Genomic DNA, 138,429 nt, shown 5'->3' on the forward strand with positions numbered 1-138,429 from the left:
CAAGCTATTTTTTTTTCATGAATAAGCAGTCAAGCTTTATCAGATGATATATAGGTTAAAAAGCTCACAAATTACTTTTCATTTATTGTCAACTGAACCAAATGTGTTGCGGTAACATAATTTACATGTCATTATGGGACGGACATGAATTATCATTTGAACAATACATTACTATACATTACTAGAAAATTACTGAAATCAATACTAGATCTAAAACTATTTTTTTTTTAAATATTTCTCTGGTTATACATTTTTAAAGTTTTCATAATATGTTAATTTTAATGATTAACTTTCCGATTAATTTCAAGTTTTTTTCATCTGTGATTATTAAACATATTAGGAACATTTACAATCAATTCATTGGTATATATATAATCTTTTAAAGTCAGTTTAGAGTCAGTGGGCAACAATTTGGACAAATATATAATTTCCCCTTTGGGACCCCACACCTGTCAACGGCAATCGGAACACCTTGTCAAAGGTTCAAGGTTCCGGTAGGGGGAGTAACTCTATATTTTGCTGAGAAATTTACCCGCATGATTGCGACAGTTTTTAGTTGCACGCTTAGTTTATGACATCGTCTGCTTCCTGAACCTCAGAATGGTTACACTTAAAGCAAGGAAGCGTCTTTCATATGTAACCCTCGGACTGTTCTTTTTGATGGGAGGTATTGAATATGGTAGGTAACGTTAGACTTGATATAATCCGCAATAATCGTGAACATTGATGTTTGCCTCGAGCACCGGCACAGGGGTTCGTACATATACAGTAGGATCATATACTGATATGTGTGTTCATATATCAAATCGATCATTTCTAACAAACCCCTGGACCACGAGAACAGGGATATGGCGTTCGCAAAGAACTGAAGACTTACTGTCCACAAGGACTTAATTGTTTATAAAAAAGTTGTTATGATCTGAACTCCTTCAAAAACAAGCTAGACGATCACTGGAAAAACCAAGAACTTTTCTTTAACTACAAAGCATCAATTAAATCATAAAAACAATGTACACTAGACCGGACAGAAATACTGTATCAAGCTGTATTATGTATTATTTTGAGTCTGGTATAGAGGACTTAAAACGTCCTGAACCAGAAATAAACTTAAACATCATGTAACATGTAACTTAACTTAACTTTTATTTCTGTGTAGCCATATAGTCTTATATATACTACTGTAGTCCATTAAACTTAAGTTTCATATGCAATCCAAACATTGTTGGAGTGTAGGTACCTAAGTGACCAGTGCCAAACTCTAATTACATTATCAGTCTTAGGAAAGCACAATGAAAAATATCCTGCCAACATAATATTTTGGTTAAAATATACAAGGACATTGCTGTAACAGTTTATTAAACAACAAGGTTCTGTTGTAGCAGGAGAACATTTGACAATTATGTCTACAATTTTTGTGATGAAAAGTACACAAAGGTGTCAAATACTTTTCCGCTGTAACAGTAGCTATAAAACAGCCAACATCAAATAGGTGTTGAGCACGCTCATTAGTCAAAGACCAATTATGTCATATAGAGATATATAAATGTCATAATTAGTTTTTGGCAAATGAGCGTGCTAAACACTAGGCCAAAGTGAAATTCTCACCAGCCAAAAGTGGTGCATGTATATAGTATATGCATGTCTACTGTCCATGCACTTTTACACTAGTTCTCGAAATACCTATAAAAGTTACAAATGTATATAAAAGAACGAACACTGGTCATTAAAAGTAACAGTAACTGTACAATAACAATTGTGTTCTTGTATGGATCACAGGTACTGATCGCCTCATATCTGTCAATACACTCAATATTTGATCAGTGTCTTGACAAATGAGACGGGTATCTTTGATTCAATAGTTATATCCTTGATATGTGATGAAGTTAGGGAAAAAAGGAATTTCATCATCCATGAACTGTTGTTTCATTATTAGATGTTGTTGACATTTAACACACAAAGAAAATAACTGTTTATGGATGTTGAGAATCCTTTATTTTCAAACACTATTTTAGAACTAATGTTGAAGTGGAAAGAACTTCTTTTCATAATTTTTCACCATTGAAGACAATATAGTCAGATGTGCCAAGAAGGGTCCTGATATTAGACTGATAATCGTATGTTTTTTGACAGCGGTGGTCCTACCTACTCTATGGCTATACATCCAGGACAGGTTTAATTCCCCGGAGTACATGCTGGGAATCCTACTGTCAGCATACAGTCTAGCAGCCATGATATCCAGCCCACTCCTTGGAAGGTGAGATGAACAAAATATAGACAGAAAATTGTTGTTTGCTTAAAAAGGAATCTAATGAATTTGCTTTTGCTAGTTTAATGGTTTTAAAGAATCTTCACAGGACATAAGTATTTAAATAACATGTTTTACCTGAATAATAACTGGATTCAGCATCTGTACAAATATGTCCTCTTGTAATTAAGAGGTCTCTGATTCCTTCATTACTGGTTTACAGTCATGTATATACATGTATGCTGTCTTCATGTGAAGAGAGTGTATGTGATCATGATCAAAACCCCTGGATTATCGATTGCGAGGATGATTCATTTCATAATTCATTCCTCCCACTTCATTCATTCTGTACCACCTCATCTTCCCTAACCAAGGTTACTCGAGCTCTAGGCTAAGCTCCTTTTTAAATGGACCCATTGGAGGGTAGCCTAGAGTAACTCTTTGTTAGCAAAGACGGTACCACCTTTGTACATCCTAAACATAGTGTGTATATGTTGCTAACCTGCTGACCTTAATTTACACTAGGTGGGCTGACAGATCACGGAAACCTAAAGTGATTCTAATACTTTGTGCAGTTGTACAGATTGGAGGAAACATCATGTACTTCATGGGACTAAGCCAGTGGTTCCTTCTGGCTAGCCGACTGGTTGTTGGTAATTAAAAAAATTACACATTTAAAACAATTTCTTGTCCATGATGTACATATAACTGGACAAGCAAAGCCTTCTTTGATTAATTGATTGACATGTCCATTGGCCTTGCTATATAGCATCATCTACAACTAATAACCTGCTGTACAGAAGTTTTCCCCATCAATTGTTTCCTGAGTGTCAGGATGCATACCATATCTGTTTGATTGATGGTCTCCCATCTTTATTTGAGTGTTTTTATCATGAGAAATGCAATATCCTCCTTATGCACTGCTAGCTTACTAGAGTTTGTCTGAACAACCAGAAGTTTGGCCAGGTTTTTGTGTTGGTGTGTGACACTAGATGTGAGCCAATTGAGTAGTAGTAAACTTTATATACATTTTATTTTCCCTAGTATACTGACATTAAACACATGCATGAAATATATTCATGTAACTTAACATTTGGTTTGCTGTTGTGTTAGGCCATTATGATACAAAATGTATTGTTTTCTTTATACAATGTAGATGCAAGAGTTACTCAACTGCACTATACAATACAATGTAGGTATTGTCTGTTTGTCAAGAAATCAAGGGTACAGGTATTCATTGATAACTCTAGATAAATTTGCATTTGTGAATTATGGTTATATATATTTCTTTAAGAAGATAGGTATTTTGTCATCTCTAGAATCGAAGTGGCTGCTTGGTATGAAATTAAGTCCCTTTTAGAGTCAAGTTTAAAAAAAAAACAATGACAACATTTAACTGATGTTTTCTCTGTCTCACTACGTATCTTCAATATGATATATTGTTATCATGATAAGCATAATCCATTGATAGTTAAAAAAAAAGAAAAGAAAAGTAGGTATCAGTGGATTGTCCATTCCAGATCTTATGTTTTCAGGGTTTGGAGGAGGAGGTGAGTCTGTGATCCTCGGGGAAATTGCACGAGTTACTACAGAACAGGAAAGGACTGGAATCATTTCCCTCATGATCTCTATCAGACAATGTGGCCTACTGTTAGGTATGTACATTTACAGTGTTCAGCTTTTTTTCAGTAAAATGGACCTATATATTAAATCTTCATGTTAGCACAAGAGAAAAGTAGCATATATAAATCACATGCAGACAGGTACAGTGGAACTTCGTTAACTCGAAGTCGACGGGACCACGAAAAAACTTGAGTTATCCGAGTGTTCGAATTAAGCGAGTTATCATTTTTGGTGAAAAGTTTGGTCAATATTTGTCAACATTATATAATCATTATAAATTCGCTCTGTCGCTCATCAGTTTAGTGTGAAGACTGGTCAATACATGTAAATATATATGTAATGTTTCGTTATGTCACTTGTAATTTGGTGTAGTTTTGCCGATATACAGTCACGATAAAGTTTCTTTCACTTAGTCACTTCAATAACGATCTGATGTGCAAGTCATGTTTGCAAAAGGTAAATGATAAAACGGAATTCGACAAAATAACAAGTTATTAATATCAAAACAAATAACCGTTTAAGTTTAACACAGATTGCATGCAAAATGTAACAGAACCATTACCTTTTATTGGACATATATAAAATACTGTTTGATCGGCCTACTTACTTTTTATTGATAACCACGCCATTTCCATGTGTATTAGCACCGGAAGTTGGGCTGCGCATGTGCGTATAAAACGTTACTGTAACTGAGTTGGTGTTTTATCCGATTTAATAGACAGCACTGACCGTTACAGTTGTACTCTGAGTTCGAGTTTTCCGAGTTTTCTTTACTAAGATAAAGGGAGAATTCGGCCGGGACCGACGAGGTACTTCGAGTTAAGCGGGGTATTCAAGTTTTCCGAGTTCGAGTTAATGAAGTTCCACTATATATACATTGTCAAGTACATCCTTTTTTTTAAAGGTGGTTTAAGTCCTTAAGGCTGTATGTCACACTCAGGTAGCATAAGCCTTACAAAACCTGCATGAAATATAAAATCATAGGTTGGGTGGTATGATGGCACAATGGTAACACATGACACTTGCCTTTCACCTATCTGGCCGGGGTTTGATACCCTAATCGGAAGTGTAAAGATATGGGGTCACCTGCCCAACCATGTAGATTTTCAGCAGGTTCTCCAGTTTCCTCCCACAGTAAGACTCCTCGCACTGTCACACTTCCATTCATGCCAACAAGAGTGATCAGTATATGTTGATATAATTTGTTTTGCAATTGTTGTAGAAAAAGTAAGATTTACATTAGAATTACACAAGTTGAAATACAATGACTAGATCCATAGTATGTTCAGAATATTGCTCTCAAATATCAAAAGATTCTTAAATCATTATATATAGTACTTTACTGACAATTTCATCAATTCAAACATAGATTTAATGTACATGTTTTTTTCTGGAAACTAGCAATAAATATCTTATTTGCAGGGCCAGGATTGAACTTATTCCTACGTTTGGCAGATTTTCATATTGGACCATTTCTGGTTGATAAATTCAGTGTACCTGGGGTAAGTCACATTGTCCATCGCAAAGGGAGGTAACTTGTACTGAATGTACATCAGATTCAGTGAAACAAATAAATTGAAACAGCATGATCAGAAATTTATTTGTTTATATATATCACTAGAATTTTGAAAGATGACAAAAGATTAATATACAATACATTTATCTATCCTGATTCAAATATGCTATTTCTTATATGAATTATTACCGGGTAGTCATTAGAGTGTTTCTTGGACCAACACTGTAAGTATATCATTATCAATTAAACTAAAATGTTAAATTAGTGAAATGGGTTTCAACAAGGTAAACTACATTTCATGTTGGTAACAGAGGATTCCATGGAGATAATTCGGACAAACAGATTGCCAAGCTCACGTTTAATATAGATCGGGATTCCGCAAGAAACCTGCAATAAACAAACTCACTCTTACACACTGAACAATGAAACAGACTATAACAATGTTGTATGCACACAAATATAACTTAATTCCCAAACACATATACACTCATATATGCTGTACATGTGCTTACCAGACTATCCGGACGTCTAAGCAATGTGACATGTTACCCTCACCAGCCAAACACTTACTGGCTGTGCGATAGTACAGTGATCAACAGGCCGGATGTTGGACTGATATATTGGCGGGAATATGAAGTACGAGTTCCAGTCAGTGTGGTTCATGTCATGCTGCAGATCTCCTTAGTCCAGGTCGATGTCAAGGTACATACAACACAGAACACACTGTCAAGGTACATACAACACAGAACACACTGTCAAGGTACATACAACACAGAACACACTGTCAAGATATAAACAACACAGAACACACTGTCAAGATACATACAACACAGAACACACTCTCAAGATATATACAACACAGAACACACTGTCAAGATACATACAACACAGAACACACTGTCAAGATACATACAACACAGAACACACTGTCAAGATACAAACAACACAGAACACACTGTCAAGATACAAACAACACAGAACACACTGTCAAGATACATACAACACACAACACACTGTCAAGGTACATACAACACAGAACACACTGTCAAGGTACATACAACACAGAACACACTGTCAAGATATAAACAACACAGAACACACTGTCAAGGTCACTTACTCTACACTGACTTACATACACAGGCATGTATACAACACTGGGTTACATGTTAGTAGAGAAATAAAGTTTGATCATATAAAAAAGTACATGTATACAAAAACATATATATGTCTTATCAACAGTAATGCATTTTCAATACAAATAACCATGGCAATTATACTTTATGTAAAAATTCAGGTAACTTGAGATATGTTTATTGGAACTGTTTACCTACATGTATATGTGTGTATAGATATAGCTACTGTTACTAATGCAACACCAGCTAATTTATATAATTTAATAGATAATACTAATAATAATTTGAAGTTTCGGTTTAGTGCTATGTTTCACAGTAACATCGCCATCTCAGTTTAAATCAGTTCACAAATTACTATCTGTGATTATTAGGCCTTCAGCAACTAGCAAGTCTTTCTTAACTCCCTGAGGAGCTTACAGTTGGAGCTGCCATTTTGGCACTAATTAACATATTGCTACAGTGTATGGACACTTCTTGCTCTGCACGCCCCATCACATACTCATTTACAGCTGAGTCAGCTTGAACAAATTATATGAAAACAAAAGGTAAATTATTTGTTCTTGCAGGTTTTCATGGCAGGACTTTGGGGCCTACAGTCTTTATTTTTACTCATTCTATACACGGATCTACACAGAATCCAGGCTGAATCTGTTGCCAAGGAGAAAAGTAAAACAAAAACTGATACCATTCAGAACTACAGTTCTATTGAGAACTTAGATTCTACAGAGAGGGATTTACTTCACACTGTAAATGAGAGTGACAAAAAATACATGGAAATCCATGGCAAGTCATCATCTCAGGAAGGAGCTGCTCTATCAAGGACAGATAACTCCAGATTGACTCCAGTTCTTGGAGAAACTACCTCAACTACAGATATTTCTAAAGGCCATGCTGTTCAGAAATTGTCATGGAATTTTATATATACAGGTGAGATTCTGTCTTGTTTTGTGGACCAGTCTAATAAATTGTGAAAAAGAATTTTTTCAGTTCAGAGATCAGAAGTTCAGAATTTGTAGTATCTACATAATGTATACATTATTAGCTCACCGGTACTTGTATGTATAAACTAAGATTCTCTGTCAAGTTCTTGATGGGAATTTCTTTTCAATGATTCTTCCTAAATACTAAATATTGATATTCCTATATAGCTACCTGCCTGTATATTAAGTTCCCTATGGGGGGAAACAGGAACTACAAACAGTATACAATAGATGTCCCTCTCCATCCATCTTTTAAACATGTATGTAATGCCATTATTCCTTGAGGGATTATAATCAATTTTCAGGGTTTTTCGGTCAAGGTCAAGGGCACTGTTACAGTTTTCAGCAGGGGCTGGTAGGGGACATGTATTGCTTTAGAAAAAAAACCAGTCTGCTTGTTTAAAATGAGATTCACGAAGCATATCACATACAATTAAGTGTATGTCAGTATTTGACAGGCACACAAAAGACCTAAATGGGGACAGATTTTGTCAGGGTTAAATAGCTTTTATAAATTTAACAATGTGACCAGGATATGATTGCATGTGTGACAAAAATGTTGAATGTTAATTTCACCACTTTTCACTCTTAGGTTAATTTACCTCTAAAAACTACCATATGAAAATGAAACAGTTAACCTTATCATAAGCAATATCAAAAGCTGTTTATTATAGATCTAATATATAGGGAAAGTAAGAACAAAGAAATTAACAAAACTAGTGTACACTGTGATACTTTATATATGCTGTAAATAACTGTTTATGGTTGCTACATTACTATAATCGTTTGTCCAATGAATGGCTATAGTGTATGATAAATTTTATACATGTATGATAAAGTTATATATGAATGCCTATAGTGTATGATAAATGTGTTGTTTGTCCTAGAATACATCAGAGAAGAAGTGGTAGTCTTGATGGCGGTGCAATTCAACAGTTTTTTCAACCAAGTTGGCTTTGAAGTAAGTGCATGTCTGTACTGCTTATAATGTATGAATAATGTATAATGTATGTGGATGGAGATTTCTATTTATTGAAAACATTGACAATTGATTGAGTTTAGGCTTATATTTATTAGTTACTTTAATGAAATCTGACATTAATTTATCAACCACTGACTTAATTGACATCCTATAAGTACATCTGACTATATCCAACAGAACGGCCATATGCTCCTCTGTCATAGCCGACACGGCTTTATTGACACACTGTAGTATCTGACACATCGACTCAATTTCATACAGTGTCGGTAAAGGCAGGTTTCACTTAGATATTGTTTTGATGAAATCACTGTACATTTTTTTTCAGAACTTTTTTTTTTCAAAATACTGTTTTTATCCTCTAATAAGTCACCTTTCCTAGTGTGAAAGTTTAGGACCATGCTTATCCTCAAATAATACCTTAATAATAGTTTAAGGAGGTGTTATTTGTGTACCTCTTATCTTACTCATTGTATCTATAACACTTTAAACTTGATGATTCTGCAAAAATGAAGAATGGGCTTATGTGTTGGTAAGAGCTTATTTGTGGATAAATGCAGTATATACAGGTAGATATATGTGAAGAGTTTTAAACTGAGACAATTTTTGTTCCTTTTAGACAATGGTGACTCCTCTATCACAGAAGTTACTACACTGGGGAGAACTAGAAAACAGTATCATGTATTGCTGTGCTGCTGTAGAGGTAACTACCATTGTAGATCTCAACATGTATGTATTTAATATGTATACAACCACTGACCTCCCAGATCCACCTATACATTATGTATTATTTATAAATATGAGAGGCTTGATCAGCACATATGCTATTCACAGCAATTTTGGGTAAAACACTTTGCCCAAGAAGTCATGCACATAAGCAAAGAACAGTTTTTGACCGCTGCTTACTGTAAATCATTGAAGCACACGTACATCTCAGATCTTCAACTCAGGATGCATTAGACTGATGTTCTATCTGTTAAAGTTTTTTATCACGGTTTTTTAGCTCACCTGCCCGAAGGGCAAGTGAGCTTATGCCGTGGCGCGGCGTCCGTCGTCCGTCCGTCGTCCGTCCGGCCGTCCGGCCGTCCGTCCGGCGTCAACTTTCCATTCAAGCAACTTCTTCTCAATAACCAAAAGGCCTAGAGACCTAATATTGGGCCTGTAGCATGCTGGGGTGAAGGGCTACCAAGTTTGTTCAAATGAATGACCTTGACCTTCATTCAAGGTCACAGGAGTCAAAAAGGCTAAAATCTTCAAACAACTTCTTCTCAACAACCAACAGTCCCAGGGAGTTGATATTGGGTCTGTAGCATGCTGGGGTAAAGGGCTACCAAGTTTGTTCAAATGAATGACCTTGACTTTCATTCAAGGTCACAGGAGTCAAAAAGGCTAAAAAAAAATTAGACGACTTCTTCTAAATAGCCAAAAGACCCAGGGACTTGATATTGGGTCTGTAGCATGCTGGGGTGAAGGGCTACCAAGTTTGTTCAAATGAATGACCTTGACCTTCATTTAAGGTCACAGGAGTCAAAAAGGCTAAAATCTTTAAACGACTTCTTCTCAATAACCAAGAGTCCCAGGGACTTGATATTGGGTCTGTAGCATGCTGGGGTGAAGGGCTACCAAGTTTGTTCAAATGAATGACCTTGACTTTCATTCAAGGTCACAGGAGTCAAAAAGGCTAAAATCTTTAAACGACTTCTTCTCAATAACCAAGAGTCCCAGGGAGTTGATATTGGGTCTGTAGCATGCTCGGGTGAAGGGCTACCAAGTTTGTTCAAATGAATGACCTTGACTTTCATTCAAGGTCACAGGAGTCAAAAAGGCTAAAATCTTTAAACGACTTCTTCTCAATAACCAAGAGTCCCAGGGAGTTGATATTGGGTCTGTAGCATGCTGGGGTGAAGGGCTACCAAGTTTGTTCAAATGAATGACCTTTACCGTCATTCAAGGTCACAGGAGTCAAAAAGGCTAAAATCTTTAAACGACTTCTTCTCAATAACCAAGAGTCCCAGAGACCTAATATTTGGCCTGTAGCATGCTGGGGTGAAGGGCTACCAAGTTTGTTCAAATGAATGACCTTGACCTTCATTCAAGGTCACAGGGGTCAAAAAGGCTAAAATCTTCAAACGACTTCTTCTCAATAACCAACAGTCCCAGGGAGTTGATATTGGGTCTGTAGCATGCTGGGATGAAGGGCTACCTAGTTTGTTCAAATGAATGGCCTTGACCTTCATTCAAGGTCACAGGGGCCAAAAAGGCTAAAATCTTTAAACGACTTCTTCTCGATAACCAACAGTCCCAGAGACCTAATATTTGGCCTGTAGCATGCTGGGGTAAAGAGCTACCAAGTTTGTTCAAATGAATGACCTTGACTTTCATTCAAGGTCACAGGAGTCAAAAAAGGCTAAAATCTTTAAACGACTTCTTCTCAATAACCAAGAGTCCCAGAGACCTAATATTTGGCCTGTAGCATGCTGGGGTGAAGGGCTACCAAGTTTGTTCAAATGAATGACCTTGACTTTCATTCAAGGTCACAGGAGTCAAAAAGGCTAAAATCTTTAAACGACTTCTTCTCAATAACCAAGAGTCCCAGAGAGTTGATATTGGGTCTGTAGCATGCTGGGGTAAAGGGCTACCAAGTTTGTTCAAATGAATGACCTTGACCTTCATTCAAGGTCACAGGAGTCAAAAAGGCTAAAATCTTTAAACAACATCTTCTCAATAACCAAGAGTCCCAGGGAGTTGATATTGGGTCTGTAGCATGCTGGGGTGAAGGGCTACCAAGTTTGTTCAAATGAATGACCTTGACCTTCATTCAAGGTCACGTCGATCAAGTATGCTTAAATCTTTAAATGACTTTTAGTGAAAAGCCAAAGTGCAGAGAGACATTATATTGGTACTGTAGCATGCTTTCAAATAACTGCAGGATCCATATATGAAAAGATCACTGCATTGCAGGTGAGCGATTTGGGCCCATTGGGCCCTTGTTTAGGCCTACTATTGATAAAGATATACAGTTATATAATGCTAATTTCTAGCATTTCTGTCAATTTGAGATCTCATAAAAAGTAATCTAAATGTGGTTAGGAATTGATGTTCACAAATCCTGGGGCTATTATCATCTAATTGAAATGTACATGCATGGCTCGACAGACCTTTCTATTGCAATCTCCTTTTGCAGTGCATCATCTGCTGTGCGTCATAAACAATTTACATTTTCAACTTCTTCACAATTACCAACAGGCCCAGAGACCTAATATTGCTGGGATAAAGGACTACCAAGTTTTTTTCAAATGGATGACTTTGATCTTCATTCAAAGTCAAAGGGTCATATATGCTAAAATCTAAATAGTAAAAATGACTTCTTCTTGATAACCAAACAGCCTATTGGTTAGATTTGGTCACAGCCTGTTGTGTTGAGTAAACTGTTGGACTTACAAAGTACCTGTAAGGTTCAGTTTGTGTTTGTAAATCCATTGCATCCCTGTTGCTATGTTTATTACAATTTTTTTTTCTTTTTATTATTCTGGACACATGTATTGTATTTGTGAGGTCAGGTGGGATGTGGGGGCATTATGTTGCACCAACATACTGTATATGTTTTGTATTGTATTAAACTTGCTGGTTTGTCTTACAGATCATCCTGGTATTTATGCTGGTACGCTACCTCAGTAACCGTCTTCAGGACCGCACCATGATACTGATTGGATTGTCAACACTTATAATGGCCTGTGGCTGGCTCGTCTATGCTATTCCCAATAGTGACCCTGGTAAGTTACAAAAGTTAAACCAATTAAGCTGGAATTATGTATTCATAAACAGCCATGTATGCTCGGACATCGTTGGAAACCCACAATACTCATGCTGTGTCTGTGTTTGATTGACAACAAAGTGTCTCGTGGATTCCTGACAATTATAAGGCTCGATCTACACTGTTGTTATCGTTTGAACAACAATAAAGTGCCTCGTGAGTTTCGGATGATAATGCTTTATTGTAGGAACAAGACCAATTTAATTCCATGCCATTTGATTGAACCCCATAAACTGTATGAAGGATAATACATAAATGTTTTTTTCTTGTAGTTAATGGTTACAGCAACAAATTCTTTGGCTAGATATACAAAAAAGTGTAATACACATTTTGTGTTATAGCTTTTAAAGATTCAGATGTATTCTCTAAATATTAAAACAAAACACACCATGCTATCATCCGTATTTGTGTTAAGTTTTGTTTCAAGGAAAAATCTATCACACAGGTATTTTATTTTCCTATATCATTATGATTTACATATTAAATGATAATTGTAGAGGCATTTATCTGACATGAATTTGTTTTCGTGTTTTATCTTGAGATACACCATCATCATACCATCCAAATGTAATTTGATGTGTTTCATTATATTGTGTAGTTAATATCCTGTAACTTTTGTTGTCTTGTTTAACTTTCAGATTCACCATCGTCAAACCTTCCGATGTTTATCATAGGGATGGTACTTGATATGTTTGCTCTACCATTCCTGGTGGTGTGTAGTATATCATTATACTCCAAGGTCACCAAGAAGGAGCACCAGGGTAAGTCTCATACTGATAACCAATTTATCTCTCAATGTCAAACCTGTTTACAACGCAAGGGAGGCACCAAAATGGTCCTTATAGACAGGTTTTAACATTTTGCAAAACCAGCTAATTAGTACCATACTTATTTGCGAAAAAAAACCCTGTCCACAATTTTATAAGCCCATTTCATTTTTGCATAATCTTCAATTTTAAAATTATAAGTGGTTCACAAATATTTCAGCCTCAACTCCGACAACTTATAATTAATGAAATAATTTTATACCAGGGGAATGGGCTTATTTGAGGATGAATACGGTAAGTTATTTTGTTTCGACATCAAAAGCTTTGTTCTATCTATGTGTAAAGCTTTGTTCTATCTATGTGTAATGATATTTATTATTCCATGTACATTTCAACATTTGAAATCATATTTGCAAAACATTTATATGCTTTATATTTTTATTTGGTTTGATTCCAACATTAAAGTAAGAACTTAATTTGAAGTGGTATTAAAGATTCCCAAATCATGCCATGTCCTTAAAGCTTCATTACTGTATTTATCCTCAAATTAATCCTCTCCCCAAGTGTAAATAGTCAGTATTAAAGTTTGGGGAGGGCTCATTTTTTTGCACATTTAGATTAATATATTTTAAAATTTGTTCTGAAAAATGAAGAAGGGCCGATTACCGGAAGTGTGTAGTACCAGTAAACATCTAAAAACAGAAGGTTAGCCAACCCTGTGTGCTGAGTAAATACATCTTCAGATGATAAACAGAAAAGCATGGTTTAAATTGTTTCTCAAATGCTGAAAAGTTTGACTGGCAATTCATGGTGGCTTTTCACATTCAATCTACATCTGTATGTTTGATATTTGTCTAATAGACTCACATTGACTCTATAAGCTGTAGATGATGTGATTTTACCTAATCCTTTTCTTTGCCTTCATGGCAGCAACCAATATAAGTTTGATTGTCTTTGGGCTTCAGATGTAAGGCTTTGATCGCCAGTCCGTCAGTCTTCCATTCTTCAAAACAAACCAGTTTACACATGGGTGCATGACATTTTTTCTGAAACTTGTTTACATAAAAAGTGTGGAGCACCACATTAGAGATTCCCCATAATCAGTGGGTAGTTTTCCTGTTTTAATTGCAATTCTGAAGAACTACAGTATTGATTCTCATATTATGTCATCCTTACAGTATATATTCTTTCAATTAACACATTTTTGTAATTTTGTCATAATTTATACAGTTTTAGAAAAGCACAAAGAGGCTTTAAGCCTTGTAGTAAATAATACTGAATTTCGACATTTATCCTCTAATGTTAATTCATTGTTACAGGTCTAAGCCAGGGGCTGAGGAGAATCGTGGTGGGGTCGGGTACTATACTGGGTCCCTTGTGGACAGGATCTACACTAACTTGGCCCTACATCATGTTAGGGGTCATGTTGGGACTTCTGGTCATGTCAATGGTAAGGGTTTATATTGTAAGGACATGCATTAGAAATTTAATTATTTAGCAAAGTATAAAGATAAAATTTCATGTGATGACACATCATTAGTAGATATGCATAACTTTTTTGAAACCATGTGCTTAAACTGGAAATCTCTTTGATGGAAAAGTTTTCAAAATATGGAGATTTGCTTTATTAATTAATTTCAGTCTTTGTTGTCATTCGAAAATTTTATTCCAAGGACAGACCATCTATTGTAATTAACCTAGCTTTGATGATTAAACAGATCAGTGGAAATGATGCCAAATATTATATTTGGAAATGAGCAGAGCAAATTTCGAATTTTGAATATTGCTGGAATAATTTAATCGTAATTGTAACAAGCATTTTCATTGGCTTAAAAGATTATCTTGTCAGCCCATGAGGTAAAAAAGAACGAGATTACTGTTTCTAATGTTGTATTTGGTTGGCTGATGCAGCAGTAAAACGAAAGAGAAAAGATTCCATAAATAAAAAGGGATTTTTAGAAGAATTTTTTTTGTACATGTTTTACCTGGATTTTTTGTTTGACACCCTAGGTAATGCTGCTGTTATCCTATAGGAAGCTGGACAGAAAACTGGAACCTCCTGTTGTACCATCAGTGGATCCTGATGAACATGAGCCATTGTTATCATGATAGAGTGTATCATGTTTATGTACATGAAACATTTCATATCTATGACATGGTCATTACAGATAGCAAAAGTTTCAGAATTTAGGGTCAGGGCTTTGAAAGTACTGGAATTCATACTTAATTTCTGTAAAAATGGAATTGTTTTCAAATTCCTTACAATGAAATATAGAAAACATGCTGAAAAAGGTCATGAATTTTGGTATGACAAACCTGTATGAACCATGCATGGTAAGAAACTTCTAATTTTACAATTTTAGTTAATTGATGAATTCTTATATTTCATAGCATAATTATTTTTATATTGATGATGACCTTAAGCTGATTATGGTCTATAATTTTCTTGGGATGAAATGTTTGGAGTTTATTATTATAGCTTGATATATAGCAAAATGTTCATCTCTGCAAGTATTTCTAACAATGTACTATTTTACTCTTAAATACCAGGGAAGTTCATGTTTTGTACACGGTCAAACAAATGCAATATGTTTATCAATTTATTTGGAGAAAAAATTTGAGTGGTGTTAAAATTTTGAGACATATTCCATCCCTTTTGTGTGGAAAAGAAACCACTTTAAAATCTGTTCAAGCAAATCAATGGATTTAATAATTCAATTTTAATAAAATACAACTAAGTAGATATATATATACAGCCATTACCATATTCTAATTATTTTCATAACTATGTTGGTACATTGTATAAGTTATCAAAATTGAATTTGATAAGGAGACAGTAAAATGGCATTAAGACCTACCCTGAAAGGTCCCCTGGAATTTACAAGACATTGATTATATGAAAAATATATGTACATGCATTTTGTCCCTTATTGTTAATATGAAGGATATATTTTGTATGTCAAGGGTATACATGTACTCATAGTAATAGCATATTGTTTCAGATTTTATCGTTAATATATATTTTCTTTGGTACACTTATTTCAGATATGTTGTACACTTGTCTATGTTTAACTCAATTTTAGGGGCAGCGGTGGCCGAGTGGTTAAGGTGTCCCGACACTTTATCACTAGCCCTCCACCTCTGGGTTGCGAATTTGAAACCTACGTGGGGCAATTGCCAAGTACTGACCGTAGGCCAGTGGTTTTTCTGCGAGTACTCCAGATTTCCTCCACCTCCAAAACCTAGCACGTCCTTAAATTACCCTGGCTGTAAATAGGACTTTAAACAAAACAAACCAAACCCTTGAAAAACCTATTACATTTCTATGAAAGTAGGAAACACCATCAGTCTTAATTATGTTCATTTTAAGTAATGATCCCTTAAATCACCATTGATTGTTAATTAATTGGTTATCATTTAATTAAGCAGAATCCTATATGAATTAATAAACTGTATTTTATATTGGTACTTATTTCTTTTTACATAAGTTTTGTTATTTGTGTATATCAAAGTATTGTATTACTTGTTAGCTCACCTGGTCAGTCGTCCGTCCATCAACAATTGCCTTCTTCTTCATAACCGCTGATCAGAATTTGAACAAATTTGGTCAGAAGCATCCCTATGGGTAGGGGACTCAAAATTGTACAACTGATGGGGCTGACCCCCCAGGGGCCTGAGGGGCGGGACCAAAAGGAGTCGATTTGGCTATATTGATATAAACGACTTCTTCTCTGAAACTGAGCATTGGATATCGCTCGTATTTACCTGGTATCATCACTATGGGGTGGGGATTCAAAATTGTACAAATGATGGGACTGACCCTCCAGTGGCCTGAGGGGCGGGGCCAAATGTGGTCAATCGGGCTATATTCATATAGTTGTCTTCTTCTCTGGAACCAAACAATGGATATCTCTCATACTTTACTGGTAGCATCACCTTGGGTTAGGAATTTGAAATTTCAAAGCTGAGGGGAGGGGCCAAAAGAGGGTCAGTTTTGCAGAATCGATATAAACGACTTCTGCTCTGAAACTAAGCAATGGATATCGCTCATATTTGCCTGGTCCCTATGGGGTGGGAATTCAAAATTGTACAAATGGTGGGGCTGACCCCCAAGGAGCCTGAGGGGCGGGGCCAAAATTGGTCAATTTGTTTAAACAACTTCTTCTCTGAAACTAAGCAATGGATATTACTCACGTTTGTATGGTAGCATGGTTATGTGTTGGGGATTCAAAATTGTACAAGTGTTGGGATTGACCCGGGCTGCCAGGGGGCTGAGGGGTGGGACCAAAAGGGGTCAATTTGGCTAAATTGATTTAAACAACTTATTCTCTGAAACTTAGCAATGGTTTGACTGGCCATCGTAGCATCCTATTGGGGTAGGGATTCAAAATTGTATAAAGGAAGGAGCTGACCCCCCAGGGGGCAGAGGGCAGGGTCAAAAGGGGTCAATTGATCTAAACAAGATCTTCTCTGAAACAAAGCAATGGATATCACTCACATTTGTGTGGTAGCATCCCTATGGGGTCGCGCCAAAAGTCAATTTCATTTCATGGATTAATGCACTTTTTGGCATTTTTAGTATTAAAATAAAACCAATGTACATGTACCCATATAAAATGCTTATGATATATATTGACATAGCAATACCAGTGACAAATATACTTAAGCATCATTCTTGTTTCATATCTCATGAAACCAGGTGAGCGATACAGGCCCTCTGGGCCTCTTGTTTAATTTTACCAGAGAAATATTAAAATTCTAATTTACTCTTGAGATAAAGATAATATCTGCATAGTTAATGCATATTCATCCAAATTACATGCTTTCAGTGCTACCTTGTTTATATTTAAAGATAGATTATATTCGGTGTATTTTTACACAATGATATACTTTGTTAACAGTACCATATTACACGTTATCTGGGTAGTGGTTGTATATTCAGGATTATCTTATATTTTGTAATACTGACTTTTACCTTAGTCATTTATAACTACAAATTAATACAGGTAGTAAAAATCAGTAGAAATATATTGATTACCTTCATATCACTCAGGGACCAATGTTGATAGAATTATTAATTGTTTATAGGTCCAATTTGTTTTCTTACATTAATGTATCTAGACTTTTATAACTTTCCTACAATCAATTTCCCAAATATAACAAAGTTTTATGAATTTTAAAAAGAGTTTTCACATTTGAGTTGCTTAGAATCTAGGTGATCAGAAATACCAAATTGTAAATATGTTGTCAAATGAAATTTAGGAGAAAGATTATGTGTCAAATTTAATTAAGTTATATTAAATTTGTATTTAAGTTAAATCTGAATTTATACATTGTAAATGTGGACTGATGAATTTAAACATGTAATTCCACCATTCATTTTTTGTAAATTTTATTTTCAAAGTACAAATGATTTATACCCCAGTATATATATATATATATATATATACTAAGTACTATCTATAATAAGCATACCTACATAGATATGAATAACTGATAGAAGTTGCCAGGGTTAGGGACCCACCTGGGTTCTGCCCGAACACTTTTGTATCTTTTATTGATAAGGAGAAAAAGAATCATTAAAATCAGGTGTTTCATGAAGAGTGCTAGAATTTAGAATTTGATTAATATTCCATGAATACTCAAATATACCGACAGGACTTTAAACAATGTTTTTTTGTTTGTTTTTTTTTCATTCAATTTGTCATAAAACAATAATATTATTTATATTATATTTGTTGCAATTTATTTTTGTTTTGTGATCTATAATAATATCCATGTTGCGATTTATTTTTGTTTTATGATATATAAGGATATCCATGTTGCGATTTATTTTTGTTTTGTGATATATAATGAAATCTGTATACTTAAACTAAGGTTATTTTAGCACAATATGAGAAGTATGAGCTATATTATACAGGCCGAAATCCGGTTACACTACTTTGTATTGTTAAAATAGTGAACATCCTTTTGTTTTGTTGTCATTAAACACTGACACTCTCGGACATTTTCTAACATTCTGAAGGATTATCTGGTAGAACATTAAATATTGTCATACTATTTTGGAATTTAGTGCCATTTTTAATTGTTTTAAACTTTCCAGAGTTTTTCGTCTTGTCTCTTCAAACAACGTACCTAATGACTGAAGTTTTAATTTTCACCTGTTGTTGATACTGTGATAGACATAATACTACTGTGATATTTACCTTGTTATATATATCATCATCTAATTCTGTCTATTTATGTGACTTTGTGTAGAAGAAAATAAATTACATACCACAATTAAATTGAATTTCACTTTGAGCACATCCATGTTCTTTACATGGACCTCTTCTGTACAGGTCATTACTTTACCTGGTAGAATGATTAGTATTTTTTTCTACTTTTCTTTTAACAAACAGCTTGAAAAAGAAATCAAAATGAACTTATCATATATTTTTTTTAAAGTTGTCTAGAAATGTAATCATTTATTTTTTCTAAAAATCAGCTGGTCGTTTATAGACACAAATATTGATATTGCAATAAGTAACCAGTGAGATTTTTAGCAACCATCAAGAACAGAAATTATTGAAAATTGTAATTTTTTTCATCAATCAAACAAAAAATGAACGAAATAAAGAACTACTACATAAAACTCTTCATCCCTACCCGGCATGTTAGATGTCATGGAATATTTAATGTAAAATAAATAATAAATGAATAAATAAAAAATTGAATAAGAATAACATAAACAAGGTATTTTTCTCTACCTGCTTTGATATTTGTGTTATCATCACATACATACACACGTAATTGTTAAAGTTCAGAATTGATGAGACTAACATATTTCTTTTTAATGCTTATTCCATGATCTATCTATACAATTTTTCTATTAAAGAATGAAAGATGATTTCGGTGTTTGTTTTATGTCACTTGAACAATACAAAACCTAGCTTGCTTATTGTAGCTTATTACCAATACTTAGCAATAATCTTTAGCATGTTTAGAGAATAAAATGTATATCATTACATATTGGGGTTAAACGACTACAGATCTCCCTTGTGACACAAGGAGATACGTTTTAAAATGATAATTGGTGTATATTTTGATTTCAATTAATATTAAAACAAATAGATATAAAAAGAACACGAAAAATCGATTCATTTTGATGTATATTTATAGTGATATCAACAAGAATAAAATGTATCTGACAAAGACAACAAATGTACCATGTACTCAACAATTCTACACGCGATCAAACATAACAGCTTTCAGAAATAAGTACTGTTAAACTAATTGTGAAATGAGTTTATCATTCACTAATTATGGGACAAAAAGTTAAACAATAGTGACGATCTACACTTGTATAGGTATAGACTTTCATGTAAATATCTAAATTATGGCTCGTTAAAAATCTAAATGATCTAATGATTCTAGTACAAGTAGTAAAACACATTGGTGATATAGAAGATTATCCCAGTTTCATCAACATTCTTTTTAACTTAAATAAAACCCTTATATTAAGGGAAATCCTCGACATAAAGAAAACCCCTTAATTTAAAGATAGCCCTTAATTACTAAAACAAAAATCATTGATATTAAGAAAATCTTTAGCTTAAAGAAAACTCGGAACCACTTAAAGAAAATCATCGACATAAAACCCCTGAACTTAAAGGAAACCTTTGCTGTAACTTGCTGTTACTTGCTATATTGTCATTCTGGTATTAGTTTGAAAATCTACATCTATTAAAACGAAACGCCAAACAATTGTGTCATAAGTTGAATATACATTTTCCAAAGGAAATCAGTATTTGATTTGTAAGGGTAACATCTAAGTTAAGGACCCATACTTAAATTCTTATGAAAAAATGTAAGTTAAGGAACATTGATGAAACCCGGGCCTGATGATTCATCGCAATTGACAAGTCCTACACATCCTTGCTGCAATGCATACAGTTATTTGATTGAAAATATAATCCTTTTAAACGAAACTAGTCGCTTTTTATCGTTAGAACATGGATCATTTTCAAGTTAGATGAATATTCGTGTTCAACCTCTGTAATTTCTCAGTCCTACACAGGCAATATTCCTTCACGTGAAGTTTTTTCATGTGAAATCACGTGAAATTCACGTGAAAAAACTTCACGTGAAATTCACATGAATTTTTTCATATGAATTTCACATGAAAAATTTCACATGAATTTCACTTTTTTGCCCTTTTCACGTGATTTTCACGTGAAGGAATATTGCCTGTGTACACTGGAAACTTGAGAGACTCGATCATCGCCAGCATCGGTACATAACAATAAGTACACTTGATTATTTTAAACAGCAATACTGCTCTGTATCTCCGCCATCTCTATGTTGTAATTTCTGTCCTGAATATTATCACTGGACAGAGTACAGAATGTATACCACTACCAGTCAAACTTTCTGGACAGAGTACAGAATGTATTACACTACCAGGCAAACTTTCTGGACAGAGTACAGAATGTATTACACTACCAGGCAAACTTTCTGGACAGAGTACAGAATGTATTACACTACCAGGCAAACTTTCTGGACAGAGTACAGAATGTATACCACTACCAGTCAAACTTTCTGGACAGAGTACAGAATGTATACCACTACCAGTCAAACTTTCTGGACAGAGTACAGAATGTATACCACTACCAGTCAAACTTACTGGACAGAGTACAGAATGTATACCACTACCAGTCAAACTTTCTGGACAGAGTACAGAATGTATACCACTACCAGTCAAACTTTCTGGACAGAGTACAGAATGTATACCACTACCAGTCAAACTTTCTGGACAGAGTACAGAATGTATACCACTACCAGTCAAACTTTCTGGACAGAGTACAGAATGTATACCACTACCAGTCAAACTTTCTGGACAGAGTACAGAATGTATACCACTACCAGTCAAACTTTCTGGACAGAGTACAGAATGTATACCACTACCAGTCAAACTCTCTGGACAGAGTACAGAATGTATTACCACTACCAGTCAAACTTTCTGGACAGAGTACAGAATGTATACCACTACCAGTCAAACTTTCTGGACAGAGTACAGAATGTATTACACTACCAGTCAAACTTTCTGGACAGAGTACAGAATGTATACCACTACCAGTCAAACTTTCTGGACAGAGTACAGAATGTATACCACTACCAGTCAAACTTTCCGTATATCACTGTAACAGGAAGTCGTGTCTTGGTAAAGCCTCTTTCAAATTTTTTTTCTAGAATCCATCTCGGAAGAAACTATCTAGTTAGTTGCTAATTTCTTGACTGTCACAACGACAATAAATCCTTTTTATTCCATTACGTGTATGTATGCATTCCGCAGTATAACACTTCGTGGAAATAAAACGCATACAATTATAGTACATCATTGAAACGGATATATACCATATATTCCGTGTGAATCGGATTTAAAAGCTAACATAAATTGATGTGTGACGTTTCAGTGACTTTACAATGATCATATTCGATATATTATAGAATTCTGACTGTGTCCAATGCTTTGGTCCGACTTCCTGAAGAGAGATTCTGTAGAACCTGTAAAAGAAATATAGAATGATAATTATTTGAAAATGAAAAAAAAGTGATTTAGTTTCACTTAAAATTTAATTGAAGCTATGAGATAAGACATACTGTATTCCTGATGGTTCACGACATCAGGATATAGACAAATTAAATCATTTGCACGCAAAAACATTGTATTCGGTTGTCTACATCAATACAAAGCCAATGATATATTTCTACTATTATTCTTCATACATTTTTAATGCATCCATCGGTTTAAGTTCAAATCAGTTTGATTTTCAGAATCAAAGAATATTTATTGGTGGTATTCGGTGTCTCATCCAATATTTAGTTCAAAAAGTGATACTTATATCGGTATTCTTTGTTGTTTTGATCAAGTCCTTATCAATATTCAAAACAGACATATATCTAGGTTATTGGCTCTCCAGATTGAATTAAATACATCCTATGTTTATCAAACCTAAATTTGATGTTAGTTTCGTCAGTGTTGATGTGCATCTACATAAGGAGAAGGAAATGATCATTAGATGATGTAATTCCGGTCGCCTTCGTTATCTTGGAAACAACAAATCGTCACTGACATATGTCGCGGAATTACTGCGGTCTGTGGCCATATTACACAACTGATATTACATCTTGTACTTAAAGTTACTTTCTTTGACAGCAAAATCAGTCAGAAGTCAGAATCGTCACTAATATGACGTCACGATTATACAGCGAGTTGTGGTCCTATCCAAGCTGATATTACGGGTATAATAACACACTATTTCAGACTTACTCTACCTTGAGAGTTGTATTGACGTCGCCGGCGGAGTTTGGCTTCTCTCCTGGTCACTATTGCACTGTTGGGTCTCCTCTGTATTGCACTCTGCAAAAACACAATAAAAAATGAGCAAATGATAATCTCAAGGATTGTCAATTTTCACTCTAGTACTGTATTGTTTTTAGTTCAACTGCATATGTTACTTTTTTATTCAATTGTCATATTCTAGGACTGCATTTTTTAGTTCAACTGCATATGTTATTTTTTTATCCAGTTGTCATATTACATTATATATAAAACATAATCCATTGTCATATTTTAAGTAGTCATCCATTGTCATATGTATTGATGGTATCCATTGTCGTATTGTATGCCATTATCCATTGTCTTTTTATATGACATTATTCATTGTCATATCCATTGTCATTTAATATGGCATTCTAGCTGTCCTACCAATTCATTGGCGGTATCATTGTCATTATTTCCAGAATCGTGGAGTCGCCTTGTACAATCCTCTAGAGACCTCTGACGTAGTGTCGGTGGGGTTTTCTTGGTGGATGGCGATCGAGGTGTTGCTGGCGTGTTCTGTTAAATACAGTTAAACGTAATGGATCGAAAATAGCTTTGGTCAATTATAACGATTTCAATACTGAAAGAAATAAACCTACCATAAATATGCGAGTTACATTAAATAATAAAACAAAACGAGTAAAAATAATTAATACGATTCGTTAAACATTAGCACACCGCTTGTCATTTGCAGATGGTTTTCGAATATGAAAGAATATAGAAGACATAGATCTATACCAGCATCAACATACATGAGTATATAAATACACCAACGCAATCAATATACATGACTAGATATACTACATCATCGAACATATTGGATGATAATTGCCATAGCATTAAAACAAAGAACGAACTATATATAGGAGATAAACATATTTGAATTCGTTTAAATATAAAATACACACGTGAATCACATTCTTTCAAATCCAATATCAAAAACTATGAAATTGATTAAATTGTGGTATTGCACCTCGTCATAAATATTTTGACAGTTCTGTCAACTCATCGTAAGTTGTTTCCTCTATCTCCTTCTAGGTATCATCACTACATGTATATGAACATTTGGCAAAAGGTCATAGAAGGACGAAAAAAGTGTATTGTGCAGTTTGATATATGGTTGACTCTACTGTATTTAACTTCCAATTTGTATTGAACGATGAGAAATCTCTTTTTGTACAGTTCTTTATAACCTACCATAATGGCTGGGCGTGGCGTCTGCGTAGCTTCCTCTTCAACAGTATCCCGTAAGAACTTGCTTGGAGTGTACTTGTATTCTACCTTACTCCCACTCCTGTTTCGCTGCTGGATAGCTTTTTTCCTCTTTTTATCTATGACCATGAGTTTATCTCGCAGAATGTTGATCCTCATTTTGTTTGCTGACATCATAAACTTGGCCTGGTTGTTTTCTGCTTGTAGAATTGTGTCCCAACTAATAACAACAATTTCACGTGAAGTTGTTTACAAATGGCTATATATAGTAATTTACAACCACTATATCTGAACTTATGGAACAAGTAACATCCGCATATCAAATATCAAATGGGATTTAATACCGTATTTCTTGAACAAAGCTGATAACAAATGAGAGTACTTCCTATGCCAATTTGGCAAAAACTCAACAAATATAACATTCCTTAGGCCTAGAAGTTAGTCATCGTACGAGTCGTAAGTTCCTAAACGTAGAAAAATACTTCATTTAGGCGTCAGAGACTAATGTGTGAAAATCATGTACAATTATAGAAAGGACAAGTCTATGTCCATGTGTAGCCTTTGTTGAGGTCGCGAGGATAACTTTGACACCCTGTATAGCTTTTTATTGAGTGGTCGTTTGGACTAACTGGACACCCCGTATAACCTTTTGTTGAGGGGTTGTTAGGACTAACTTGACACCCTGTATAACCTTTTGTTGAGGGGTTGTTAGGACTAACTTGACACCCCGTATAACCTTTTGTTGAGGGGTTGTTAGGACTAACTTGACACCCCGTATAACCTTTTGTTGAGGGGTTGTTAGGACTAACTTGACACCCCGTATAACCTTTTGTTGAGGGGTTGTTAGGACTAACTTGACACCCCGTATAACCTTTTGTTGAGGGGTTGTTAGGACTAACTTGACACCCCGTATAACCTTTTGTTGAGGGGTTGTTAGGACTAACTTGACACCCCGTATAACCTTTTGTTGAGGGGTTGTTAGGACTAACTTGACACCCCGTATAACCTTTTGTTGAGGGGTTGTTAGGACTAACTTGACACCCCGTATAACCTTTTGTTGAGGGGTTGTTAGGACTAACTTGACACCCCGTATAACCTTTTGTTGAGGGGTTGTTAGGACTAACTTGACACCCCGTATAACCTTTTGTTGAGGGGTTGTTAGGACTAACTTGACACCCCGTATAACCTTTTGTTGAGGGGTTGTTAGGACTAACTTGACACCCTGTATAACCTTTTGTTGAGGGGTTGTTAGGACTAACTTGACACCCTATATAACCTTTTGTTGAGGGGTTGTTAGGACTAACTTGACACCCCGTATAACCTTTTGTTGAGGGGTTGTTAGGACTAACTTGACACCATGTATAACCTTTGTGAAGGGGAAGTAAGGGCTGCCTTGATACCCTGTATACTCTTTGTTAATGGGAAGTAAGGACTGCCTTGACACAATGTATAACTTGTAGGTGAGGGGTCGTTAGGACTACCTTGACACCCTATATAATTTTTGTGAAGGGGTAGTTAGGACTGCCTTGTCACTTTGTATAATTTTTTGTTGAGGGGTGTTAATGACTACCTTGATACCCTGTATAACCTTGAGTTGTTGGTAGTTAGGGATACCTTGGTACTCTGGATAACATTTTGTTGAGGGGTTGTTAGGACTAACTTGACACCCTGTATAACATTTTGTTGAGGGGTTGTTAGGACTAACTTGACACCCTGTATAACATTTTGTTGAGGGGTTGTTAGGACTAACTTGACACCCTGTATAACATTTTGTTGAGGGGTTGTTAGGACTAACTTGACACCCCGTATGACCTTTTGTTGAGGGGTAGTTAGGAATACCTTGACACCCTATATAACCTTCGAGTTGTGGGTAGTTAGGACTAATGTGTATTCCCTTCTGATGTTATATTGACATATCTTTATTACTTTGTCATTGTGTACTTACTCCTCCTCTTGTTTGCTCCCTTTCCCTCTCTGATGAACCTGTTTTTCTGCCATGGCTACTGCTTTCCGTACTATGTCATCTGATTTCATTGTAACAAGAACACCATTTTTCTAAGAAACAGAGCAGAAAAGAATTCTATTTATCTATTTATTTTTCTTTTTTGTTTTCCGTTTTTTGTTTGTTTTTTAGTTGCTTTGAAAATCCTCGTTTGAGAATTTGAGAATTTGTTTTATCAAAACGCTGAGGTCAGAAATATGTCCAACGAAAACAAGTAAATATGTAATAAAATGGAATGAGGCTCAGGACGGAGCTGCTTGACTGTAGCTTGGTATGCATACTACCCTAAATTGGGATATTTGGTGTTCGAAAAGTTTGGCGATTTTGTTTGGTCAAAACAAGGTGGTTTCATTTTGGTGTGTCTAACTTTGGCGATATCAACCCTGTGTCAAATTTTGGCGTATTGTGACGTTCATGTGGCAATCTCGACTTCAGCCATCTCAGTGTTTCATCATCGTCACACTACGATTGTTTTTGAAGTCATGACGGTTGACAGACCGGAAGATCTACTGTCCCGTTTTGTTTGAGATACACATAAGTAACTAATTCTGACTTATCTATTCATACACACTCGTCAATATAGCCTGTGCAAGTGTCAATATACCTATAAGATATATTTTTACGTTTCGGCTTATAACATTTGAACAGAGAATCGATCGAAACCTTGTAAACTTGCCTGAGCAGTACCCGTGTTTTCACAAACATCAAACGTTTACAAGTACAACGATACTACACAAAAATTATAGTAACCATGCCTTCATGACTTCTTATTGAAAAATGACAAAACGGCAACGTTACCATTTGGTGAGTTATTTTTTTATGCTTTCATGTCAGGCGCCAGTTAAACCAAAATACAATCATAGTCAAAATATCCCAATTTACGGTCAAATGTACTAAAACCATAATAAATTATTTAATTATAATAAGTCAATACATTAGCAAAGAATGCCGACACAATAGCAAAGCTATAATTCAAATTTAAATTCGATGAAACGAAGGCAAGATATAAACAGAAATATAGACTTGCATGAACATTCCTGAAAAGGTATAGAGAGAAACACGACTACGTACTCCGGAGGAGAGGCGTCCTTTGTTCATCGACGACACCTGCCATGCAAATCTAGGTCAAATCACAATTATATATTTCAAGACGAGAAACCATCTTGTGACTTGGTGTGTCTCTTATATACACGTGAAATATAAAATATTTGAGTGAGAGGGAGAAAAGGTTTCGTTACCATGAACCCCTCCTTTTCCTCAACAGGAACGTCTGTTGTTTCCCATGCTTTCTTTAGATGCTTGCTGAGTTCACTGTTTTCGTCCAAAAGTTCCAGCAGAGCCTCTTTATCATCAACACCCTGTCAATAAGATAGATAATCAATGTTTTATATGACATTTTAATTTTACCTCTTGACGTAATGCATTTCATTTTTGAAGATACGATACAAAGTTATTATTGATTCATTTCAGCACTAAAATAGTCCTGAACTCTATTTTGCTCTTTCACATCGCAAATTATATCCTCAAAGCTGTTATTGTTATTTCTTAATATTGTGCATTTTTTTAGATAAAACATGGAATCATCGCAAAGATATCGAAGATTAGTTTCATTGATTTAAGTATTCTTTTCATTCTTTTGCTTAACGTAACGTTATGAGGATAATGAAACCCTGGACATAGATTTGGCTGGTTATATTGCCTTTTTATATGAAAAGTTCTTAAAATATTTAGTATGGGGTTGTGTGATTTATGGTTGTTTACTAACAAATATTGATGAATATGAAGCTATGTTGTATACTCGTTACATACATAAGTGCAGAATATATAAAATGACTATCTATACCTTACTACGTGAACCGTAACTAACATACTATATAGTTTGGAACTAACAAGGATAACTACATGTACATTGTAACTATGATACATAACGATGGTGTGGCTAAAACCTACATACAGGTTTATAAATATGATATCTACTGGACTAAACAACTGCCGGACGGCTTATAGATTTGTAAAAACAAGACACTCTGTAATCATGACAATATTAAAATTATACCTATGAAATATTTAGATATATTCCAGATTAGAAAAAAAATGTCATTATCGAATCTATCTGGTCGTTGACATTTGGCCAGGATTTGTGTTTGTAGGCATATTTTAGCTCTAAGATAAAATTACATTCTGTAGCAACCATGGCTTTGAGAAACCGAGCTAGATAAAGTTTGGTAATTCGGAGCAAACGCCAACGGGAATATAACACACTAGTCTGCTTCTGCTCCTTTGTGGTGTCGAGACACAAACCTGCATGTAATAGATACATCACTGCACACTAACATGGTATGTTTAACACAATATCACGGGCTAACGTGTTAGGTTGATTTCAAACACTTGGTTATATCGTTTTATACAATTGGTTTTAACCAAGCTGGGCACGCCATGTTGTTAGTGATTGTAAAACACATTATGTACACACAAGCATATTTTTACAATACATTTTTTTTTGGTATTTGAACAATGTAATGTGCAATATTTCTTGTTAAACATTTCATTTGCATAATATATGTGCATTGATTTGCGAGTAGATTGCGTTTATTATACTGAGTTATGAATTAATCATCTATTGTAAAATCGAATGAAATCGTCCCGCAAAAGTATCTGAATTACCGTAAATCTCCTTCCGAATCTATCATCGTGTATATAACCACAATCAATGGAAAATGGAAATTTCGATCTATTGAAATGTTTGCGCTATAACTATTGGGAATGTTTGCGTTAAACAACCTATTGAGTCAATATTTTCTAGGAAACACACCATTTAAAGATAATAAATGTAAAATGTAAAATCTCAATATTGTGGAAATTTCCATTTTACAGTGATATATACAATGCAGGTACACACACGCGCACACATATTCATGCCTAGTTAGTATGGTCATGCATTTTTACCTTCAATACATTTCGGATTTTCTTGTAGTTAACCTGTATAATGGTATAAAAGCATCGAACACAAATGTATAGAAAACGTAAACATTATATAACATTATTACTTACCATCATGTTAATGTAGACATGCCCTAGATTGGCTAGACGTAAGTACTTCTTTATATTGTATCTTTTTATAATATTTGTAATATATCTGAGGAAGTATTGATTTTTGTTCTTTAATATTCATTTGAACCATATTTTGATGAAAATTATTGTTTTTAAAACATTATGAACTTACAGTGTACAGTTACACTAAATGATATTCAACCAGCGGCCAGTAAAAACTGCATATTCTCTACTGCTAGTATTCTATTATGGTAAAAAGCAGGTAAACTAATTGTCTTATCTGAAATACTATTTAAGAATTGTACTTAAGACAAGTGAATAAAAAACTATAAATGTCTAAGGATGAAGTTGTATTAATATGTATTAGATCATCTAATCACCAATCATTAAAATACTTGTTAAAAATGCAGTAGTAAAACCTGATATTACGGACATACACGGTAAAAGTCTAATTTCTGCAACAATGTGGTTAAATTCTCATATTAAACCGATATTTCCTCGTATCGATCAAAACTGATACTATTCATGTCAATAAATGCAGGTTTCACTCATAATTGATTCATTAATTAAAAAAAAAAACTTTAAGAGAAAACATAATAAATGTCCATGTTAGATGAGAAAAAGCACAGAAAATACATCTACGGAATCGAACTAATAAGAACCCTGTGAACAGTTTGTTAACAATCATTGTTATAGGGAACAACCAACCAATTGAAAAAACAGATTTTTGAAACAGCCCCTGTGTATAGAAAGTTGAGCCAAGGATAAAATGTCTGGCAGCCACTGATTGGCCAGTATGTTATGAAGCGAGAAAATAGATATGTAGCCTAATAGGTAACTATCAATAAGAAATGTTGATATTAATTTCGTAAGTCCGATCGATTTTTTCCCAAAAGTTCAGGTAATAACAATTAACAGGTAAACATTGAAGATTTTTGAGAATTTTTACTGCGAAATTCACCCATTTTCAAAATGGCTACCCTGGAGAAAATTTGAGCTGAAGGACCCAACTTTTTTTTTTGATTAGGTATTATATCAGACCCTAAACTTTTGTTATAAACCATAATTGTCATATTGAATTCAAGAATTCGAATGAAATACTCCAAAACGTTAACACTAAAGTCTATGGGAAAACAATTGGTTGGTTGGTCTCTTATAAGACGACCTGGAAATGATATCTCACAATACAAACCTTTGAGTAGTGCTTTTCCAAAGTTCGTGCAAGTTCCATGCCAAGAAGTTTGCTTTCAGATTTTGGGTTCCCATTTTCATCCTTCCCTGATTCTAATGATTCCCCTACTGTTTAATGAAAATGATACAAAATTGATACATTAGACCTGTATGAGTTCGATAACGAAATAACGAATCCATAATTTCAACTCAAAATAAAAAAAACGAGGAGTTGCATGGAAATAATTGAAAAGGTACAGAGATAATAGGACCAGGTGTTCCGGAAGAGTAAACGTCTTCTGCGTCATCGACTACACTTCCCACACCAATCTTAGTCAAATGTCACATACGCAAAATGACAAATAGGGCTTTACAAAATGAATGTATGTATTTGGCAGTGTTATTAATATCAGATGATTAGAATCGCCAACCTCTTGTGTTTATTATTGTACATTTTGTGATTTATTTTTGAAATATGATGATTTACGTTCAAAATATTATTTTGTTGGCATTCGATAAGATTCCAAAGCAAGGAACGTTTTGCAAACTCTTAAGGTGGAACGGTAAACACGGAGAAAATCATAATAAAAATAGGTCACGATAAGACTAAGACGGTCGTGGTGCTATCACCCGATAGGTCACTATAAGAATACGACTGGTGTGGTGTTGCTACCCGATAGGTCACGATAACACGATAAGAGGTAAGACGGTCATGGTGTTGCTACCCAATATGTCACGATGAGACTAAGACAGCCGGGGTGTTGCTAGTCAATAGGTCACGATAAGAATAAGACGGTCGTTATGCTATCATCCATTAGGTCACGATAAAACTAAGACGGCCGTCGTGTTGTTATTCAATATGTCACGATGATAATATGACAGCCGTGGTGTTGCTAGTCAATAGGTCACGATAATACTAAGACGGATGTTGTTTAAGACGAAATAGGTCACGATAAGACGTAAGACGGTCGTGGTGTTGCTACCCAATATGTCACGAGAAGACGTAAGACGGTCGTGGTGTTGCTACCCAATATATCACGATCAGACTAAGACAGTGTTGCTAGTCAATGGGTCACGATAAGACGCATTACGGCCGTGGTGTTGCTAGTCAATAGGTCACGATAAGACGTAAGACGGTCGTGGTGTTGCTACCCAATAGGCCACGTTAAGACAATTGTCGGGATGCTTTTCCTACCGTCATTTTCGTCTTTAACGTCTTCATTATCTTCTGCGTCGTCGTCTGAATCGCTATTGACGTCAACAAAGCCATTTTTCGTTGTTCTTTCCATTGCGGTCGCTGGTCGCCGTCGTTGGCTATCGTGATGACCTGTTTGTCGACTAGGGTACACGGCTGATTTCACACGGAACGGAGTATAATGTGCTCCTTTCATTATAAATCTGTACATATTCTCTTTGTATTGATCACTGAAAAGAACATTAAAATATATTCCATTTGACATAGCTATGATTATTAATTAGAATCATTATTTTTCTGTATGAAAAATATAATGATATTATATGGCTAGTGTCATAAGAGACGTACTTTTAGGGATGTACTGTACTGACCAGGGATAGATGTAAAGCTGTAACGTTCCCAGGATGTACGTCGACGACAGAAGATGTACAATACCGAGGATGTGGGTAGAAAGTGACCAGGGGTAACAGAGATGATGGCTTATATATGTTTTAAATTAAAATTGAATAAGAAAAAAAGAAACAAAAAGTGTGAGAATTGAAAATAGCTTCTCAATTTTAATTGATTTGATATCAATTAAATTGAATGACACAAAATTTACATCTGAATATGTCGGGTATATCAAAGATTTGAGTTTTATGTGGATCTTTATTGTATATACTGTAGTACTAAACTATCAGACGGGGCCTGACGATGTATAAACGTTAGGTAATTTGATAGTAAATGTACCTAGAAGACGGTGGCCTTGAATTGACGCTGCATCCGTTTGACGTACACATGTAATGGAGCTTTCCCTTTTCCTTCAGTGTCTCTTTGATCCGGTAGAATTTGTAATTGTTCCAGAGAGTGTTCCGGTAGCCACGATCCATAAGGGAGTCCTCTGGGGGAAACTCGTGTCGGTGTTCCTCAACAAACCGAACAAGGATCTCCTTATGTAGAACCTGGAACGCTACCCTATGAAACAAGCATACAGACCTACGGATTGTACAAAGGACACATGATACCAGCGACTTTCAATACAAAAAGAGTAATGTATACATGTAGTAGAGCCAGACATGGATTCAGCTATACCAAGACTATCTAGGACTCATCAGTGATGCCACAGGTGTAGGAGGCGATGGAGTAAATGCAAAAGAGAAATAAGAAAATCTGCTTAAGGATGTGCAATTATTCATAAGTATATTTTCGTTTGTGATATTACACATTTTATTTTTTTGCAGTTGATTGAGAAACTAATGTCTAATGTGTAATATATTAAGAAGTTGAAATGACTCCCGTAAACAGGTTAGGATATTTACAGAGCAATATATATAGAGAATACTGAATGGTTTCCTGTTAAATATTGCATTTTTGTAACGTGTATGGCAGGCTATCGATATGTTTCACGTGAGCTAAACAAGGTACTCATAATTTGGATCCGAACCGAAAAACCAATTTCGTGATTTCAATTCAGCGGATAGAAATGGACGTTCTTATTGGTCAAAAGTAAAATTGTATTATCTCTAAGATTCTTATACCGTTATAAGTTAAAAGAAGTAGCAGTTTTTTTTATCAAGTTGATAATTTCCGATATTTCACTGGTAAAGTGCGTTTAAAAACATTAACTGCCCGTATAATTTTCAATAAAACATTTCTTTTGCGTGTACTCATCAAGAGGTTATTGTTTTAGCTCCTGATAGTAACTTCGTCTGGTGATCTGTATATATCATCACTGATGATTTTAAAATCATCGATGAATCTTTGATGACATGTACGATATTCCGAAAAGTAATAAACTCCATCGACACAGGCAATTGAAAACATGTGTCTTAAAACACAATGGCCCGATATGCATTATTCGATTGATATATATGGTAAACGAGGTATAATTAGTAAGCGGTGTCATTTTCTGCATAAAAAATGCTACTAATCAAAGTATTGGGGTAGGGCTTCATATTAGTTTCTAAGCAATAACAATACGTATTAATATGTTACCATTTTGTAAAATATTCATTATTCATATTTGAATGTTTATTCGGTGATTTCACACTACTCCATTGAAATATTTATATAATAAGATAATTCAAATGTAAATATATGTGAATTTTTAACACAGTTTCACTTGTTCACGTTCTTTGATATGCTTCGGAAACTTGACATGATATGTTTAATATAAGTTTGCATTTTTGGAATGTATTACCATTTCAGCAATGCTTTTTCCCAGCTGAGGAAACAAAATTCGAACGTAGCATATGATATGTGATTAATCACTCACCTGGGGATTTTGTAACACACAGTTGAACTTGTAGTTGTTATTCTGGCGTAGCTAGGCTCCATATCTAACAGGCATTCATCACCAAAGAAGTCATCTGAAAGAAAAAATAAATGACTTCACTTACTAATTAGATTCTCATATGCTAGTGTGAACATTTAAGGCAGGTAATATCCAGGTAAGATATGAACCTATGTTTCTAACGTAAACTATTGGCTAACTAAAAGGTAAAATGGTTGTTTCGTTTATTTTTGTGGTTCTCTGGTCAATCGCAGTATTACTATTTATATAATTTATAAAATAGAGTTTTTGGTCACATCGCATAATCTTATTTAAATATATTCTACTTCCTTTTGCAATCGTAAGTAAGACATGTTCCATGCTCGTTAATACTGTATGTCCAGTGGTTCTCTTGCCAGTCACACAGTTCTTAATTTCAAAACAATCTTAATGGTAAAAAAGATAAGTTTATCACAAAGGAATATACTTTACCCATTGTATATTGCATCTTCATGTTAACAATAATGCAGTGTTATTTGTGAACTAGTATTACCGTTTTACTACTTCTGATGTATACAGAATACTATAAACGTGCACATTCACGCTAAATACACAAAGGCTGCGAACAGTTTCCTCCGGCTGTTATTTTGTGATGTACATGTATGTGGATTTATGGGAAAAGCACAAAAGAAAAAAATGCAGAAACAATTCACACGCATATAGTTTGTATTCCTATTGAAATCGCGAAATTAAACCCCCGCGGAAAACGGTTATATCTAAAGCTAAATTTTCTCACTATTAATTTAAACACTGGAATCTTTAAACAAGAGAAGGATGAACATCACATACATATTGGTCGTGGTGTATAATGCCGTTATTAATTAGGGCGGCAATGAGGTGCATGCCAAGAGTGGGGTGATTTTTAGTTGGCATGAGACTCAAGTCAAATGAGTCCTGCGTCTCAGAGTGACTATACATATTCTGGACGATTCCTGTACCTGGTTCCCGACAGGACATGTAGAACAGTGCAGTAATGTCGGACTCTCGGATGTACACCTCTCTCTCGCACTGACATCGACCTTAAAGGAAGAACAACATTTATCAACAATACAATTAACACGCATTAAGATAGTATTAATTTTTTCTAGTTGGATTTTTTAAAATGTGATACACGACCTACTCACGACAAGGATTACGTAATGAAAACCAGCACATGATAGGGCGAAACTAGAAACTATAAAGTTAAATATGGAATACAAAACTATGCCAGTCCCGTCGGTAACATGTAGTAGGCTCCTTACGTTAGCTACGATACTCTACATGTCCTACTCACCAGATCTGATGATAAAGAGGAAGTCAGCAATCTCTCCTTGCTCGATGATGACTTTATTAGGAGGGTATTCCTGTCATTCATAATAAACGAATATTTCAGATTTTTATTCTTAATACATAAGTTATCAACACAATCAATGCATAGCAGCATGTGATAAATATATGTAATGTTGATAATGACGGATGGAAATTATTTCATAAACGGATGCGTTTAAAAAGGATCAATTTGGCAAAAATACCACCGCTTGATTGCATTTGTGAAACCTGGATGATAAACATTCAAAGTATTTACTTAGTATTTCTAAGTGTTTTATAAGTATATTCTATATGTATTTTAGAATTGAGTCATTAAATTACTCTACATATTTGCATGACATTGGTCGAGACATCAAATCTATTGAACCCTGTAGCCATTAAGCTGATCCTGTAAGATATATATTTTATTTACAGTATCGGAGAAGCCCGTTTTATTGAAAAGTGTACCCGACTTTATAACTTTAAGACTGGAATATATTAATTTGAAATTTGATCATGTTACTTTAAAACTCGTCTTTTACATATCCGCTAGCTGTTTGATACAAAATAATGCACCTTAAATAATCAAAAAGGATGTTTTTGTAATTGATAAAACGAAATAATTATATTATAGTCACAGTACGGTTAGACACTATTTGTGGTTTTACATCTAAGGATATTTGCAGGCTAAATTATGAAGGGTCATGGTTCCATGTTACATAGGGCATTGCTCTGGGCTCAGTATAACTAATGTGATAGGGTACAGCTTTTATAAGAAATCCGCTGATGTGCTAATTGAGCATAAAAATAGTATATACTTGGCCTTTCAGTATCCACAGAAAGAGTCGTTCATTGTATAGTAAAATAATAATGCAGAAAAGAAGGAGTATTTAAGTAAGAATGGAATGGATTTTAAACTGCTCTCTTTATTAAAACTTTATCAAATGAGATTGACATTCAAGTATAAACACAAAATATTATAAAGCAGGCTATTTTCTAACGTATGCTAACCTAAAGGGTTGTATAATTTTGGCATATATTAATTTGTCGTAATATAGTTGTATTTGTGTATGCTTGGTAGCTTGATGTCAAGCGTCAATTCATAAGCAATTTCGTTGACGAACGCGAATCCAGTTAATCAATGCTTTACCAAAAGTTGTATTGGAACATAAAATATTTAATTTCCTCTTGATAATATCTGTTTATATTACCACAAACACGTGCCTAAACACCTGTAATACAATTATTCTGCATGCATTAAAGGTCCTTTTAAATCATAAAGGCTTGATGATTTTATCATTTGTGTATTCAATTAAAGCGAACGAAATGTCAAGTGAATTAAAAACCCAAGTAAGCTCATCGATTCTCATATCATGTTCTCTCGGAGTAAATGGGAAATGTGTGTTCAGCTATGTTGTAGTCTAAATCATACCGCTATTAACAGTGGATGTGTATTCAGTGTATTTAATGAACGTATTGCAAATAAGACATCTGCGCTGGGTAATGAAATGAAGTCGCGCGTGATTGATTAATTCTGAATCCGGTTATAATTTTATCAAATGAAGTTATTCTGACCAGACGTAATGTAATATTTTTTTTATAAACATATCGAAGATCTTCAATTTTTTTTTTTTTAACTTAGAATCATAATGTGATAGTTTAATAAATCCGTTTTGATAAAACTACCAAAAGGTTTCTCAATGATTGTTCTGTACAAAATTTTGTTACTCGCAAAATAGAAATTGCGCATGGTGTCCGTTTTAATATATTATTAGCAATTCCGATACTGTTTTATGAATAATATAATTATATAAAAAAAAAACTTTTTCCACAATCTTTATCGAGATACCTATTTATGATTTTTGTTCTTTTTTGTTTTTTGTTTTGTTTTTGTTTCAAGACAACAGAAGTATCAATTTGGGAGCGGCATTCATTCTATATTCATAAAAAATTACATGATAATTGATAGACTGGTATGATAGTACATACAAAATCTCAACGAAGTTGTAATCTTACCTGTTTTTCAATGAGTGGAAATATTTTCTCTTTGGAACTGTTCGGCATATCCCTGAAAACACTTTCTCCATGATTAAAATATGTCCTAATTTCATTGTTCAGCACTTGAGTTGTTTTTTCTACAATGGTGTGAAATAGTTCCCGGTCTATCCTAAGAACCTCTGACCTTTCTTTAGTATACACTGTAGCAGGCGGAGATATATCCTCGTCTCGACTCTCGGCGTTTACCATACCCAGATATTCCCCTGTGCCGTGGCTGTATATGATATTCGGTTGATAAACATTCCTTGATTCTGTGGAACTCATGTCATATGTCACTTCCACGGCACCGTGCACAATATAATAACACGACAGTTTATCCTCCCAGGGTTTCTTGACCACATATTCGAACGCATCGTAATTTTCCATTGTAACAACATGGCTTAGAGCATCTTTGATATAATCCTGACCTTTATGTATAAGTTTGAGACCATCTACCACTGTCCGCATGGATAACAGTTCAGATTTTGTCAACGTTCGTTCCACGCCTTCCTCAACAGCTCTTCGTATTACGTACCATCACCCTTCGGGCTTCTTTTGTGATGATAACGTTGCCCTGTGTTGCGAACAGGCGTTTGTTGAAAACCGGGGGAAGGTCCTTATGATCATCCTCCTGTTCCCGCTGAGGATTAGCCTCATCATTTAACCGCTTTATTTGCACGAGGTGTTCCACAACTTGGCTCATTTTCCTGAAATGGCAATGAGAAGAAAATGACGGTGGAATTGTATCGATCACCAAAGGCTTTATATCATTGTTATATTACACCGTCTAGGTTTCAATAACTAGTGGATGCTTGACGTCGATGGAAGAAAGACAGAATAGCAGTAACTCCAGATATAGCCCAGATATAAATATTAGGTATATTTGATAATAGAATCGTGACTATGAATGTGCTTATCACCAGTTCAGGGTCAATAACACAGAACTATTTACAATCATAAATTGTAAATCCATATATTTTGCAGGTGGTTACACTGCTGGTGGATATTTAGTCCTGGAAGTTTATCGTTACGTGCCTCTCACGTTTAATTCATCTTTATATCTTCCACTGTTTAGAATATACACATGCACTTAACATTTAACTTTTGTAAATTATAGCATTTATTGAAATCATCGGTCAACCAAATTTTCTACATGTCTATCTATCTATTTCGAATTTAGTTTCCTATAATCACCTAACATCACTGACGAGTCTTAGAAAGACATAACAGCTGTATGATGTCCCTAACATCATTGGCGAGTCCTAGAAGGACAAAACAGCTATATGATGCCCCTAACATCACTGGTGAGTCCTAGAAGGACAAAACAGCTGTATGATGCCCCTAACATCACTGGTGAGTCCTAGAAGGACAAAACAGCTATCTGATGTCGCTTACATCACTGGCGAGTCCTAAAAGGACAAAACAGCTATATGATGTCCCTAACATCACTGAGGAGTCCTAGAAGGACTAAACAGCTATTTGATGCCCCTAACATCAATGAGGGGTCCTAGAAGGACAAAACAGTTGTATGATGCAGTTTTATTAATTTTTGCTCTACTGTATCTAGTTCTCAATTTGCTTTGAAAAGTATCTTTCTTACCAAATAATACCCCAACTGATACCATTGATGTTGTATAAACATACCACCTGAAAGATGAAGACTATACAGAACAGCAGTGACCGGGGGTTTGTTCAATATCCAATTTATCATTTTGATATCATAACATACACGGTTAGGATCTAGGTTGATATGGCGGCAATTGTTGAATAATGTAGAACGTTTTTAAACTTTAAAAGAAATAGCCTTTCAGAAGAAAACTAACTTTGAATAATACGCAGTTTGGTATTCACTTTTCGTCATATACGTTTCTATTGCTAATTTTAAACTCAAATGTCCTGTTAACTTGCGTATCTGTTGTAGAATCCTTTCATTTGTTTGTTTGCTGGAGTTATCTCCCCTACCAACAACCAGTGTCACTCTAAGGCGGGGTCTCCTTAAAGTAGTTGGTAACTAACTCACTGAACAACACCCGGGAGGCCCGTCGCATGAAACCAGAGCAGTCAATGGTGAAGTGTCTTGCCCATAGACATAATCACAACAACATTCGATAACCGGTCTGTTTCTCAGCTTCCCGTGAAACACAAACCGACATGGTAGGGAGCGTCGAACTACACACCTCGGATCTTCACCTGAGGTTACGTGGACGACGCTCTAACCGACTGAGTTATCGCGTCCTGTATTGTATGTTTGGCTAAACTAAAACTTAAATAAGTATTAACTTCCGTATCTGTACATTTCTCGTATTTGGTATTCTTCACTTAAGTGTATAACTACTCATGTAATAATCTGATGTAAACGTTTTATTCTTAAAACACTGTCGCACACTGTTATCTCGAAGTCAGTATGGGTCATGAAAACACTTCGCAACCGAGGTGACCGAGTATAGTTTATATAGGTTTTTTTACTCGAGTTAAGCAGGGTTTCGAGGTATCAGAGCTCGAGATTTGAATTCAAATTTATTTCCGTAAGTTTTACAACTTATTGGATAACATAATATACATTTGTACATACATTCAAGAACAAAGGCACCCACTCTTACATAATTCATCATTCATTCTACAAAATAGTACTTACTCTCTTCACATACATCTACAGTCAACAAAAGTAAAAACAATTTTAAAGAACAATAACAAATAATATATTATTAATCTAATAAGTTGAAAATGAATATATTTTAATTAAGATTTGATAACAAATCGTTCCTACGTTTATTTGCTAGTGGTAGATATTTTCCTAAATTGTTAAGTTCTTTTGTATTTTCTACTTTGAGTAATTGAAAAAGTTTAAACATACTAGGGTTTTTTTAAATAACATGGTTTAATCAAATTAAGACGAATGTCTGCGTAACACTTGCATTTAAAAATAAAATGGTATTCGTCTTCTATATCATTTTCATCACATAAAATGCATTTTCTTTCCTGCCTCGGAATATCAATATATCTTCCACGTTCAATAGTTAGATCATGTGCAGACAAACGAATCTTTGAAATAAGTTTTTGGTAATTACCATTAACTGGTTTATAAAGATACGACTGAAGTTTAATATCATCAACTAGATTTTGGTATGAAATTCCTTTAGACGACAACTTTACTTTCATCAAACATTCTTGCTGGAAATGATCGAAAATACGCTGTTTAAATACATTACTATAAAATTGATCTGAACAGTTACTGGTTTCTTCAAACATATACCCAAGACCTACAGTTAAAATTTAACTAGACTATATGATGCATTGCTTTATGGCTTCAGGTCAGTTCAGCACCATGTACGGCAATGGCAATACATTATAAATATTTGATCTTGAAAAAGTCAGAAGAGTCGCATAATATCAATTCCTGTTCGAGTATCATTTTATGACCAGGTGTCCTGCCACGTGTTTACTCACGGTACATATATGTGTGTATGCTGTTAATGTTATTATATATTTATCATGCAATTTAACAAAGTAAGGGTTATATAACCATATAAATATTTATGCGTTGTAAAGTCCTCCACGTAAAGAATGGCAAAAACTTAACTTACCACGACACATTCGGTTCTTTTTGCACATGTCTACTTCAGATATTGCGTGTAAGAATGTAAAATAAATAAAGAGATCAACGGTCTCTAATAACATACCACTACTTTACATAAGAAGTATAAATGTTTATTTTTCTAAAATAAATATAAAAATAAAAAAATAAATATATAATTCATAAAACATACATTACATGAGAATGTACATGCACAGTCATGAACTTCTGTTATTTTAAATTCCCAATCTTATAACGTTATGCGTTGAATACATTGTATGTAACAGGATGTACGGTTAACGTAGAGACCAACCTTAGTTTGTCACGTACACATTTCTTCTTTTTGCGTATGGCAACGTGACAAGCAAACGACTGTTATCGTAATTGAAAATGATGGAAATCTGCACCCATGTTGAATTAATTTTCTGTAGTTGTTCACAAGGTATTCCAGCATTTTCCATGCTGTATTGAATGACATAGTTTATCTATTACGCGTACGTTTTTTGTCGTCTCCTACCATTAACAACCATATAGGTATTCCCCAGGTTCCCCGATTTCCTTCCACAGTAAGACCCCTCGCTCACTTCAATCATGGCCAACAAGCGTGATTAAAACAAGTTTATATAAATTGTTTCGCAATTTTTGTAAAATAAATAAAGTCTATACAGGGAAAATAAAACTGTATGGGAGAGTTTTAATCCTTTTTGGCTCTAATGTGTGTATCTCTCAATTTGTTCTTAAATGTGTTAATATCGTTTGTCTTTTGTACAATCACCTAATGTACCTTAACCATTGTCAACAGTGTTGTACACTGTATCTCAGCACGTGTTACTTACTGTTATGTTAAATGTGACAGTTACTCCCAAACGAAACGTGAAAATATAGATGAATAATGCATCTCAATAATGCTATAAAGCTTGTAAGGTAAACAGTAAACAAAAAACTCACAAAGTAACCACACGTAAGAGATTACAATCGCCACGATAAACATCACTGGAAACAGTACAGACACACAAAGGCAGTAATATTGGACACACCTTAACTATATACAAATGTAGCTGAATGTAACCACTTCAGTCATACGTTGTTTATTTGTGTCGTAGAAAAGTGAAATTGTACCGAACCAGTGTAATGCTATTAACAATTATGGTAAAACATAGCTAATTCGTAGTTTATATTCACAGAAATTTCTGTTAGGGTTGATCCAGGGATGATGTATCACACCAAACAAATTACATGACCAAGGGAAAAACTCGATTCTACACGATGTCCAAGATAACGCTGGTGGATTAAAAGTTACCAACATGGGTATATAGTAAACAGTACAAATCTATGTAACACACACATACATATACTTACGGCACGAATCTATATTATAACATTGTATATATCTATTAGTAAGAAAAATGTTCTTTTATGCAGCAAAACCTTATAGTAATGTTCCAAAGCGTGTAAACACAGCAAACCTACCGCTGCCTTATAATGGGAGCCAGCTCTTCACCGGGCCCGGTTTATAATGGAAAGATGAGGAGTACAATATCAAATAGTCAAATAAACTACATATCAACAAATGAGAATAAGATATACCACAGCGTCAACAAATGAGGATCATATATACCACAGCGTCAATAAACAAGGATCAAATATACCACAACGTCGAGAAACAAGGATCAAATATACCACAACGTCGAGAAACAAGGATCAAATATCGCACAGCGTCAACAAACAAGGATCAAATATACCACAGCATCAACAGACAATGATTACTAGTATATATATCACAACGTCAATAAAACAAGGATCAAATATACCACATCATCAACAGACAAGGATTATATGTATCACAGGGTCAGGAAACAAGGATCAAATATACCACAGCGTCAATAAACAAGGATCAAATATACCACAGCGTCACCAAACAAGGAGCAACGCTACTATAATTGTCCCACAAACAACCGACAGAGAATCCATACTGATAATCAGATAGTGTTTATGAGTATTTTCCGCCGCTAAAAGTTATTGCTTATATTAAGGATAGATGATGAGCGAAGATAAGACAATTTTTCTTACCAGATTGATTACAAATCCATATATCCAGAATACTTTAGTATCCTCAATCAATGACAGCATGTGCGCGCGACAGCGGTCTACTGAACATACCCATTATGCCAAATGGAAGTCAATCGTCCTGCTACAACGTAATGGCCTGATCATGAACGTGTATGATTATTAATCGACAGTTCATTCAGACTCGTAATTCTTTACGTGAGGTAATATATTTCAAATTTTCTGTGTATGTAGATGTGTCATAAATACATATTACCTATCTAAATATCACAGATTGTAGATCATTTTTCAGACATGAAAGGACGTATTTCTTTTGTATTCTGAAACAAGAATGACCTTGATAACCCTGCCAATACGACATTCGGTCGTTTTAACTGTAATTACTTAACCTTCAATATCGGCATCGGGTGGCGGTAAATACGTCTACTTATTTGTAATATAAGTATGAATACTAATTTGTCAGAAAAATATTTCGTCTAGTGCTAGCCCTTAATCCGTTAGAAATATTATATTATCACAGTTATACAGCCATTATCTCTATTAGTTATGAGTATACACGACAGTCGAATTATTATCTTTATAACCGGTTTTACTGAACATTAGTACACATCTACTTTAAAGAAAACACCAAGTTATGCAGTAAGTATTTTACATGTAACTGGGTATACGGACAGTTTTCTGTAAAAGCTATAATCATGGTCGATATTGACCTTCTATATAACTTAGATGTACACTCGTCTGTTAGTGGTTTAAATGATTGGCTCTTTAAAGTGAAGTAAACATGCATTCATACAAATGATTCGCTACCTATCGTCGCCTTTTAAGTACAATTATATCTCTTAACACAGAATAATGTTTATAAATGTCGTTCACATAATATATACATTTTAATGTAGGAAAGCAATCACAGACACCGGCGAAAAGTACACGAGCTCGTAAACATCTGTTTATACATGCACACTTTGACAAAGCAACACGGTTACTTCAAAGCTTGAACCCTGAGCATTTATTATTTCAACGTATACTTTCAGAAAAACCTGATGACGCCATACCTTGAAAATCCTTGGGTGATGGAGGTATTTATTAAAATTAACCTTACATGCTTTATTTACAGAAACATGACAAGTACATCTTAAAACCATATGGATTGTGGTTATAAAAAACTTACATGATCAGTGAGCATCCCCCGGTTGTTATTTTGAGGACGCGACATTACCTATTATTGGTCTAGATTACATTAAGAGTGTCTCATCGACAAGTCAGAGATATCTGGTCTGATTCCCTTGGTGCTTTTACATGGGTTTCCATATCAATCCTCAGTTTGTTTACATTTTGCCTCCGTCTTATTGATTTCGACTTCGAATTACAGTTCTGTTTAATCTTCCGTTTTACTTATACAATAATCCACATCTGTGAGATAAGTTAAACATCAACCGGTAACGTTTAGGGTTTTAAATCCAACATTAAGCTTTATATCGACAAACGGATTTTTGTCTGTGAGTCATTGATTAGTGGAATCCCTTACCATGCAATACCGACAATATATATTAACGTTGTATCGGTACAAATGAACCTTCGTTTCCCCACGGAAGGTCCAGCTAGTAATCCCCAAATAGATAGGAAAGTAGTCTCCGGTTTTAAGGATGGAATAGAAATCTTTAGAAAGCTTTAATCGATAAGTCCGAACGATGTGAACATCTATATACCCACGAAGGTATTTAAACATGGAAGTGTAGCGATTAAACTATCACTACGATAAAATTCGTCCGACGTATGACGAGCAATGTCAGTAGGTGATGTAATAGTTATCGATAAATTCTCGTGACAACTTATACAGCTGACACCACACATCAGACCAGGACATTTTTGTGAGCTTTGAAACCAATAATAAATCAACATGACAGCGGAACAAATCGCAGTTTAATTTCAGCTTACTGTGCAGTAAATCTATTTGCCGTTTCACTAAAAAAATGATCGATCTTGACACCGGAGATTGAATTAATACTTGCTGAATCGATTTTCCGGGGAAATATTTGTTGCTGTCTTCTCAGTTTGAATTAGTTCGCGAGTATTAGATTTTTCGGGTGTATTAGTTTGCGGGTATAAGATTTCTCCTAATACCACTCTGTAAGCCTACAGCAGGCAATACGTTTATACATAAATATAATTCCCTGCATTGACAATCCTGGGTGTTTTCGCATTTATTCAATGACCGCGAATATATCAAAATTAAATCCCCGCGAATATTACAAACTACAGTGTGTATAGTATCACATGATAAAACAGATATATAAATCAAAATGGCTAAGAAAGCTGATTAGCTATATCAAGTATCAACCTTAAGTTTACAAATGCGGATTCTGGAACCGAAACATGGTGGTCTCTAAAATTGGTACCGGATAAAAAATTATTTAAACCTTATATTGAAGCATCTTACACCTTTACATGAGGTTCAAGCTATCATGCGTGCGGACACATCTATTTTATTACTGACACTAAAGTTTGTTAACTCGTACGTCGTTTTAACGTTTCACTTAATACCATATTTACGGTATATTTAGAAAGTCGGTTGAATAAGTAAGGAGAATATCGAAAAGATCGAACGAAATGGATGTCAAAATATCGGTACATTGTATTTATAGAAGCTTAAATTTACTTTAAAGACACATAATTCATCTTTCAAATGACACAACTAATTTTAGTTTTTCAAAAAGTAATATCAATTCCTTTTGAACTACTTTTAGATGGCTGTGTTACTGTGATGGTATTGTTATTATCATAAGTTATTGAAATGTTGTATGGCTTCTTTATTTACACACACATAACCTTCCTTTTAATGTATAACATAATCGGATTATAGGTCTACATATAGGTACTCGCCTCGTCTGTATACAATGATTATTGCATAATAATAACACTGTATACTAACACATTCTCTGTGTTAATGTAATGGAAATATGGCATTATAATTGGTTATGTCTACTCTTGTATACGATTTAAACACGGGGCAGTCTTAATCTCCGGGGATTATCTAACATGTCTATCACGTTTTACATCCGGAACCTGTCCGTCCCGTTTTAAATCATTAGAATGGTGGCAAGGTTCAAAATATACAGTTACTTAATCCAATGTTGAAAATTATGAAAATTAAAATGAGGATTATGATATCCCTTAGTCGTGTAAATCTCAATTTGTTTGGAGGTGTTGGTGCTTGTGGGCCTTTTGTACAATCCATTGAAGATCAAAACCACGTGGAACAAAACTGTCGTTATAATGATTAAGCAAAAGCTATTGAGCTCATTCACATGTATCTTTGCCTAAATCAAAAACAGAAAGTCTAATAACCATTTGACACCTGATATGGGCGGTTAATATTAGATCTGCAGTAAAATACAGATGTTGTGGTAATGGGTTTGATAATCACTAGGTGACAAAACCGGCAAAGTGAATTAAGGGTGTACGTGGGGTGCATTCGATGAGACGTCTTTATACTTCAGATAACGGTTTGCAAGATTAATTATAAAGCATATGTCTCACTTCATATCGTATGAATGTGGATTAACACTGGGGATATGGACTCTTTTCTGTCATGTCGTAACTAGACCATGAATACAACCATAGAGTTTAAATCCAACAGGTTCATATTTAAAAGGACTATAATTACCAGATACTCACTTTTGAAATCATGCAGCTATCATGACACGAGAGGGACTCGATATTATATACATATATATATATATATGGCCAGCAAGTGATCTATGCATTACGGTAAAATACTATTTGCATAAATCTCAAAAGACCTCTCACCTTTGATACAAAGAGTGATTAGGTTTTTACTTCTTATATAAAGGTACTGAACGTGATATGGCGCAATGAATATATCTTTCCATGGTACGGTCTTTGAAATAATATTTTCAGGTCGGGTTCCAAATTATGTTCTTTTGATGAGGGTCAAGATAGAAAATATGTTAGCCCGAGAACAAAAACACACAAATTTCAATACACTTATTAATTTTACTATATCTTAAAGAGTGATAAACGCGGCCATTCTAAATTGGACTTTAGCCATTAGAACCCACTATACAAGGCCATTTTCCTTAATTCAGACGTAAAATCACGATTTATCGATAATACTATCGGCAAACTCGATCTGTATTAAATCAAGACCACTATAGCTACTGTCTTAAGTGTCTCCTGCAATGTTATTGACAATATTTCAAGTTCTTGAGTTATAAAGACTGTTTAGTTCTTTCCTTGTCACTATCCCATTTCTTATTTTGAAAATATTACCTTAATTTGATATATATTTCAATTTAATTCAATTCATTTGTTGACTTTGAGCTTTACAACTCATCAGTACACATACCATAAGTATACAATAAAATGGCGATCACTGCTGTATAGCGGTGTGATATCAATATCTATAGGGAATTCATAAATCAGCTTTAGACATTATATCTTATACCTGGCCATACTAAATTGTGCCAAACTATGAAAGGTCCTGTTTCCTAAATTTAGGTTTAACCTGTTATTAACAAAAGTTGTTAGATATAAAGACTGTTTGGTTTAAACATATTTTATTGGCAAATATACAAATGGGATCAGACACAATTTTAAAACCAATCTAATTAAAATTATGTGTTCGTTATCTACTCTGTAAACTCCGTATATTCAAGATAATGAACATCTAATTTTAATCAAATTGGTTCAAAACATATAATTCGTCTTCGTTATCATTATCCCACGTCTTATTTTTAGAACATTACTTAATTTGATCTACATGTAAATTTTAATTCATTTCAGATTATTGACTTTGAACATAACACCTCATCAGTACTGATAACACACAATACAATACATTGGCGGTCACTGCAGTATAGCAGCGGGGTATCAACATCTATAGAGAATGGACAAACCCGATCTAGACATTATATATGTATTATGTTTTCCTAAATTGTGTTGCATGATATACATATTTACTTAACATTGTTAAATCTTTATCGGAAAACTAAAGACACCCACCCTTCTCAATCGTTTTGTTTTATATACCGCGCAGAAACAGATAAAACAGTAACAGAGGTTATGGTAGTATGAACGCCAGGGAGCGTACTTATGAGCTAAATGACCTAACGGCACCGGTGTCTACAATACAAAGACTACTCTACATTGTTAAAATTACAATTAACAAGGCTGGATTGGTATGAACAACTCTTTTACTTACACTAATCCTACTTACCAGTGTTAAGATAATCAAATAGTGTCGCCTTAAAGTAATTGGTTAATCAGAATATTGGTATTGAATTAAATTGATAAAAATACAAGCAGGTATTTTCAACATGACAATTAGAAGACAAAACATAATCCAATGGGAAAAAGCATACTCTGAATATTTTCAAATTTTCTGAAATGGTTATTTTTTAACTGTTTGTTAATATATTCTGAAGTTCATATGGATCCCGCCAAGTTTGTTCAGTAATAAGGTAACCATAAATATCGTAAGTAGGATTATGGTCGCGATGAACGTTATTGAAACTAAGCTCGTTACAATCACATTTAGGCATAGGCCTAATGGTTATAGATTAAAACGCTCTAAACTCTTTTATAGCTGACGATCACCATTTATTTACAATATTATGGAGTTCGAAACATCATTTAAACTTGACAAGTATTCTAATGAGACCGTAGGTCATAGAGTTATCTGAGAGACGTTAGCTACTGATAAAATACATCTAGGGGTTTGACTATTAAACATATAGAGTGGGGTGTATTCCCATAATAAGACCAAACGATGTCCTATTTTATTAGAAACCTCTCTATCACAAACTATAACATGTAAATCAACGACGTAATTAAACTTTACATCACAAATTTTATGTAATGTCTGCAATAATTAAGACATGAATATATATAATGAACATCATTTAATTGAATAAAACCTTTCATTGTGGAACAGAGAATGCGATGACAGTACCAGGCATTGTGTACTTACCAAAACTGTCTTTACCAATGTTCAGTCGATGTACATCTCGGATTCTAGCCATTGGCCAGTGTGAAACACAAATGACTCAATAACATCAATCCAGTCATCTGCCTGATGCTCTCCCATGATAAAGATGGACTTACAAGTCGGGCATAGAAGCGAAATGCATAAGCCAAGCAGCGTACAAACACATAGCAAAATGCCCCGGGTCAATACTGTACACACCACAGCAGATTAAGATGGCTTGACCCAGAACACTAGAATCGGTCTTACCTCCCGTCTTAGAATCAATGAAGTATTTTGAAACGATATATAATTCTACCTATGATGATCTGTTGAAATCATCTGTTACAAACATAGGCCATTAGTAATGTCTGATACACATTAATTAGGTTTCCATAGAAATGCTTCGTTTCCATAGCAACGCAATTCACACTTAATTGATATCTGGATGTAGTTCTTTGTCTTGTACAGGTGAACGTAGCTAAATATCACAGTGTACTACATCGCTGGTGTATATGTCCATACAACTGTAGTTATGTCAGAACGTAACTTCTAGCCACTCGATACCACCATATAGTTCCTTAGATATCACTGAAGATAATGTATCCCATGTTTGAAGGTAGAGAACATCCCTAGCATATCTCCTATATATTCATCACACGTCTCGTGGACAATCCTTAGACAGGACTAACACACAAATATCATACATGTATTATGTATATGTATTTATGTACATCAAGCCTTCATTGATCCACGAAAGTTATAAACATCAAATAATATATATTCTAATCATCCGATCAAGTGTTTGGCTAATATATACTTCAATTTAGTTTATTTATGGGCTAATGTCAATGTTTATGTACTTACGGTAATCTTGATTGAACGACTTACACAGTTGATGGATTTCGTTTAAAACAACCTATAATTTACCTTTAAATTTTAAATACCAAGTGTGTTTTAAGGTGTAATCACTTTTCCAGTGAAAAAGGAGTAGTAGACTGCAGGATTACAATGGAGAAAATAAAACAGGATTTAACTAGAATCTAATTTAACTATTGGCACATTGTAAAACTGTGATTGAATAGAGAGATAAGAGTGAAGTCAGTCCACGCGGGTGGTGGGTGTCTAACAGAGGTGACAGAGAGGTAAGTATCCCTTACACTGTGATAACATCTCTCGGTCAGACACGTCCAACTTCCTCTTTAACTATAACGCAGGTGTATGTAGTTCATTTACATTAATGTCCCCTTCAGGTAAGTTTTGAATAAGTGATATTTTAATAATGTATTAAAATGACAACAAATATACATACAGTTGTTTACAAAATCAACACCATTTTAGTAGTGTATGTTTAGTCCTATTTTGATTATTTAAATAAATGTGTTTGAGATTACCCCTAAATTTATGTGTAATGTCATGACTTTCAATAGGATCCTGGTATTGCCAATCCACTCCCTATTTCATTGTGTACAGAACCATTGTTTCCGTGTTAATTATCATTGGTTAAAAAGCCACTAATGACGTCATCACAAACCACTCACCAGCACCTGGTGATAACGACCAAATCACTAATCCCATACACACTTTAATTGTGTTTCTGTGTGTGAAAGTTCTAATCAAAATAACATGGGCTATAGTACGACCATTTCTCAATTGTCATTGGATAACATATGGTGACATGAGGGTTAATATTCTGAAGTGTTAATTTCTGTTTTTAGGAACACATTGCAATCATGATATCATAATCATTGTGATGCCTAATAACCGATGAAAATTTTCTGTTATCATGATTGATATAATGCTACTTGTCACACAGTATAAAAGCTTTGATCTATCTTACGTGTCTTCAAAAAAATTAAACGAAAGTTAAAAGGAGTGACCTCTATTTTCGTCTGGTCAAACACGCGCTCTCAACTCTCACCTCTCACCTTCACCCCTCACCTGTCACCTTCACTACACCTAAAGTCTTGCTTTTGACATGATCTTATCATCATTCAACGAGACTTGTACAGATAACGACCAAGTTTGTTTTACTCACACCCTCATCCATATTATCTTACCACGTAAGTCTTCAATCATCTGCCTATCTAGTACGTCAACTGTTTTAATGTTTACATTTAACGATGTGTGGTCTGCATGCAGTGTTTAATCAGAATGTTGAAGGTTTGGTTTGGTTTGTTTTGTTTAACATCATATTAACAGCAAGGGTCATTTAAGGACGTGCCTGGTTTTGGAGGTGAAGGAAACCCGGAGTACCCGGAGAAAAACCACCGACCTACATATGTACAGTCAGGACCAGGCAACTGTCCCACGTCCCACGTGGATTTCGAATTCGCAACCAGGACAGCTTCAAGAGGTGGAGGGCTAGTGATAAAGTGTCGGGACACCTTAACCACTCGTCCACTGCTGAAGACATTGAGGATTACACATTTGTATTATTAGCATTATATATAAATATGTAGGGCTCAGTAAGTAATACAGGCGATATTCCCTAGTGTGGGCAAATAGATTCCTTAGTTACACGTATTACGTATTAAATAGCGACTGTACTGACAAATTGACAGTATTTCAGCCGACCGCGACTTTTTCAAGACACAGCTTCATCAATTTTAAAACAACTGCGAAGTAACTTATGTCCAATTATATATAAATCACTCTGGTTAGCCCGGATGGAAACGCACGGGGAGCCTTACTGTGGACGAAATCCACATAGGTGTAAATTAAACCACCCAACTATCAAATAGCATTACATAGCTAAACGTAGATGTAAAATACTGGGGAAGAAAGAAAGACAGTACGTTGTCAACCCATTGACTAGGAAACAAGGCTATACCAACATGTACATGGCATAACGAATAGCTGCAAGTTCAGTAATGAATCATATCGTTTTAAAAACAGCAAAATTCATCTTTAATGTTAAACCCAGTTAACTTAGTTTAATAATCGCCAACCAGAATCATTTTCATTGGAGCAAACTACAATTTTTATCTCCGTTTTTTTGGCAGCGACACAAAAGACTCTTCAACATAAACCACTTACCTCGATCTTTACTCGTAACTTGACCATCAGGGAAAGCTTACAACTAATCTGATACACATTATACTGATATTTTCTACTTTTTGTCATCTTACCTAAAATACATATCTAGATAAATTTATTTGAAGAGAATTTCATCTTCCCTTCTAAATGTATTTTGTTTGGTTGAAATATCTTATTTAACTAGTGTTTTTGTTAACAACCCCCTGGCATCTATTGACTTAGAGTGTAATTATTAAAGACCGTTAGATGTCACATTATACTTATTCTAATTGCGATCTAAGAGCTTTGACATGTACTATTTACAAATTCGGCATTCCGGTTCATTGTTCGGTTTGGTCCCTCTCTTAAATCTAGAAAATCTATTTACTCATGCAATGTTTCATCACGAGAACAGCATGTCGATGGTTCAGGTATGATAAATCACTAATATTACGGGCGGATAACTCTTAAGGTGTAAATTCAATGATTAAGTAAATAGGTGTCGATGAGGCGTTCACTGTCACTGGGCGATATCACAGTGGTGAGAGGTATTTAACTCATTTTCCACATAACTGAAGTAGAAACTGTGGTGTAAATCTAAATGACCCTTGTGTACTCAAGTATTCTCTCAGCAGATAACTCTATTTAATCATTAATCGATAGATCTTTATTCGCGACCTTTGACCTCGTTGCATGGCCTTTTTATGTAACAACATTCCAGCAGATTAAAATGTGGACAAAATGTGTGATTGTCATACAGGTAATACCTTAACAATCTTAATGTTGTGATGCGAAGTTAAAATACTTATTACATGGTAATTACATTATTTAAATGCATTTCTGAACAGAAAAATTGTACAAATGTATGTAATTCTCATTAAACAATGCAACTGTGACAGGTATCTTACGTGTTAACCCTCCAGATCAACATAAGCATGAATTATAAATCACGTTTATTACTTGGATATAACATATAAACACAAATTACGAAGAAATCAAAGTTCGAGTTGTATACCCAATCCGTATCTAGAGCTCACTATCTTTAGCACAAAATTACATATGCTCTTGAAAGAGGCATTTCGGACCCGTCGCGGCCTTCTCACTAAAATGTTACAATATAGGGTGAGTGTTCAGTACGATGTTCTGTATATGATCATAATCAACTAATTTTAAAATCATCAAGGTAACAATTTAATCATATCAAACGTTTATGATACCTTGTGTCCAAAAACCAATTAAAATGGGATCAACAAGTGATACAGATACAATGTTTCTATTCATTTTTATATGGAGAAGAAGGGCAAATATGATCGATATTGTCAGAAGATTCATTTAAAAGAAAACACATCAAAGTACTTGCAATTGTAAGGCTGGCTTTAGTTTGTTGATACTAGTACAGGTAAGCTCTTCGCTTAATTCTATGTTGAAAAAAGAGTTATAAAAGAGAATGGGCCATTTTTGTTCCCATCGTTTTTGCAAACGACTGCTGGAAATTGTCAGTACTATTCCACCTCAATACATAAGTCTCGCTAATCAAAATAATTGAATGAAAAGTATTTTATGCTTGTGTATTTAATACTGTTTTGTTGACATCTTTGAGATAACCTTCAAATAGTCCACAACCATATGTTCGTGTCAACATTCGATTTCCTTGTATCATATTTTCTTAAATGAGGTAAAGAAGAAATTCATTCAGTTTTGCTATGATTTATATTATTTGCAGTGACTAAAAAAGTTATGAAAAAATCATCGCCGGATTACCTGATATAGAATCTAGATGATTAATAGATTTGTAATACATGAATAATAATTTTCTCAATCACTCACCCTTTTTCACAAATAATCCCACAAATAGTGCATAAACTTGTCATTTGTCTACCACGCGTAAACACATCAGTAATACACACATTAATCTAATCAACAACATTTAAACAAGATCCATCTGTTATACGAATCAATTCCTGGCGCACTAAATGTCTCATTAAAGGAGGAACCATCATATCATATATATCCAGCACAGGTCACTGTGTGGGATTCTCTGAATGTCCTGTTACACAGGTCACACCCTGGGATATTTGTCCCCACGCAAACATTACTAAACATTTTATAATACATAATATATGTACTGTTTATCATCAATATAATGGTAAATTCAGAAAAAAAGATAAAGAAGGCATGTGAAATGAAATTATAATAAAAAGGTCATGGCAGCAGTTCAACGACAGCGTAATCACTAACGAAAACACTCGTTTATGTTCTATCAATGGACTCTATCGAAGGATCTTTAATCCCCATGTAATTTAAAATAGATCATACAAATAAATATTTAGAATATACAAGTGAATGGTCACGACACCTGTATGGAATATTCAAACAAAGTCTACACAAGGCATGGTAGTCTTAGGTATTCATTGAACGCTCAATTAAACACCTATACTTATATTTAATTATGTTTGTGTTGACAACACTGCGACACTTTTAAATGGCTATCCGTTGGTGTTTAACCTTTGTCATGGAAAAAAGACATACAGTTAACGTAAACGATTCTAATGACAAACTAGTCTGTTTAAACACTGAAACACATTTTTTTCTTTCGTTGATTATCGAATATACATGAAGTTTGAAGTATGGTCTATGAAAGGAAATTGTGATAATTTAGTTTAATTTCAGAAGCGGCCAGAAACTGATTCTTTTTAGTGAATCGCTACACATGAAACCTGGCAATGTACACCGATGAAAAACCAAATGGTAAAGGGCTCAGTGTTCTTATTGGTCACGTTGAATCGTTCTAACCAATCAGAAGAGATAACCCAAACCCTATAAACTATATTTCATAATTCATTTAGACATGTCTTCTCCGTAGGAGTTTTGTAAACACAACAACTGTGTGTTAAATCAAAATAAAAAAAACCCGTTCTAGTAAAATTCTCTTAAGTAATGACCATAAATCGAGTTTACCTAGGTACACATATAGCTAACACCAGAGACTTGTATATCAGGTATATACGTCTCTGCTAACACTAACAAGTATATCCGTGCGTAATGTATATCAGAGGTCACTATTTCATTAATGGACCTAATTTAATATCGGACAGTAAAGGCAAAGCAGAGATATTATTAAATCAATTTAAGTCAGTATTCACAAAACCAACAGATAGTGGACTTCCATCAACAAGACTAAAATCAAAGGAAACTATCAAACCAATCAAAATATCTCAAGAAGGACTCAAAAAGCTACTACAAAAGGTTAATGTCACAAAATCTTCCGGTCCAGACAACATCCCAAACAGGATCCTAAAAGAATGCGCAGAACACCTAGCACCTATACTAACAAAGATTATGCAACAATCATTAGACACAGGGAACCTCCCCAAAGACTGGAGAGATGCAAATATATCAAGCATTTTCAAAAAAGGAGACAAACACCTACCAGAGAACTATCGTCCTGTGTCACTAACATCGGTCACATGTTAGATCCTCGAACACATAATATGCCGACACATGATGAAGCACCTGGAAAACAACAACATACTCACCAACTTAAACCACGGATTTAGATCAGGCTACTCATGTGAAACACAACTCATAACAACGGCAAATGATTTCCTACGAGAGTACGACAAAGGACACCAAGTCGATGTTGCCATCCTAGACTTCTCCAAAGCGTTCGACACAGTCCCACACGACAAACTACTCCATAAACTAGATCAATACGGAATAAAAGGAAGCCTACACTCATGGTTAACAAACTTCCTCACCACCAGGAAGATGAGAACAATAGTTGAAGGTGAGAAATCAGAGGAAACATCAGTGGATTCTGGAGTGCCACAGGGTACTGTACTCGGACCAATAATGTTCCTATGCCATATAAATGACCTCCCGGATTGTGTCAACTCGTCCGTACGCCTATTTGCAGATGACTGCCTGCTATATCGCAATATAAACGCAGATAAGGACCACCATCAATTACAGACAGATCTAAACAACCTGGAAAAATGGGCAATAGACTGGGGTATGAGATTTAATGCGAAGAAATGCTATATCATGTCAATCAACCAGAAAACATCACGGTACTATGAATTAAACCAACATATACTACAAGAAGTCCGGGACAACCCATATTTAGGCTTACAATTTTCAAACGATCTGAAATGGAACATCCATATAAACAAGACCTACAGTAAAGCCAATACCACCCTAGGCTTCGTAAGGAGAAACCTAAGAAACGTACCCGAAAATTGTCGTAAAACAGCATACATATCCCTAGTAAGATCAATCATGGAGTATGGAGCTACAATCTGGAACCCATACTTACAAGGGGATATCGACAAACTGGAGCGGATACAGAACAGAGCAGTCCGCTTCATCAAAAAAGACTACAAAAATAGAGAACCAGGATTCATTGCATCAATGAAACAACAACTAGAACTGGAAAACCTAGAAGACAGAAGACTAAGCTTGAGATTAATATTAATGTACAAGGTGGTTGAGGGGTTGGTGCCGTCGTTGCCACCAGCCGAATACACAAAACAGACAAGACCCACTCGCCAGATAAAACCGAGGCAGTTCAAAGACCATATCACAAAAAACGTTGTAGAAAAAAGAGTCTGTAACAACTCAAGAGGACTGGTCATTCCACCGAGTAAGACACCACAGTACCAGTTCTCCTTCTTCGTAGACACTACAATACACTGGAACCACCTACCAGACAAAGTCGTGCATGCGAAATCCGTGGAGGAATTCAAAACCGCCCTCCGGAACCAGCACCAATAAAACCCAAGGCGCTCTCTCTCTACCGTTGTATAAAAACCTATATAGGGCACTACAACGTATTCATACAGATACAGAATGGTGGAACCCAGTACTGTGACTAGTGAGGGAGAAATGTTTCCTATATTATAGACCTAACGACGGTCTGTAAAAAGCGCCTAGCAACGTGCAACGTACCACTCCCCAGGAAAACAATGTTATTGTTTGTTTTTGTTTATCTTGTAAAATCGATGCTTGTGGAACAAGGCTATGTTTTTTGGTAATCAATTAACTTTATAAAAATTCTGTAGTGATTTTTAAACTTAAAGCCAATGCGCTTCAGTAAGTTAGTGACTCGAACCGATTGTTTATTAAAAAGTAGTTCCTTCTGTTTATGAGTTTTTAATACTGAGACAGGCGATCTCCACATCAGCGATAGATCGTGATCATTCTAAAAATAGCAAAGAACAACCAAAACATATAACTCGTTTCGAATAACTGTACAAGGGGAGATAACTCCGTCATTCTAATGATGTTTATCATTCAATCAACTTCATGAAAGGCAAAGAGATAAATTAAAGTTAAATCTTAACCATCAATATAGGGAAATCAACGAATTTACAGACACTAGTCAGATTCCAACTAGATTTAATATTTGATTTTGCCGGAACACGGAACATTAAAAAGATCTTAAGCGGTGTGACGGACATACATGTAGTAGAACAGTATCTGTTTCTTCAATGTAGTTTAACAAGAAACAAAACAGGAAAGCCTCCGATCCCACCCTCTGAACCCCCCTCCCCCGGCTTCCTCAACCTCCACCCCTAAACGCCTCCGACCCCTCTCCCTCAAGCCACTAGTCGTCTACTAAAACAAAGCAAGCGTTAAATGTATGAGAATGATAATTTTCAATTTCTCTTTGTAGATAATACTATTTTGTTCAATTACATTCTGAAGTGTAGAACCTTTCCAAATAAAATAATACATTCACACTGGCTAACATATTCATCCTGGCTAACATATTCACCCTGGCTAACATATTCACACTGGCTAGCATATTCACTCTGGCTAACATATTCACCCTGTCTAACATATTCACCCTGGCTAACATATTCATCATGGCTAACATATTCACCCTGGTTAACCTATTCACCCTGACTAACATATTCACTCTGGCTAACATATTCATCATGGCTAACATATTCACCCTGGTTAACCTATTCACCCTGGCTAACATATCCACCCTGGCTAGCATATTCACACTGTCTAACATATCCACCCTCGCTAACATATCCACCCTGGCTAACATATTTTCTGGCTAACATATTCACACTGGCTAACATATTCATCCTGGCTAACATATTCACCCTCGCTAACATATTCACCCTGTCTAACATATCATTCACCCTGTCTAACATATTCACCCTGGCTAACATATTCACCCTGTCTAACATATTCACCCTGGTTAACATATTCATCATGGCTAACATATTCACCCTGTCTAACATATTCACCCTGTCTAACATATTCACCCTCGCTAACATATTCACCCTCGCTACCATATTCACACTGGCTAACATATTCATCCTGGCTAACATATTTACTCTGGCTAACATATTCACCCTGTCTAACATATTCACCCTGGCTAACCTATTCACCCTGACTAACATATTCATCCTGGTTAACATATTCACCCTGGCTAACATATTCACATTCAAGCCAGTTAGAAGGAGCTTGCTTCCTGAATTTAGTTTAAGTCACGTAGAACAAACAAATGCCATTTTAAGTCGTTAGTCCAGAAGCATTTTATGGAAATTTTACCAGGGACTTTCTTTATACTAGTGTTGATTTTGTTTTTTATAACTACTTTATTTACCTTATTCACTACCTATTTAACAGACACAAAACTCCCTATCTCTTATTTAGCTTTTTAAGCATGACAATGTCTTCCCTTTTTTAATTTTCAACTGATTTTAACTGATTTAAAGGATTCCGTAAGAAATAGGCCTGTATGGCTTCATGGGTTATCCAAGGAAAGGCCACATACTTTGAATGAGTATAGAGGGTTTGATGGATGGTAATAATATGGTATAGACTTTCTCACTTAGAGGATTCAGCGTTGGTTGACGGATGTCTCAGACACACTGTGATATAAATTACCACGACTGACTTGGTAAGGGGAGATAAACCTCACAAGTTTGTAGGAGTCGTCGAGGATCGATTTGATATACATGTATATATATACACTTTATACATTTTAATCAAAGTTGTAAATCCAGTATGATTTAGACTAAGATTAAGCTATATCAATCCTACATGAATATTACAGTGGATGGTGCTCAAATAAATGCGAGGTAGTGTTCAACCTTCTATGGCGACTGCTTACGACCTTTTTACCACTAAAACACGACATTCTGTACGCGCTCATTAGCGTGTTGATAAAAACACACGAGATTGCGTAATCAGTCACCATTTCTATTGGGACTGATCTGGCCAAATTAAACCTATGACAGTGTGTGTATATTAAATAGACATACGTGTACCAGGAAGTAGCAATGGAAAGTACCCTGCCCATGCCGGGCTGAGAACTAGCGACCTCTCACTCTAAAGGCAAACATCCTACCTCAAGAGTACGGTGACCTCTAACCTCTCTACTTTTACATATGTATACCATAGGAGGTAGTAAGGTGACCTCTAACCTCTCTACTTTTACATATGTATACCATAGGAGGTAGTAAGGTGACCTCTAACCTCTCTACTTTTACATATGTATACCATAGGAGGTAGTAAGGTGACCTCTAGCCTCTCTACTTTTACATATGTATACCATAGGAGGTAGTAAGGTGACCTCTAACCTCTCTACTTTTACATATGTATACCATATAAGGTATTTAGGTGACCTCTAACCTCTCTACTTTTACATATGTATACCATAGGAGGTAAAGTAACCCAGTTGACAATGGGAATCGGTCATAGGCCTTATTAGTTGATTGGTCGGGTTTTTACTCTCAGCTACAGACCGTTGTAATTTATGTTTACAAAAATATGAATGTTTCATATAAAATTTCATCATATCGTCTTTTAGTCATTTTTTCCCCTACGACGGCAGTATGATAGTGTGCTTATTTGTGTATGCTGTTATACAAAAACGTGGGGCATTTGTGTCGCTATTCATAACAAAACCAAATTATAATCAATAATCTCGGACTAGACTACTCACATGTCGAATTTGTGTAACCCTATGGTCTTTTTGAGGACATCGGTGATGAAGGCGACTCTTTTGGTACATGTGTACTTGAAGGGATCTCTCAGTGACGTCACATTCTTATGAGGTTTCTTTGTTAGAATATCCTCTATTCGTCTTTCCAACCTGTCCATCAAATCGAGTCTGTTCTTATCTATAAGTCTCTCCATCCTGATTAGAGAATTTTCGTGGTCAGATGTTTATCCGGAAAATCACTAGAAGTTCAAAAGTGAAACTCCAGGAAATCACATTCACAAGTTTAAAGGTGTAACTCCCGGAAATCACACACGTGGTGGTGTCAGTTGTTGCTCCAGAAAATGTTTAAACTATAGAGGATCAGAAAATGTTATCCTTTTTCTCCCTGCTTTCAAAATGGAATACATGAAAATGCTTAACACCGCTTAATTTGAATTTGCTTAATCAAAGAACGTTCACTGAAATTCTCATTGGATCAAGTAGAACGATTCGTCGCATATCCCATGTATATATAACGGTACATGACGTCGCCCGGTGTCCAAAACGAGCTTAATTAAATGTAAATAGCCGGGACTACGTTACGTCACTATGACCGGGTAATCCTCTCGCCCAGCCGTGGTAATCCGAAGCCTAAACCTATGTCATATATATCTGTCTTAAAGATTGTAATCCGGTCTGTTACATGGTCACCTTTGGTTCAATAGCACGTCTATTGGGAAATAGGCCGAAAATGAGTTTATACCACCTCGTACACAAACGACTTTTTTTAACAATATTACATGGATTATTTGCGACTTTCAAGTTGGTCCTCAAGCACGTTACACTCCACTCCACGCATGGAATCTCTGATAACTGGCTTGTATAATTGAAAAAAAGACAATCTTATTTCATTTACTTATTTAAACTTTGAAGAATTAATTATAAACTGGTCTATTAATGTTTAACTGAAACACGCCAAGTTAATATGGTGTCTCCACTACAGTGCGGGGTCAGGTGGTACAGTGGTACACCTATGCCCACCTCGATTCCCCGGGGGACGGGAACACGTTTCGGTCACCTATTGGACCACATTTGTTCCGACTTTTCTCCAAGTAGTCCGGTTTTATCCCACAGTAAGGTTTGGTTTGGTTTGGTTTATATTGTTTAACGTCCTATTAACAGCTAAGGTCATTTAAGGACGGCCTCCCGTGCGTGCGACATGCATGCGTGTGTTGAGTGCGTATGTGTGTTTTGGGAGGCTGCGGTATGTTCGTGTTAAGTCTCCTTGCGATAGGCCGGGATTTTTGCCGATTTATAGTGCCACCTCACTGAAGCATACTGCCGAAGACACCTACAGTAAGGCCCCTCGTTAATGTATCAGTTGATTATAGTATAATTTGTTTCGGATTTGTTGTAAAATAAATTAAGTTTATAGTGTTGGGAATCTCGAAAGAGTTACCTCCCCCTGTGTGGACTTTCCTGTGGCGGGAGATGCGATTCGCTCTCTTCGACCCAAGCTATGAACCAGCAGGACGTGTGGTAATTCCCCCTGTCATAAACTTCGTCGAATTGGAACGTTTGGTGGCCTCTCCGGGTCTTTGTGAGCGGGGACGACTACAACGGGGATCTGTGTGACCCTTTCCGTGTTAAATGTTACGTAGACTTGTTTAGTTGTTGTAAACCTGTTATCGTAAATAAAGTCTGTTGAAATCTTACAATAGTATAGTACAACAGCGCATCCAATAGACCCTTTAGAATATGTTTTTGACTCCCTATAATCAGATTTAACTCCTGGGTTTGAAGGCACATATATTTCTGGAAAATAATGATTTGACTTCTGAAATTCCTAAATTTCAAGGGTCAGCTGGATTCCCTAGTAGAATACAGTGTGAATTAACATACGAGACTATGATTACATATAAACGAGAGAGTTCAATACAAATTCTAAGTGCTATCAGAGACGTGTGTATCTGATATACACGTCTCTGGTGCTATATACCTGTAAGATATCAATGATGTAATGCCTCGTCATGAGACTATTTATAGGTACACGTACAATGCACGCGTTAGACCGATACACGGAATTAACAGTACTTAGTTAAATGGGGTTTATACAGGTGTGGCATTGTTACATCACAACAGTCTTTTCCTTTGTGAACAAAAGTGAAGTGGAAATCAAGTGACACAGTTCATAGGCAACTCACCTCTTGGTGAGACAGAAGCAATGTGTTAATTTGCCAAACTCAGTAGTCACCGTATATATTCTTGTCGATACATGGCATATATATATATAGTCAAAACAAATTATACATTATGCACTTTGAGCACCATCAGACGTTTTGATCCTTACCGATACAATTTCTTTTACAAATACTTAAAACACAATCTCGAAAATCGATTTATGTTCAAAATGTATATGTGCTTAGAAGAAGAAGAAGAAGATGAAGAAGAAGAAGAAGATGAAGAAGAAGAAGAAGAAGAAGAAGAAGAAGAAGAAGAAGAAGAAGAAGAAGACACATTCTCTCATATCTCGCCATGTTGGATAGAGTTTGCCCATGTAAGATAGCTATGTAAGATAAATCTATCTTACATAGCATTTCACGCGCGCGGATTAATCTGCGTTCAAGGGGGACAACTCTCACAACGTCGTCTGCTTGTGTTCACATCCGACAGTCCTTATCGTCGGTGTCGGTTTTGAAACGTTGGACTTAACTATAAAAATACATACATTCTTAGATAAATATATATCATATCAGCAGTAAATCAATAGGGCTACACGGTTAAACGATTAGACATTTCATCTGAGCGAACATATAACTCCGTTACTGTAACAAACAGTTAGACTACGCCTAACGTTACAGGCCTGTTAACAGTTACAGTACAATACAGACTTGCCTACCCGACAGATTTGTCATTTGTCATTAAAAACATGTAAACACACACAATCACCTGGCAATGACAGGAAGTAAAATAAAAGCCATACATAAAAAAATATAAAAAAGAAAATGTCAAACGTCACAACCTATGAAATGGTTCCGTTTGCGTCAGCAGGGGGCCCTGGAATTTGTTTACTCTACGGTACTGTCAGTAACTGTTAGGCCTACTCAGTAACCTGTGTATTTGGAAGTTGGGAATTGGCTCTTAAATGAACGAACATTCGGTAAAAATGACACCCCTCGATGTTCATATAAAAAATATTTATTTCAATTGTAACTCAGAGTCTATATTTGTGTAGAGTAACCATGAAAACTAACTGCCATCCTAGCCTTTCAATATGATCATCGTTAGCCTATCGACTGACCTACCTTCGTCATTCCATCAAGACAACCGGTTAAACACATATAATCCTATGTCACAGAAAAGATCGAATACTCGTATAGAGTCACTGTTCGCTGGTTCACACACGAAGTTGCCAAAATCACAGTGAATTTAAAATTACCAGCCACGAAACATCGCCGCGTCATGGCGATCGAGATCGACACCACTCTCATTGAACTATGAATGGAATTCCAATGACAGTCGTGACGTCATGCAGTGACGTAGTATTTTATAAAAAAAAAATTGACTTGACATTTAAAAGTACAGTGTGTTCTGTGAAATGATTAAATATGTCGAGGTGCAAATCAAATTATATGTGAAGTTGGGAAACTCATTTCAGCGTTGGCTTTCAGTATTGTTGATAGAACTTCTTTTTCTCGGATGTTGACAATTTGATCACGGCCACGTAAAAGTCGGTCAAGTTACGGTAATTTTTATCGGCGAATTGTTCATTCGTTCATCACTTAACCACAAAATGAATGAAATTTGTGCGCAAACATTGTTTGCCAAAAATAGGGTATGATCTTTCAGAATATCACAAGTATATTTAGTAAAAACGTCAAATAAAGAAATTAAAAAATTGAAGAAAATGGATGGCTGAGGGACACTTTCGCCAGAAATTCGGTAATGATATGAGAGAAAAAGACTCTTTCATTATGTGTGTATGTAGGATAGGGATATTCCACCCTCGGGATTACAAAATGTGGTAAAACCCTCGGCAAGCCTCGGGTTTCACCACATTTTGTGACCCCTCGGGTGGAATGTCCCTATCCTACATATACACATATGAAAGAGTCTTATACACTTTCTCTTCTTTAATTACATCGTTTTTTACCAATTACAGTTTTAGTTTAAGTATAATCTATTTGAAATATTTGGACTCAAGTAAAAGATAAATAAATAAATCCAATAGATGGATAAATAAATGACAAAGGTTATACAAAGATCAGTGTAGTCACTATAAGCATACGTTTTCATGTTTTCAAGGAGACAATTTAGTCAAAAAGATCTTATCGGTTTTACAATAGCCCGGCCTTTAAAGATAATGTTTTAATTCTAAACGCTTTAGCAGGCGATGTCAGAAGTTTAATGCAAATGAACTCATGTCGAGATAAACCCAAGTCAGTGAGTATATAAAATTCTAAGTCTAACCGCTTATTATATCTAATCAAAGGGAAGTAACTCTGGTAGATTACAATGAACAAAAGTATTTATTTTAGTCGTTTCATCAAAATATTACATTTCCCAATCTCATACATTAAGAAATGTAGAGAATCTGCATGGATCACATTTTCTTGTTCTATATAAACCGATAGTAACCGAAGTTACCTGTATGATAGAATACATGTAACCCGACCTTACACTTAGTGAGACCAAACGAGAATCGAGATCATTCAATTATTGTGAATTTTATACAGAAAATGACATTACAAGGATGTTTGTGGATTGTTAATTACATTAGTTTCAACGACTGAAACATACAGTATACAATAAGATGAACTTATTAATAATGGCGTAAAGTAAATCTGATTTCTTAACAACATACACAAATAAATAAATAAATAAATAAATAAATAAATAAATCAATGAATGAATGAATAAATAGAAAGATAGATAGATAAATAGATATATAAATAAATAAATATGTATATCTCATATTAAATACTAATAACTACCTGTTACCCAACTTGGGACATATATTTTATAATGAAACATCAAGGTAGATTTGGGTTAAAATCCTATTTCATGTCGGGAGACACATGCTTCTGTGCATATTGTTTAAAGTGAAACTGTGATAGTCCATACAATACAATGTACGGAAAGATTGTTTTCTTGATTATCAAGATTTGTATATATATACTTACACGGAGTACTTTATTTTAGTGACATTGTTCAGGAAGACCACACTGTCTGCTCCTCGTGTTCGTTAAGTTTAAGCATCACAGAATAATTGAAATTCCCCAGAAGCCTGAGTGATATTAGTCAAGGCACGTGCAACACATACCATCCCTGTTTATAGAAGGTCAGAAGTACAGGAAAACGACGGAGACTGTGGTATCAGGTTATTGAGCGGCTCTGAAAATGTGAAGGATTGGTTCCAAAAAGTGATACATTTAATAAGGGATTGCTCCCAAAAAGTCGGCATTGTAGACTTAAGTCATGACATGCATCTTTATAACGTTTTGCCCATTAAGGCACCCTTTCAAATTCACTAATGCGTAACACAAACTGCCAATACGGACTGTAAAAAAAAACAAAAAAAAAACAGAAAACAAAAACCATAAAAAACATACAATATATCTAGCACAAGAAGAAGGAATTTCCGCCATTGTTGTTATTATTACGGACCAATCTATAGACAAAATACATCAATTTTTACAGACCAATCCGTAATATTTTCGGCACAAGTCGACATAGAGCAAAATATTGGTATCATTCTAGAACAGACCAGAAAAAGTCAATAGCGTCAGGAATGGAACTAGCAAATAATAATATTCAGAAAAAAGGGACAAAAGAAAATGTGAGAAACACCAGACCATCCTCAACAAGAAAAATAGCTAAAGTTTTTAGTTTGTTTCAGTTTTGATGTTAATTAAATGAAGTTTTAAATTCTTCTCAGTAAATGTCAAACAGTTTGTGCTCGTGGTTCTTTATCAATACGGACAATATTGTAAAGCACTGTCTTCATGTTAAATTCTGAGGAACAGGAAATAACCAATACGCACGTGCACCGGAAGGAAGCCATTAAAGCTACAAACATTTGTTCGACAAGACACCTCATTTCCATTACCAACTATTTAATCAATAAAGACCTCGTTGCGTTTATACGACTTAAATGCAATGGCGTATTGATTAATAGAATCTTACATGGCCGTATACCGTGGACATGGAAATCTCAGCTCGAGTGTGAGAGTTTGACTGGCTAGCACGAAGGTTGCCGAGTGCTGGCCAGCGAAACTCTTACAGGAGGGTAGTTGCCCAGGTTTGATAATTTTTTTCGCATACTTAAAAAACTAACCTGACCCGGTACTACTTTTACAAATCACACGTATATATGGTATCTTCCACATACATATGTTAGCCTTCTTCATTCACAGAGGACATTAGCTATATGAGTTAACTGAGTGTTTGGTGTTCTTTAAGCTTATTGGAACTATTTTTTTTATGAAATAAACATCGTAAGGTGTAAAGCGTCTGCCGCAGCCTCATCACAATAGTAATCTGCCGCCCACGTGTTGTTGTTTACAAACATTTGAGTTTGTTTTGCACAAAGATTGGAAAACAGGATAAGAGAAAAATAATCATTCACCTCTTCTTGGGATGAGATCGGAGGGTCTCGACCCTCGGTGGAGATTGTTAAGTTCCAAAACATTCCGCAAGCCTTATTATGTTTGGGAACTTTACAATATCTCCCTCGGGTTGAGATCCCTCTATATCACCCCAAATGGGATGAAAGATTCTATTAATACCATTCCTAGCGACCACGGGGTCACCATGTAAAGTGTGTGAGAAACAATTATGAAAGTCTTAAAGTCTACCAAGACTTAAAACTACAAAAAGCAATGCCTGTATCAAGAAAATCATCTTGAATTTGAGCAGAAACAGCCCCGCTAGCTCTTATTCAACTTACAATGTACATTTCCAACGTATGCAAACTAAACATCTATGTACGATCTGATAGATAATGAAATTTTAGTTATTTATGTTTATTTATTTAAATTTGTTTATTTCATCCTTTACATGCTTTGATGCTATTTTTTGTTTCCTAACTAAAAGTACAAAGATGTCGAGAAAAATATGTAGCACTTTGTATATTTATACTTGTGTATCTGGACATGGGCTTACTTGATTTCTAGCCAATATATTTGCATTTGTTTATTTTATTCTATGTGCCTGGCTATATTTTTTATTCAGAAAACTGTTTGCTATTTACCATTTATCGATAGACTGGATGAGAGATTGAGTGTAAAGAGTTTGTGTAATTGTTACTATGTGGTAATGTATGTGTGAGAGTATGAGGTGCGTAACAGTGGCGTAGGAAGTCGGCAAAAATCGTATGCCGTCTCCGCAAAATAAGCCAATAATTATCGTTTCAACATCCCATGATAATTTATGTAGTACAAAATAAGTTATTTACACAAAAATACGCAAACCAGGATATGTATTATTTATAACAAAAGATGAATCACCAGGCCTGGAATTCCGAAAGGGGGGGGGGGGGGGGGGGGGGGGGGGGCAGTAATTTAGTGATAATGCGAGCGCCGAAAGCGCGAGCCGATTTTTTTTTTTTGCGAGGGGTCTGGGCCGCGGTAGTGGGTTCTAGCACATTTGCAACCATTCGGGATCAGGGGCGGAGCCAGGATTTTCGAAAGAGGGGTCCAGTAATTAAGTGATAATGCGAGCGCCGTAGGCGCTAGCCGATATTTTTTTCTTTTTACAAGGGGTCTGAGGGCCAGGATTTCCGAGGAGGGGGGGGGGGGGCAGTGATTTAGTAATAATGCTCGCGCCGTAACCGAATTTTTTTTCCATTTTTAAGGCTATAAAAAAAGTTTCCTTCTCCGAAAAAAGGGAAAATTTACCTAGAATAGGTACAGTACACTATTCACTTTAAAAACTTATTATTTTTCCTTAATAGTTGACAGGTTTTTAACTTTTCGAATCTGATAGAATGTGTTTCTAAAGCGAACCTTATATGCTGCTAAGTTGTCGACAACAGATGCCAGTGCTGTTTCATGTTATACGGTGTTTCCTCATTTGTACCTGTCGGTATTTAGTATCACTCTATTCACGTTAAAACCGCGCATTCTTATTCATGTTGTGTTTATGTCTTATTCTAATAATGAAATCAATCAACTTCACAAAGTATCATCAACTTATCGAATATCTGTTATGAAATTAAGCAAAATTTCGTATCAAGATATAAATATTGACTTACCAGGCTAGTGCAGACGACCGACACACAGGTCTGAGGATTAATATACTAGTATACTATACAAGATTAAGTTTTTATCGTTGCCTCAAGAAAAAAATTTCGGTTAGAAAATTTACAGATATTTATCGAAATGAATATAAAAATTCGCTGTTTTTGTCCCTTTTTTAGATTTTGGATGTCAAAAAGTTGGGAGGGGGGCAAAAAGATATGTTTGTAACAGGTTGCCCCCCCCCCCCCCCCCCCCCCCCACACACACACACACACACCCCACCCGCTTCCTACGCCTCTGCGTAATATGTATCAGTTGTGTGGCGAGTGAGAGCCCCCTGTGTGGGGACATTGTTTATACTTTGAAGGCTGACCCCATGGCCCCAATTTTGGCAGCCTTCCAATGTATAATATATATTGCAGTCTCTCTATCATTATTCATGTTTCCAAACTTGCCTTGTGCTTTATCCTTTGTACGCAGGTATTATGACAAAAAAGATTTTGTCACCAGAAAGGTTTCTTTCGTTCTTTCTTTCTTTCTTTCTTTCTTTCTTTCTTTCTTTCTTTCTCAGTATTTGCTCTTTATCCTCGTTGGTACCACATATAAAAATTGAAATGAAATTATATTTATTGTTTAAACAAAAATCATATTGTATCTCAAAATTCTGTTAGTTAAAGGTAGCAAATTATATGTCATAATACAAAATGGCACTGTGCTCTAAATACCGGGCCGTTTCATCATTGTACTTGTTTATCATTATTATTGATTCATATACTTTAATAAGCATAAATTACATTTAGGATGTACTTTTAAACTTTCATTACTAGAACTACTAGATCATGTATGTACGAGCCGGTCGATGTTACCGGGCGGGCTCTTGACCTATTAACCATAGGGAGGTCTTTTTCGTGTAAGGTCGACAGTACTCATACAGGACACTACTTTCATTCATCTCCGGCGGACTGAATATTAGTAAATACATGTAAGAAGTTTATAAGTGAATTAACTTTTATTTTTGGCGTCTGTTCTTGAAATATTTATGTAATTATTTTCACTACAAATGGAAAGAACTATATGTAGGTAAAATATCTTCATGTCAATTCAGGTCAAATTCATGTCAATATTTTTCTGGTCAAATTTACCTCATGACATTTTACCTGTGCATGTAATTCTTTTGACTACAAAGAGTGAAAATAGTACGTGCTGCGTTTCAAAATATCTGAAACAAGCCCTCCTCTAACGGCACCTTCCTCGCGGTAATTACCTTTTGTATTAAATGTTTGATATTGATTATTACGTGTGTTTCTTATTGTGCTATACCAACAATCCAAATTCATAACTCATAAACAGGACACAAATGTACGTTGTCGCAGTAAACAAATGACCTATCCTTTTAGCGTTATTTTTGATACTGTCTGCCAAACTGTGCTAATCAGTCATATTGACAGTTCTCTTGAATAGGGAAGGGCATTTCCTAATACCACACAATACCAAGCGAATCAACAGTAAATCCTGGATATGTCTTAAAATAATGTTTATATCTACCTGAACAAATTTAAACGAACACCATGAAATCTTTTAGAATCAACATTTAAAAAAAATGGTTGAATTAGGTACCTAATTGAAAAGTTATCAATCTAATAAAAATGTGCAATGATTAACAGAAAACCGCGAAAATGTGTCGAACAACGAAATACAATTAAAGATGCTGCCTCTCGACTAAACACAATTATGATATATTGGGAAGATATATAGGTTGTTGTATATTTTACTACACGATCAAAAGTTACATACTTCAGACTTCTCTCTTTTTATATTCTAAGATTAAATTTTATAACACAGTACTAGCAATGACACAGTACCTCTATACTGTGTTTGTATCTTTCGATCTTGTAAGTATCTATCTTGCTGGTGCTAATTAGATATATATCTATATTTTTGTGTCTTTTTATTTCTATGATGAACAGTGTACACGTTGTCGGGGATGCAGTATCTTTAAAGATTGTTGTACTACTACTTAACACTGCTGTTTGATAGTTTGAACTCTGACCTTTGTTTGGAGATCTGGTAGCTCTTTTTCCTCACCCAGTCCTTCACTTCCTTTTCCTTATCCTTCTGGACACGTCGCACGAGCTTTTCGTGAGCTAGCGCCCAACATGTCTTCGCCTTCATTGAACCTCTCATTTTGTTCGTTTCAAGGATATCTTTAATCACTGACGGTTCATCTGTGGTGATGCTCGTCTAGGATAATAAAACAACACTGATGTTGGCACATTTCAATAAAAGCTGAGGAACAGTAAAGCCATTACGAGTTAAAGTACAACACAAGCTATTTCGTCCTTCTTTGACTCTTCAGTAATATACAATGTACCTAGAGACAACGGACGTTACTCAAAATAGGTACACAGAAAAACTGGAAAGGTACTAGATACCTTTGTTTGATACCAAATAAGGCTTATATTTCCCACGTGCTTCATTAATTGACTTCCTGTTATATTTTATTCAAAACAACTTGAGATCATATTGAGAGAGTTTTTACCCTTTTAAAGGTGTGAATGGAAGAAGTTATGTACCATGTTTGTTAATCAGTTGCAACATGTGTTACACAGAAAGGATATAATTTGTATTAAATTTCACTTCGTGAAGCGCTAACGAGGAAAATGTATAATCTATAGTTTGCGATAAACAGCTCTCGATTCGCAACTTGTCGTTAAAAACAAGCTATTCTAATGACTTTACTTTAATGAGTTCCCACTCTCTAGACAACATTTTTTTATCCTCAATGTTTTTCAGAAATCATTCAATGGAGATATATATATATAAAACACACTTCTCAAGAAAACGAATGTTTTCGAAAAAATGTGCTATAAAAATATTTAAAGAAAGTATTTTTCTAAAACATATAATTAAAGTAATGTCTCTTTCATGGTTATATCAGAGCTGTCGTCCTTATTGTAATTGAATTTCCTAATGTCTATTATCTTAACGTGACATCATCAGCATAGCCGTTATTCAGAGCCGTAAACATGTTATTGATTCAATAATAGACTAATATACACCACTAGTAGATCTTTCTGATGTCGATCATGTTTAAAATAGCGTGGATGTAGTAAAATCCTATATAATGTACATTAATGTTTACTGTTAATATATGTCAGTGAATGTCAGCCATAAGAAGACGTAGCGTTACCGACAATATAAGATACCTTCCGTTCAGTGTCCATTGACTGCTGGTAGGAACGTCCTGGTCCTGGTTGTTATTCCGAAGAAATTGTCACAATTGTCATATTGATAATGTACATGCAAGTTATGAAGTTGTGAACCATAACGATTTGTCCAGTTAAACTTACCTACGTACCTGTCCAGATTTAAACCTCAACATTTAACAACATTATGCACATTTTAGACCGGTTCATGAATAATTTAAATCAACTTCATTATCATATTTACTTAGTTTATACATTCAGTTTAAGATTACATCTATGTGTTTTTTCTGTCATTTGATACAATGCCTGTGATAAATCGAAATAAAAAGACTGCCAACTGTTTAAAATCACAGGTATCGTGAATATCGTCAGACTAGTGAGATAAGCGACGAACATTTATATACAGACAAGAAGAAACTGCATAATATAACTGATACCAAACATACAAACTCCCGTACAACTTAAAAAACGCGTCGGAGAGGGGAAATAATATATCCGGAGTTGCTCACTGTATGTCCTCTCCCAGCAAGACCGGAGTGTTTCTGTTGATGTCTGTTACATGTAAGACCGGCATATTGGTTATTAGATGCCACTTAAACTACCCTCCCCCTATAGAATCTTGTTTTTTTCTTAATCTTTTTAAGAGGTTATCGAAGAGACGACCAATGGCCGGTTCGCTAAGTGGACATACCCGGTTTCTCGAATTTAAAATGGAACATTTTAGCCACAGACTTGACTTATATATGTTAGGACAGGTCCTGCAAGTCGTTGTCAAAGCTCACCACAAACTAAAATAAGGCCATTCGGTTTGTCCCTATTTCATAAAAGAACAACATATGTATAATTGTTCAATAAACGGAAACAACCCTTAACAGATCTACTGCCTCTTCTACCCCATATTAACCCCCTCCCCATATCTCTTTTTCTGCTTACTTTTTCTTTCTATTGTTTGCTTTCTTTACTAACCACTGTCTATTGATATGACTGGCTGTTGCTAAGGCGTTAACCATCGTGAAACAAACCACGTAAGGATGATGATTTTGTAGTCACATCGATAGTCGTCTCTTTCAGTGTGTACAAGGCCGAATGTTTAATTAACCATTTACATACGGAATATGAGTCTGCAACTTAAATTTTTAATAGACTATTTCACCTTTTTCGAATACATGCTGTTAACTATCAGTTATATTGAAGTGCGAATGTGTTATATTTATTTAAAAGGAGTTGATGCCATACAAAAGTGTTAGATAGACTACATAAGTTATTCGAATAAATATTCATGTCAAATGAAGTGATTGCAATTACATAATAATTAAATAATCCACTGGAGTCCGTTTGCACTATATAAAGGATATTTGACGCTTCATTATTTTTACATTATAATGAAATAGTCAAATACAAGATTTTAACCATTATAAACCCGATTGATGAAATGGTATTTGAACTTCCACGCGAACTACATTTTAATAATGAAACATTGTTAATATCCCAGAGCATTTGGCTCGAGAGTTATTGCTTACAATCACATACCTGTGTATCCCCCTCCTTCTCCAATGAGGACTTATATGTCCGAATATAAGCTAAAATCTCCCAGCTCTCCCCCGATCTACCCACAACGGGTTAGATAACGAAATACCTACGAGGATTGTCCATCGATCTGTGGACCGCGAGTGAACAGCCATAATTAACTACAAATCGGTTACAAGTTCCTAATAGCTTTTTATTTGAACGCGCAATCGGTCTTCCCTGTGTACACAACTTATTGAACGATTAGCGAACACCTTGGGTTGCGAAAGTGTCAATATACCTTATCAAAATAAAATATAGCGACTCCCTCATAAAACAAAGAGAAAGTCAATATTGCATCGTGAGACCGTAAATAATGTCATATATGTGATATACCTCTGTATGTATTAAGGTGGCTCTTTACACGCCTAATATGAGTAGCGCTATCCTTTCGACACTGTATATTTGACACATTCATCTGTACATATCATGTATACTGTTTATACGCTCCTATATGAATAATGCTCATATTTCAGTGTTAAAGTTAAGCTACAGTTCTAATTATTATACAAACAGCAAATAACGTATTAGGCAGGTTCTCTTGGACAATTACATATGATGAAACACTTGCAAATAAAACACGTATAATAAAATATTGCGTACACTAGCGGGCACCTGCATGCACGTTAGTTAAGGGAAATAACTAAAGCAAATACAAAGGACAACTGAAATTACTTTTTCTCTGACAGCAAAAGTTATTACAATTCCACACTTTATTTATATCATTCAGATTGTTAAGAAATTCACAGAAATCTGACGATGTTCCCCAGCTACCGTACTTATCGACTATCTTGGTGATATAATCCGTTCTATCATGATCAGACCTGAGAATCTACTCAAAATCAAAGTAAGTATTCCAAGAAAAGCTTGAAATTGAAACATCAGCTAGTAATTGTAACTTGTCCACAAAACTACCTGTCTGAAAGAATACAACATGATAAATAAGTCTCTCGAAATACTGGAGGATGGCACTTACCTCTCTCCATGTAGAGCTTTTACTTGCCTAAACTTGGGACCAAGCTTGGTGAAAAAGCAGCATCGTCAACTTCAATAACATACAATCCACAACAACGTTTATTGGCCACTGAATACACTTTGCGTTTCGTTACAGGTGATTAACTTACACAATATTTTCAAATCCAGTTAAACATCAGTATCAGTAATTAAAGGAGAATTCCAGTCCGATCTGGACTTCAACACCGATTACTGGACATTAACCGTGCAATGTTTACCAAAGACTGGGCTGATGGAAATCATGTTATCAGTAACGCTAGCGACCTTACGGACAGTCAAACAACTATCAGGTATAACTGATTTATTCAAAACTGTCTACAGCCTTCCTTATTTACCATTAGCGATATATGTGGTATTCTCGAATAGATCACAAACAATCCCGAAAAACTCCAAGCGTTTCGTAGGGTACTATACAGACTCACCATTTTAAGTCACAAACCCCGTTGAAACCAAATGTTCTCTAACTAAGTTTGAAAGATTAGGAAGGCGCAAGTCTTGCTGGACAGCCACACCATACACCTAAGCTTCCCCAGTATACAGATTCCATGCATTCTCCGATACTTGACAAGAAGCCTTAAAAATTCTTTGAAAATGAACAGTATTTAATCGGCCTTTGTCCCCAGATATTTTTGACAAACTATGCTTTTGTTCTAATATTTAATGATTTTCATCACATGATCTTAGTTCAGGTATATCGCCAGGAAGTTCAGGTATATCGCCAGGAAGTTCAGGTATATCCGCAGGGTGCTGGTTCTCCTAGGATCAACTTCTCCACAGGTGTGTCAGAAAATCGGGAATCTCACAGCCCCTCCCCGCAAAATTGAGGCCAGAATCCTCCGCTGTCGCCAAGTGTTGCTGCTACCATTGGTTATATAATCCACAACAAATAATGGGTGATGACAGGGGAAAAACACATGGAGGCCCATGATGGTTACCGGAGTGTCCCCCTCAGTCGCTACGTTTGATTTTTCCCGGAGCGTTCCAGTCTTTAAACTGAAACTAAGTCTGGGGAATTTTCTTTTTGTCCTCGAACTTTCCTTGTCGAGTAGGAGGTCATCCTTGGCAACATCTTTCTCAGGCATTTTTAATTAACGCGATCTTCTTAAGTCAAACTACTTTTTGTTGCCGTTGTATTTAAAGCTAATTCTCTTTCTTTTTCCAACTGTGTTAACGGGTCATCTTCCCTTAAGCATTTCAGTCTTTCATCGAGGTAGATGGTAAAGACGTCAAAACCTGGTTTGAACTAGCATTAGAAGCCGGATAACTTCTTCCACAAGACAAATATTGCAATCTACATTCCTGGCATTTAATTCATTCATATCACTTGAGTAAAAAATATGTCCGGACTGCTTGAGAGCTTGGCCAACACTACTACCTGCATGTGTCGCCATTGTCGCGAGTCTACCCTCAGTAGTGGCACGTGCAAAAGAAATTCAACCCAACTCTCTTTTCCTCCTAACGAATCCTTTGTTTTTGCCCTTCCATATAATATATGAACTGTATTTAGAGGCGGGCTCCTGGCTATACTGTTCAAAAGTCTTCTTCTTCTTCTTTTTTTGTTTGTTTGTTCGTTTTGTTTTTGTTAATGCCTCCTTGATGGAAGCGAATAACAAAAAACAAAAGAAGTAGTTTGTTTTCTGATTTGAATATAAACATATATGGAATTTACAGGATAACGGTGTCAAATTGTTGCGATCCTAAACAGCAAATATAGTAAAGACAGAAATATTTTACAAACCTATTAATTCCTACTATAATGCAATTCGACAATGTAAATTTCAACAAAAATGCACATTTGTACTGCATATATTGCACAAAATAGCCATGCCGTTTCGTCTAAAGCACACAATAGGGCCTTTTTGTTTGACCAAATTGGACTTTTTAAATTTGTATAAACACTGATTCTATTTTGACCTCTGAAATGCAGGTTGCGATTGTGAATAATATCGCACAAATATGGCATATAAGTAGGTATTTCAAACATATATTCTCTTATAAGACACTATCAAGTTCTCCAGACATGGCACTATTTTCAGTGGAAAATGTTCAACCGCTGGGATAAAAGGTGCATATTTCTGAAAAAAATCCACAACTCACCAATTTAGCAATCTGTCTTAAAAACGTTCTTCTTACTAAAATCAAATGTATTAAAAGTATGATATAGGAGCATTTTTATTGATTGAAATACATATTGTACCTCCCTTATGCCATATTTGTGTAATATAATTCAGAGTCGCCATTTACATTTCAAGGTCAAAACAAAATAAGTGTTTTTACGTACATAAAGTCAAATCCGTTGAAGCAAATATTCCTTTCGTGTGCTATAGACACTTGTGAGCATAAAAACATGGCTATTTTTGGTTTGATTATTTCTGTGATTTAGAATGATTAAGTGCTACATCTCACCACAAAGTAACTCTTTTTAGCAAACTAAAACTAATGGTTAACAAACTAATGGTGATTTTAAGAAATTACATGTCAAAACAAACATTTTGGTATATTACCTGATTATTTTTGTGCGAATTTGTAGACATTTATTTGTTTGAAATTCAACATTATCCCCCACTTTGATGTATGCAACGTGACTGGTACACGTGAATGTTATGTGTGATATACAGATTGTTAGCTACTTCACCTGTTTGTGCTCCATAGACACCTGCGTATCATGTATACTTTCGACAAACAGATTTGTGCGTACTCCTGGTGTATTCTGTTGTTAATGTATTAGCAAGTACTCCTCATATGACCTTGGCTGGTGAATTTTTTACGCTCTTACTATATTCATTAATCAGTCAGTTTTCATCATAATGTTGTACAGAGTTTCATGTCCGCTTACTCTACCTATAGACATTCACTTCACCTACTGGTAACATAAAGACAGGTTTGTTGTTTTATGTCTAGGTTAGTGAACGCTGTGCATAAGCTCAGCATAGGGATCATTTTTTCAATCAATTCAGACATATTCGGGTGTATGGTGAGAAATTAATATATTAGTATAAAATACATGTATATGTATGATTATAGAATAAATATACGTATACCATCTTTCATGTTAAGCCCCAGTCACACCGGACCTACGACCAGGTTACGACCTAGTTGCGACCGAAGAAAATCGGAATCGCAGGGAAATCCTAGCATGAGCGCACGACTAGTCGCAGTGGTCGTGGGTGATCGCACGCGCAAAATCAGTCGCAGCAAGGTCGATGGTCATGTTCAAAACTTCTGACCTGCGATTCTAAATCGCAAGTGGTCGCAGAACGGTCGTACCACCAGTCGCACATGAACGCAGGACCAGTCGTGCATGATCGCGGGCCAAGTAGTCGCAAATTGGTCGTGCTACTGGTCGTGCCACTCTACGATTGGTGGTACCACCGATCGTACGACCTCACAATTGGTCGTACGATCAGTCACGACCTGTCCCGAGTGTTTGCACGACCTTACGATCGGTCGCACCACCAGTCTTTACCTCGCAAACCACTTTCCTGGGTACAAAATGGCGGATATACAAGCAATGTTGTTACTGCAGCATCAGCAACAACAACTGGGTGCAGTGGCTGCCGCAGCACTTCTACGGCGTCGAAACCAACGACGAGCGAGAAGGCGACAGTACTGGGTGCGTCCCTGGATCGAGAGGTGGTTCGATTACGGCAACTACGCCAATCTAATGGTGGAACTCGAAAGGGAGTCTCGGGCGATTTTATAAATTACATGCGAATGGAACCTCCCATGTTTCACGAACTGCTTTTAAGAGTGACACCCAGATTCGGAGGCATATTATTGATGTATTCGTCTGTACTGCGAGGTCACAACTGATGCTAAAATGGTACAAGCCTTTTTATATGATCGATCGACTGTCTGCGATTGGCTACGACTGATCGTGTGAGCAGTCGCAGGTTGCCACGACTGATCGTGTGAGCAGTCGCAGGTTGCCACGACTGATCGTGCGATTGGTCACTGATCGCACCACTCATCGCACGATTGCCTACGATTGCCTTCGATGGCCTACGATTGATCTTGCGATCGGTCGTAACTCGGCCAAATCGCCCCCAATCGCACGATTCAGAAATCGTACGATCTGGTGTGACTATAGCTTTAGAAGACCATATCTATTAGGCATTTCGCACACTAATACATAGACACCATAATGTTTATAGGAATTTGATATCCGACACCTTATTCATTACTATATACGATATATATACCTCTCACATTATCATTTTATATGTACATTCAGAAGTAAATAAGCTACCACTTTAATGATAAATTCTTCAAATACTATTCATATGTATTTTTTTACGAAAGAAAGAAATAGAGACAGTAAGGCAAATAAAGTAAATCAAGACGGGCTAAATAAGAATAATAGACACAAAGGCAATTCAGACAACAGGCAAGATATACACATGCAGACACGCACAAAGACGCACAGAAACAATGACAAACAGCTACGAGGGAGAGACAGGAAAAATTAAAAATGAGATTAGAAATGTTGAGAATAAATCATCGGCAATTGTTTAATTTTCATATGCATAGAACTCAAAGATAGTATACATAAAACAAGAAGAATTTACACAAACTGTCAAAGTTCAATGAATTATAGTTATTATAGTTTCATAAGAAGCAATTTTTTAACACTTTTCCAACTCTTTAATATTATCTTTTTTCAAGAAAGCATTCGCCTAAGCAGTTGCTTTATAATTTTAACGTTTAAATATTTTATCTGATGGAATTATCAAATTTAAAATGGCATTTCCATCCTTTCCTACCTGGTGGTATGCATCGTGCTTTGATAAGATTCGTATAAATATTTATTCATCTACCCTAATTGAAAAATGGGTCTATGTTAAAAGGAATGAAGGGCAGTAGAATTGTTATATTTTTAATCCTCTGTTCATCTATAATCAATTTAAACGTGTTGACAAGGCGATGGAACTACGTAAAGTTTCTTATTATATCATTTTTATGTGTAAATTCCTTGTAGGAATACAATATCAAGATTTGTATCTTTTTCAGCATATCATTTATTTCCCTAAATCTGTTGGCATACCAGACATAAAAGACAGATTTTTCACCTGTAGTCAGAAGTGAGTTATGCCATAAAGGGGTTTTCAGAATAGAGCGTTGTCTACCCTTTGATAGATCATAAATCAACAATATTCCCAGTTTAAAAAAAATCAACACATATTTTTGCATTTCTTATGACATATACTTAGGGCCTCATTTCTACAATTATGTATGAAATAAACAAAATGGTTATTGTTAGGATGTCTTGCCACTTTCTAAGGCACGTACTTTGAACAAATCTCTTCAGTCAACTTAGTTTCAAGGCATCGATACCAGACTTATTTTTTTACTATTTTCAAGCTGATAAAAAAAAAGTTTTTACATTTCCAAAAAAGTGATGTAAAATAATATCTCACTTATTAAGGAAAGTAATGCTTTGTTTAGGAAGTAGAATAAACAAGTAATTAAATTGAGATATTAATTATTATTTAATTATGTGTATTTATTAATAAAGTTAATCTTCTACTCCAAGACTTGACTAGGGATTTAAGTTTAATCAATTTTTGTAAAAAAAAAAAGTGTGAATTTATCCATATTCCATTGTAAACCTTATTCTGGTAAAAACTTGTCATGGTTATTTCTATGTTCCAATCCATATTACCCGAGTTTTGCTTGTATTGATTTTAATCCAAAAATTTAGGTAAATAAATTCAGTCCTAAAATTGATTTCCGCAAAGGATAGGAAAGTCATTAATATTTATACATGTTGTTATTGTCCCTTGTCGGCAGTCTCGCTTAACCTGGAAGAGGTTCACATCCTAATTTATTGCAGAATTATTAATATATTCTTATGTAGATTTGCAAAGTTTAGAAATCTTACATCAAAACTAACATTTCCCTAAAAAAATTTCACTAAATTCTGCTGTAAATCAGTACGAACCTGACTTTTATTATTTTAAATTTTACTTAAAGGCATATTTTGGTAGATACATGTCTTCTGATTAGCAAGACAATTATCAGCACAATCCAAATGCTATCTTATGTTATCATGTTTATTAGTTCCTTGTGTAAACATATTACGTGCATAAGAAGCAACGGAAACCCTACCTTGACTCTCCTTCCCACCAAACCACTCCTTTTTACTCTTTCCCAAAATAGATGAAAGGTATGTATGAAGCGTCCTCCTAGTAATACTGTTAACTAGCATCCTTCTATTTTTTGTGTTTATTCTTCCGTGATTAAAGTGAAAAATTGGGAAACAAAAGAATAACATTTCCCTGATTTATGTAATTATAAACATATATGTGATTTTCAGGATAATTGTTTGAAGGTATGCTTTTTATAGTTCAAAGCAACGTGACTGGTACACGTGAATAGTATGTGTGATATACAGATACTATAACTAATTTACCTGTAGGTGCTCCAGAGACACCTGCGTATTACACAACTTCAACTATAAACTGTACCTGACTGATTGTATATTCTGGTGATGATGTTAATAACAATGCTCCTCATATACCTTGGTTAGTGAGGCCAACTTTAATTAAAAGTATCATTGTAGTATCAAGGTTGATATTGAGTCAGACCTGACCTACTAAGTACAAACTACAGTGTATCATAACAATCAGGTTTGTACTGTTAAACACAACATGTCAACGTAAACTATGCAGTGTTCATGTGATCTGATTTTAAGCAACAAATCAAAGTCAATTGTCGTAAAAAAGACATTCAAAAGTTTAACAAAACATGAAAACGTAAACTTTGCAGTGTTCATTTGATCTTATTATAAAATAAACATTAAAGTCAAGTGTCGTATAAAAACATAACATAAAATAGAATTAAGGATATGTAATTAAAAGGGCAAATGGGAGAAATTGATAGTGAGACAGTGAGAGGAAAATGAAGAAACGTGTCCATAAATGATTGTTGGTGCATTTTCGGACTTAATTGGTGATTTACATATATATTTGCAACTACTAGCCCGGACTCGAACTCGAGACCTCCGAACTCTAGACAGATGCTCTAACCATCTACCTGGCCACGCGTGTTCAGTCAAGTCCAGTCCTCTACAGGGAACAACCAACCAATTGAAAAAATATATTTTTGAAACAGCCCCTGTGTATAGAACGTTGAGCCAAGGATAAAATGTCTGGCAGCCACTGATTGGCCAGTATGTTATGAAGTGAGAAAATAGATATGTAGCCTGATAGGTAACCATCAATAAGAAATGTTGATATAAATTTCTTAAGTCCGATTGTTTTTTTTCCCCAAAAGTTCACGTAATAATAGTAAACAGGTAAACATTTAAGATTTTTGAGATTTTTTACTGCGAAATTCACCTATTTTCAAAATGGCTACCGTGGAGAAAATTTGAGCTGAAGGACCCAACTTTTTTTTTGGATTAGGTGTTATATCAGACCCTAAACTTTTGTTACAAACCATAATCGTCATATTCAATTCAAGAATTTGAATGAGATAATCCAAAACGTTAACACTAAGGTCTATGGGAAAACAATTGGTTGGTTGGTCTCTACATTCCCCCTTCCTGCAACAAAGTCTTCGACCCCTAAGACACACGCGAGACTTATACCAAATCCGTGGGTATTTAGTCGGGCGCAAGATATGTATCAGGAAAGGGAAAATGTAACAGACCGGGACTCGATTTCGGGAACTCCGAACTGTAGACGGACGTTCTAAACATTTGCGCTACCATCGGTGCTCAACCGAGTCAAGTTCCGTTATATTGTTTATAGTTGACTAGTTCACGTGACATGATATACAGGTGTTTTTAACATTTTCATTTATAATTCTTATTATATTTTCAGACTTGACTGAAGACTTATCGCGAAGGCATGAAGATTATCGTTCAAAGCAACGTGACGAGTACACGTGACTTCCATAAGAGAAATGTGTGATATACACCTCACATTGCCTAACGTGCCTTTTCATGTTACAATTTTTAAGCTACTTGATCAATTGCCGATATCTTTCATTGTAAATAAGTTTATACATCTGTTTACAGAATAAATTCTTTTACAGGTAGTCGAGCGATAGACAACAAAAAGTAATTTATTGAAGTTGTTATTGATTTTCGACAAAAACATCGGAGTGGTGAGCGTAATTTAACTGTTTTGTTGTAATCAACTAAGATTACATCCTTATTTCAATTTACAAGGTAGCTTTCACCAAACCCGGTTCCTGTTTTAGAACAAGAGTCCTCTTTAATTTTATCGGAATCGAGGAAGCAGCTAACGTCCACAATTCGGAACATATGTTTTTATTCTTCTTGTACATTTTCAAGGGAATTGATTTTAATCTACATTTTGTTCATATTTTAAACATATTTTCGTCAGATTATGAATTCTGTTACACCTAAGTATCGTACTAGTGTTTAACCTAATAATGAAATAAACGAAATTTCAGGTATAGACCATGGTGATTTACTTGAAAGCAATGTACCCAATGGCATTTCTTTTTCCTATTTGGTCCAAAGGTATGCTAACATATATTTCTAAAATTATTTGATCCAAATCTATGATAACATGAATTTCTAAAGTTGATTGATCCCAAATCCATGATGACATATATTTCTAAAGTTGATTGATCCAAATCCACGATAACACATACTTCTAAAGTCAATTGATCCAAATCCATGATAATATATATTTCTAAAGTTAATTGATCTAAATCCATGATATCCACGTGGATTCTACATAATCGATGATATGTTTGGTTTGTTTCATGTTTCAGAAAATAAATTAAATTTTAAATTTGGAAATTAATATATGTGTATACATATATATGTTCACAAATGTATTGTATTAAAACAAGAGAATCCTGATACATATACCAACGGATCGCAAGTTCTATCTCAAATCGACAAAACAAAGGTAAAACACGAACAACATATATACTTGTATCGAGACAATTGAAATCTTAAAGGTACCAGGTGTTCTGGCAGAGTAAGCGTCTTCTTTTTGATGGCATCTGTTATGCAAATTTATATACCATTTTTTCATCCAAATGTCCAAAGTCTCAAACAAAAACTAGATATAGTACATACAAAGCTACGTGAGTGTAGTACCCTGTCTTTCACAGGGACCTGGCTTCATCATTTTAGAAATGATTGAACTTGGTTGGAAATTCAGGATATGTGTCAGACAAACTAATTGCGACTAGACGGTGTGGCCTCGAAGTAGGAGTCGTTGAAAGTGTGTTTGTTTAATAACATGTTTATTTTGTACATTTTGTAGACAACCAAACTCAGATGATCAGTATACCAAGCCTTTAATACAGGTATCCGGGGCAGTGGGAAGTTCCCTGGTTAATTATGAAAAACTATGGTATTCATTTTCACATTATATCATCATTACTGAAATAAAGTGATTTTTTCTCCTCCTTGCTTGTATTCTTCATTGAATTTGTTAGGCTAACCTACTACTGTACTATGTGTTTTTAAGAATACAGGAGTAGGAACTTACCTCACATACATGGACTCGGTAACACAAAAATGGCGTCTATAGGATATTACCTAACCACAGCAAATTGAAGATAACTAGCGAAGGGGAGAGATGAAAAATATACTGGTTTAAAATGATCAAATAATTTTGATTTACTAATATGCTTGAAGAATCAGCTGATTTCAAAGAATATAGAATATCACAGAAAGTAATTTGTGGTGATCTCGCAACCCAGAGGTGGAGGGCTAGTGATAAAGTGTCGGGACACCTTAACCACTCGGCCAACGCAGTCCCATTACGGGCAGCTCTGCGTTAAACCATTTCAATCTTGTTTATGTCGTTTAAAAAAAATAAAAAATAAAACAAGGGTTGAGTTTACCTTTGCATAGATATTATTAATATGGGCTTCCCACTTCAGATTTGATTGAAGAGGTACCCGTAGTATTGTGCTGCTGTTACAGGGTCGAGTTCCTGTCCATGCAGTTTGTTAGAGAAATGCAGTGGGTTTTCATGGTTGGAGATGGATAGGGTTTATTAAGAGTTGATGTTATTGAGCCTTGAGGCACCCCAGATGTTAGTTTGAAGGGTTCAGATGTTTGGCCACTCACAAGTAAACACTGTTCTCTGTCTGTAAACTTTCTATCCAGATATTGACTTCATCATTTACTCCGTAGTATGTAAGCTTGTAACAGAGTAGAGTATGATTCACTTTGTCAAACGTCTTACAGAAGTCCATGATGAGGACATCACTCTGCCTTCCGTCATCCACAGTTTGTGATACATCATCTAGGAAATATAAAAGCTGAATCTCGCATGATCATGATAAAAAAAAAACGTGTTGGAGTGGGTACAGGATGCTTTGGTTGTCAGCATGGTTATAATGTTGGCTATTATAATGTGCTCTAGGATTTTACAGAATACACAGGTTAATGTTATTGGCCTCCAATTTTCAGGATTGTGCAAGCTAATAGTAAACAGGACAAAGACGAAACGGAAAAGAAACGACGCACACAATTCACCGTTTAAGAAAATGATTAAATCATGTAGTCCGTCCCCGCATCGATCGCCGTTTAGTGTTAGTTTGACTTAGTCATGTTGCTGACGAATACTAAACCATCGTTAAAGAGTGTTGATGATATCCCGTTTATTAAGGGGTGTTACCGATACCATTTTGTTAAGGCTGATTATTTTTCGTTAAATATAAAATATTTATGTATTCATTTCTATATTTTTCTGGGCGTGTTTATACATTTATATTAATCAGAGGACAGAATGGCCTCACCGTATATTGCAAACATGTCATTCATAACCAAATTTTATGAAAAACGTCGAGTGAGATCCCTATATCAAGGTATGATTTAGATTTTTTGTTTTTTTTTGTTCATCACAATTTAATATGTATAGGTAACAATCTGTATATGATATCTTAAAATCACTTTGGAGTATTGATATTATAATTAATTGTGACATTTTGACAATTGGACGGGATTGGCACAGGTAAATTACATAATGAACTGGACATCTGCATGGTATTTTGTACAAATTTTTTGCATTTTGTGCTCTGTCTGATCATGGGTATGAGGATTGGAAAGATCGAAACTGATATTTGCCAGAAATTTATCAAAATCACTATAACCATCTGTCAAAATATCGTCCAGCAATGCGTTTGTTTGAGAATCAGCTAGAAGTACAAGATCTGAAGTACTTATCCAAACCTACTTCCGCGGTCACTGCAACACTGATTACACTTACATTACCTTTAATCCTGTTTCCGATTGTTTCAGACATCAGTCTCTTTGTGTTCTCTGTTGTTTTACTTGCATAAGTTTTTAAAGTGTTCTCTGATTTGTGTCCAGTACTGCCCTGCAGGTAGGGCGTAAGAATTGTACCTGCTGCCCCCAGTGCATGATCGTAAGAGGCGACTAAATTTGGGATCTTATCTTTTCTTTTCTTTCTTAACTTTCTTCTTCCTGATGTCTCCCTTGACAATGCCTCACTTTTGGCCTTTAGTTGAGCTTTCGCCCCTGTGAGGAAGGCTTTGGGTTCTGTCCCCTGGCCGAGACATACCAGAGTCTTCAAAAAATGGTAGTTGCTACTCCTGCTTAGCGCTCAGCATATTTGGAGTGGGACGACTGGTTCGCCCGTTGTCAGTATAATGTGACCGGGTGGGGTGTGCCGTGGGTGTCTTCGGCAGTATGCTTCAAAGAGATAGCACTATAAATCAGCAAAAGTTCCGGCCTATCACAAGGAGACTTAACACGAACATACCGCAGCCTCCCAAAACACACAAACGCACTCACCACACGCATGCATGTCGCACGCACGGGAGGCCGTCCTTTAATGACCTTAGCTGTTAATAGGACGTTCAACAAAATAAACCAAACCAAACCAATTTGTGTCCAGTAACGGTCATTATATGTCTACTCGGGAACTTGGCAGAACCGTCTGCCAAGGTCGCAATGATGAAGCGGATGCGGATGAGACGTCTAGACTTGGACGCGCCCCTAGTCAATATTTGTTTTCCATGCGCTCCAAGTCAATATCAATATTTATAAACCGGCACGTGATGCACGTCTGACTAATCAGAAGAGAGTTGACCAACCATAAAATAATAATGAACACTATACCACCCAAGGGAGAGGGCTTATATAGGCAATTGACTGTTGACCAATACTCATCGATTTAACTCAATAAAGTTTTATTATCATTGGGGTATATATTCTATCATTCAATATTTGTTTGTAGATTTATCATTACAATATATACATAAACACAATATACTACTGTATCTACAGTATATATTGCGAAAACATAGAGAGGTTTCAAGTTATAATACTTATCAGTGTATTATAAACATAGCATCAACCAATGAATGGACAGCTTTCTATTGTCGTTCCTGACGTGAAACGCTGTAATTTCTCGGACTATACTTATTTATTGTACATAACGGTTAAGTGTAGACTTCCAACATTCCGATATTCCTACACAGTGTGAGCAGTAGGCGTTAACTCTCAATGAATACAAAGGCTGTGCTCTCTGCTTGCCATTAGGACTAGTCTGTCACTCGCGTACTTACGTTGGCATTACCGTGGTTATCAATCTGTGTATGAAGATACAGAAACTGATGCTCACGACTCACGATGGCGGCTAGCAATGTCACGCTCTTTGATGCTGGCTTGACAAAACCTGTGAATATATCGGTTGCTGTTTTGTTTTTAATTGCTGGTTTAATTGGGATAGTTGCTAATGCCAGCATTATATTTGTTTTCTGGAAAAAGCATTCATCCATACTAAATCCGACCACTTGCTTTGTTCTTGCATTGACTGTTCTGGACTTTTTTATGTCTCTCGTCAACATGCCTATGGTTATAGTATCCAGTTTTATTGGGTATTGGGTGTTCGGAAGTCCCGGATGTACCTTCTACGGATTCACTATGACTTTTATAGGATTGACCATAATTGCTGTGCTGACGATGATATCGTTTGACCAGTACATCGTCATGGTCAAGAAGAACTCTAAGCATAAAAGGACTCTGCGTGCGGCAAAACTGTCTTGCATCGGATGTGCACTTTGGGGACTTTCCTGGGCCATTTTCCCCCTGATAGGCATCAATTCGTATGTATTTACTGTCGAAGGAGTGCATACATCATGTGCCATCAACTGGAAGAGCAAGAAGTTCAACGATCTGTTTTACACAATGGCCATGTTTGTGTTGTGTTTTCTACTACCATGTGTCCTGATATGTTTCTTCTATGGCTCTATTCATATGAAGGTATGTATGAGGCGGGTCCCTACTTTCGCTGTTAAATATCATCTTATTAGTGTTTGCGTTATTTTTTCCTTGATTAAAGTGAAGAATTGGAAGAGTGAATATAAATATACAAAGTATGAATGACGTTTTATAATTACATCTTTTTATAATTTAAATAACTCAGAACATAATTTTATGGAATGTTCAGGATATATGCGTTAGTGAGTGTTATTTATAGTTCAATGCAACGTGACTAGTACACGTGAATCTTATGATGTGTGATAAACAGATCATATACCTAGTTTTCCTGTTTTGACTTGAATAATAGAAATGTATGTATTGTGTGTACTGACGAAGATAAACTTTTTACGTGCTCTTGTCTCAATGTTAATTTTATATCTCTTATTGTGCTCATAGTGCTTATATCTTTTTATGGTGTATTTTGATTTTTCCGGTGTGTTTTTTTTTCGTGTTGACGAACCATTTATACCTGTTCTTCATAAGACACTAGCACAAGCAGCGTGACTGATACACGTGACTTCTAGTATGTGTTATATAATCGGAATGTAGTACGGCAGCCATAGGCTGGCCAAGGTTAATACATTATTCATCGTGTACATGATGGGAACATTTCTAACCTGGTTTCCTTATTTCATTGTTGTATCCATACGCCATTAGAGTACTTTAACGAGAGCGATTTATGTAACTCTTGTTATGACTATGGTTTATATGTTGACGATAATGTTTATATATTTGACTGAATGGTTTTAGTTTTCACGTTTCTATCGTATCTTTTATTCTAATATATATCTATTAAGCTATATTGAATATCTTTGACACCATGTCGTTTGTGTTTGTAGCTAAACGTTGAAGTGTTTCACGTTATAATTTCGTTTTTTTGGAACCACGATGAACATATCTGATACTATTGCGTATATGTATGGCATAGATATAGTTGACTTTATGACATAAGTTTGATACTAGGAAGTATAAGCATATATGGTCAAGCCAGAAGCGTATAGGTTTGATGCTGTGGCATACATGTTTGACGCTGTGGAGTATATGTCTGGTGGTGTGGAGTATATGTCTGGTGGTGTCGAGTATATGTCTGGTGGTGTGGAGTATATGTGTGGTGCTGTGGAGTATGTGTCTGGTGGTGTGGAGTATATATGTGGTGCTGTGGAGTATATGTGTGGTGCTGTGGAGTATATGTGTGGTGCTGTGGAGTATATGTGTGGTGCTGTGGAGTATTTGTCTGGTGCTGTGGAGTATATGTGTGGTGCTGTGGAGTATATGTGTGGTGCTGTGGAGTATATGTGTGGTGCTGTGGAGTATATGTCTGGTGGTGTGGAGTATATGTGTGGTGCTGTGGAGTATGTGTCTGGTGCTGTGGAGTATATGTGTGGTGCTGTGGAGTATATGTGTGGTGCTGTGGAGTATATGTGTGGTGCTGTGGAGTATATACCTGGTACTATGGAGTATATTTGTGGTGGTGTGGAGTATATATGTGGTGGTGTGGAGTATATGTGTGGTGGTGTGGAGTATATGTGTGGTGGTGTGGAGTATATGTGTGGTGGTGTGGAGTATATGTCTGGTGCTGTGGAGTATATACCTGGTACTATGGAGTATATGTGTGGTGCTGTGGAGTATATGTGTGGTGCTGTGGAGTATATGTGTGGTGCTGTGGAGTATGTGTCTGGTGGTGTGGAGTATATGTGTGGTGCTGTGGAGTATATGTGTGGTGCTGTGGAGTATATGTGTGGTGCTGTGTTGTATTTGTCTGGTGCTGTGGAGTACATGTGTGGTGTTGTGGAGTATATGTGTGGTGCTGTGGAGTATATACCTGGTACTATGGAGTATATGTGTGGTGGTGTGGAGTATATGTCTGGTGCTGTGGAGTATATACCTGGTACTATGGAGTATATGTGTGGTGGTGTGGAGTATATGTGTGGTGCTGTGGAGTATGTGTCTGGTGGTGTGGAGTATATGTGTGGTGCTGTGGAGTATATGTGTGGTGCTGTGGAGTATGTGTGGTGCTGTGGAGTATATGTGTGGTGCTGTGGAGTATATGTGTGGTGCTGTGGAGTATATACCTGGTACTATGGAGTATATGTGTGGTGCTGTGGAGTATATGTGTGGTGCTGTGGAGTATTTGTCTGGTGCTGTGGAGTATATATGTGGTGCTGTGGAGTATTTGTCTGGTGCTGTGGAGTATATGTGTGGTGCTGTGGAGTATATGTGTGGTGCTGTGGAGTATTTGTCTGGTGCTGTGGAGTATATGTGTGGTGCTGTGGAGTATATGTGTGGTGCTGTGGAGTATATGTGTGGTGCTGTGTTGTATTTGTCTGGTGCTGTGGAGTACATGTGTGGTGTTGTGGAGTATATGTGTGGTGCTGTGTTGCATTTGTCTGGTGCTGAAGGGAATTATGTTGGAAAACATAATACAATATGACCGTCAAAATTCAAATCCTTCAATATGTGGCTCATAACATATCAATTAGCCCTCATATATCCGATCGACGCTATATTTTGCAGGTGAAAGAGTTACCCCGTTTCAGAGATGTGTCTTCTGCTGTAACCCGCCAAGAGCTTCGACAAAAATACATCGCCAAGACAATGCTCTGCATGATAAGTACGTGTAAGAATAAAAGCCCCCCCCACTCCCCTCGCACGCAAGTATAATGTCAAAAATACTGCAATGAACTATTCCTACGTTGATGTAACCTTCACAATAGTCGCTTCAAAATTTGTATTGCCTTATATTATTGAATTAATTCAATAAGTTTCATATAGATGTATTGAGTGCCCTAACATGAAATTGTATTATCAAACTAAGCATACTGGAATATTTTGAAAAAAAATGCATGATTTGAGAAATTTTTACTGTGAAAGAGCCCTCCTGTGTGCGGCCCTTAACCTGGACGCCCCTTTTAATGCTTTCATGTCTTTGGACATTGAAATATTTTGTGTTTCCTTAACAAATTACAGAGTTATGGGTACAAGCTTTGTGTATCACATGAATCATACTTATGAGAACCTAACTGAAAACAGTCTCAAGTTAATATCAATGGAAGACAGAAGTTTGACAATCTTCGACGTTATGTATTTATCTTGACGCCATCAATTATCCATGATATCACATTTGTCATACGATATCTATGTCATGACCATATTACACGAACAGTTGTATGATAAATACATTTCAATTAGGTCTGTCAATTTTTGTTACAGGTTCATTTATATTGTCATGGTTTCCGTACGCAATGGTGGCGCTGTGGTCAGCTTTAGGTGACGCCCGTGACATTCCAACGTTAGTCACGCTTTTGCCAGCAGTGTTCGCTAAAATAAGCGTAATCTGGAATCCTCTTATCTACGCACACCGAAATCGGGAACTTAAAAAGGCATGGCGGGAAATCTTTAAACGAAATTGATCTGCTTCATGCCTTCATATGCACAGCCATGAATCACGTGGTATATACACTGCAGATGGTGAGTATCATGAACACAAAATGGCCGACGTCTTGTAAAAAGGAAAAAGGATAAGGAAAGTGCAGATCGCGTAGGCATTTGTAGTTGGCAGCATATGTCATGCTGTATAGTTGTTAAATTTTGCGGAGTTAATATAACGCTGTTGCCCCAGGCGGACCAAATTATGAGGTATTAAATTTCGCGCAACAGGTACTTGATTGCAGTCTGCAGTATATTGTTCCGTACATCTGTGTGTATTTATAAATATTGTCTGGGTATCTATTTAAGCGCTTTATTCGAAGGTCGTGGATATAGCATAAATAAATCCTCTGAGAATATTTCAACAGGGCTATAGAAATATATGTATGTTTTAATATTGTTATATATGTACTCCATTTGTACCGGAACACTTTTCTTTAGCATTCTTATCAAAATTTCAAAATGAGGACAATTATCCCCGAATGATGAGCTGGCGTGCTCCATAAAAAGATACAGGGTACTATTTCCTTAAGTTTTATATGCTTTGAAAAACAGTAAAACACATATTTACATTCACACGTGGAAGCTTTCTGCTGGAAATATTGTTTTTGTTGTAACTTGTTATTTTCTAAGTGATGAGAGTAAACACAATAGTTAATTTTATTTTTTTTTCACTTCAAGTAAATAACCCAAAATAGATTAAAATTAATTCTGAATACAGCTATTGTTAAAATGCGTTTCAAGTTCGAAGTCGAGTAACTGATATCAAATTGATCGAATGCCAGCATAAATATATGATAAATGAACCGTTCTCCTGTCCAAGCCATGGAGTAATCAGAGTCAAATGCACTAAATACCTTCCCGAGGCTGCCACGCTCGAATGCATACTCGCTCCATAAAGACATGCGCAAAGCAATACAAGGAAAAGAAAGCGGAGATGAAGACAGTCGACTAGCTTATGTAAGCACATCATCATCTACTAAACATAACAATTACGTTTTTTTATTTCATTTTTTTAATCACTGTTTTTCACTTTAATAGGTCATAGAAGTTATTTAACAGCGTTTTAAAACACACAGCAGTTGTCGTTCGGGCATTTACAAATATATGACTGACTTGAGATTTCAAATTTTCTAGTTCAGAGCCACTTTACGGTTTAATTATGAATATTTACTTTTAATTTTTCGGACTGTAGCTTCTTTTTTTCAAATGGTATATACATTGTTTTGATTGCTTAATTTCACAGTATTTTAACAGAGTGAACCATATTTTACCCCTGCTGCCATTTGATTAATGGTGTAAGAACCATGCATTTAACCTACGGCAGGAATTTGGTACAAAATGGTTCAATTCTTTGTTGTCATAATTTCTATATTCGACTGAATCGATATGAGTGTAATAGATCTGTACACTTATAGAAACTCTTGGATACTGCTTCGAGTTTTTTGGGTTTTTTTTCATTTGGTGGTGTTGATTTGGTATATTTCTATATCATGGGTGTCTTTTATGTATTTTAATGACAAACAGTGTGTATCCTGTCGGCAATGTAGCATTTGGCATATTACCAATGTCCCGACACGAACACGTCCATAGACAATGTTTATTCATTACTCGGACATAGTCACCGGGACTCAGTGACCTGCTCCTGGCTGGTATTTAATCATCGAGCGGCGTGGACAGTTCTGGAGTCTGTATAAACTTTTCTTTGAGCTATGGAAGCAGATGAGTTTGACAGATAAACTTTTTACGGATCAATTTATACAACGACCAATACGGTACTACCAAATTGCTATCAAACATGTGATTTAGAATAGTCATGGAAATATTAAAACGTATTAAAGACTTATACATGTAGTATAGTGAGACGGGGTTTCGGAAGGATTAACACCTTATTCTTCTAGATGAGGTGCTAAAACGTCATCAAAATGAGACTTACTTTAGTTAGAATGAAATAACAAAGATATTTACATATTTTGTGTGTGTATATGAAGTGATGTGTATAGGTAGCACACTGCAGTAGGGCAGGCTGGCCATGGGCAATTTTTTTGTTAAGCAAATAACTCCTGTATTATGATATGCATAAAAAATGAAAAATAAATGTACACTATAATTGGTATATTCAGTATGAAGTAGTAGTACATACAGGCTTCACATTTGTTAAAACAAAAATTAATAAATTGGTTCCGGATTTTCCGAAAGTGTGTTTACACAGGAAATTTAGTTTTGCCTACAGCTTAAAATGGAAGCCCACCGAAAAGGTAACATACCAGGAAAACTTGATTTACAACATATGTCAAAACAAGATTAATTCTGTCTATGGGATAGAGATATTTGATTTTAAATAGGTTTCAGAAAAAAAATTGTGTAGAGAATTGTGTCATTTTGGGTCGAATATCATAATATTTTGCAATATTTGAGCATTTTTAAGCCGTTACCATGGTATTCACAGCTCTAAAAATCACAAAAAATATAAGTTTACATATCCTTCAGAGCTGTATTAAAATTGCAAATGTTGTACAGATTACAAATATTTATACTTTATTAGAGGTAATATGCAGGGTTAACTGGCAATGTTTACATATCTAAAACATGTGCCATATTTTTCAGAATTGGGCAGTTTTACTGTACACAGCTACCATAACTTTGGTATGTTTTCTAATATATCTTGTATGTGCGTATGGAGTGATGTGTAAAACATTGATATATTTTCAAGATTATTTTGTATGTGTATATGGATTGATGTGTAACACATTGACATGTTTTCTAGCATATTTTGTATTCGTGTATGGATTGATGTTTATAGGTGGATGATAAAATAATCACATATATATAGTACAGAAATTAGAAAACAAAGTTTTTTTTTCTAGCAAATGTACACATGTGATAGTGTGTATGTGTGAGGTGTGTGTGTGTGTGAGGGTGTGTCTGTGATCGATGATAAAGTAATTAATTACTGTATATATGATGTATAATGTCTCTGAAACTTCGATGAACAAACTCTTGACCAGGTCCGTATAGTCTCGTGTACACCTCCATAAAATGCAATAATTGTATAATGTTGATAGACAAGAACCCAAATTATTGACTCTAATATTGCAGTATTTTGCATATTGCCTTCATATGGGATACAGAGATTTTATGCCGACGGCTTGTCAGACAATAATCGCCCTCAATAACAACAGAGAATACATAACTCTAGCTAGAAATCGCTCAAACGAGAGCAAAATATTAACATATGTTTATATATATCTGTTTAAATTGTTGTGAAAATCTCCATCATATATATGTGTATGAGGAAAATTCCAAGGAGAATTAGACCAGGTGTTTTTGGGAGTAAACGTCTTCTGTTTCATCGACGGCACCTGCAATGGAAATCTAGGTCAAATAAGGGTTACATCACATTATAACAATGGGAACGTAGGTGCCGACAATGGAACCACTAGGCATATCAACAAGCACCGAACACGTCTTCTAAACAAATATATTTATATTGTTCATAGGGATATTTATGATTTGTTTTAGGTACCACGACAATATGTACTAAATTTTATAATTATCAGGACTATATATATTTATTTCTGATGATTTCCAAAACAGTATTTTCGATTATAATTATACATGATACAATTTATGTCGGTTAGCCCAATAACATGTACATACCATGTAATAGTCTATAGTTGGTGTCCAAACAACATGTACGTATTATTTTATGTCTATTTTTCCACATAACATGTACATACCATGTAATAGTCTATAGTTGGTGTCCAAACAACATGTACGTATTATTTTATGTCTATTTTTCCACATAACATGTACATACCATGTAATAGTCTATAGTTGGTGTCCAAACAACATGTACGAATTATTTTATGTCTACTTTTCCACATAACATGTACATACCATGTAATAGTCTATAGTTGGTGTCCAAACAACATGTGCGAATTATTTTATGTCTACTTTTCCACATAACATGTACATACCATGTTATAGTAATAATAACATGTACATACCATGTAATAGTAATAATAACATGTACATACCATGTAATAGTAATAATAACATGTACATACCATGTTATAGTAATAATAACATGTACATACCATGTAATAGTAATAATAACATGTACATACCATGTAATAGTAATAATAACATGTACATACCATGTAATAGTAATAATAACATGTACATACCATGTAATAGTAATAATAACATGTACATACCATGTAATAGTAATAATAACTTGTACATATTAATTAATTGTTCCCACACATACAACATATGCATAGTATTTATTGGTTGTCATGACGACATAATCACTTTAAACTGTTACCTAGATTAATTCAGGGTGAGAATGTTTATTTTCCATGGTAGAGTAGCTATAACAGGAATGTGTTTTAAGAGTTAATGCAAAATCAGGCAGGGTGTACGCTATATAGGTGCATTTATTTTTATACAATACGAAATTATTACTCTTGGTCCATACTCTACTTTAACTCATATGCATTTTGCCTGTCATATATGTACTTCCATCTCTTGCTTCCCTGTCCGTTTGTCGTTTTTATTTTTGCTTTTATATCTGACTGCCATATCAGATGGTTTGGGTTATCATATCTCATATGATCGCGTTTCATTAAAAACGTAAACACAAATAATTTTGTGGACAAGAGGATTCTATTTTTTCATATAAATACATATTTATGTAAATAAATACTAGGTGTAATCGAAAGCACGCACAGTAACTTTGTTGTTAATTATCGCCAAGCGATGTTTTGATTACGAATAAAAGACGTTCGTATGGTGACTAGTACGGCCATCTTTTTTTCAATATGTTCAAAATTTTATTAAATCCAGTAATCGATTTTAGGTCATCTCTCTGACTGTAGTAATGATATGTACCCAAGTCTGTGATGTGGTATTTTGTTAACTATATTGTGCCTTGATAAAGGAGTGATTGCCTTGAAATTTTGACAGCTTTTTTAGCCATGCTGTAAATATTACTTCATCAATGCTATAAATGAACGTGAGGTTGTGTATCGAAATTAACTGATGCTTTACAGATTTTATCTTAATAATCGTCAACGTAGCCAGAGCTAATTACCATGGCATTAAGATTAGAAGCATGATGTATCAAACGGTTAATATGCATTACTTTGTTATTAATAGGTAAGGATTGTGAGCATATTTTTTGTAATATTAATGAATATTTTGTTGATTTGACAATTTGATTAGTATGGAAAACATATTAACGTCGTTCTACGTTTGATAGTAAATATGGTATTTTTTCTGACATACTTCACACTATGATGACGTCGTTACTATGGATGGGGTTTATAGAATCGTTCACCCTTTTGGGGGTGAAACAAGAGAATCTCTACACGAAGGGAAAGATTCTTTAGTTGCCAAACACGAGGCTTGCCGAGTGTTTTAGAAGCTTAAGTATCTTACCCCGATGGTCGAGATTCCCGTCTCATCCCCAAGGGGGTGAGTGATTATTTTTCCCGTACCCTGTTAACTATCTTGTATCAAACATCCCGCAACACTGACTTTTAAACATTCTGTAAAAGATTTCATATATTTTTGTACATTTTGAAGTATTTGCATTATTTTCGCGCTATATTCATGTCCCCGAATATTACCAACTGTAAAGTACAATGATCACTATGAATCAGGATAGGATATGAATCAATCGATGTAAGCAATATTTGGTGCTAATGAAAAATATAACGAGCTTTGCCATATTTCTATGTATGAAATCGCCTTAAGTACATGTGATTAATGCAATTATTTGTCTTGATTAATGATATAATGCATTGTGTCACGTTATCTGAGGTGTAGCCCGAATATCCTCTGGCCCTGACACCGTGTACTAGACATGGTGTCAGGACCAGAGGAAACTCGGGCTACCTGAGGTGAAGATCTTGGTAGCTTAGTTAGACACATCCTACCCATGTCGGTTTGTGTTTCTCGGGAAGCTGGGAAACGGACCGGTCTGTAACGGGCCGGTCTGTCCTTTCTTGGTTATCTCTGCACCGGGTGGTATCTAACTGGCTCCCCGTATGTTGTTCAGTGCGGTGGTCACCAACTGAAAGGAGACACCGCCAAAAAATGACCCAGGCTGTTCACTGGGCGATAAACCCCTCAAACAAACCAGCCTTGTAGATGAGTCATGGAAATCAATGTACAACAACTTCACTTGGTGCAATATTAATTTAGTGCAATCATAGGTTACTGCAGTAAATAGCAGTTAGCGCTAAATAGCATTTTATCATAAAGATGATACTGTACAAACAAAAGTGATTTATCTTTCTTTGACATCTGTTGTTGTTGTTCTTGTACAGTTAAAAAGTATCGTGAGAGGATATTGTTTTCGACAATAATAGTGATGTACCGATTGAAAGTAAGTCTGTAATACGTTGTTTTGTTACATTAAAATCGTCATGATATGATACACGGACATGTTATGGGTTTTTTATTTCATTAATTGAGCATACAATTAAATGTACGGTCTACATCAGTCTAAATTTGTCGTTTGTTTCATTTCAATAAAATCATCATTATATGAGCAATATATCGTGTAATCTATTCGACCCTTGGTCAGGGCCAAATTGAAGGCAAAAAGTTTGATCGGTTTTGAACATAAGAGAAATTGGCTACTCAGAGTGCTGATAGCTCTCAGCGAGTGAACTTTACAGATGGCCAAATGCCTTTTTAATTCGCCGTGTGACTTTCTCTTATCAATCTGCTATTTCGAAATCACATTCATGTACGGTTAATGCTATCGTATCAATGTAAATTAAAAAAGATGATATAACATATATATTTCATTTTAAACAATTAAAAAGGGCGAATATCACTATTGATGATATCATAATGGAATGGAATCCATATTGACGATGTAATATTTATTATGTCCGATCAACTGCAGTGAAAGTAGAATAGGCAGTTGGTTTGCTGTATAGTTGCTGCAGGCACCAGGAAATCACTTTGAGGAGTCAGTTCAAATGAAGGACATTTTAAGATTCCCTTTTAATAACATATTTCTTTCGTATCACAGAATAGGCCGCCATTTATCACTCGTTATTCACATTCTTGGAGCTTAAGAAGAACCGTATAGATTTATTAATTATTGTTCGTGAATGATCTCCGAAAAAAAACCTGGTCATGTACACTTAATCATCACTGCGTTTGTCGTCGTGGATCACTGCTGTACCTAACATTGTCAAAGCAAACGTCCCCGATAACGTTCTTATACAAATTTGATACAAGCCAATTAGATCGAATAACAGACAAAGATCCTTTATATGAACTACGGTATCTCCGAAACCTAATTATGGTCTTTGATGTTGTTGGTTTATTTGACATTTGCGACATTAATAATACAGGATAAAATACTATACAATCAAAGCATGTTGATGAGGTCGATCACTGATTTTATCGCACAAATCAAGAACAATATCGACCGAGGACCGAGGACGAAGTCGGAGGTTAATGTTGTTCTTGGTTTGTGCGATAAATCATTGATCGACAGAAAACAACATGCTACAATTGCTTTATTATTTTTTAAAACAATAAAAACGCATTTATTTTTGCTGTTGTTGGGGGGTGGGGGGTGGGGGGTGGGGGATTGTTTATTGTTTGTTTGGGGATTTTACAATTTGTTAAACCTTATTTGTATAGCTTTAACATTTTTTTGTCAATTAGTTACTTTTTTTAACAATATTGAAATTAACAGCGATATTACTGCAGTTAGAAAATGCGGAAAGTGATTGACTTCTCAGGTTTGGTGTCCTTTTGATGTCCGGTCTCCCACAGAAGTTTCAGGGCAGTGAAAATTGTTTATTTATAGTTGTTAGAATCCACTCCATTTTACAACAGTTGCTTGCCCTCCGATGATAGCGAAGCAAATCATGATTCAGACTCCTCCGTGGCAGCCATTATTGTTGTCATGATAATATATATTCGGATCACAGAAACAAATATTAACTCTTAAAAAGTTCCAGAAAATTGATTGATTCTAGCGAATGTTAATCACTGAATTACAACAAAAAATCATAAATATCCGTGTCATTAACATAAAAATATTCTGACGTTAATAAACAACCGACCAGTCCTGATATTACAACAATACACCATATTACAACAATACACCATATTACAACAATACACCATATTACAACAATACATCATATTACAACAATATATCATATTACAACAATACATCATATTACAACAATACACCATATTACAACACAACATTATATTACAACAATACACCATATTACAACAATACATTATATTACAACAATACATCACATTACAACAATACATCATATTACAACAATACACCATATTACAACAATACACCACATTACAACAATACACCATATTACAACAATACATTATATTACAACAATACACCATATTACAACAATACATTATATTACAATCATACCGATATTACAACAATACACCATATTACAACAATACATCATATTACAACAATACACCATATTACAACAATACATCATATTAAAACAATACATCATATTACTACAATGCATCACATTATAACAATACCGATATTACAACAATACATCATATTACAACAATACACCATATTACAACAATACATCATATTACAACAAAACATCATATTAAAAAAATACATCATATTACAACAATGCATCACATTATAACAATACATCATATTACAACCATACATTATATTACAACAATACACCATATTACAACAATACACCATATTACAACACAACATCATATTACAACAATACATCATATTACAACAACACACCATATTACAACAATACATCATATTACAACAACACACCATATTATAACAATACACCATGCTACAACAATACACCATGTTACAACCATTGCAGGGTTGTATGCTTAACAACAAAAGTTGTTAAAATCTACCTTGGTTTTTTTTAATGTATTTACATGTTTATTCTCAAATGCATCACATTTTTTTTTCAAAAAAACAACAATACTTTATTTTCTATTGGGACCAGAGCCGGCTGACACCAGAGCCACATTGCCAGCCTCCTAACCACTAATTCAGGTTAACGATCAATGGCTGGGTACTATCAACACTCATCAATTTTCAGTCATTGACTCAATTATTAACGTGATGGCCATCAACAAATCGATTGGACAGTAAGAATATTTTTACTTGACCCTATACGTACAATCCCTACATCCGTCAATTTGCATTTAGTTATCGCTGTTGTAGAAATGGTTCATGAATATATTTACGCTATTGTCTCCAAACAATGTGTGTGATAATGGATCCGTTATAGAGAAACCGGAATCGTAACAGATTCAGTCAGTTAAAGCTTAGCCTAAGGTAGCAGAGTACAGTACAAATGCCCAATTCTGAAAAATGAAGCACAGAGCCAGTTAACCCTACATAATACCTATAGTAAAGTATATTATTGGAAATCTATTCAATATTTGCAGCTGTGAAGGATAAGTTAACTTATTTCTTTTATGTTTTTATACCTGTGAATATAATGGTAACCTTTTAAAAAAAAAGTTTTTTGTACCGTTTATGCAAGATACCGTTTTTCTGCTGCAGGCAAAACTAATTTTCCGATGTAAGACGAGCATTTGGAAAATCCGGAAATTTAAAATCTGGGACCAAATATTTTTCTGTTTTTAACAAATGTGAAGCCTGATTATACTCTTTCATAATGAATATACCAATTCTAGTATACATTTCCCCCCATTCTGTTATGCATATAATAATACAGGAGTTATTTACTTAACAAAAAAATCACCCATGGCCAGTATGTCCACTGTAGTGTGCTACCTAATGTGTTGCTGCAATAATTGACAGGAAATATGAGTCTTAAAACAGACAAGATTCACTGAGTTTTAATCTCCTTCTTAAGTTCTGCCAGGGTTTTCGACTTCATGGTAGCAGATGTAAAGCTATTCTACAAAGTTCCTATTCTGCTACCTTTCCGAAACATCGATTACCATAAATCACAGTACAAACATGGGACATATCACATAGTATGTCAGCGAGCGCGGTGGTCCTGGTGCCAAGTGAATGGTTACATTCTATTCATAATCAGTTATGAGTACGCCAAATCCTTGTATTGTGGTCTTAATCGCTAAAGCATTATTTTTAAGAAATTGTTTATATATGTGCTCCCTCTTTTGAGTACGGATATCTAGGTATGTTTGAATTTTTCTGATCCCCTATGCCGGCGACATCTTCAGGTTTTTATGTAAGCATATTACATACACTGTAAAGGCACTCAACTACATACTATCTAATCATGGGGGTCGTCTCAAAAACAAGAACAGAGTTAGGGGCTAACGCGTTTGTGGAGTATGAGCATGCACGTATAATAAATAGTAAGCATTGTACATGTAATATAGCAATGGTTGTAATCTCACATAGCGTGACCATCGGTCAGTTAATATTAAATCATCTGGGGACATGTTTCCCGTCAATTAGTCACTACAAGCGACAATCACTTATCCATTTATACGATAGAACGCAGCTGACAAAGGTTCTTTCTCACGATAACATTGCCTTCATTCTAAATGCGAATGCTGCATAAAGGTCGACTATGGTGGCTGATTTTACCTATGTCACACTGTGGCCCAATTGTCGCATGGCGCGTTCATATTGTCGCATGGTGCACTGTCCCTTTTTTGCGTGGAACACTTTTGCTCTTTCGTTCTTCTCACGGCCTGTGTGCCGAAATGGACGAAATCTGCCCACATGGGGACGCCGTTTGACGGATTTTGTAGCGCGGATGGCATCAAAGCTTACCAGTTTGATTTCAATGAATACATGCTCATTTGTAACTCTGTACATGCTGAGTGTGCAATTCAATTTCCCGGACAATTGCTGACAGTGAACTGCCCATTTGGAACTATGTTTGGAATAGCATCGGTTTGATGCCCGAGAAAGACATTATGATGTATATTTATTTATTGATGTCAAATCTATAATGAAAGCAGATATGTGTATGCATTATTGGTGTCTTTTATCAATATAGACATTTTTTTCAATTTCATTTAGATTCCTTTTGTATTTGTTTGAGTAACCCTATTTCTCCGCTAGTTCTTAATTGTAATTTTATGTAGGATCCATTAGATTTCAAATGATTAAGAGGAAGAAGATGATGATTGGCACCAAGATCGCTCTGGGTTTTATATGCGCACATATACATACATAAATATCGAAAGATTTCATATTGATACGATACCCTGGAATTACCCAATACGCATCCGTGTTCGTGTACGTCTATGCGAAGATCTGGGGATTGTTACCAGGTAATAGTTGTGACATACATATCAAAGATCACTGCATTCCCATGGCCTTACCGGTGTGTAACGAGTGAACTGTGGTGATGACCTGGCGTATACTCAATGTTTCTGATTTAGTGATAATAGGAACGTACAATGGTGTTTACCTGTTTACTCGTGTTCAGAGAGCTATGGAAGAGAGAGACCGCGGTGGCCAAGTGGTTAATATGTCCCGACACTTCATCACTAGCCCTCCACTTATGGGTAGCGAGTTGGGGTGCATTTGCCAGGTAATGACCCTATAGGCCGATGGTTTTTCTCCGGTTGATTTTCTCCGGGTACTCCGGCTTCATCAACCTCCAAAACCTGGCACGTCCTTAAATGACCCTGGCTATTAATGGGACGTTAAACCAAAACAAACAAACAAACCAAAGGTACGGAAGTGAAGATTCTCACAGCTGAGACTGCCTCAATAGTTTAGACGTCCACATTTCGCTGGAGACCTTCGGTATGCTGACACTAATGGCTTCCTCTGTTCCTGATCACGCTTGGGGATATTTGGTTTATTGATGCCATTTAAACAGACTTCAAGATTTCTTGTTAATGTCTCCCAGTTGCCTTGTGATCTGAGAAACAGGTATACCTGTGGGTCGTCGGCATTACAATGATATTGAAAGCTATGATGATGACAAATCTCCCCGATTGGTTTAGAATAAATGCAGTATTTCCTTGGTCGGACCCATGAGGATCCCCGAAGTGTAGGGTTTTGTCGTTTGGAACAGTTTAGCCATGTCGTCGTCTCACAAGTAGAATTGGATTCAGCGTCGTGCATCACCAGTGACTCAGTTAGACTGCTCTAGACGTTTAAAACATATGCCATGTTTTACGTTGAGTGCAGCTACCAGATCAAGCATGATAAAAACCACTCTAAAATTGTAGTAACTATCTCGCAGTGAACACGAAATTGGGCCGTCTCAGAAGATTTTCACGTGCGAAATAGTCCGATTGCAAGTAGCTATGAAGACTGCTTGCAAGGAGATGAGCCTGTAAATGTTGTGACACAATCTTCTCCTTCTTGAAGAATAAATAAAGATTTGACATTGTACAGTAGTTCCTTAATTCATCCTTGTCCACTCCAGGTTTCTTTATCCTGTGATCTAACATTAGCCTTCTTGGAACAACGGAATCAAGGACACAGGTAAAGACCTGACCATGACGGAGGTTACCAAAGGGAGCAGTGCTTCAGAAACACTAGGAAATTACAGCATCAATTATTTTGTGTGATAATATTGATTCTATCCTGAAAAAAACCCCGCTGAACGTGTTGGGCAGTGCTTTCTCAGAAAAACAGCTTGAAGTGACTATTTCCCAATAACACGATAACGAACATCATAAAAACAATCTAAGCCTGCAAAGTATCTTAATGACAAGCTGAGCATGATATGATTTACGATTTATTTAATAGCAGTATGATTTTGAAACTGTTTTGAGAAAGTAGTTAATTACTTGGTATGTAACGATCATTTTTCACTACAAGCCCTTCAGCGGATACATCCAAAATAAGAATGATAAGCTGGATCCAATGTACCAACAAGTAAGATGTTTCCAGTTCAGTATTTTCACGCCAAGGAAGTTTATACTAAATATACTAAAATTAGACCGTGTTTTACTTAAATACTATTATGGCATCAGTATTGCATTTCTTCATTAACTTCTCCCCTCCACAGCGAATATAACCAACTTGTTTCTTCTATCTTTGGCGATTGTGACACAGAATGCGAACCTCACTAATCATATTTTATCATCTGAGGCGTAGGCTTAATTGAAAACAACAACAATAACATTTTGACAACAATTTAATACTTGTATAGTATTTACATTTTCTTGTATTTACATTTTCATTTTCACTATTCCTTCACGTCTACTACATATATTCAGGCAAAATGTCCTTTCAAAATTCGAACTCGCGTACAAGGAAGCAATACTTAAGAATAGTTTCAAAGCATGCCAATCTAAATCATTCAAATAATTCAAAAATGGTTCTTTGATCAAGTAAATCCCCAAAACGTCGATATATTTTCATCTCGATGTGTTAAGCAAGCACACACTGGTAGCACACATCTACATACAAAGCGCGTGAAGAGTATTGGTGTTTTGGAACAACACGGGCTGTTTGAAAATAACTTAAATGAATCGATGGTGATTATACAATACACTCGGTTACCACAGAGACCACCTACAGACGTCACTTCCGTTTGCTGTGGCCACCATGATGGATGTATTGTAGTTTACCTTTTTTTACGTAGAAACAAAATCAAAATGTATTGCACAAACAAAACACAGGCAAAATCATCAGTAAACAAAAAACATATCGACCAATCAGAGCGCAGTTTCCTGTGAATCTGATGTTAGCCAATCAAATGTCTTTATGACGTCGCCGTGGCGATATTGCACCAATTTCTTAGGCGGCAAACCATTTTCCTCATGACATTGCCTACACTCGCACTGTTGTTGTGGTGCACCAAACATCCCGTTGTTACTCCCAGCTCGTGCTTGATTTTCGGTTCAAAGTGGGCGTTGCCCCGGGGACCAGGAAACGGAAATCGCCTGGGCCATCACACATACTACAACAACTACAGCAGTTCGGAGTCCGCGAATTTACAGCTGAACCTGATTGACCAGATCTCCTAGGTGTCGCTTCACTTACAACTCCTGGTAACAACAGATCGATTTGATCATTACAAGTGTCCAACTCACTCTTATCGTAGACCGGAAGTAGATCTCCTCCGCGCTTGAATGACTCATGGTAACAAAGGGATTTACCGCTTGGTGCTTGTCTTGGTGGAGCATCGTTTGAATTGTTAAAAAGCGTTTGCGGTTTTGAATTCTGCTCTACGTTAGCGTTCGGACGTACCGCCATGGACTGAGATTTACGCAATGCTGTCTGCTTTCGTTCACGTGACTGTGACTCGCTGATAAATGCACGTTTTGTCATTGTTATATCGTTGGTGATTCCAGAGGAAAGAAATCCGCCACAACCAATGTCTACCATTGGAACTCCTCTAGGTGTAGAGGACGAATTGGTTTGAACTGATTCAAGATAATCAGCCTGGCTATCTGTTAGTCTGTTGGTCCCAACAGTCATTTGGGTCAGCAAAGTAGCTGTAAATAAAAAAAAAACATGATATTGTTTCAAGAATAATCACAAAGGGAAAATAAGTAAAAGGTTTTGTTTCAAACTGTACCTATGAATTCTGCCTTTAAAAATATCTGATTATTTCTATGTATCAAACCCTTACATTGTTTTATTGTATTTATCTACAACTATCGAAGGGTAGACTACTCAATCAACTAGGATGCATTTCCATCGTGGGACATGCCTCCATAAGCGAAGTAATTTGATCCCTAACAGTTATAATATTGATAAATTACAGATCCCAATAGCATACAAAATAAGCTACTCTACCTAACGAATCAGATCTGTGGTATTTTATCCTAAAAGTGCATTAGATTCTATATGTGGCAGCTAATATATGTATCTTTCTATACAATTTCTGTGCATATAATTGCCGATTTACTCAGTTCATTAGTCCACGTAAAATATAGATATCTCTAAAATCAGAATATATCAACATAACTACTAACTTATATCGATACAAAGAGAATAGAATACTGACAAAATATACTGATTTTTATGGAGACCATTTAAAAGAAGAAATTAAGTGTTAAGCCAAAACTCGCTATAAGTTTACCTGTTGGATTTTCTGATGGCATGAAGTATGCTCCTGGAAATATCGGAGGTTTGGTGGTGAGTGGCCTGTCATCCTGATGACTGGTTCGAACCACGGGTTTATCCGAGAAGTGTTTGGCCTTCAGTTGGAGCGCCTTCTGTGAGCGGGACTTATGGCTGGCATGAGTACTACTGGTGTTGGATTTAGACAAGTTTTTCACTTTGGCGGCTCCTACATCCTTTATGCCAGTTACCTGTCAATAATGGCCAAATAGAGGTTATATGTGAATGCCATAAATCAGCTTCATCAATATTCCTTAACTCAAAGCCGTAAGGTCACGAAATTCGTGTAAAAAATTTGTGTAAAATTTCCAGGGAAATGTTAAATAAATCAATTAAGAAATACCTTGTTTTATTTTCACTCTTATAATATATAATATATATCAAAGATCCCATGCTTTTAAGGAAATTCGTTAACCTAAGATTGTTATCAGTAAAGAAAAGTCATCTTTTATAGCGTATAGTATCAGCTTTCCGGTATTATAATACTGATGGATGGTAGTCCCCATTTATATTGCTAAAGTGGAAGGGAAGTAACTCTGAAAGATCCGAATAACTAGCCAGTGATGTCAAGGTGGCGCCGACGGAAAAATCAAGAAAGTACGAAAGCCTATTAGGGTCATTTTGAAATGTAAACTAAAGAAATATATCTCGTTAAAACGCGATAATTATCTCGTTAAAACGAGTTAGTTATCTCGTTAAAACGCGATAATTATCTCGTTAAAATGAGTTAGTTATCATGTTAAATCATAGATATAGATATCAAAGATATTATTTATAACTAACGCGTTTTAACGAGATAACTATCGTGTTTAAACGAGATAATTATCGCGTTTTAACGAGATAACTAACTCATTTTAACGACATAACAAACTCGTTTTAACGAGATACATATTTTGTTTGCTTTTCAAAATGAACCGAATAGGCTTTCGTAAGAAAGTCCCCGATTAGTTGCCGTTCGTTCATTTCGTTTTTTCCTACGGATAAGTTTCTATTTGCATTTCATTAACTGAAAGTTATTTCAAAAGTTAAAAAAAATATATATTTTAATCAAGTGAGTTGTAGTCGACTAGATCCTGTTAGTAATTTTCTTGCTTGTTTTTTGCACAAAAAACTTTTTTTTCTGTTACATTATTCGACCAAGGACAAAACTGTTAAAACACATTCTAATATCGTTTATCAAAAGCCGTAATAATTCAAAACACCATCTGTTTATTCTGTATTTCAATTGTATTAATTTCATGTTTGAAAATTAATCCAAATATCAATGATGCAATAACTTAAAATGTTTGGTAAACATTTCTATTTTACTTAAAGATATATTTTCATTTGATAAATATATAGGATATCATAGTTGTACATGTAACAGAATCTACGTGATAAATTATACTCGTTTTCCATGTTGAAATCAGAGCCTCGCTTTATATAGCAGTTGTCTCCCTTGTACCGATCAACTCTGTACTGTCCCAAGCGCTGAAATAAAATCCAATTTACGATCATCGACGTGGTATATCTCGGATAAGGAGTGGGGAGATAAAAATCTGTACTCACAAGCTTGACGACTCTGGCCTTGCCATTGAAGTCGACCCTGTCAGATGTCCATGCGTCCGGTATGGACATGTCGGTCTTATATCCGTCCGGCCCTCCTCATCTTGTCGGCTTTATCTGTGGACAGATATGTGTAGATCTTAGTTTACAAATTGGCGACACACAGTTATTCACAGGCGATTAGAATCAGTAATTAACCGTACATCTTTATGATTTTTACTGAATCTCTGTATCTTAGCGCAGCGAGACCTAACCTATCTCCTAAATCTTCTCTAAGTTTGCTAGCTGTCCGCTGTCTGAAAATATGATGGTTTGTAAATATACATTTGCATATTATTAAGTAAAGAATATAAACGGTGTTATATTATTTTATTCAAATAATGTTGACATTATTACTGAAGAGTTGTATACCTTGAGTAAGTGAATATTTGTTCAATCTAATTATAAAATCATCTCGTATTTCATTCCTTTATCATACATAAATTTAACTAAGTACAAAAAACCAAATGATATGAGAGATCTTATTTTAATTAGACTGATGTTTTGGAACTGCTGAACAGTGGGTTACTGCCGAAGGGAAATAACTCTCTATCTTAAATCATTTACAAATCTTATTATTAGTACTATATCTAGAAAGGTGCTGTTGCAGGAATGCTCTAAAACCGCCCACGAAGGAAATCGATCCTTTACCTAATGCCCGGATAGACATATCCATGGGGCATCTGATAGTACATATGAAAACCTTGTTCCGTTCCGGACATGCCAGAACGAGGCCATTTTGTACCAAAGTCGTAAATACTCACAAGCACACTTTATCAAGTATTTGTAAGGTCAAAATGTTATTTGTTTGTAAGGAAAATTGTACTAAAATTACATTTATATATCGGGCAACGTAATCGGATATCGATTGTATGAATCTTTTCGTTAGTTTCTGTGAAATTTGACATCAAACATAAAAAAAATGATATTTCTCATAAAGTTGAATGCTCGTTTAAACGGCATTTTGTGTAATTCAAACCCCGAGTACCTTTATAAATATCCGAGTTATTATATTATATGACTTACATCAGGTTTGTTTTGAAACTGATCATTCCAAAGTCCTTCCAGCAAACACTACATGTTAAAAACACTTGTCCTATACCGCGTCTGTCCCATACATGTACCATACAAATTAACACGTCCTATACCACTCCTTCTCCGTTCTTCCAATGCACAATTCCACACTCCCTATATCACACAAAATACACCCGTCCTATACCACATACTATACACCCGTCCTATACCACATAATATACGCCCGTCCTATACCACATAAAATACACCCGTCCTATACCATATAATATACACCCGTCCTATACCACATAAAATACACCCGTCCTATACCACATAAAATACACCCGTCCTATACCACAAACTACACCCGTCCTGTACCACATAAAATACACCCGTCCTATACCACATAAAATACACCCGTCCTATACCACATAATATACACCCGTCCTATACCACATAAAATACACCCGTCCTATACCACATAATATACACCCGTCCTATACCACATAATATACACCCGTCCTGTACCACATAAAATACACCCGTCCTATACCACAAACTACACTCGTCCTATACCACACAATATAAACCCGTCCTATACCACAAACTACACCAGTCCTATACCACGTACAATACACCCGTCCTGTACCACATAATATATACCGGTCCTATACCACATAAAATAAACCCGTCCTATACCACATAAAATACACCCGTCCTATACCACATAATATACACCCGTCCTATACCACATAAAATACACCCGTCCTATACCACATAATATACACCCGTCCTATACCACATAATATACACCCGTCCTATACCACATAAAATACAACCGTCCTATACCACATAATATACACCCGTCCTATACCACATAATATACACCCGTCCTGTACCACATAAAATACACCCGTCCTATACCACAAACTACACTCGTCCTATACCACACAATATACACCCGTCCTATACCACAAACTACACCAGTCCTATACCACGTACAATACACCCGTCCTGTACCACATAATATATACCCGTCCTATACTACATAAAATAAACCCGTCCTATACCACAAACTACACCCGTCCTTTACCACACAAAATACACCCGTCCTATACCACATACTATACACTCGTCCTATACCACATAATATACACCCGTCCTATACCACATAATATACACCCGTCCTGTACGTCATAATATACACCCGTCCTGTACCACACAAAATACATCCGTCCTATACCACATAATATACACCCGTCCTATACCACACAAAATACACCCGTCCTATACCACATTATAGACACCCGTCCTATACCCCATAATATACACCCGTCCTATTCCGCATCATATAGAACCGTCCTATACCACATAATATACACCCGTCCTCTACCACATACTATACACCCGTCCTATACCACATACTATACACCCGTCCTATACCACATAATATACACCCGTCCTATACCACAAACTACACCCGTCCTATACCACATACAATACACCCGTCCTATACCACATAATATACACCCGTCCTATACCACATAAAATACACCCGTTCTATACCACATAATATACACCCGTCCTATACCACATACTATACACCCGTCCTATACCACATAATATACACCCGTCCTATACCACATAATATACACCCGTCCTATACCACATAATATACACCCGTCCTATACCACATAAAATACACCCGTCCTATACCACATTATATACACCCGTCCTATACCACATAATATACACCCGTCCTATACCGCATTATATACACCCGTCCTATACCACATAATATACACTCGTCCTATACCACATAAAATACACCCGTCCTATACCACATAAAATACACCCATCCTATACCACATAATATACACCTGTCCTATATCACATAATATAAACCCGTCCTATACCACATAATATACACCTGTCCTATATCACATAATATACACCCGTCCTATACCACAAACTACACCCGTCCTATACCAGACATAATATACACCCGTCCAATACCACATAAAATACACCCGTCCTATACCACAAACTACACCCGTCCTATACCACATAAAATACACCCGTCCTGTACCACATAAAATACACCCGTCCTGTATCACATAAAATACACCCGTTTAATACCAAATAATATACACCCGTCCTATACCACTTAAAATACACCCGTCCTGTATCACATAATATACACCCGTCCTATACCGCATAATATACACCCGTCCTATATCACATAATATACACCCGTCCTATACCACAAACTACACCCGTCCTATACCAGACATAATATACACCCGTCCAATACCACATAAAATACACCCGTCCTATACCACAAACTACACCCGTCCTATACCACATAAAATACACCCGTCCTGTACCACATAAAATACACCCGTCCTGTATCACATAAAATACACCCGTTTAATACCAAATAATATACACCCGTCCTATACCACTTAAAATACACCCGTCCTGTATCACATAATATACACCCGTCCTATACCGCATAATATACACCCGTCCTATACCACATAATATACACTCGTCCTATACCACATAAAATACACTCGTCGTATACCAGACATAATATACACCCGTCCTATACCACATAATATACACCCGTCCTATACCACATAAAATACACCCGTCCTATACCAGACATAATATACACCCGTCCAATACCACATAAACTACACCCGTCCTATACCACATAAAATACACCCGTCCTATACCACAAACTACACCCGTCCTGTACCACATAAAATACACCCGTCTTATACCACATAGTATACACCCGTCCTATACCATAAACTACACCCGTCCTGTACCACATAAAATACACCCGTCCTATACCACAAACTACACTCGTCCTATACCACATAATATACACCCGTCCGATATCACATAATATAAACCCGTCCTATACCACATAATATACACCCGTCCTATACCACATAATATACACCCGTCCTATACCACAAACTACACCCGTCCTATATCACACAAAATACACCCGTCCAGCACAACATAAAATACACCCGTCCTTTACCAGACATAATAAAACTTTACTATACCAAACATAAAATACACCCGTCCTATACCACATTATATACCCCCGTCCTATACCACATAAAATACACCCGTTCTATACCACATGATATAAACCCGTCCTATACCACACGATATAAACCCGTCCTTTACCACACAAAATACACCCGTCTTATAATTAGCGAGCTCAGCTTTCAATTTTAGTTGGAAAAAAAACTCACTGTTACACGTTTTATATTAAAGAGGAATTTATTTTAATGTTAAAGCAAGAGTTTGTAAATGATATATCACTATATGTTTAACGCGACATTAATTACCGGATCACTGACTGCTCCATAATCATAGCTGATGCTGATTTATATTCTGTAGATCTGACAATACGTCTACTAGTGTGGCTGGCATGCAATGTTTCGATTTAAATTATGTTACTGACAGGCACAAGAAACACACAACACCTGTGTGATTTTTACCTGAAATGTCAAGTAAACATTTAATTGACACCGATTGACCTCATTTTTAATCTTAATGCGTAGACATTTCGGCCAATCTCCTATTGTTATGTTAGGCCTGTAGGTTAAATGGACATTAAGTACTAACCTAAATTAATCCAAACGGGACTACAATAGTATATGATTGTGTTATTGGAGCGAGTTAGTTTGAGAGGATCCCAGGCCGCCATTTGGATAGCTTAATATATACATATAAGTATAAAATCGAAGTCAGTGAAATTTAAATCAAAACCATAAATGGAATTTTTATACACATGTCTTGTTATCCAAAATAATTCAAAATATGTTTAGAATATACTGTTATTTATATGCATATTTAAAAACAAATCATTTAAGTGATTTCGGTTAACAAGACTTCGGCTTCTGTAACGTACATTGTACATGTAACACGAGTGGACACTGGTCAAATCTATCGGATTATTAACACGAGAACAAAGCTGTACGGATTCCTATATAAATTCTACGTCAATCCGGAATATTTGGGTTTTAACAAAGGCTCCCACATGGTATAAGATTAATCAACGTTCAATAGAGTTACTAAGATCAATACGTATATTTATTAATAATGTAATAATATTATAATTAACTACTGTCTGGAATTTGACTCATTGGAAAATGCTATCAAGATTTCCAGCTATTCCACTAGGTGTATGTTCTCAGGGTGATAACATTGCGGTATTGTCTCAGGATAAAAAAATAGCTTAGTACTTATAATCAAGCTATATATATATATATATATATATATATCAATGAACATTTTTGAAATTTGTTTAAATTCACAAAATTCAATTCAAATTCATTTGTAAAATGAAGCAATATTTCAAATTAAATATTTCAAAGAATTTATGACAAATCCTAATGAACGAAACCTATTGGACTGTACCTGTGTAATACAGAGACGGAAACAATTTATTCCCCATTAATATATACCGTCTATACATGTTCCCCACTAATATATACCGTCTATACATGTTCCCCATTAATATATACCGTCTATACATGTTCTCCATTAATATATACCGTCTATACATGTTCCCCATTAATATATACCGTCTATACATGTTCCCCATTAATATATACCGTCTATACATGTTCTCCATTAATATGTACCGTCTATACATGTTCCCCATTAATATATACCGTCTATACATGTTCCCCATTAATATATACCGTCTATACATGTTCCCCATTAATATATACCGTCTATACATGTTCCCCATTAATATATACCGTCTATACATCTTCCCCATTAATATATACCGTCTATACATCTTCCCCATTAATATATACCGTCTATACATGTTCCCCATTAATATATACCATCTATACATGTTCCGCATTAATATATACCGTCTATACATGTTCCCCATTAATATATACCGTCTATACATGTTCCCCATTAATATATAACGTCTATACATGTTCTCCATTAATATAAACTGTCTATACATGTTCCCCATTAATATATACCGTCTATACATGTTCCCCATTAATATATACCGTCTATACATGTTCCGCATTAATATATACCGTCTATACATGTTCCCCATTAATATATACCGTCTATACATGTTCCCCATTAATATATAACGTCTATACATGTTCTCCATTAATATAAACCGTCTATACATGTTCCCCATTAATATATACCGTCTATACATGTTCCCCATTAATATATACCGTCTATACATGTTCCCCATTAATATATACCGTCTATACATGTTCCCCATTAATATATACCGTCTATACATGTTCCCCATTAATATATACCATCTATACATGTTCCCCATTAATATATACTGTCTATACATGTTCCCCATTAATATATACCGTCTATACATGTTCCCCCTTAATATATACTGTCTATACATGTTCCCCATTAATATATACCGTCTATACATGTTCCCCATTAATATGTACCGTCTATACATCTTCACCATTAATATATACCGTCTATACATGTTCTCCATTAATATATACCGTCTATACATGTTCCCCATTAATATATACCGTCTATACATGTTCCCCATTAATATACCGTCTATACATCTTCCCCATTAATATATACCGTCTATACATGTTCCCCATTAATATATACCGTCTATACATGTTCCCCATTAATATATACTGTCTATACATGTTCCCCATTAATATATACTGTCTATACGTGTTCCCCATTAATATATACAATCTATACATGTTCCCCATTAATATATACCGTCTATACATGTTCCCCATTAATATATAACGTCTATACATGTTCCCCATTAATATATACTGTCTATACATGTTCCTCATTAATATATACTGTCTATACATGTTCCCCATTAATATATCGTCTATACGTGTTCCCCATTAATATATACCGTCTATACATGTTCCCCATTAATATATACCGTCTATACATGTTCCCCATTAATATATACCGTCTATACATGTTCGCTATATGAGCCGACCAAGTCTGCTTTTATAGCCAGAAGTTAATATCAATATACATATACCTGTTAAGATGGATCCGTCTTTGGTACCAGGAGAAATATCCTCCGTATATAACATTCCTAGCATTACGTTGATTGTTTATATATATATCTACATTCATCATAAGACTTTCTATTTTTTTCACATGTGTAAAACGTATGTTGTTCAATGCAAGATTTACACGCGTCCATAGCCTATATATCCGTCATAAAACTACTCGTGTATGAAATGATCTCCATATTTTTCTTAAACAAACCAAGTGGATTTATTGATTTCCTGAATTATTTATTCCTTTGATCTATTTTCTGGGTAGTTTCAACGTAAATAGGCAACACAGGCACTAGCATTTCCCTTTTTCTACGTGTACCGTTCGACAGCTTTACTTGATTCGTTAAGAGAATACGTGAAGCCGAGGTTGAAAACCTGACAGTGTAATACAGAAATCTCTTAATTCATTCGTTACGAATTTAAGATGCGAAAAGCAGCCATATGCATCAATAAAGTCAGGTGTCTATAGCTGAAGACATCAGTAAAGTCATGTATCGGTAACGTCAAATGTCGGTTACAGATGACGTCGGTAAAGTCATGTGTCGGGAACGTCAAATGTCGGTTACAGATGACGTCGGTAAAGTCATGTGTCGGTAAGTCAAATGTCGGTTACAGAAGACGTCGGTAAAGTCATGTGTCGGGAACGTCAAATGTCGGTTACAGAAGACGTCGGTAAAGTCATGTGTCGGGAACGTCAAATGTCCGTCACAGATGACGTCGGTAAAGTCATGTGTCGGGAACGTCAAATGTCGGTTACAGATGACGTCGGTAAAGTCATGTGTCGGGAACGTCAAATGTCGGTTACAGAAGACGTCGGTAAAGTCATGTGTCGGTAACGTCAAATGTCGGTTACAGAAGACGTCGGTAAAGTCATGTGTCGGGAACGTCAAATGTCGGTTACAGAAGACGTCGGTAAAGTCATGTGTTAATAAAGTCAAATGTCGGTTACATACGACATCGGTAAAGTCATGTGTCGGTAAGTCAAATGTCGGTTACATAAGACGTCGGTAAATTCAAGTGTCGGTAAAATAAGGTAGAACAGTATAGTAGAACAGTCTGGCCGTGGGTGATTTATTTGTTAATCCGGTAAGTCGGTATAGTCAAGTGTCTGTTACCTAATACGTCGGTAAAGTCAGGTGTCGGTTAAGTCAAGTGTCGGTAAAGTGGGATGTGACAATGACAAGATGAGATGATATTTGAGATTTTTTTCTAAAACTGAGAAATTGGTTGATTTTGTTGATGTGATACATGTGATAACCATGATTTAGCTCGCTTAAACATAAACAATTTTTAGATTTGTTTTGATTACATTAATACTAGAGAATGGTTATGTGATAAATAGAAACTTACATTCGTTCATGAGTTTATCCAAGTTTGCAATGGCTGACCTTTCGTCACCTTAAATGTTACCCGTGCCACCGTCATAGCTACACCTGTTTCAGATTAACTCAGAATGGCCAGTACTTATGATAAATCATTAACAAAGGCTGTATCCAAATTAACAGCAAATATATACACTTAACATGTACACTTTATAATTGTAGTGTGTATCTGTGAAATATCACAGCTATTGTATTTGCGCGCCTCGCCAATAATTGATTGAAAATAATATACCTGTAAATTGTGTTGGTATAATTTATCTCGTCTGGTTTATATCTGCCAATGTTCACCTGGCATGTCCAAAATGTAAATGTGCCAAAGATTGCTTTACGATTTGAACATATACTTCAAACATGACCAAACACTGTATATCAATATACATGTCTGTGTAGCAGGAAGACCTTGGCGACTTAGAATTATAATGAATTACTAATAACAAAACGAAAAAAAAAGATGAGCAAATTTATGCTCAAATGTGTGCCGTTAGTTAGATTTGGATACCTCAAGATCCACCTGTCTCGTAATTAGGTATTGATAGATAGCATCTTTATTAATTAAGACTGCACGTGATACTAAGAGTAATAGGCAGGTATAACTTCCAAATTCAATTTAAATATTGTAATTCACATATATATCAATATTGTATTGTGGTAAAACAGGACCCCAGCGTCTATCTTTCTCACATATAATCCATGCAGGTTTGGTAAAATATTCGACATTAGATATACAGTGTTTATGATTGAGTACCCAATATCTATTTCCCTTATATCTACATGTATATATATATATATATATATATATATATATTAGTGTATATCAATTTAGCTGACAAGAGATTAAAATCCGCTTAAACATATACATTTAAAACTCTCAAATATAACTGATTTGTTTAGCGTAGTTAGACCAGGATAAATTACTCATCGAGATCGTATCGCCAATTCTAGGTAAGACAATACTTCAATGGACGCAATTTCATACCTGACCTGTCTGTATTGTTAAAGGTTGAAAATAATTACTGAAAGTAAATATCCTGAGAAAATCTCGGAATAGGTTATACCGACGCTGACTCCACATTTAACATATAATTACATACACGACCGATTTTAATTGATTTAAAAATGTCAATATATAGAAAACTTCACGGGACACATTTAGTATAGGCACATTTTGAATTTTTTTTTTTTTTCATTCAGCTGTACAAACGTGAAAACGAGTACAATTACACGTTAGGGCGCTTAAAAAACTGACAAACGAAGGGAAACTTGAGCCGTGTTACGGTATCTCTGTGTTATTATCCAGTAGGTCTAATCAAATTTTTTCAATGTGTGGAAATATTTGGTTATGTTTCTCTGTCCTCTCGTGTAACACACGGAAACTTGATTGACGAGTACGTTAAAAATATCAAATGTCTCATATCCTATCACTTTTTTTTATTATTTATAAACATTACATTATTTAACGTATAAGTTTCACAATGATATACTTTTATTGGCAGAATCTAATCACCACCTGCCTCGCGGGTCTGTCCCTGGAGAGGTTATTTTGTTACACCGTGTATTTCTGTTACACAATGCCATCGATATTTTTTCATGACGATCACTATCAGTAATTGTCAACGACAATTGACCTATGATGGCTGATTACGGCCATCTCGTGTTGTCGTGTTGTCACCTTGTCGTAGTGTAGCCTTATAACCTTCTCGCGGTTTTAAAACGCGACACGACATTTTATCTATTGAAGCTCGAAATGCCGCAGTTTGAAATTGCGACAAAACGACAAGGAGACATCACGAGATGGTCGTAATTAGCCAACACATTGATCAATAATTACAGCGATACATACGCGGAGCATGGTCGTAATTAGCTAACACATTGACCAATAATTACAGCGATATTTACACGGAGAAAAAGGGTTTTATTGGTTTTTAACTTTTACACAGACATATCAACAATCAAACCTTCGTCACCAATAAACCCGACTACATTGTACATCATTTACAGACTACTAAAATCGATTTTTAAAAGATGGTTTCGAATTAAAATTGTGACAACATTTTATTGTTTATTAGTTGTAATGTATTGATATATTAACGTTCCAAGATTACAAATTGTCTCTGAAAATGCATGTTTGCAGTTATTTTCGAAAACAAAATCAACTTATTTCCAATGAATTTGATAATTTTAAATACTTCTCTAACTGATGCACCGGAAACTGAGCTCTTCCGAATTAAGGGCTCAGTTTAAAGCCTATTCATTACCTGTTTAAGATTGATAGATAAACAAATCTAACGTGATTACTTCATAATACTGTCATCAAAATAACGGAGCCACAAAGTCTCCAATCGACCTTGTAATCTTAATTAAAAGTTATACAGCTCAAAATAATTACTCCTTGGGAAACTCTCGTAGATATGGATATAAACTAAGGACGGTGATAATCATGGCCTCGCTAGCTTTGAACAATGATATAAAATACGCCGAGATATAACTTCATTGTAACGAACTATACCCTCTCCCATCACTGCTTAAATACCAATCCAGTCAAAACTTATCTGCAGAAAACGTTACACAATAGTTAGAAAGAAGATAATTTCATTAGAAAACCATAGAAACTCTGTAATTACCACCCATATAATCTTAGCCCTTGTGATCTTAAATTGCGTCCTAAATTGAATTCTTCGTCACATCTAAAAGTAATGATATGTTGGATGATGATAAAGACATTGCATATTTTTGTTAATACTGTATTAACTGCCAAGAGAAAATATACGACTAATATAATTGATATGGCCATGTTTGTGTTTCTTTTACTCGACAGAAACCTATTAAATCTCTATTACTTTATTTTCTGACAATTAAACAGACAAAGCACATTATAGTTGTTATGAAATATATATTTGTCGAATATCAGGCGTTTTAGTATCTTCGCCTACTTCATTTCACGTATATATTAGTCCTGTTTATGAAACATATTGACATAAGGCTTTTAAAAGTCAATTTCGGCTCTCATAATTGATCTCTTGTTTACATTAAGCATTGATAAGATGGGCTAAATTGATCGAACAAACGAGTATATTATACATACGCATTAGGGGAGGTATCGTGTTGACATCATTATAGAGACACGTGTTTACCTATATCGACAATCATCTTAAAATTAATTTCGAGATTGCCCCCCCCCCCCCCCCCCCCCCCCCCAACATCTTCATGATGAATTGTAATAGTAGTTTGTTTTTATTAAAAATTCATTCAAATAAACATACATTTTTATAATTTGGGATCGGAAAACAAGCTTAAAGCTACGTAATAACAACAATAGATGGCTGTTTATTGTATCAGATGATAAAGTGAGCCCTATACGATGACACGTAATCTCAAAAGCATATTAATCAAAATGGTATTAAAAATCATTCACCCATATGTCATATTTGTAACCCATCTTGTTCTTAGTTCTTTAGAAAATTCCATATAGAGAGGAATTAGCACAGGGCCTCGGCACGTGCCATGTGGCAGTATAGTTACAACCTGAACGTCCCGATACAACTAGCACAACTAAACCACAGAAAAAAGGATATATACCTATGATATACCGACATGTATTACGTGTATTAAATAAATAAGAGGTCAATTGAGAGTTCAATAGGTCAAGATATATATTTGTCAGAATGTCCAAGTTAAAGTGTCAGGGCCAGAGGAACCTCGGGCTAAGCCGCTTAGATGAAGGATCAGGACTTTTGATATAGACTAACAAGGCCTTTGTTTTATGTATCAGAAAATGAGCAATTGTAGTCACTGTATACTTACTGTTCAAGACCAAGAATTCCTTCCTTTTTTATTTCTTTTTATTCCTTTATATGTATAATACATTGAGTTTTGTCTTCTATACTATTTTTGTCTGATGTCACCATCATCATTTGTTTCTTCAGGGACCCGAATCGTCTGAACAGCCCTTTTTCAAATGTCTAGCTATATAATTCTTGAATTTAAATTCCCAAAACTGCTTTTTATACATTGCAGTGTTTTCTTTAGACTTTGTACGATGGTTAACATATACGTTTATGATTCGAGTTTCCTGTCTATACGTATCTCGTAACTCTCCTCCAGACTTATTACTCTCCAACTGTTGTGAGGCTGTTGACCCTTACATATCTAAGTGTGTATTGATTTTAACTCGCTTACAGGGATACAAGTAAAGAATTGCAGCCAAAATTTGTCAATTTGTGCCGTTTTAAACCGATTTATAGACAGGGTTTCCTCTTGTCGCAATTCTACATGTATGACTAAACACTTAAGGCATCATTATTTCGTTAGCTGACCTTTGGCACACTGATGAGTTTTGAAAATAAAAGAAATGGGCCACATCATAATGTTCAGGGAAGTGTGGAACTTGTCTCGTCCGCGGAATCAACTAACTATTTTTTTAATGTGTACTTCAATCGTGTTTGTGGTGAATAATCCAGGTGACAAGGTGGTTGAGTCAGACGTACAATGTCACCAGTAGGGGAGCTTACAACTACGAGAATTTCAAGTTCCTAGTTATTTTTCCCATTTCCTGACAGTAACATGCCTGCTTTCTCCTACCTAGGAAATATACATGTCCCAGGTGATTCGACAGTCGAGGACTTAATTCTATGATCACGTAAAATGTTAGCAGCTCAAGGTTTTGAGAGATGAAGGTTGAAGAGATGAAGGTTGAAGAGATGAAGGATGAAGAGATAAAGGTTGAAGAGATGAAGGTTGAAGAGATGACGGTTGAAGAGATGACGGTTGAAGAGATGAAGGTTGAAGAGATGAAGAATGATGAGATGAAGGTTGAAGAGATGACGGTTGAAGAGATGAAGGTTGAAGAGATGACGGTTGAAGAGATGACGGTTGAAGAGATGACGGTTGAAGAAGACCATACGAAAGTTTTACAATCGATATGAGGATTTAATTAGAAAATATCATATTTCCTGTGCGTTATGACGTCTTCGATGACCGATATGCCCGACGGTACCGTTGTCAGCGATCTTGGGTCTCAATTTGAGGGTATGACATAACCAAGATTTGACCTTGACTTGTATAGTAGGTTTCGTCGATATAGTTAAAGACGTTCACCCTTCCAGAACACATGGCCCCATTCTCCTTCCAAATCTCTATTTCGTTAATCTGTTGCTCTAATTTCATCAATTTTGACTTAGAATTACGTTGTTGTTTTTAAAGATGTTTTATGTCCTCATAATTTGTTCCTTCAATTTATTCAAATTCACGATTTCAATTATCTGTTTAAGAGGTAAACATACTCAGGATTAATTGATGACTTTAGGTAGATTATCTTTTAAATTGCCCGATCGTAAATTGCACACTGGGATATAGTCTACGTTTGTCAAAGCGTCCTCCACTTTATAAGTTCGATGACGTCACAAATTCTGATGATTATTAAAGTAATGAAATTAACTTAATGGCGTACCTTTTTCTAATTTATCAAACAAATTATTTTAGACAGATTGTTAATTAATTGCTGAGGTGCCATAAGCAGACACGCCTATTAAAGTCTGCCTAATAGATTTCAAGGTTTCGTAGTAATTACATTTAGAAAATTTATTGTACCACATTGCCAGAATTCACCTGTCGGATGGGGCTGTTGGAAAACTATGTCAGTTGTACCAATCTGGAGCTTCACTGGCGGTGCGAAGAGACTCGCTCGTGAAAATATTGAACTATTTGCTATATATATATCGTATATACGTAGGGTTTCTTTAAGAAAGCAATACTATTTTTCATTCATATACTATATATTGAACACTTCATCAATGGCTTCACGCCAAACATGCTTCAGATTTACGTCACACGTTCCACGGGTTTACGTCACATGGTGTCTTCGCTATGTTTAATTTTTAGGTGTTTTATCATCATTTCTATTACTTGGTATTATGTTTTGATATCTCGCGAAACAACATAGGCAGTAAACCTTACTATCTATAATTGTAAACATCTCGCGCCTGAAAAATAATAAACACACATACACCTAGTTTGTTGTTAGTGGCGACGGCAAGCTGATGAAAACTGTTTACATAGAATCTCAATAACTGAACGTATTTCATACAAAATGTACTAAACTCATGACAGCAGTGAAATCCTAGGAATGTATACTTACCTATTTCAGCAAGCAAATCCATCATAAATCACAAGTATATGTAGTACTCCGTATATCCGGAATCTGCATGTCTGTTTGCAATAAAAAATACGCTGATATCCGAATTCCGTATTGCTGAATGCTTCCCAGGTATAAACCCTTCACATACGATGTCTCTGTTGCCTGTCCGGGGGTGTCAAGCCAGTAATGATCATTTTCTGGTTCATATCCTACATAGATTCATATTAACCTCTCCCACTACCAAAGTCTGTTGACATTTACTATATGAACACCCTTGAGTGTTAAAGGGACGCTAAGTCTACCCGTGTGCCTCTATTAACCCCGAAATCACCAAACAAAGGAAGTGTATTGGACAATGAGATTATATCACTCAGTCTTAAGGCGTAAACTAAAGTGTTTAAAGCGGGGTTTAAATTTAAGTAATCTTCGATCTGGACCGTTATTGCAATGCTAGAAAGTTTCAATCTAGTATGTAACGTAATTTAATTCGTAGATACATGAGTCGATACAAATCTGAAGTAAGTTGAAATTATTATTCAAATGTTATCTTTGCTAAATTGACCGTCTGTATTTTAATATTCTAACACTTGTTTGTACATAGTCTGTTGATTTTGGCTCGACGAGACATACATGCATTTTGTTTGACCCTAACGTTTTACCTGTGTGAGAATGGACGGGGACATGTACCTGTATAATTAATATGTATAAGGTGGGAAATCGCCCCAATACACATGGTTATAGACTGATAAGATGCCGATTAGCAAACTTGAGAATTCAACCTTGTACATGATCACGACAGCTCATTGAATATGCCCGCGGACTTGGCAATCTTCACGAGTCTGGCGATAACATCAGCGTCATACCATGTCTTTTGTCCTCGGGTTATTGCACGTGTATCATTATATATGATATTGTTTTCAATCTGAAAAAATATCACACTGGTTCAACACGCATACAGTTAATATATATAATGATTATGGCTTGCTGTACGTATGATGTATGTAAGTGATATATAGACATACAGCATAATGTAGGAACACTATATAGGGTTCAGACGTGTCGTGTCCTCTTCGGGACTCGAACTCATGATCTCAGGTACGACATTGCGTAGTAAGGATATATGTACTTTAGTAGAGAAGAAAAATGAGGAGTCATATTAATGTAAACTGTTATCTCCAAGTAATTATAACGGGTTTAAAATAAATAAATGGCACGGCGAAAAATTCACTCGGTCGCAATAAAACAATGGTGCATGTTACATCATCTGGGACTAACAGAGAGCATGGCGTGTGTTTCAATAGAAAATAAATAAACGGATGCAAAACGAAACTGCCTACAGCTGATTGTCATTTAATTATAATGGCGATAGCACTGACTATGTCTGCAATAACATTGCATTTGCTCGCAGTAATATTATTTTAATTTTCGATGTTCTTTCTCCAGCCACAGGCCTCTGCGCTCAGCGATATTATGACGTCATTGATACTCCGATATACGACAACAATATCCCCCAGAGTGCATCGCTGTATCCCAGAATGCATAGTTCCCATTTCTTTTATTTGGTTTTATTTTCTACCGTCCTATTAACAGCCAGGGTCATTTAAGGGACGTGCACGTTTTTGAGGTGGAGGATAGACGGAGTACACAGAGAAAAAAAAAACACTGGCCTACGGTCAACACCAGGTAACTGCCCCCAAGTAGGTTTCGAACTCGCGACCCAGAGGTGGGGGGCTAGTGATAAAGTGTCGGGACACGTTAATCACTCGGCCACCGCAGCATCATTCCCAATACATCGTACAGAGACTGAGAGGTGTGTAAGCTTTGTGTAGAAAAGAGAAGGAAGAACCCAACGTGCTGCAAATATTGTCGAGAAATTAAATAACACGATAACGCAAACCTCATTTAATATATAGGTAATTTAGTTTGATAGATTGAAAATCTTTGGCCTGCCCATACGAGATGTCGCTGAGAATGGGTTGATGTGCTGCAAGCATACTTGGACTGAAACAAATTCTTCGCTCAAAGTGCATATAGATCAACTAGAGGACACTTACAAAACTGGTACAACATCATTTTCGGAAAAAACTAACAGGAGATAATTTCTTTAGAAACCGTATCATCAAGGCAGAGAAATCCTTACATCAATCGTATCATCCAAAGGAAATCCTTACATTAACCGTACCATCCAATCACAGAAATCCTTACATAAACCGTACCATCCAATCACAGAAATCCTTACATTAACCGTACCATCCAATCACAGAAATCCTTACATAAACCGTACCATCCAATCACAGAAATCCTTACATTAACCGTACCATCCAATCACAGAAATCCTAACATAAATCGTACCATCCAACCATAGAAATCCTTACATAAATCGTACCATCCAATCATAGAAATCCTTACATAATTCATAAATCGTACCATCCAAGCAAGGAAATCATTATATAAACCGTACCATCCAAGCATAAAATGTTTCACATAAATCGTACCATCCGAGCATAGAAATCCTTAGTAAGCCGTATGATCCAAGCATGGAAATCCTTAGTAAGCCGTATGATCCGAGCATGGAAATCCTTAGTAAGCCGTATGATCCGAGCATGGAAATCCTTAGTAAGCCGTATGATCCGAGCATGGAAATCCTTAGTAAGCCGTATGATCCAAGCATGGAAATCCTTAGTAAGCCGTATGATCCGAGCATGGAAATCCTTAGTAAGCCGTATGATCTGAGCATAGAAATCCTTAGTTAGCCGTATGATCCAAGCATGGAATTCCTTAGTAAGCCGTATGATCCGGGCATGGAAATCCTTAGTAAGCCGTATGATCCGAGCATGGAAATCCTTAGTAAGCCGTATGATCCAAGCATGGAAATCCTTAGTAAGCCGTATGATCCGAGCATGGAAATCCTTAGAAAGCCGTATGATCCGAGCATGGAAATCCTTAGTAAGCCGTATGATCCGAGCATGGAAATCCTTAGTAAGCCGTATGATCCGAGCATGGAAATCCTTAGTAAGCCGTATGATCCGAGCATGGAAATCCTTAGTAAGCCGTATGATCCGAGCATGGAAATCCTTAGTAAGCCGTATGATCCGAGCATGGAAATCCTTAGTAAGCCGTATGATCCGAGCATGGAAATCTTTAGTAAGCCGTATGATCCGAGCATGGAAATCCTTAGTAAGCCGTATGATCCGAGCATGGAAATCCTTAGTAAGCCGTATGATCCGAGCATGGAAATCCTTAGTAAGCCGTATGATCCGAGCATGGAAATCCTTAGTAAGCCGTATGATCCGAGCATGGAAATCCTTAGTAAGCCGTATGATCCAAGCATGGAAATCCTTACAGGAAAATGATGTATTGACTCCGGTCCGTCCATCAACTCATTCAAGGACAGACTGGATCGAATAGGGAAAATAACTCTAAAAAATATCATTCATATTTTTCTTCAGTAATAACTGCTCAAAAACCGTGTAAACCAGAGACCATGTTCAAGGGGTAACTGTCCCCATCCTCCACAATCCTTGATATGCTATATATATATATATGTATATATTATACAGAGCCAACTTATAAAATTTAATTTACAGAGTACTGACAAACGATGTACATACTCGTTAATATACAATCGGAAGGTTAACGTTATTGTAAAGGATAATTTAAAAAAAAACTCAACAACTAAGTACGTGCACAGTTCATGGAATCGTATCCGACATAAATAACAAAATAACGGTGTTGTATCCATAAAAGCTTGAACCAGGCTTCAAACGGCATGTAGTTTGTTGGAAATGTAAGATAAGGGGAGGTAACTCAAATAACCCAAATATTATCAAATCATTCTTGGATGTCGGTTGCTCAATATAACATATTGTATTAAGAATGTTTAATTATAAAAACATATATGTATACTATCCTGTTTCATAGAATTTAATAAAATAAAATAAAAACACCGGAATAGAGCATGATTAAAAAAAATGTCCGATGAGGATGTTTGCTCTGCTGTCAATATTTATGAAGTTTAATGAAAATCAGTATTTAGCATAACCATGATATTTTAGAATGTACTGTACTGATGAGGATAATTAACAACACACTAGACCTGTTTATTGTGGTGACCCGTACAACACACTAGACTTGTTTATTGTGGTGACCCGTACAACACACTAGACCTGTTTATTGTGGTGACCCGTACAACACACTAGATCTGTTTATTGTGGTGACCCGTACAACACTAGACCTGTTTATCGTGGTGACCCGTACAACACACTAGACCTGTTTATTGTGGTGACCCGTACAACACACCTGTTTATTGTGGTGACCCGTACAACACACCTGTTTATTGTGGTGACCCGTACAACACACTAGACTTGTTTATTGTGGTGACCCGTACAACACACTAGACTTGTTTATTGTGGTGACCGTACAACACACTAGAACTGTTTATTGTGGTGACCCGTACAACACACTAGACCTGTTTATTGTGGTGACCCGTACAACACACCTGTTTATTTTGGTGACCCGTACAACACACCTGTTTATTGTGGTGACCCGTACAACACACTAGACCTGTTTATTGTGGTGACCCGTACAACACACTAGACCTGTTTATTGTGGTGACCCGTACAACACACCTGTTTATTGTGGTGACCCGTACAACACACCTGTTTATTGTGGTGACCCGTACAACACACTAGACCTGTTTATTATGGTGACCGTACAACACACTAGAACTGTTTATTGTGGTGACCCGTACAACACACCTGTTTATTGTGGTGACCCGTACAACACACCTGTTTATTGTGGTGACCCGTACAACACACTAGACCTGTTTATTGTGGAGACCCGTACAACACACAAGACTTGTTTATTGTGATGACCCGTACAACACACTAGACTTGTTTATTGTGGAGACCCGTACAACACACTAGATCTGTTTATTGTGGAGACCCGTACAACACACAAGACTTGTTTATTGTGATGACCCGTACAACACACTAGACTTGTTTATTGTGGTGACCCGTACAACACACTACACCTGTTTATTGTGGTGACCCGTACAACACACCTGTTTATTGTGGTGACCCGTACAACACACCTGTTTATTGTGGTGAACCGTACAACACACTAGACCTGTTTATTATGGAGACCCGTACAACACACAAGACTTGTTTATTGTGATGACCCGTACAACACACTAGACTTGTTTATTGTGGAGACCCGTACAACACACTAGATCTGTTTATTGTGGAGACCCGTACAACACACAAGACTTGTTTATTGTGATGACCCGTACAACACACTAGACTTGTTTATTGTGGTGACCCGTACAACACACCTGTTTATTGTGGTGACCCGTACAACACACTAGATCTGTTTATTGTGATGACCCGTACAACACACTAGACCTGTTTATTGTGGTGACCCGTACAACACACTAGACCTGTTTATTGTGGTGACCCGTACAACACACTAGACCTGTTTATTGTGGTGACCCGTACAACACACTAGACCTGTTTATTGTGGTGACCCGTACAACACACTAGACCTGTTTATTATGGTGACCCGTACAACACACAAGACTTGTTTATTGTGATGACCCGTACAACACACTAGATCTGTTTATTGTGGTGATCCGTACAACACACTAGACCTGTTTATTATGATGACCCGTACAACACACTAGACCTGTTTATTGTGGTGACCCGTACAACACACCTGTTTATTGTGGTGACCCGTACAACACACTACACCTGTTTATTGTGGTGACCCGTACAACACACTAGACCTGTTTATTGTGGTGACCCGTACAACACACTAGACCTGTTTATTGTGGTGACCCGTACAACACACTAGACCTGTTTATTGTGGTGACCCGTACAACACACCTGTTTATTGTGGTGACCCGTACACCACACTAGACTGGTTTATTGTGGTGACCCGTACAACACACCTGTTTATTGTGGTGATCGTACAACACACTAGACTTGTTAATTGTGGTGACCCGTACAACACACTAGACCTGTTTATTGTGGTGACCCGTACAACACACTAGACTGGTTTATTGTGGTGACCCGTACAACACACTAGACCTGTTTATTGTGGTGACCCGTACTACACACTACACCTGTTTATTGTGGTGACCCGTACAACACACAAGACTTGTTTATTGTGGTGACCCGTACTACACACTACACCTGTTTATTGTGGTGACCCGTACAACACACCTGTTTATTGTGGAGACCCGTACTACACACTACACCTGTTTATTGTGGTGACCCGTACAACACACTAGACCTGTTTATTGTGGTGACCCGTACAACACACAAGACTTGTTTATTGTGGTGACCCGTACTACACACTACACCTGTTTATTGTGGTGACCCGTACAACACACTAGACTTGTTTATTGTGGTGACCCGTACAACACACTAGACCTGTTTATTGTGGTGACCCGTACAACACACTAGACCTGTTTATTGTGATGACCCGTACAACACACTAGACTTGTTTATTGTGGTGACCCGTACAACACACTAGACCTGTTTATTGTGGTGACCCGTACTACACACTACACCTGTTTATTGTGGAGACCCGTACAACACACTACACCTGTTTATTGTGGAGACCCGTACAACACACTACACCTGTTTATTGTGGAGACCCGTACAACACACTAGACCTGTTTATTGTGGTGACCCGTACAACACACTAGACTTGTTTATTGTGGTGACCCGTACAACACACCTGTTTATTGTGGTGACCCGTACAACACACTAGACCTGTTTATTGTGGTGACCCGTACAACACACTAGACCTGTTTATTGTGGAGACCCGTACAACACACTACACCTGTTTATTGTGGAGACCCGTACAACACACTACACCTGTTTATTGTGGAGACCCGTACAACACACTACACCTGTTTATTGTGGTGACCCGTACAACACACTAGACCTGTTTATTGTGATGACCCGTACAACACACTAGACCTGTTTATTGTGGTGACCCGTACTACACACTACACCTGTTTATTGTGGAGACCCGTACAACACACTACACCTGTTTATTGTGGTGACCCGTACAACACACTAGACCTGTTTATTGTGGTGACCCGTACAACACACCTGGTTATTGTGGTGACCCGTACAACACACTAGACCTGTTTATTGTGGTGACCCGTACAACACACTAGACCTGTTTATTGTGGAGACCCGTACAACACACTACACCTGTTTATTGTGGTGACCCGTACTACACACTACACCTGTTTATTGTGGTGACCCGTACAACACACTAGACTGGTTTATTGTGGTGACCCGTACAACACACCTGTTTATTGTGGTGACCCGTACAACACACTAGATCTGTTTATTGTGGTGACCCGTACAACACACTAGAACTGTTTATTGTGGTGACCCGTACAACACACTAGACCTGTTTATTGTGGTGACCCGTACAACACACTAGACCTGTTTATTGTGGTGACCCGTACAACACACTAGACATGTTTCTGACGATCTGAAACAATGCCTTCTTTTGAACAATAACATCAGCGCACAATTGTTTAAAAAGTACTGTTTTAATGGAAAAGAAACATAATTTAGCGTCAGAAATTTTCCTTTATATTTTTGTAATTGAACAATGGTTCAAATAATGAGTAAACGTCGGTTATCGGTGAATACATCAACCGACAAATCGATTATGTGTGGCAAATCCATTCACAGGAAAATTGATTATTAACTTCAACGTTGAAATAAACTGCATTTTAATAAATTGTTCGATAATCTTCAAAGAAGTTTGATTATTAATAGTATAGTATTCGACAAAAATCGATACTAGAAAATTAGAAACATATTATCTGTAATTAAATATATAATGTATGAATGTTATAGTTAATAGGTACGGATTCAATACCGAACCTTCATACGAATCAGGAACGCGATCACGCGGAGTTATCTATCTATAATTGGTAAATACGCAATCTGCACGTCATCAAATCTGACGTAAGCGTGTGATTGGAGTATGTAATTAATTGATAGACCGTGATATTGGTATATCTATATACATCCCTTTGTTGGACGGGTTGTCTACAAGGGTTGCTTCAGACGTCAGCGCTTCCTAGAATTGACGTACGCAAGTTTGTCACACCTTCATGGTTGGTTGATTTTTTCCAGCTAATTATATATAATTATCAGCTAAGCCCTGCACGTCTTAGGAAAGACATTGACTAATATCACTATACACATAGCAATGTAAAAGCAAAATATGATTTTACCTAGACGAAGACCAAATGACCTTGAAGTACCTTTGAAGGTGATAAATAGTCCATGCATGGGCTTGGTTCTATCTGTCTAACTTATGATTAGTTCGGTCTTGATTTCGAGATATTTTTTCTGTAACAAGGAAACAGTATCCCTGTAGCGTATATTACAGAGAACTGCTTCACATGGATGTACATATATAGTTAATAATTACATAATATGTAATCATTTTTTTCTAGTTTTTAACGTATCACAGGATGCATATATTATAAACTCCATATCATCTCGTGGTTGAATGGTTTAAGACGACCATTTCCGTTGAGAATGATGTAATGGATCTGGACCCAAGTTTTTATTAATATCTCATATTCTTTAATACTCGAGTAAAGGACATAAACAACAGCTACATCACATTATGTTTATATAATTCAAGATGCACATATATATTATTCGTCACACATGAATGAATTAACACAGTATGGCACGGGGAGTTCTATTTTATGTAAATTTTGGCTTTACCTCGAATATCCCATGCAAGCTTGAATATACAGGAAGCTTATTACCAATATGGTTCTCTAGCAGTAAAGATACTAATTATAAAATATGAATGCAAAACAAAGACATCATAAATAGGTTTGATTGGATTTATTAGTCACAACTTTACTAGAATTGGCAGTCGTCCCAGCATGGGTATAAATGACATGCCACAAATCAATAATACAAACAATGATAATTAACGGTTTCTGGGTGTACAGCTCCCCGTTAATTATAAAGCAAATTCAATGAAAAATCAAATAATCAAATCAATAAACGGTTCATGGGTGACAACTCCCCGTTAATCAATAGTTTACAAATAATCAATATATAACAGATTCTGGGTGCCAGCTCCCTGTTAATCAAGATGCCAAATCATTGAAATCAATATTCAACAAATCAATATGCAGCTGCAACTGCATTCAATATAAACAGTTCATGTAATGTTTTGAAAAAATATGAGATGACACAGTATATGAATAAGATGATATTGTGTCTTATATATATCCAAGAATAATATAAGGTTGTGTTAATTCTCATAATCTTGTAAAAATAGATAGTATGGAGAGATGTGACGTTGACACAGCTTATATGTTTCCCATTAAATGGCAGCCATGTTGGATGATGCGTCATGGGGAAATTTTACGTTTTAGCAAAGTCACATTTCTCATGATCAGTGTGTACTGAAAACAAACTACAAAGATACGTATACCACAGCCTCATTATAATGTAATAGCACAGGTCAAGTTTTCCAAGAATCGGGGAGTCCCAAACAAAGATCGGGGAGTCCCAAACAAGGATTCTCTGCTTGAGTCGCACCATCTTTTTTGTAATAGTTCTCAATAAGATTTGCATGTTATAAAATAAAAAAAGGCTGCATGTATTGATTATATAATTATCAAACAGATTGTGTTTGGAGTAAATCAATCATGATATATGTTTGACAAAATAATTGTAGGAACTATATAATATCATATTTAATTAAAATATAAACTGAAGGAAATCAGCTGAAACTCTTCCATGGGACAGGATCACAGATTTTAGGTAATGTTACTTAACTAAGATGTTTTCCTTAAATCCAATAATACGTGTCATGGTATGTCACGGAGATCAGGACAGGCATGGCGACATTTACTGTACAAAGCTCATCGTCTAATCATATTCCCAGATATGATCCTGCGAAACCTACGTGGGGCAGTTGCCAGGCACTGACCGTAGGTCGGTGGTTTTTCTCCGGGTACTCCGGCTTTCCTCCATCTCCAAAACCTGGCACGTCCTTAAATGACCATGGCTGTTAATAGGACGTTAAACCAAAACAAACCAAACCAAACCTTAATCACTCAGCCATCGCAGCCCCTTTGAATATGACGTGAATTGGTAAGGTTTTCAGGGTCGTTGGCTTTATACCGAATACAATCAAGTTACCTGGTGTAACTACACTTGATGTACAATGACTTCTACAGCTTCTTCTGAGGTAGAGCAACCGGTGTAAACGGCATTGTTAATATGGCGGATGACTGGTGAGAGGGCGATATGTGATGGTCACAAATAGATTTCTTCTCTCTACTTCTAGCTTCTTGTCTTCGATACATTTTAGAGAGACTTGGACCTTGAATAGCTCACCAGTCTCATGATATAGGATCAATTTATTTCTGGTTAGTACTGAAACAGATGATGGCTGCAATTTTATTGTTTCTCAGTAATTGAAGTTCTTGATTTTCACATTGATTGTCTAACTTATCTTAATTATCAATCAGTTGTATTTTCCATCCTGTTGTGTACAATGAATATATACTGAAACACGCTTGATTCTCAGCAGTTCAATGTGGTCTGCACTGGCTGTGCAGCCAATCAAGCACACCCAAAGGTGGCTGAGGACAGATTTGTCGTTTTTTCCTAGAAAACACTGGAATGTACTTTAATAGCAGGAGAGATTATGTTGGCGATAGTTACCGACATTATGAATGAACCCTGCAGTAAACATTAGTCCTGATGTGCACTGTTACTAACATATTTACGTTTTGTACTGTAAAAGCATTCTCTTGTAACTCCCAACTCTAGCGATGTTTGTTTACTTTATAGTATATAGCGTCGTTAGAAAGTTACCGTTTATAGATTAATTTATATATAAACTTATAAAAGACTAGTCAGTGTGGAAAAACAATAATAGAACTTCAATATGTTGCTCTATTGATTTTTGCATGTATTTTAAAATAATGTCATGAATTTTTGTTAGATGGTTTCAGATATATCTTAACCTGAACATCATTACGGGATAAACTTAGTGAGAAACCATAAACTCCCACGACAATAGATTTATAAGTATATGAAATCAGTAATGTACGATTCTTGTAGATTCGATACAATTACATGTACCTCTGTCGTGAAGGGCCATGCCAAATAATCATCACTTCCATGCTGCCCGAGGCATACCAGCGGCCAAGGACCGCTATATTGGCTGGTAACAGATTCTTATTATGTAATTAATTAATCTCCCACGCGCATTATTCATTTATGTAGTAATACGACATGGATTTACCATTTACTTCAGTATGAATAATTACACCTCAAAGTGTGAACAGAAATAAACATTATAAAGCATATAAAATATTTTATTTTTCAAAATTATGATAAATATCTTGGAAATGGTACCCCTATGCTTCTGGCCACATATAGAACATTAAATACAACTGTACTTATCTATCATTTTAAAATGTGTTTCTCTCGTGCGATCTTTTTAATATAATAGATCTAAATAATATTATTCGAGGAAGATCTGCAAAATTAAACGTTACAAGAGACAAGATAAAATGCATTATACGCCATGAACATAATGTTACACTGGATCAAGTTTCATCAACGCTCCTTATCTGTCCTAGGTAATCCCTCAAATCTACGATGATAGGAAAACATTATAAGACATATTGTATAAGAGAAGATCCTTCACTCTGTCAGTAATGCTTTCCTAGGGAGATTTTAAGCCAGAGAATTTCCTGTATTTGGAGATGGTTGAGGGAATTAGGACCAGTTTGTGATGTTGTCAATTTTTTTATGAGGACTTCGGTGTCTCCGTTCAGTATGATCAACATCAATACATTCTATTTGTTATATTAGATTACCATATTACAATATGTAAATATCTACATGTCTCTTACGATCGATTTTTGAAGGGATATGATAACCTCATACCAGGCAAAGAAAATTTCCGCTTGAATATGTTGAATATGAAAACAATTCAATGAGCAATATCAGTCGTTAACCGTCAATTCACTTAATCGGTGGCAGCGATGCTGAATACAGTATACCATTCCGCCAATGTGGCAGCAAAGCTTAAGGCAGTATATCACTCCACTAGTGTGGCAGAAATGCTGAAGGCAGTATATAATTCCACTAGTGTGGCAGCAATGCTGAAGGCAGTATATCACTCCACTAGTGTGGCAGAAATGCTGAAGGCAGTATATAACTCCACTAGTGTGGCAGAAATGCTGAAGGCAGTATATCGCTCTGCCAGTGTGGCAGCAATGCTGAAGGCAGTATATCGCTCTGCCAGTGTGGCAGCAAAGCTTAAGGCAGTATATAACTCCACTAGTGTGGCAGAAATGCTGAAGACGGTATATAATTCCATCAGTGTGGCAGCAATGCTGAAGGCAGTATATTACTCCGCCAGTGTGGCAGCAATGCTGAAGGCAGTATATTACTCCGCCAGAATGGCAGCAATGCCGAAGGCAGTATATCACTCCGTCAGTGTGGCAGCAATGCTGAAGGCAGTATATCACTCCCGTCAGTGTGGCAGCAATGCTGAAGGCAGTATATTACTCCGCCAGAATGGCAGCAATGCCGAAGGCAGTATATCACTCCGTCAGTGTGGCAGCAATGCTGAAGGCAGTATATCACTCCGTCAGTGTGGCAGCAATGCTGAAGGCAGTATATCACTCCCGTCAGTGTGGTAGCAATGTTGAAGGCAGTATATCACCCTGTAAAAGCACATAATTGCCTAATGCAGTATTTCACTCGACCAATGTCACAGCCTATCGAACAGTATAGCAGTTTTCGTTTGGTAGACTAAAAGCCTTATAGTAGAGGTGTGGGAATAACCATTACAACGTCTATGTCTGTAAATTTGCCTCCAGATGGAGAGAGAAAGAGTTTGAAAATGACCAAAGATGTGATACCTTCAGAAAACAAATGTGTTATAACCAGTATCTCATAGACGGTAATAAGCATGTTGATAGGTACTGTTAACACTCTAAGTCTGTTGACTTAAAGCTTCAGTAAGTTAGCCAGTGTCCTACATAGAGGACACTAGGAACATCGGGATGTTCTCGACTAATTCCTGGTTTTCTAGCTGTTCAGAATGTTTAGAAAAACGTATTACTACTTCAAATAATGTTTTAGTGTCTTCAAATATTCAATTTCATAAGCTGTTTCCAAATCAAATATGTAAACAAAATATTTCGAAGTCTATCATTTTATTCTGTATTATCATCTGGTGCTAATTACCGCTCCATTGTCCAGTGAAAAAAAAAACAAACATAAAAAGAAAAAAAAATTAACCAAGGAGATACAAATTGTGTCTAATATTAAAGGACAAACACAGATGTAACATAAGAAAATACTCGGCAACCTTTACTGTTATAACTGAAAAGGGTGGTATGTAATCATTGTAAATATTAGAGAGAACTTCTCTTTAGCTCGATCGGCTGATCGTAAAGATTAGTAAGTCAGGGGTCATGAGTTCTATCCTTACCGGAGGCTTTGACATAAAGAAATAATAATGGCATCTGTTACACAGACATCAAAAGTAGACGATATTACGGGCGAACTTATTCCGGTCTTCAGCATCAGAACATGACCTGCCATTTTGTCGGATTGAATTGTGACATATGAAAATGACATCCTGGTCGGTCTGATTGTCTTGTGACAAAGAAAAATGGCATCCTAGTCGGTCTGATTGTCTTGTGACAAAGGGACATGACATCCTAGTCGGTCTGATTGTCTTGTGACAAAGGGACATTATCTACCAGTTGATCTGATTGTCTTGTGACAAAGGGACATGACATCTCAGTCGGTCTGATTGTCTTGTGACAAAGGGACATGACATCTCAGTCGATCTGATTGTCTTGTGACGAAGGGACATGATATATCAGTCGCCCCAATTGTCATGTGACAAAGGAACATGCTACCCGATTGACCTGATTGTTTTATGACAAAGGGATATGTATTCAAATGGTTGTGATTGTCTTGTGACAAAGCGGCATGACACCCCATTCGGTCTTGTTGCCACGTGACAACTGAACATAACATTCCAATCGGTGGTATCCTGTAGTATCCTCTGACTAAACAAAGAGGAAGACGATGACTCATATCCGGCTTATCTCTGGCACTCACAGAATGCCGCTATAACGGATCAGTCACAATTCTGTAATAGACGTCAGAGTAAAGTATAACATATTCATCTCTTTAATATAATGTAATACAAAAGGCCATTTAACTTTTGATATTTTCATTTTCATTACCCTTAAAGCTAGTTACATGAAGTTAAATGTCGATTGTGTACCTGTCGTTGTCAGTCTATACTTCAGTCAGAAGTTAAATGTAGATTGTGTACCTGTCGTTGTCAGTCTATACTTCAGTCAGAAGTTAAATGTCGATTTTGTACCTGTCGTTGTCAGTCTATACTTCAGTCAGAAGTTAAAGGTAGACTTTGTACCTGTCGTTGTCAGTCTATACTTCAGTCAGAAGTTAAAACAAATTGATTTCGTTTCCATTAAAGCGATTTTTTTTTTATCAAATGTTGCTCCTGGCATGCAATGTGCCTATGATTTTTTTTTTTATAATAGATGATATATATCATTGTACTGTGTTGATACTAGTTTATCAAATGATTAACAAATGACTATTAAATTATTCATTCTGAAATATATCAATATACTCTTAAATCAGGATGGATGGTTACCCTACAGGATATATACCCCGAGAACAAGTATGTGATTTCAATAATGGAATAATATCCCCTGCTTCATTACTACTAGGTACATATAAATATTGAATAATTATTAACAACTTGCCAACGGCATCATAGTTTTGATGAAATATTCTAAATATAGCCCTTTACCTATTTATGGCATTGCGTTGTACGCCAAATCTGTCATCATTACGATTAAGACATGGCGATATAGGGACTCAATGCTGTATGCATGCTACATTTTCAAACAGGAAATACATGAACACGATTAATACGATCTTGAACGAAATCGGTATTAGTTCTGTGAATTTTTTTTAAAATTAGAAATCATTATGTATTTATTGTTATATTACGTGTCTACAAAATTACGTCAAATTAAATTTCAAAATCGGGTTTAACGCTTGATTTGTGATATAGAGTTGTTCGATACAGTTTCTTAGATATTTGTGTGATGTTAACTTTATATCTGCATGTAGATAACAATGTCTGTCTAGACCTTAGATGTACTACAGACATTCTTAATTTAAAAAGAAAAAGAAAAAGGAAAATAATAATGGAAAAAAAACAACAAATATTGCAGGTCCTTATGAATAACAAATTATCTGAGTGTAGGTCTGTAGGGCTTTATATGTTATAAAGACCTTTCTAGTTTTGCTTGAGTTTTCTTTCCTTTTTTTTTAAAAACTAAAATCGCCTGTTGCTAATCACCTGTGCATATCCTCATTTTAATTGAAGCTTTTATCTCAATTTGAGTTTTACTTTAGTTTTGCATTCCACGTGATTAGCCTCACTTCCGGATTAATGGTATGTTAACCCTTTGCGACATTCAATGGACCCTTGATATTTAACACTCTCAGAGGATCGAAATGTAAAGATACCAATACCATAAACGAACCATACACGTCCGTCTCAGTATTGTATGGTCCCCAGGGTGGACTGAAAACCATGATTGTCTATCACTACACCCCAACAGTATAAAACACGTCTATCATTCAGAGATGATGAACGATACAGAGTGAAATTTATGTTGTACCACGTATGTATATTTCATTTTTATCATTTATGTCTAGATAATTTCTATTCAAAAGCTGATTGCAATTTCTATTATGATGATACCTATCTCAAAACCATTAAATATCCTTTATAAATATATAGCGTGTCGCAAGCAAATCGCTTTATAATTCAGATTTATTTTGCAAAAACAAACCTTTTAAAAGATAAAACACATCATGACCGGGAACTCTCTGTTTTAACCAAGACCATATTTTCACAGCAAAAGTTCGGGGGCGATTTGTGGATCATCTTAAAGATTTTGGCAGAAATTGGTTTGAATTTGTTCTATTTAATCAAGTCACATTGCAGTGATTGTTGAGTAATAGATTGTGGTGTTTTACACAATGTCATGTAGAAGTAGAAGA

General features: G+C 35.9%; 4 protein-coding genes across 4 annotated transcripts; 2 read left to right on the forward strand and 2 right to left on the reverse strand.

Annotated features, from left to right (window-relative positions):
* Positions 1–539: 539 nt before the first annotated feature.
* Positions 540–16,572, forward strand: LOC117314849 (major facilitator superfamily domain-containing protein 8-like). The gene is made up of 12 exons (XM_033868968.1): positions 540–679; positions 2,131–2,254; positions 2,771–2,898; positions 3,781–3,900; positions 5,291–5,370; positions 7,084–7,444; positions 8,385–8,458; positions 9,096–9,179; positions 12,117–12,249; positions 12,929–13,051; positions 14,377–14,507; positions 15,068–16,572. The coding sequence occupies exons 1-12, from the start codon at positions 601–603 to the stop codon at positions 15,164–15,166; spliced, it is 1,536 nt and encodes a 511-aa protein (XP_033724859.1). The 5' UTR covers positions 540–600; the 3' UTR covers positions 15,167–16,572.
* Positions 16,573–20,190: 3,618 nt separating this feature from the next.
* Positions 20,191–73,354, reverse strand: LOC117344960. The gene is given in 17 exon segments (XM_033907851.1): positions 20,191–22,603; positions 23,375–23,459; positions 23,808–23,939; positions 24,621–24,855; positions 26,581–26,690; positions 27,876–27,995; positions 29,584–29,616; positions 30,881–30,987; positions 32,054–32,283; positions 32,783–33,007; positions 34,308–34,401; positions 35,303–35,383; positions 35,638–35,707; positions 37,668–38,204; positions 38,206–38,395; positions 70,569–70,759; positions 73,255–73,354. Coding segments are annotated over 16 exon segments (2,460 nt in total). The 5' UTR covers positions 70,703–70,759; positions 73,255–73,354; the 3' UTR covers positions 20,191–22,526.
* A 13,476-nt stretch (positions 73,355–86,830) lies between these two features.
* LOC117344469 (visual pigment-like receptor peropsin) lies at positions 86,831–93,062 on the forward strand. Its single transcript, XM_033907215.1, has 3 exons — positions 86,831–87,538; positions 90,053–90,149; positions 90,749–93,062. The coding sequence occupies exons 1-3, from the start codon at positions 86,906–86,908 to the stop codon at positions 90,946–90,948; spliced, it is 930 nt and encodes a 309-aa protein (XP_033763106.1). The 5' UTR covers positions 86,831–86,905; the 3' UTR covers positions 90,949–93,062.
* An 11,037-nt stretch (positions 93,063–104,099) lies between these two features.
* Positions 104,100–122,527, reverse strand: LOC117314720. The gene is given in 5 exon segments (XM_033868811.1): positions 104,100–104,794; positions 104,796–105,418; positions 106,009–106,240; positions 107,598–107,711; positions 122,255–122,527. Coding segments are annotated over 4 exon segments (1,083 nt in total). The 5' UTR covers positions 107,667–107,711; positions 122,255–122,527; the 3' UTR covers positions 104,100–104,635.
* Positions 122,528–138,429: the final 15,902 nt, after the last annotated feature.

Source organism: Pecten maximus, chromosome 16 (assembly GCF_902652985.1).
Source record: "Pecten maximus chromosome 16, xPecMax1.1, whole genome shotgun sequence".
In the NCBI taxonomy this organism is placed as follows: Eukaryota; Metazoa; Mollusca; class Bivalvia; order Pectinida; family Pectinidae; genus Pecten; species Pecten maximus.

What these genes read in the sequence shown, in the direction of transcription:
- LOC117314849 (XM_033868968.1), top strand. Translation starts at nt 601, where the DNA reads ATGGTTACACTTAAAGCAAGGAAGCGTCTTTCATATGTAACCCTCGGA. An exon ending in GATGGGAGGTATTGAATATG is followed by an intron (nt 680 to 2,130) that starts GTAGGTAACGTT and finishes GTTTTTTGACAG; the next exon opens with CGGTGGTCCTACCTACTCTA. An exon ending in ACAATGTGGCCTACTGTTAG is followed by an intron (nt 3,901 to 5,290) that starts GTATGTACATTT and finishes TCTTATTTGCAG; the next exon opens with GGCCAGGATTGAACTTATTC.
- LOC117344469 (XM_033907215.1), top strand. Translation starts at nt 86,906, where the DNA reads ATGGCGGCTAGCAATGTCACGCTCTTTGATGCTGGCTTGACAAAACCT. An exon ending in ATGGCTCTATTCATATGAAG is followed by an intron (nt 87,539 to 90,052) that starts GTATGTATGAGG and finishes TATATTTTGCAG; the next exon opens with GTGAAAGAGTTACCCCGTTT. An exon ending in GACAATGCTCTGCATGATAA is followed by an intron (nt 90,150 to 90,748) that starts GTACGTGTAAGA and finishes TTTTTGTTACAG; the next exon opens with GTTCATTTATATTGTCATGG.